At 32.9% G+C, this 118,077-nt stretch overlaps 17 protein-coding genes and 1 non-coding gene across 25 annotated transcripts; 9 read left to right on the top strand and 9 right to left on the bottom strand.

Moving 5' to 3' along the window:
• Positions 1 to 1,313: 1,313 nt before the first annotated feature.
• On the bottom strand, positions 1,314 to 2,609 carry LOC118028199 (UPF0481 protein At3g47200-like). The gene has a single exon (XM_035031738.1). The coding sequence runs from the start codon at positions 2,607 to 2,609 to the stop codon at positions 1,314 to 1,316; it is 1,296 nt and encodes a 431-aa protein (XP_034887629.1).
• Positions 2,610 to 6,964: 4,355 nt separating this feature from the next.
• LOC118028206 (UPF0481 protein At3g47200-like) lies at positions 6,965 to 8,503 on the top strand. The gene is made up of 2 exons (XM_035031743.2): positions 6,965 to 7,075; positions 7,161 to 8,503. The coding sequence occupies exon 2, from the start codon at positions 7,189 to 7,191 to the stop codon at positions 8,476 to 8,478; it is 1,290 nt and encodes a 429-aa protein (XP_034887634.1). The 5' UTR covers positions 6,965 to 7,075; positions 7,161 to 7,188; the 3' UTR covers positions 8,479 to 8,503.
• Positions 8,504 to 15,119: 6,616 nt separating this feature from the next.
• LOC118028200 (UPF0481 protein At3g47200-like) lies at positions 15,120 to 16,911 on the bottom strand. The gene is made up of 3 exons (XM_035031739.2): positions 16,704 to 16,911; positions 15,287 to 16,546; positions 15,120 to 15,155 (listed from the first exon to the last, which is right to left on the bottom strand). The coding sequence occupies exons 2-3, from the start codon at positions 16,535 to 16,537 to the stop codon at positions 15,120 to 15,122; spliced, it is 1,287 nt and encodes a 428-aa protein (XP_034887630.1). The 5' UTR covers positions 16,538 to 16,546; positions 16,704 to 16,911.
• A 4,558-nt stretch (positions 16,912 to 21,469) lies between these two features.
• LOC118028208 (probable galacturonosyltransferase 10) lies at positions 21,470 to 25,094 on the top strand. Its single transcript, XM_035031746.2, has 2 exons — positions 21,470 to 21,916; positions 23,461 to 25,094. Exons 1-2 carry the CDS (start codon positions 21,764 to 21,766, stop codon positions 24,910 to 24,912), a joined length of 1,605 nt encoding a protein of 534 aa, XP_034887637.1. The 5' UTR covers positions 21,470 to 21,763; the 3' UTR covers positions 24,913 to 25,094.
• Positions 25,095 to 26,278: 1,184 nt separating this feature from the next.
• LOC118028201 (QWRF motif-containing protein 3) lies at positions 26,279 to 29,305 on the top strand. Its single transcript, XM_035031740.2, has 6 exons — positions 26,279 to 27,964; positions 28,151 to 28,270; positions 28,390 to 28,506; positions 28,601 to 28,690; positions 28,785 to 28,892; positions 29,029 to 29,305. The coding sequence occupies exons 1-6, from the start codon at positions 26,723 to 26,725 to the stop codon at positions 29,131 to 29,133; spliced, it is 1,782 nt and encodes a 593-aa protein (XP_034887631.1). The 5' UTR covers positions 26,279 to 26,722; the 3' UTR covers positions 29,134 to 29,305.
• Positions 29,306 to 30,632: 1,327 nt separating this feature from the next.
• Positions 30,633 to 33,534, top strand: LOC118028212 (uncharacterized). Its single transcript, XM_035031752.2, has 4 exons — positions 30,633 to 30,849; positions 31,183 to 31,253; positions 31,746 to 31,832; positions 33,303 to 33,534. The coding sequence occupies exons 1-4, from the start codon at positions 30,726 to 30,728 to the stop codon at positions 33,324 to 33,326; spliced, it is 306 nt and encodes a 101-aa protein (XP_034887643.1). The 5' UTR covers positions 30,633 to 30,725; the 3' UTR covers positions 33,327 to 33,534.
• Positions 33,535 to 34,108: 574 nt separating this feature from the next.
• On the bottom strand, positions 34,109 to 37,645 carry LOC118028207 (uncharacterized). The gene is made up of 2 exons (XM_035031744.2): positions 37,288 to 37,645; positions 34,109 to 35,867 (listed from the first exon to the last, which is right to left on the bottom strand). The coding sequence occupies exons 1-2, from the start codon at positions 37,480 to 37,482 to the stop codon at positions 34,248 to 34,250; spliced, it is 1,815 nt and encodes a 604-aa protein (XP_034887635.1). The 5' UTR covers positions 37,483 to 37,645; the 3' UTR covers positions 34,109 to 34,247.
• A 3,179-nt stretch (positions 37,646 to 40,824) lies between these two features.
• On the top strand, positions 40,825 to 43,651 carry LOC118028211 (formiminotransferase cyclodeaminase-like protein). The gene is made up of 3 exons (XM_035031751.2): positions 40,825 to 41,552; positions 42,147 to 42,549; positions 42,883 to 43,651. Exons 1-3 carry the CDS (start codon positions 41,124 to 41,126, stop codon positions 43,389 to 43,391), a joined length of 1,341 nt encoding a protein of 446 aa, XP_034887642.2. The 5' UTR covers positions 40,825 to 41,123; the 3' UTR covers positions 43,392 to 43,651.
• An 834-nt stretch (positions 43,652 to 44,485) lies between these two features.
• On the top strand, positions 44,486 to 48,044 carry LOC118028209 (formiminotransferase cyclodeaminase-like protein). 2 transcript variants are annotated; one of them, XM_035031748.2, is made up of 3 exons: positions 44,486 to 45,815; positions 46,903 to 47,311; positions 47,450 to 48,044. In XM_035031748.2, the coding sequence occupies exons 1-3, from the start codon at positions 45,792 to 45,794 to the stop codon at positions 47,941 to 47,943; spliced, it is 927 nt and encodes a 308-aa protein (XP_034887639.1). In that variant the 5' UTR covers positions 44,486 to 45,791; the 3' UTR covers positions 47,944 to 48,044. The 2 variants fall into 2 exon arrangements, with proteins under 2 accessions (XP_034887639.1, XP_034887638.1); XM_035031747.2 differs by having other exon boundaries at positions 44,909 to 45,815; positions 47,426 to 48,044.
• A 2,421-nt stretch (positions 48,045 to 50,465) lies between these two features.
• LOC118028152 (beta-glucuronosyltransferase GlcAT14A) lies at positions 50,466 to 55,458 on the bottom strand. Of its 3 annotated transcripts, none has more exons than XM_073404089.1 (5): positions 55,257 to 55,458; positions 53,987 to 54,865; positions 52,373 to 52,448; positions 52,143 to 52,258; positions 50,466 to 51,112 (listed from the first exon to the last, which is right to left on the bottom strand). In XM_073404089.1, exons 2-5 carry the CDS (start codon positions 54,612 to 54,614, stop codon positions 50,604 to 50,606), a joined length of 1,329 nt encoding a protein of 442 aa, XP_073260190.1. In that variant the 5' UTR covers positions 54,615 to 54,865; positions 55,257 to 55,458; the 3' UTR covers positions 50,466 to 50,603. The 3 variants fall into 3 exon arrangements, with proteins under 3 accessions (XP_073260190.1, XP_034887584.1, XP_034887585.1); XM_035031693.2 differs by having other exon boundaries at positions 53,987 to 54,696; XM_035031694.2 differs by having other exon boundaries at positions 53,987 to 54,667.
• Positions 55,459 to 71,170: 15,712 nt separating this feature from the next.
• On the top strand, positions 71,171 to 75,940 carry LOC118028149 (protein ULTRAPETALA 1). 2 transcript variants are annotated; one of them, XM_035031688.2, is made up of 3 exons: positions 71,171 to 71,762; positions 73,314 to 73,633; positions 75,542 to 75,940. In XM_035031688.2, exons 1-3 carry the CDS (start codon positions 71,679 to 71,681, stop codon positions 75,714 to 75,716), a joined length of 579 nt encoding a protein of 192 aa, XP_034887579.1. In that variant the 5' UTR covers positions 71,171 to 71,678; the 3' UTR covers positions 75,717 to 75,940. The 2 variants fall into 2 exon arrangements, with proteins under 2 accessions (XP_034887579.1, XP_034887578.1); XM_035031687.2 differs by having other exon boundaries at positions 71,173 to 71,762; positions 73,309 to 73,633.
• A 2,650-nt stretch (positions 75,941 to 78,590) lies between these two features.
• On the bottom strand, positions 78,591 to 82,072 carry LOC118028154 (uncharacterized). The gene is made up of 3 exons (XM_035031696.2): positions 80,867 to 82,072; positions 80,079 to 80,156; positions 78,591 to 79,901 (listed from the first exon to the last, which is right to left on the bottom strand). The coding sequence occupies exons 1-3, from the start codon at positions 81,782 to 81,784 to the stop codon at positions 78,792 to 78,794; spliced, it is 2,106 nt and encodes a 701-aa protein (XP_034887587.1). The 5' UTR covers positions 81,785 to 82,072; the 3' UTR covers positions 78,591 to 78,791.
• A 1,869-nt stretch (positions 82,073 to 83,941) lies between these two features.
• Positions 83,942 to 84,939, bottom strand: LOC118028166 (uncharacterized). The gene has a single exon (XM_035031705.2). The coding sequence runs from the start codon at positions 84,860 to 84,862 to the stop codon at positions 84,656 to 84,658; it is 207 nt and encodes a 68-aa protein (XP_034887596.1). The 5' UTR covers positions 84,863 to 84,939; the 3' UTR covers positions 83,942 to 84,655.
• A 5,294-nt stretch (positions 84,940 to 90,233) lies between these two features.
• Positions 90,234 to 92,726, top strand: LOC118028143 (pentatricopeptide repeat-containing protein At1g03540-like). The gene is given in 2 exon segments (XM_035031678.2): positions 90,234 to 91,619; positions 91,622 to 92,726. Coding segments are annotated over 2 exon segments (1,875 nt in total). The 5' UTR covers positions 90,234 to 90,286; the 3' UTR covers positions 92,164 to 92,726.
• A 614-nt stretch (positions 92,727 to 93,340) lies between these two features.
• Positions 93,341 to 96,724, bottom strand: LOC118028141 (pentatricopeptide repeat-containing protein At1g73710). The gene has a single exon (XM_035031677.2). The coding sequence runs from the start codon at positions 96,625 to 96,627 to the stop codon at positions 93,568 to 93,570; it is 3,060 nt and encodes a 1,019-aa protein (XP_034887568.1). The 5' UTR covers positions 96,628 to 96,724; the 3' UTR covers positions 93,341 to 93,567.
• A 1,492-nt stretch (positions 96,725 to 98,216) lies between these two features.
• LOC118028162 (secretory carrier-associated membrane protein 1) lies at positions 98,217 to 103,708 on the bottom strand. 2 transcript variants are annotated; one of them, XM_035031701.2, is made up of 14 exons: positions 103,472 to 103,708; positions 103,044 to 103,109; positions 102,236 to 102,337; positions 102,085 to 102,147; positions 101,957 to 101,990; positions 101,739 to 101,861; positions 101,322 to 101,384; positions 101,152 to 101,245; positions 100,017 to 100,062; positions 99,869 to 99,936; positions 99,564 to 99,612; positions 99,242 to 99,307; positions 99,018 to 99,141; positions 98,217 to 98,769 (listed from the first exon to the last, which is right to left on the bottom strand). In XM_035031701.2, the coding sequence occupies exons 1-13, from the start codon at positions 103,523 to 103,525 to the stop codon at positions 99,055 to 99,057; spliced, it is 915 nt and encodes a 304-aa protein (XP_034887592.1). In that variant the 5' UTR covers positions 103,526 to 103,708; the 3' UTR covers positions 98,217 to 98,769; positions 99,018 to 99,054. The 2 variants fall into 2 exon arrangements, with proteins under 2 accessions (XP_034887592.1, XP_034887591.1); XM_035031700.2 differs by lacking the exon at positions 98,217 to 98,769 and having other exon boundaries at positions 98,773 to 99,141.
• A 3,624-nt stretch (positions 103,709 to 107,332) lies between these two features.
• Positions 107,333 to 107,414, top strand: TRNAS-AGA (transfer RNA serine (anticodon AGA)). The gene has a single exon. It is a non-coding gene; the product is annotated as a tRNA-Ser (tRNA).
• Positions 107,415 to 108,199: 785 nt separating this feature from the next.
• On the bottom strand, positions 108,200 to 115,243 carry LOC118028138 (protein STRUBBELIG-RECEPTOR FAMILY 3). 3 transcript variants are annotated; one of them, XM_035031670.2, is made up of 17 exons: positions 115,056 to 115,243; positions 114,523 to 114,710; positions 114,060 to 114,189; positions 113,900 to 113,971; positions 113,213 to 113,278; positions 113,030 to 113,101; positions 112,864 to 112,935; positions 112,706 to 112,777; positions 112,564 to 112,629; positions 112,353 to 112,418; positions 111,111 to 111,487; positions 110,610 to 111,022; positions 109,919 to 110,190; positions 109,502 to 109,640; positions 109,104 to 109,240; positions 108,830 to 108,986; positions 108,200 to 108,682 (listed from the first exon to the last, which is right to left on the bottom strand). In XM_035031670.2, exons 2-17 carry the CDS (start codon positions 114,644 to 114,646, stop codon positions 108,584 to 108,586), a joined length of 2,334 nt encoding a protein of 777 aa, XP_034887561.1. In that variant the 5' UTR covers positions 114,647 to 114,710; positions 115,056 to 115,243; the 3' UTR covers positions 108,200 to 108,583. The 3 variants fall into 3 exon arrangements, with proteins under 3 accessions (XP_034887561.1, XP_034887563.1, XP_073260201.1); XM_035031672.2 differs by lacking the exon at positions 115,056 to 115,243 and having other exon boundaries at positions 114,060 to 114,173; positions 114,523 to 114,660; XM_073404100.1 differs by lacking the exons at positions 114,060 to 114,189; positions 115,056 to 115,243 and having other exon boundaries at positions 114,523 to 114,641.
• Positions 115,244 to 118,077: the final 2,834 nt, after the last annotated feature.

Genomic DNA, 118,077 nt, shown 5'->3' with positions numbered 1-118,077 from the left:
AAAGAAAAGGAAAAAAAAAGACAGAAATAAGAGAGGAGACCAAAAAAAAAAAAAAGGAAGATGCTAAAAGAGGGGGGAGAGAGAGAGAGAGAATAGATATAAAAATTAGAGACGAGAGAAAGAAAAAAAAATACATAGATACAAAGATAAAAGAAAAGAGAGGAGATTTAAAAAAAGAAAAAGAAAAAAAAAGAAGAAGATGCTAAGAGAGTGAGAGAGAGAGAATAAATATAAAAATTAGAGACGAGAGAATAAAAAAAAAAATAAGATACAAAGCTAAAAGAAGAGAGAGGAGACAGAAAAACAAAAAAGAAAAAAAAAAAAAAGAAGATACTAAGAGAGGAAAGAGAAAAAATAGGCTTAAAAATTAAAGAAGAGAAAAGGAAAAAAAAAAAAAGAGTAGATACAAAGATAAGAGATGAGAGAGAGAAAAAATAGATAAAAAAAAAAAGAAACTAAAAATACATGGAGGCAGAATGATTTTTTTATTACTGTCAAATTTTTTTTAATGAATCTACAAACAACATGAAAATCCAACTGTAGAGGCTGTGATAAGATAATAGCTCAGTATGTTTCTGAATTGTTGAGATATTTTTGTATACTGAGCTCCGAGTAAAAGAATCCGGAGGGAATACGGAGGAGACAGTAATTCAAAGTGCACTTATTACATTATTGGGTATTCGGGCCCCAGCATCCGGAGGCATATTTGAATCTACAAACTACAGCTGAAAAAAACTAGAACAAATCACCCGAGAGCTTTTCAATGCACTTTTGAATGTCGAGTTTTCCTTTTCTTACACTGGTCAGGACTTGTCAACATAACATGGCTAAGTAAAAAAAAAAAAAAAAACTTTTGTCTCTCGGAAGGATGAATTCAAGAAAAAAAGAAGATAAATTTAGTGTTAACTCAACTTTTAAAAAACATAACTTTCTTAGATTATATATATATATATATATATATTATATATATATATATAAAGCTAAAAAATTAACTATCCAAGGCATTAACATTACAACATTTAATTGTTACTAGCTACCGAGTTTGCTGCCAGAAACCAAAAAGTTATGGCCGCACAGATTACAGTGGACGCAGGGGTTTTGCTCGATGAAAAACAAGATCTGGTGATATTGAAGTAAGGTCATCAGTAAATGTATTCTCCTGTTCTGTAGCTTGATTTTTCAGTCACAAGAAATTGAACTTTCAAGCTTTCACTCGAATCTAAACGAAAAGGTTTCCATGAACACGCAATATTTATTATGCATAAAAGCTTAATTCTTGAACAAATTGTGGAAACAAAACACTCAGACAACTATCAATGTTTAGGATAATACGAAAGTACTGTGTATACCGTTTGAATTACACCAAGAGAAAGAAGAAAGCAGGCAGCCATGACCGATACAATTGTCCATGGACTTCTGAAACAGGTCTTTCTCAAGGTCACCTTGTATAAAGCCCGCCGAGCCCTGAAGCTTAAGTTCAAATCCTGACATAGTTCTGCATAACAGAAATCTTGCACAGCAACCTGCTTGCACATATCATTGAAGAGCACTGAAACATCTTTCCAACCACTCGTATCGTTTTCAATTATACCTTTGCTCTCAAGTAGTTCAGCATCTCTCCAATCATAAACAAGACGGGACATAAGTGCGAAATAAGATGTGATGTATTGTGCACTGCGACGTGAAAGTTGCTCGTAAGCAATGAGATTATGGAAGAGTGGGACTGTGGAATCATGGATGAGCAATGGTGGGATTTCGAGTGCACCGTTTGTGAACGTCAAGTCAAATAGATTTCTTGTTGTACCTTTCCTAAACACAATTCCAGCCTCATCGAGTGATGTTGCCCGCTGCGTTGAAACCCATTCTCCAATATTGCTTCTTCCAGATAATGCTGGGGGTAAGTAGCAATTGTGAATTAAATCAAGCAAATGGGGATAGGGTCTCCTCCTAATGATCCTAAAATTCTCATCATTAATGCGCAGAACTGATTTGAAGAAACCAAGAGCGAGCTCAGGGAGGCCAGGCAATGACTGACCAATAGTACTAGACTCCACTACTTGCGAGTACAGCCTTTCGAGAACAAAGAATGGAATCTGATTCTCAAGCAACGCAAGGTCTCGCTGGAGAGTTAAGATAGTCCACGAGGAGTGAAACAAGGGATCATCTTGCACTCTAAGATCAACTTTCAAGTATCTTATAAAAAGTTCAAGCATAAAGCAACCATCGACTAACAAAATCTCAGCAAGCGCACTTGATCTCATCTCGATTGGCTCTTCATAGCAAGCACGAAGCATTTCCTCGAATCCTGTGATGGTCTCAGCAGAAGATTTGAGAGTCTCATGTAAATATTGTGTTCGTTGTAGGAGGGATCGCATATAATGCAATTTGTGAACCTCCATGGATTGCAATTTCTGCTCTCCTTTGTGAAGAGGTCCGATTGAGATGATGTGAGGATTGTAGGCATCATCATTCACAGTCCGAAGGCTATTTGGAACCTTGCAAATGCTCCATTTTGATACCGGAGACAAATTGTCAATCTTTATCATGATTTCATCCAGCCATGGATATTCGCGGCTTGGACCATCCTCAGCTGCAACTGGATTAGCCATAGACGCGAACTAATACACAGAAAACCGGATCACCATGGGAAATAATGAAAGTAACTTCAGTAATCTAACATCAATGAGTGTACAAGTAGACTAGAAAGTGGGTACCAAATGAATAGATGATTGATAACCAAACTAAAATGTTTGATTTTGTCCAAGCTTTGTTTACCTGGAATGATATGCTGCGGCTGCCACGAGTTGATGTTTCTTGATGGGCTTCAGTTTAGTCACTAGCCACCTTCTATCTTTTGTGTTCTAGCTGGTAAGGAAAGCTTGGCTGATTGTTTCCACCTTCATAAGCTCCTATATATTTGCAGAGGCAATATAATTATAATTATTTTTAAAATATTTGAAAATATATTAAAATAATATTTTTTAATTTTTTAAAAATTATTTTTAATATTAGCATTTTTAACAATACTTTTAAAATACAAAAATATACAGACTCGTATTAGCAGCCACTGTATAGCTCTAGAAAAGTCCAGATAGCTACGTAGAATGTTCTTTCCTTTCACACTAGCCTCCCAAGCATAGCATTAATATACCGTATTGGGAAATCATTAGTGATATCTGTCAGGATCCAAGTCCTATTATTTTTATATTTTAAGGTAGATAGTACTATCAATTTTTATCTATAAAAAATAAATATCTTTTATATAAAACTTTAAATATATCATCCAAGTTTTAAATTATATACCCATAAAATATTTCTTTCTTATAAATAGTGTTTTAGAATTCAAAACTTGTATGATAATAAGAAAAACAAGTAATTGTTTTTTTTATATAAATAATGGTTTTTGTTATAAACAATAGAAAGGTAAGAAGTTTATTTCACTTTCTTTAGTGAAGAACCGGTACTTCGGCCCCGTACTAGTCACAGATAGGAGCAAAACTGTTTTAAAGCCCCCCAAAAAAATATCCATGGATTAGTGATATGTTTTTTAAAAAATAAATTTTAATTGAATTGAATGATTTTTTTAATTTAATATTAAGATGGAAAAACACTTGATTTATCTATATTATCATGCGTTGATTTGCAAAAATTAAGAGGGTAATCTTGAAAATAAAAAAACAAAAAGTTCAATCACAAATTAACTCAATGTTAAGAACAACATTTAATTTAAAAAAAAATATAAGAGGACTCGAGTCAACTAAACAAACTCATGACATAAGTCATACACTTTATCGAATTCAATAATATTGTTATCTTATATATTATTTTCATTTAAATATATGATAATAAAACCGCTTAATGATTTTTTTTATGAAACATTTTCTTTAGAAGTAAAAAAAAAAAAAATACATGATAGGCACGTGATGTCAAGATAGTAAAAGTACATTATTGATAATAAACGGTGAATTTATATTCTTTTAGGTTCGAGTTAAATAAGAAAATAAATTACCTATAATAAAGAATGTAATTGTATTTTTTTTAATTAAGAGGTAGAAAAAGCATTAAAAAAAAATAATAACTTAGTGTTACAAATTAACCAATTAAATATATGACCCAACACATGGACTCAATTAAATTTAAATGATTTTTTTTATCAATTCTTTTAGCTCGTATAAAATAGCAAAAAGAAAAACCCAAAAAGAGCCCGTGCATGTGGACTTTTCAACCTAACCCGCGTGCCAGAGTCTATGTTTATTTTTAAAAATTTCTTAAATAGACATGACTTTTTTAAATAAAAAAAAAAAGATAGCAAATGACACGTTGTTGGCTTTTTACAGAATCCGTGACTAGAGGCTGTTAAAAAAATAAGACTTTGATTTTTTTATTTAAAAACATATTTTGATAAAAAAAAAAAAAAAAACACATCAAAAACATCTTAATAAACTCATCTATAGCCTAATACAACCCAAAAAAAAACAATACTATTTGTTTCGGCTCATCTCACCTTGCCCTAAAAAAAGCCGTGACATCTAGGCCTTTAGCTTAGGCCCACTTCTTTGGGTTTTTTTTTTTAAGAGGTGAATAACATGTTATATATTTAAAAAAAATAAATAAATAAACAATGTGTCATCACTAAAACCAAAACACTTTCCCTCTCTATCGTCCATAACAATCATTAATGGTGTGCAGTCTGTACGTCCCAAAAGAAAAGCAAACTTCTCTCTGCTTCACTTTTTTTTTCAATACACAAAACCCCAAAAAATAAATCCAAAAACTCAAAAATAAATCATATTTCAGATCGCAATCTCAAGTTATCAACTTTTCATGACCTGGGTCACAGAAATTTGAACTTGAAATCCATAATTAGGATCCCTTTTTCAAAATTTTCAAGGAAAGTTACTTTCTTTGGAACCAAACAGAGCTTAAATTTGAGATGAGACGGAAACCAGTGGACTTTAGGAGGCCAGTAAGGAGGAGGGTATCAAATGTGGTGGTGCGGTCATTGTGTGGTATAGTTGTGTTGCTGTTTATAGTTATTTTTAACAAAGAGAGTCGCATTGAATCAAGACCCACAAGTTCTATTAAGGTAAAGATATGTGCTTTACAGGATTTTTCAGTTGTTTGTTCAATTGCATTGTTTTTTTAATGTGTTTAATTGCTGTGAAATGTGGGAATTTTGAAGGGAATCAGTGTTTTGAGTTCTGAGATCTTTTTCTGTGATTTGGGATTTGAAGGTAAAAAAAATGAATATTTTCAAAACAAACATGAACAAAAAAACAAAGGGTGCTAAAAAAGGAAGAAAAATCTACCATGGATTCTTTTTTTAAAAGAAATCTAGTAAAATCAATTACAATTTAGGAAACTCATTTGCGTTCCTAGCACCTAGATTGAGTTATAAAATTCTTGTGATTTGGGTACGAATAAAAAAAGAATTATAATAAATTACTTTCCATTCAAAGATTTACTTACATGACACCATATCACCAATGAATAAATTATTTGGTAGAACAGTACCATCGAAGAAATCTTCACTTTTATGGTATGAAATTAATCCCTGAATACGCTCGTATTAGCTATACTTTGCCTTTTCAAATTAAAATTAAAGAATAATCTCTCCATAATTATGCCAAATAACATTATTTTAAGAATTTAGTTCAATAGCTCATTTTCTTGCAAATACAATCATAAATCATGAGTTTTTATAACAAAAAATAATAATAACTAGGAGTGATCATTTTCGGTTTGGTTTATCATAAAAAATAACCAAAGTAATTTTTTTTTAAAATTAAAACCGGTCATCGACCGGTTTTGGTTCGGTTATTTTAGAACAAAAACCGGTTCAAACCTACCGGTTCCAGTTTGGTTTGACTCAGTTTTTTCCCGGTTTGGCTCGGATTTTTGATTTGGCTCAGTTTTTTCAAGTTTGGCTCTGTCTTTTTGGGTTTAGGTTTGGTTTTTTTGGTTTCAAGCTTATAAAACCAAAACGTACCGAACTGGATGGTTTTTTTTAATTTTAAATGGTTTAATCGGTTTTTTTCGCGGTTCGGTTTTTTCAGTTATTTTTTTCTGGTTTTCTCAGTGTAATCAATTTTTTGATTTTTTTGCTCACCTCTAATAATAACAATAAATCACCTATTTTCAAGGAAAATTAACTAGTTGTATTTTAATTATTATTGTTGTTAAAAATGGAAAGAAGAAGAAGAGCTTTCGAGTTTGGGCCTAGAGTCTCGAAATTGAAAATAGTTAGCTTCAAGTAGGTTTGGACTTTTAATCAACAAATAATTTGGGATTATGGGCTTTGTGTTGAAATGGGTTTCGATTTTCAAGTTCTAAAGGCCATCCCAATCTGGGCCGTACGCCTTCCTTTTTTTTTTTTCTTTTTTTTTTCAAGTTTTACCTTTCTTTATGTTTAACCTTTTTTAAACATAGTTAAATATTAAATCTTCCTTTTGAACAATCTTAAGGAACATCCTCCTTATCGTGCAGCCAATTTTTTTTAATAAACTCTAAGATTTAAACACAAAAAAAAATCAAGAAATATAATATACATTTTTAAGCATCAACTTAATCCTTAGATATTTAAGCTTAGCGTAGCATCAAAATCTCATTAATTATTTTAATTATTATTTTAACATAATCATTCAAGTACAAAAATTTTGAATTTAATACCTCTACATCTCACATTATTTTAAATTAAATTATAATTTTAACTAAAAAATTAAAAATAATAAAATCTGAACTCATAACAATTTAATTATCATAATTTTAATATCATTTTAAATAAGCAACTCAATTAAAAAATTTAAACTACGGCATTGATGGAATAAATTCTTTAACACATACTATAGTATTTTCCTAGGGATTAAAGGGGCAGATTTGTCCAAAAACATTGCATACATGTGGAGGCAGACCTCATTATTTTACCAGGAAAGTCCTTCAAATTCAATTAAAAAGTGCATTTCAGTCTTGCAAACTTAGCTTGGAAGAACAGAGGCAGAGTTGAAGATACAGTGAACTCAGAGCAGGATCAAAAGACGTCAACAGCTTCACACTTGTGGCTCGCATATTTTTCCAGGTAAAAGAAACTTCAGTCATGGTGGTTTTTTTTCTTCTTGGATAATCGTTTTTTGATAGAAATTTTCAATTTTTTTCTTTGCCAGGGTGCTTTTATTTCAATCATTTGGCCTCATGGATCAACTTCCCATCACAAATCAAGTTCCGGCCGGGAGAACATGGCTAGAATCCATCAAAATAGAGCTTGATCATTTGAATCCACTATCAAATTGGAGTATTTGGAGGGTTCCAAACAACCTTCTGGCTGTGAATAAAGATGCATACAGTCCTCACATCATCTCTATCGGACCTCTTCACCATGGAGAGCAGAACGTGCTAGCTATGGAGGTTCACAAACGGCACTACATGCTGTCTCTCCTTCAACGGACACCGGATCGTGATAAGAGTCTAGATGAATGTGGCAAAGCCATCCTACGTTTTGACAAGCACATCCGAGCTTGCTATGCCGAACCAATTGACAAATACAAAGAAAATGATCTTGCCAAGATGTTGTTGGTTGATGGTTGCTTTATACTGGAACTTTTCTTGAGGTTCTCTATGGCTGATCTGCGATTGCAAGATGATCCTGTTTTCAATACTTCTTGGATGGTTTTAACTCTTCGCCGCGACTTGGCACTGCTAGAGAATCAGATTCCATTCTTTGCTCTTGAATGGCTGTTCAAGCTTACAGTAAAACCTAGTGCCATTGGTCAATCTCTTCCTACCCTGCCTGAGCTAGCTTTTGATTTCTTTAAATCATCTCTGTATATCAATAGAGAAACTTTAACTGTCAGCCGGAGAATAGTCCCCCATTCGCTTGGCCTCATACACAACTGCTACCTGCCCTCTTCTTCAAGACCAAATCCAAGAGGCAGGGGAGGATGGCAATTCATACACTGTTCATCTGTACTCCTTCAGGCTGGAATCAAGTTTGAAAGGGACACAACGAGCAGTCTGTTTGACTTGAAGTTTGAAAACGGTGTTTTCAAGATCCCACCATTACGCATCCATGATTCAACTGTTTCACTCTTCCAGAACCTCATTGCTTATGAGCAAAGATTCCATGGAAGTCAACAGTACATTACGTCTTACTTCTTGCTCATGGATCGTCTCATTGACACACCAAGTGATGTTGAATTGCTTGTGCAAAGACAGATTATTGAGAATGATTTTGGTGGCTGGGACGATGTTTCAGCTTTTTTTAACAGTATCTGCAAGCAGATTGTTTTGCAGGACTTTTACTATGCTGGGTTATGTGAGCGTGTGAATGCATACTATAACACACAGTGGTATAGATACAAAGCAGACTTCAGAAGAGACCATTGCAAGAATCCATGGGCAATTATATCACTAGTTGCTGGCTTTGTGCTTCTAAGTCTTGCTGCATTACAAACTGTATATTCAGTACTAGCTTATTACCAATGATCTAATTGCCTTACGTTTTGTTTCAGTATTTAGCTATTCCTCCTCCTCCTCCTTTTTTTTTTTTTAAAAAAAAATATAAATATTCGGGTCAATTTACACGCAACTTAATTAATTCTACGAATTCTAAAGTTAATAATCATGAAAATCTTTAATGGTTCTGAAATTTATGAGATCAAACTAGAGATTTTTAGAAAATAAACTCAAAAATTAACCAGTTGAATTATTCCACTCAGAACTTGTAAAGATAGTTTAGCCTGGGCTTGTTAGCCTTTTGTATCTATTGGAGGGTTTATTCATCCAAAGATCTGGGTCACTTGGTTTAATTCTTGTTAACCAAAGTTTTTTTTAAAAAAACAAATTAAAATAAAAGTTTTTTTTTTTTGCAAAAATATTTTATTAAACTAGCATAATTAAAAAAATAATTCTTAAATTAGCAGAGTGATATAATATGTGCACATACTATCATGGTGACCAGGTGGATTGTGCATGTAGTAATTATTGTGCAAAGTACCAAATTTTATTTTCTTCTTCAAATCCTTTGCATTTCCATTCAAACTAATTCCTTTACTAAGATACAATGTCCATAAAAAAAAAAATTCAATGGCTAGAAAAAAAAGATGAGATGGCACATAAAGATAAGAAAGAAGAGAGCAAAGAGAAAAGATAACAAAAATAAAATAAAAATAAGATGTTAAAGATACTCTGAAGCTTTAAGGATGATTTTTTTAATATCGTTAGAAAGTTCTCAATAGAATAAATCTATAGACAACATGGAAATCCAACTTTGGAGCCAGTGATGGGATATCAACAAGTTAATATGTCTATGAATTCATTGAGATATTTTTTTATATTGGAAGTGTCATTATTTGAATTTTAATGTGTATTCACTATCTTATTTTTTCTTTCCTTTTTCTCTTCTTTTTTTCTCTCTCCTCTCATGTTTTTTTTATACTATATCATCCTTTTCTTCTAGCCATTTGATTTTAATGTGTATATTGTATAACTATATTAATTTGAAAATTATTTTTTTAATTATGATTGCCAGTTGAAGAAAAAGAATTTGGTTTTTTCATCAAGAACTCCCGACTCAAATCTTAAATCAATAGGTCAATAACTTAACCCACCATGCTATATCAGGTTTATAATTGTAGTGCAAATCTATGTTATTCTTATTTTAGATTTTAAATGAAGATTTATTGGCACTGGGCCAACTAAAAAAGCTTGCTACAATATTTATGCATGTATAATTTGATTAAGTGGGGTTGCTATAATATAGATATTTTGGAATTCGCTACTAGAAACATTATATTTGCTATTTTATTACAATAAGTGTTTTTTTTTATACAATTTTGCTATAACTAGATTACATTGACAGCTTTGCTGGATTATTTATGGATCAATTGGAAATGGACAAGTCCAAGAATAGGCCTAGGTTGCACATGGTGATTGCCCTGACAAAAATGCCTCTAATTTTTTATTTTTCAATAACAAAATGAGAACTCAACAATTACTTGAATCCATGGTTGTAAAACGTGGCTTGACCTAGGAGACATGGAGCCCTGAAAGAGTCTTACAAAGAAAAAGATTGTTGTAATTACATTTATCAAACCTAAACAACCTGTCGGGTCAACCGAAACTCTAATAAGATCCATTTTGTTAACCCGTATTTCCCTTTCTCCCCTTCTCAATTCATTCTTCATTTCTTCTTTTATCTCGCCTCCATGGCTGCCTCTACTATCACCAACTGCTCTGTTACTGCCTCCATTCTCCTCAGTCAATCCACTAGACATAACCCTACCACCGACGACAATCGCCATAACTCCTAAGATGATAAGGAAACCGGTGAATTAAACGGAATGAGCCGTTCCAAGAAGAAGTTGAAGCTTGCTCTCAAATTGCCCAAACTAATACTAATTCAATGATGTTCCAACTCGTTTAAAGAGAAATCAATGACGAAGAAGAGAAGAATACAACAACGTCAAATAGGAAGTGGAAAATCAATGGATCTAAAAGTGAAAAGGTGGGTGACAAAAATTCAAACTTTTTGGCAAATAAAAAAAAGCAACATTGAAAATGAAACAAGGAAAATTCATATGATTTGGGTACTAGAAATACGATGAAATTTGAATTTTGTTGTTGTAATGTTTTGATCATGGTAATTATAATTTTTAATTTGATTGTTGAACGAGCTGAAAATTTATTAAGAATTTTTCAATGTATTATTTCATATTTAATTAAAATTTTAGATTAATTGAAATTAAATAAAGAATTATAATATAAATCAGAAGTTATTGTATGGGTTTTGTTATCTAATTTTTTTTTTTTACTTGTGAACTTATTTGATTTTATTTTCAAGATACACAAGGATATAATCATATAACAACAATGGGGAAGCAAACACAAGACTTCCTTGAACTGTGTTTTTAATGATTGATGACAGCAAACACAAGTTTTCCTCTTTAGCTTTGGAGTGCCTACAAGACAACACAGTGGACACAAAATTGGCAGCGTCCTTAATTTCAGGACACTTTCGGCGACATGTTTTATTTAGCTTTGGGTTTTGATATTTTTAGACTTTTGTATTTTAATTGGTCTATGTGCAGACCATTAGCTTTTAGATTTAGATTATTTTTTTACAGACTATAAATACTCTTTTCAAAGGTATGTAAAAAAAAAAAAACTTTTGATAGTTATTTAAAAAGATTTAGCTTAATTTAAGTTAATTCTTTTATCCTGGGTCCCTAGTTGAGTTTATAAAAAAACATTAAAAATATTAATTTATTTTTTTAAAGTCAAATGTCAAAAACAAACAAAGGGTGATTGAATGTGTAGAAAAAAATCACGAGATAAGAATATAAGATTGTCAAAAAGTCTGAAAAGGTTTGGCAAAAGAGGGGACAAACCATCGAAAAGAAGCCAAGCCAATACCTAAACCAAATACTAAACTATTAGCAAATAACCCACCAGTAATATTAGGGAGATTAAGGGTGTATTTTGGAACATGGTGATAACTGAATTAAATATATATATATATATATATATATATTATTTTTTGTTTGAAATAATTTTTATATATATATTTTCGAATCATTTTAATATGTTAATGTCAAAAATAAAATTTTAAAAATAAAATTTTTTATTTAAATATATTTCTAAATAAAAAACATTGTAAACCGATATTATTACCATAATCTTAATCATGCCACACCATAAGACACAATTGTCATTAAATTTGTTTAAGGTCACTATCTTTATTTTGAGTATTTAAGGTTGTGGTTGCATCTTTTGAATTTATTATTTTGTTTTAAATTAATTTTTTATTTTTAAATTATTTTAATGTTTTGATATTAAAAATAAATTTTTAAAATAAAAAATAAAAATATTATTTTTAAATATTTACAAGAAAAAAAAACTTGAATAAACAACTTCAATCACCGAAAAAACCAGTAGTCAAGTCTCTTTTAATTAAATAGCAGCATGCATGTTTTTCAAGTGCAGAAACCGATTTTAGTCAACAAGAATCCAGATCAATTACAGCCTGTTTTGTCGGAAAAGCTAGCTAAGTCATTTTATCGTCGTGGACTTCTAGCATTAAATTATTTCTTAATCAAGTTGAGCTTTTTTATTTGTACCATATCACTAATAAAGAATATATTTGGTATTGTGTTAATTATTATAGTTATGATTTTAAAAAATTATTTTATAAAAAGTAATTTTAGTTGATATTAATTTAAAAAAATAGATATTTGGTTAAAACTGTGGTTGAAATTAAGGTTGAACAAAAAGTAATTTATTGTATTTGGTTAAGAATGCTTTTGACATTGAGGTTATAAAATAATTTTAAAAAATATATATATTAATATTGATAATTTTTAATTTAAATATTGTGAATTTAACTATTGCTATTACATCATGAAATAAATCATACTTAATATAAAATACTTTTTATTATTCTATAAAAATCATCTACAATTCCATTACGTACAAAATACATCTGACAAGACAAGAACTATAATTTCTATAATTTTTTAACGAATAATAAAATTAGATAAAATATTATCAGATATAAAATTTAATCTAAACTAATTTAAAAAAAATATTAAAAAACTTAACTCACTATAAAAACCACAATCCATAACCTCGCGCTTCAAATGAGATGGCGATCAGATTTTTTTCTTTCATCAGAATTGTCCTCACGCGCCACTATAATAAAAGCATGGGGACTCTGAAGTGCTGATGTATACACGGCATACGTCATCATATTTTATTAATATACACAACAAATTATTGAAAAAGGATCAAGGACATATCATTATTATATAAAAAAAAAAGCGAGGAGACAAAGATAAAAATGCCTTTCAAGTCATTCTTAAATTTTGAAAAGCAAAAGGATAAGTAAATAATTTTAGTGCGCGAAAAAAAATAATTGTACTGGACTCTGATAATAATGCATGGGTACTAATGCACACTGTGAGAGACCCCCACAAATTTGTTTTTGGAGACAGATCTTTTCTTTTATCAATTCCACCGTACCCATGCATTATTTATTTCTCCTCAACCCTTCTCTATCAACAACAAAAGAAAACAGTAGCTATTAAAGAGACCACACGGCGAAGAAATATTAAATAATTGAAGTGATGGAAACTTTGGCAATCATTGAACATGCAAGAAAAACAATTTTCAGCTGTTTCTTTTAATCTGTGTTTCAAACACAAAAATTAATGGGACTCATGAACAGTACATGATGGGACCTTTAGTGTCTTCAATAAATAATGCATGGGTACGGTGGAATTGATAAAAGAAAAGATCTGTCTCCAAAAAGCCAAAAAGATAATAATGCATATTAATGGACCCATGAATAGTAATCAGTGGTTTTTTCTTTACCAAACACTATTTCTTATGTTTTATTTTTAAACGTGATTTTTAACATGTAAACAAAACAGTCTCTTAATATTATGATAATTTTTTCTCTCATTGAAAAAATAGTGGAAGAGTGGTATAGTTGTGTTTTTAAAGTATTTTTTATTTTAAAATAATATTTTTTATTTTTAAAAAATTATTTTTGATATTATTATATTAAAATAATATTAAAATATCAAAAATATATTAATTTAAAAAAAAATAATTTTTTTTAAAAAATACCAAACACACTATCAAAAGTAACGGCCGTGTTTTGTCTAAACACAATTTATCAAACATGTTTGGTTGGAGTTTCAAAAATATATAAACATTATAGGCTCCTCCACTTGCCTGAGATTAGACATCGATTTTAGAAAAACAAATTTTCTCCTTTTTTTTTTTTTTTTGGCACAACCCACAAAAAATAACAATTGCACCATCTCTTTCTTCCATAGTTTTAAGACCCGGTCTGGTGATCGGCCCGGTCCAAGATTCGGGTTCCAGGTTTTGACCGGGTCATCGAGTTGGCCGGGTCAATTTTATTTTTTTAAAAAAATCAAAACGACGTCGTTTTAGTAAAAGAAAAAAAAAAGTCAACGGATTTGAGGCCGGATCTTGCCGGGTTGCCGGATCAACCCGCAGGGTCAGCCGGGTCACACAGAGTTTTTTCTTCCTTCATTTTTTTTTCAACCTGGCCCGGTTCCAGCCCCGAGTCGACCAAGTCCCGGGTCGACCGGCGGGGTCGGGCCGGGTTTCAAAACCATGCTTTCTTCTCATTTATTTGTCAATAATTTCTTCATAACTACAGGAAAAAATAACCCTCGTTACTATAACAACAACCACAAAACAACAAGTTATATATATTTAGGTTTTTTACAATATTGTATTGGTTGTAAAATTAAATTTATGTAATTAAAAATTAAAATTACAATTCATATTCTTTTAGATAATTTTATTACTAATATCAAATTAAAACTATAATTTTTAATCAAATACTTTTAACATGTTTTATCATGAACATAAATTAAAAGAACACTTTTAACCACATTAATTATAATAAAAAAATAATTTTTTTAAACTATAACTATAAAAATTACTATAATAATAAACACACTCTAAAAGACGCACGTCTTCTCATGGATTGGGCTATTGATTAATATATGAATTTGGAAGGGTGTGAATGCTCATGTGCATTCGGGAAAAAAAAAATATTGCAGCCTGCAATTTTAACATAAAAAATTCCATGCTCAAATATTTATTAATTTCAATTTGCTTATTCTTGATTTTAGAACATAAAATTCGAAAATTAGGTTCGTATTAAAATATCCTTAAATTGTTCAAAAAGTGATTATCCAATTTACAAAATCATGATTTTTTTGAACAAAAAAGATGAAGATAGTCAATATATAATTTTTTTATAAAAAACATATTTGTTTTTATGTCTTTAATTATCTCTCTAATTATATATATATTGTCTTTGTTTTTTTTATTCTGAGATATAGTTTTTATTTTAATTTGGATTGATAATTGTGATTATAATTATAAAAATATTTAATAACATGTACTGTCAAACACTTCGTTTTCTTAAGTCTGTAATTTTAACTATCAGATAACTTTAAAAGTTAAGGCCGTGCAGAATAAAGTGCACGCAGGGGTTTTGCTCGATGAAAAACAAGATCCGGTGATATTGAAGTAAGGCCATGAGTAAATGTATTCTACTGTTCTGTAGCTTGATTTTCCAGTCACAAGAAATTGAAATTTCGAGCTTTCACTCGAATCTACAACGGAAAGGTATCCATAAACAGGCAATATTTATTATGCATAAATGCTTAATTCTTGAACAAATTGTGGAAACAAAACACTGGGACAACTACCAATGTTTATGATAATACAAAAGTACTATGTATACCGTTTGAATTACATGAAGAGAAAGAAGCACGTAGGAAGCCATGACCGATACAGTTGTCCATGGACTGCTGAAATAGGTCTTTCTCAAGATCGGCTTGTATGAACCCCACAAGTATGAGTTCAATTCCTGACATAGTTGTGCATGATGGAAATCTTGCACAACAACCTGCTTGCACATATCATTGAAGAGCACTGAAACATCTTTCCAACCACTCGTATCGTTTTGAATTATACCTTCTCTCTCAAGTATTTCAGCATCTCCCCGATTATAAACAAGACAGGACATAAGTGCTAAATAAGATGTGATGTATTTTGCAGTACCGCGTGAAAGTTGCTCGTAAGCAATGAGATTTTGGAAGAGTGAGACTGTAGAATCATGGATGAGCAATGGTGGGATTTCGAGTACACCATTTCTGAACCTCAAGTCAAATTGAGTTCTTGTTGTACGTTGCCTAAACCTAATTCCAGCCTCCTTGAGTGATGTTGCCGGCAGCATTGAAACCCGTTCTCCAATATTGCTTCTTACATCTATTGCTGGGGGTAAGTAGCAAATCTCGTGAATTAAATCAAGCAGATGGTGATAGTGTCTCCTAATGATCCTAAGATTCTCATCATTAATGCGCAGAACTGATTTGAAGAAACCAAGAGCGAGCCGAGGGAGGCCAGGCAATGACTGACCAATAGTACTAGACTCCACTACTTGCGAGTACAGTCTTTCCAGAACAAAGAATGGAATCTGATTCTCAAGCAATGCAAGGTCTCGCTGGAGAGTTAAGATAATCCACGAGGAGTAAGACAAGGGATCATCTTGCTCTATAAGATCAACGTTCGAGTATCTTATAAAAAGTTCAAGCATAAAGCAACCATCGACTAACAAAATCTCAGCAAGCTCACTTGAACTCATCTTGATTGGCTCTGCATAGCAAGCACGAGCCGTTTCATCGAACTCTTTGATGGCCTCAGCAGAAGATTTGAGAGTCTCATGTAAATCTGGTGTTCGTTGTAGGAGGGATCGCATATAATACAATTTGTGAACCTCCATGGATTGCAATTTGCGCTTTCCTTTGTGAAGAGGTCCGATTGAGATGATGTGAGGATTGTAGGCATCATCATTCACTGTCGGAAGGCTATCTGGAACCTTCCAAATGCTCCAATTTGATACCGGAGACAAATCTTCAATCTTTTGCTGGATGCTAAAAAGCCATGGATATCTGCGGCTTGGACCATCCTCAGCTGCAACTGGATTAGCCATAGACGCGAACTAATACACAGAAAACCGGATCACCATGGGAAATAATGAAAGTAACTTCAGTAATCCAACATCATTGTGTGTGCAAGTAGACTAGAAAGTGGATACCAAATGAATAGATGATTGATAACCAAACTAAAATGTTTGATTTTGTCCAAGCTTTGTTTACCTGGAATAATATGCTGAGGCTGCCACGAGCTGATGTTTCTTGATGGGCTTCAGTTTAGTCACTAGCCACCTTCTATCTTTTGTGTGCTAGTTGGTAAGGAAAGCTTGGCTGATTGTTTCCACCTTCATAAGCTCCTGGATATCAGCACAGGCTTTCTTGGCAACGAGAGGGATAACTCTACAAAGTCCAGATAGCTACCTAGCACGCTCTTTCCTTTCACTTTAGCCTCCCAAGCATAGCATTAATATAACCGTGTTGGGAAATTATTAGTGATATCTGTCAGGATCCAAGTCCTATTATTTATTTATTTTTATTAACACAAGTATTCCAACAGCTTATATAGATTTTAATTAATTATATAAACTCTAAAATTAATAATTATATAAATTTTTAATGATTAACTTAAACATGTAATTATTAAAAAATAAACTTAAAATTTAACCAATTAAGTTATTCTTCAGGATTAAATCCTATTATTTTATATTTAAAAGTAGTTTCATCTAAAAAAATATATTTCTTATATAAAACTTGAAATATATGAATTATATACCCATAAAATATTTCTTTCTTTTGAATAGTGTTTAGAATTCAAAACTTGTATGATAATAAGAAAAACAAGTAATTTTTTTTATATATAAATAATGATTTCTGTTATAAACAATAGAAAGGTAAGAAGTTTATTTCACTTTCTTTAGTGAAGAACCGGTACTTTGGCCCCGTACTAGTCACAGATAGAAGCAAAATTGTTTTAAAGCCCCAAAACAAAATATCCATGAATTACTGATATGTCTTTTTAAAAATTAAATTTTAATTGAATTGAACGATTTTTTATTTAATATTAAGATGGAAAAACACTTGATTTATCTATATTAACATGAGTTGATTTGCAAAATTAAGGTGGTAATCTAGAAAAAAAAAAATTGAAAAGTTCAATCCCAAACTAATATAATATTGAAAAATAAAATTGATAAAAAAAACAATATTTACTTAAACAAAAATTTAAGGAGACTCGAGTCAACTAAATAAACTTGTGATATAAGTTATGCACTTCATCGAATTCAATAATATTTTTATCTTATATATTATTTTTTATTTAAATATATGATAATAAAGCGCCTAATGATTTTTTTATATGAAACATTTTCTTTAGAAGAAAAAAAAAGTGATAGGCACGTGATGTCAAGATAGTAAAAATATATTATTGATAACAAATGGTGAATTTGTATTATTTTAGGTTTGAGTTAAATAAGAAAATAAATTATCTATAACAAAGGATGTAATTGTATTTTTTTAAAATTAAGGGGCAGAAAAAGCATTAAAAAATATATAAATAATAGCTTAAATGTTACAAATTAACCAATTAAACATGTGACTCGATACATTGATTCGATTAGATTTAAATGATTTTTTTTTTTTATCAATTCTTTTAACTAGCATAAAATAGCAAAAAGAAAAACCCAAAAGGAGCCCAGGAGTGTGGACCTTTCAACCCAGCCCGCCTGACCATGTGTTTATTTTTTTTTTATCTTAAATAGACATATTACCTTTTTAACCAAAAAAAAAAAAAAGATATTAAATGACACATTTGGCTTTCTACATAATTTGACAGCTAGAGGTTGCTAAAAAACAAGACTTTGTTTTTTTTTTTTTTTGAAAACCTATTTTGATAAAAAAATATATATTAAAAAACACCTTAATAAACTCATCTATAGCCTAATACAACCCAAAAAAATGGTACTATTTTTTTCCGGCTCATCTCACCTTGCCCTAAAAAAAGCCCTGACATGTAGGCCTCTAGCTTGGGCCCTGTGCTTGGGCTCTTTTTTCTTTTTAAAGGGGTGAATAACATGTTGTATGTTTTTTTTAAAAAAAAAGATAGATGGTATATCATTTACTTTTACACAATTTTTATTTTCGGTTGTTTTTTCAGGTTAGAAACCCATTTTTTCATAAAAATATTTAAATAACATCGCTATAATATTAAAAAATATTATCAAGCTAAAAAATCCAAAAAATGGTGTAAGAACACAAAATCAAATGGGTAAACAAATCATTTCTCGGTTCTCATCTATTTTTTAGACAATATTAAGATTCAAAACAACCCAATCAAGCTATTTTTGTTAAATGAACATGTTGACTTCAAAATTGACCTTTTTGGTGCCCAAAATTAATGAAAACCAACCACTCTTTCTCTTACATAATCTAGTAATTTTCTCTCTTAAAAATAAAGCCTGAAAATAAGAAAAATATATTTTTGGGTCAAAGTTAAATTTTTGGAAACTATAGGGATTTTAAAGGTTGAAAAGATAAAGTAAAGGGATAAAAAATTTTTTGAATCAAAATTTAGATTTTTAATTAAATTTCTTTGTGTTTTACAGTCTGCTTCCTATGTTTTAATTTGTCCCAAACTTCAAAAAAATTAATAAAGTATATCTTATTTTGAGCATCGATGGACATAATAAAAAAAAGCTTTGAGAATGAAAAAAAATATGCTACAGTAAAAGTCCTAGGTGTTTTAGCATATGTTACAATACAATTATATATTCATGGAGATGTAAATATATCACGGTAGCTAAAAATCTAGACACTATTAATAAAATCACTTGGCTAACAAATAGCATAACATAAAATGATTTAAATTTAGATTTTTTATCATAAAAATTACCAATCTTAGAGGCCCATAAGATATCACTTCCCTCACTAAAACCTTTAGAGGAATGATCATATATTATAAATTAGAATTGTTACTTGAAAGCTTAAGACTTTTGTTTTTTTAGTGATGTTTAAGATTTATTTGTTTTTTGTATTTTAAAAAATTTTAAAAAAATTAAGATTTTTTTTCTTTTCTTTAAATTATTTTTTTAGTATTTTCAGATTATTTTGATGTATTGATGTCAAAATAATTTTTTTAAAAATTAAAAAATATATTATAATTTAAACAATCACATAATTAATCTCTATATTTCATATTTGTTTGTAAGTTACAAGTTCTTTTGTTAATTACTCCATCAATTACTTATGTGTTGAGCTGATATTAATAGAAAAATCAATTTGTTTTATGGATTTTTCATTTAAAAATCTCCTCTCCATGCATTCAAAGTAATCTATCCACACTATAATTAAAACATTGCTTCTCATGGTATCTTCTAAAATAACAAAGTTCATGCAAGCAAAAAACTAATGCCAGGAGATTAGTTATAAATTTTGACCCTAAAGGGACTGAACATCCAATGTTTTTAAGAGAATAAAAATTAAAATATAATTTAATAAATTAATTATTAATTAAAAAACTAAAACACGTGGGGATTCACTATGCAAAATGCATTATGAATCCCCTCACATGACACTGTGGACAAATTATCTATAGTGTTTTTTTTTTCATCCTTTTTCTTTTTTAATTTGGCCCTTGATAGATCAATTATAAGTGACTTTGTTAGAGGATGGTGATATTGAAATATAGAGATCAAAGTAAGAAACACATTGGAAATAAGTGGCTTTAAAAGGTTTGAGCAAAAATATTTATTGTAGTCCTTATACTTTATAAATTATTGGAAATTAGATCCTTTCAATTTCTAAAATTAAAGGAAAAAAAATCAATTTTGGATCCCAAACTTTATTCTTTTTTTTTAAGCCCCAGATGTGAAAGGTGAGAGAAAGTCATTGGATTCCCACACAAGAGAGAAGGAATTTTCATTGGCATTGATTTTCAAAACAGATAAAATTGATGTCTAATTATTTTGTTTTTTTAGAGGAGCTCACATTAGGGGTTTGTTTATGTTGAAACTGACAAAAAAAGGCATAACGAATCTTGGTAAGATTTTTGATTTTGAGATGGGGTTTTTAGGCCATGAATAAATTTATCATGTTGCCTATGATGTTTTGGGTAAAACAATAGGTTGAAAATATAGTATTTTGGTAAAAAAAAAAAACCCATCAGCACCATTTTATAGGCCACCATAATGGTCGGGAATTGGGTAATATAGACAGCGCATCATTTGAATTTTTTTTATATATAAAAAAAAATCAGGGTAAACAATATGTCGTTCGCTCCAACTACAAAAACATAAAAAAGAGCCTAACAGCGCATAACTCTTTATTTTATTTTTTAAAATATTTTTTTAAACTAATGCTTTTTTTACGTTTTTGGCAGAATTATTTTTTTAATCTATATTTATATTAATACATCTTCTCTCTTTTATTTTATTTAGAAAACCTCTTTTAAACTACATTTATTTTTTGGTTATTTTGTATGCAATTAATCTTTAATTTTTTTTTTCTGATTAATCTATTTTTATCTTTTATGTAGATGAACTTTATTTTAAAAATTAAAAATATTTATTTTTATATAGTATTTATAAGATGTGTAGCCTTGGATAATATTTTTTCCTCTTTTATTTTATTCAATCAATTGAATGTATGTGTTTATTTCTATTATTATTTGATAAAATAAAAAATTTATTTTAATAAATAAACTTAGTAAATACAATTGGATAAAAGTCTCATATTACAATATTAAATATATTATCTATATTTGTTTTTTGATTTTCCAGTTTTATTTTTAATTATTATTTAATATCTTATTTATTTATTCATTCATATAGTTATTAATTTATTTAATTACAAGAAAATATATTTTTTTTTATTTAGAATTCTTTGAAGTATAAAAACATATTGAAAAATCTATATGTATCATTGTTTTGTTTTTTAAATATTTTACCAGAGAATATATAGTGAATATCTACACAATATCACAAAAAACCAAAACACTTTCCCTCTCTAAAATCTATCGTTCATAACAATCATTAATGGTGTGCGGTCTGCACGTCCCAAAAGAAAAGCAAACTTCTCTCTGCTTCACTTCTTTTTTCAATACACAAAACCCCAAAAAATAAATCCAAAAACTCAAAAACAAATCATATTTCAGATCCCAATCTCAAGTTATCAACTTTTCATGACCTGGGTCATAGAGATTTGAACTTGAAATCCATAATTGGGATCCCTTTTTCAAAATTTTCAAGGAAAGTTACTTTCTTTGGAACCAAACAGAGCTTAAATTTGAGATGAGACGGAGACCAGTGGACTTTAGGAGGCCAGTAAGGAGGAGGGTATCAAATGTGGTGGTGTGGTCATTGTGTGGTATAGTTGTGTTGCTCTTTATAGTTATTTTTAACAAAGAGAGTCGTATTGAATCAAGACCCACAAGCTCTGTTAAGGTAAAGATATGTGCTTTACAGGATTTTGCAGTTGTTTGTTGCATGGTTTTTAATGTGTTTAATTACTGTGAAATGTTGGAATTTTGAAGGGAATCAGTGTTTTGAGTTCTGAGACCTTTTTTTGTGATTTGGGATTTGAAGGGACAATGAGGCTTAATTAGGTTTTCTTTGGTACTGTTATTGGGCTTAATGAAGGTTGAGATTTACATTTGGGGACAGTCGCAATATTATGACATGATTGTTAGCATAAATTGCTATTTTTTGTTTTGTTTCCGTTTTTGTGCTGTCGGGTTTGTCTTTTTTGTGTAGATTGGAATTGTTGTCTGATCTGTGACTTTGCTTGAGCTAGATGGAGTTATACTGCACCTGATGAAAGGGTTGCTTTAACAAGTAGACGCGGATAAATTGTTTTGAAATCTTAAGCTCACAAATTGATTTGTTTCATTTAAAGTTTGAAGTTGTATTTTTAGGATATGCAATATTATTCCAATAGCTTAATAGTTATTGTTCCTTTAGTAGTTATCTTAGTGGAGGCATTAGCTTGATACAGCTTGTTAATTTGATTCAGGTTGTTGAATTGTTTTAAATGATCATATTAGGTTTTGATTTGAGGAAGTTATGTTTAAGGGATTGTTTGTGTGATACATTGCTTCTATAATGTGCATGTGAAGCGTAAACAAAGTTAACAGGAGATTGAAATTCTAAGAATTATGTATAAATACCTCAAATGTTCTATTCATTCCATGTATATGTAATGTATAAATACCTCAAGCGTAAAATGAGGACCGACAGTATGAAAAGTTCATCATGTTTTAAAATGCGCCTCATGTGCTAGCTTTGTGATGGTGTTATTTAGGAAACAGCTGGTATGCCATGTATTCATATGATATCATAGAATGGCTGACATTTTGGTGACTTTAACTTTTTTTTTTTTTTTGGTGTGATTGAAAGTTCTATAGCAATTGGTGAAATATTGCAAATGTATAACAACTGTATGGACAAGTGTCTCCCTGGTTCCTCTCACATTATCTTCGAGTGTAACTTATACTACAGAACTGAGCAATAACAAAATTTGCAAACCTGTGTCAGACATGAACTGCAGTGCTGAACTGTAATTAGGAAATGATTAATTTAAATACCAGATGAACTCACCAACCGAGAAATTTTGAAATTAATTGCAGCCACCCCACTCTATGTTTGTGTGTTTTTTGTGCCACCAAAGTTGTGATCTCCAGCATCACTCAGCAAAGTTTGTCAGGTGTTAATATCCTTTTTTGTTCCTTTACCTTCCTTTTAACCCTTAACTTTTAGAAGTGATGGCATCTTTTTCTGTATTCACTATAAAGGGGATTCCTTCTAAAGTATATGCTTTGGATTTACTGCTAGATTTATAAAGTGATCTTAAACTGTTTACATTATGTGTTGGAGCTGCTGTGCATTTATCCTTAATTTTTATGTTGATAATGATGCTATCTTCCTTGTATTCCCTGTTACCACTTTCCTCTCTTTGAAACTAAAACGCTTGATTCTTTTTCTTTCTGCAGGACTATACAAAGTATGTGAAAAACATTGAAGGTCTAAACATTACGGATGAAATGTTGAGCCCCAACTCAGTCACCAGGCAACTTAGTGACCAAATTTCTCTTGCAAAAGCTTTTGTTGTGATCGCCAAAGAAAGTAACAATATTCAGTTTGCTTGGGAATTAAGTGCCCAAATACGCAATTCCCAGGTCCTCCTTTCAAGTGTTGCAACAAGGCGAGCTCCTTTAACAACCAGAGAATCAGAAACTGCAATCCGTGACATGGCACTTTTGCTCCTCCACGCCCAGCAACTTCATTATGATAGCGCAACTATGATCATGAGACTGAAAACCAAGATCCAAACTCTTGATGAACAAATGGCTGCGGTGAGTGAGAAAAGCTCGAAGTATGGTCAAATAGCTGCTGAAGAAATCCCAAAAGGACTTTACTGCCTTGGTATTCGGTTAACTACTGAATGGTTTGGAAATTCAAATCTACACAGAAGAATGAATGAGAGAATGCACATTGAGAAAAAACTTAGAGATAACAGTCTCTATCATTTTTGTGTCTTCTCTGACAATATCCTTGCAACTTCTGTTGTTGTCAATTCAACTACTTTAAATTCCAAGAATCCAGATATGGTTGTGTTTCATCTTGTAACTGATGAAATAAACTATGCTGCTATGAAGGCTTGGTTTTCTATGAACACTTTCCGAGGAGTTACCATTGAGGTTCAGAAGTTTGAAGACTTTAAATGGCTAAATGCTTCGTATGTTCCAGTGCTTAAGCAGCTCCAGGACTCTGAAACTCAAAGCTATTACTTTTCAGGCCATAATAATGATGGCCAAACTCCTATCAAGTTCCGGAACCCAAAATATCTATCCATGCTTAATCACCTCAGATTTTATATTCCTGAAGTTTTTCCTGCACTGGAGAAGGTGGTATTTCTTGATGATGATGTGGTTGTTCAGAAGGATCTATCTGGTCTATTTTCAATTGATTTGAACAGCAATGTTAATGGAGCAGTTGAGACCTGCATGGAGACATTTCACAGATACCATAAGTACCTGAACTACTCTCACCCTCTTATTAGAGAACATTTTGATCCTGATGCATGTGGTTGGGCATTTGGAATGAACGTTTTCGATTTGGTTGAGTGGAGAAAGCGAAATGTAACTGAAATCTACCACTACTGGCAAGAAAAGAATGTCGATCGGACACTATGGAAACTTGGGACGCTACCGCCTGGACTTTTGACTTTCTATGGGTTGACAGAGCCTTTAGATCCCTCATGGCATGTGTTGGGATTGGGCTATACAAATGTTGATCCTCACTTGATAGAGAAAGGGGCTGTGTTGCACTTCAATGGAAACTCCAAGCCATGGTTGAAAATTGGGATGGAAAAATACAAGTCCCTCTGGGAAAAGTACGTAGACTATAGTCATCCTCTATTACAACAGTGCAATTTTCATTGATTTTGGGCATGGAAGCTTCATATTTTCCCGGGTGCGTAAGAACATCTAAATTTTGTAGATCAAGTATGCTTGCACAATTTTCACAGGACCAAGCATGGCTGTTGGTTGTAAAAGTGCCTGATGTAGTACAGAATGTTAATTTAACATCAATTGATCAATAAATACTGCCTATTGCCCAACAAGTCTCGTTAGTTTATTACGTAGGCTAAGTTGCAAGCTCAAACCAACAGTCATCTGCTGTGGTTTTCCTTGTTCTAACCCATTTTCGACACTTGCTGGAGTTTAGTGAAGCTGTAGAGGCCCTTTGAATCTTTCTCATTTGTTCTTTCTTTTTTGTACCATCAACTCTTTCTTTTGTGATTTCCCTATAACACACAATATGGTTGTTTCTTATTTCCCAACATTTTATTGCTCTCTGATGAAATTTCCCCCTCCTCCTCTCCTTCCTTTCCCCCCTAATTGGCACTAATAAGGTAATTGCCAAGAGAATATTAACCCTCTATCAGTTCAAATTAATACCATGAAAGCTTTAGCTAAGGGGTATCTCTTACTCTCTACGAGGGAAGTTCCTGGGCTGGGATGAGAACAGTGCTTAGAATAATTCAGCCTCCTGTTTAACCTTAAAAAACAAAAGCAAAAATAATATATATATATATATATATATATATATATATATTATATATATAAAATTCATCGTCTTGATGTGTAGTTTTAGCAGAGCAATGGTCTTTTACAACATCTGTAGCAGGAGCCAAATCCCATTAACACACCACTCAAGCATCCAAATTATCAACTGGGAAGTCTTCATAATGACAATAACAACTTTGATTGTTCTAACCAGTCTCCATGCAAATTTTGTATTGCCCTTTAAAAATGATCACGGGAGAAAGCAAATAAAATATGGGTTTGGCTATGTTTATCTTTCTGGTCTAGAATCTGTTTGTTTTTTGTATTTTAAAAAATTTTTAAAAAAAATAATTTTTTTATTTTTTATTAATTTTAAATTAATATATTTTTTTAGTGTTTTTAAATAATCTTGATGTACTAATATCAAAAATATTTTTTAAAAATAAAAAAAATATTATTGACATGCACGAAAAGTTATTTGAAAAAACAACCATAACTACACTGCTAAACAAGCTCTAAGTATGAAGCTTTGGTTTCAATGTAGTAACTGTTGCTAAATGCCGGGAAAAAAATCTTTGTATTGATTGTTTTTTAAATTATTTTTTATTTATAAATATATTAAAATATTTTTTATTTTTTAAAATTTATTTTTAATACTGTGACTTCATTCCATGAAAAAACACTGATTTTTTATTTTTTTAATTTAAAGGAAACTTTTATATATAAAAAAAAAAAACGTGTCCACGCCACGTAGATCATACACACCCTTTAGTTACTTTTGAGAATGTCAGACACGTGGCGGAAGCCCAGGTTAACCACTTGGAAACACAGAAGCGGGCAAGCAAGAAGCAAACATTGAACAACAGCACTGCTTCACCTTCGTCTCCTACCTCCTAAGGTCTCTCAGGAAGTCTAACAGAATCATTTTTTTCCCAACATTACCCTGCCTGAGTGAGAAGTCAAGACTGAGTCAAGCAGATCCTGGCAGTACTTTCAAGCTGATAAAAATCCAAAGAAAATCTCATTGATCAGCAGGCCCGTCATATCTACATTGCCGCCATTTTCAAAAAATGTTTGTTTTTCCTCTCATCCATTTTGAAGACAAAACAAACATCCCTCAAATCTCTCCATTGTTAGAATCCTCGCCTTCTCTCTTGTTCTCTGTCGCGCACACAAAGAAACAATGAAGAACGCCGAAAATGAACCGTTTCTGCTCTCATCAGATCAATCTCTCAAGCCAAGAAGACCCAAGTCTCGGGAAGTAAGCTCCAGGTTTCTCTCGCCAACCTCACCTTCACATAACAATGGAACCCCATCTTCAAACCAAGGTTCCTCCTCATCACCACTTCGCCCTAAACCCTCCTCTGATGATCGAAAGCACCGGAGCCTTGATGATCCTGGATTCATTCGAGGCCTTTGGCCTTCTTCGTCGCCTTCACAATCATCAAACAACCACAACAATCAAGGCACTCCAGCAGATTATCTTGGAAATGCAAGATTGAAAGATTTGTTAGACCACAAGAAAGATGAAAAACCCACGAAGAGGAGCAGTGTGTTTTCACTTGGTAGGCAAAGGAGTACTGGTACTCTGTTTGGTAGGGTTGAAAATGATAAAGAGAAAGAGAGCACAAAAGAAAATCATAGACCAATTCTTGGAGGATCTGCGAGATACACAGGGAGATTTCACTTTCCGGGAAAATCTTCTGCTTCATCGTCATCCTCCTCCTCGAATTCATCGTCTAATAACAATCATGTTTATGTTCCTGGAAGATTATCTGTTGATGAAAATGCCCTTTACAAAAATTCGAAAGAAGTTGGTGCCTCTCGGAGAAATTCGGATATATTTGAGGATAATCTCGAGTCAGAAATATCCGAGTGCAGTGATAAACGTTCAGGAAATGATCTTTTTTCTCCAACTTTAGGAAGAAGTTCTAGGAAATCTGGTGTAGAGGTCGCTTCTAAATATATGAATGATATACCAACAAGGCCACGGAGATGGACAACGGATGCCAATGCTCAAACTGCAGTATCATTAGAGTCTTCTCCAAAAATTACAATGAAGAATGTGATTAAGAGAGCTAATTCACTTACGGGATATGGGAGTGCCACATCCCAGTGGGCCTTGTCACCAGGGCGATCAGGGTCACCGCCGATGTCAGTGGAAAGCAAGGAAAAGCTGATGTCCTTTTCAAATTTGAAACCGCCATCAAGTCCGTCGAGGACTAAAGGTGTTGAGAAATTGCTGAATATGGGTCTGTACTTGTTTAAGGGTAAGAAATCTCTGTCATCTAGTTCATTGCTCTCAGGGTCTGGGAATGTTGAGAACATTCATCAGCTAAGAATGCTTCATAATCAGCTGATGCAATGGCGGTATGCAAATGTTAGAGCTGCTACTGTGAACTTGAACATAAATAAGCAAGTGGAGGTATGCATGGTTTAACTTTGCTGATCAAGTTATGCTAGTTGAAGTGTTTTACCAATTTATTTAACTTTTCTATCACATTGGTATAAAAATGATCTATACCAATGGCAGGGTTCTAACCTATCAACAATCACAAAGTTCTTCAATTGTAATTGAACCTGAGAAAAATTCTTTCTGATGGTTTTCCAGAACAATCTGTTATGGGTGTTGGATAGTCTTTCAAAGCTTCGACATTCTGTCGCACAAAGGAGACTAAAGCTTCAGAAGGAAAAGCTCAAGATGAAGCTAGACTTTGTTCTTCACTCTCAAGTCAGTAACAAATATTTTTGCATCATGAATTAATAATGCCTGTATAGCAATCTCGATTATAATGTAATGTCCTGATAGAGCAGACATGTTCATACACTCGTTTCGGATAACTTGTGTAGATCAAATTGTTGGAAGCTTGGGGAGACATGGAAAGGCAGCACCTTTCTTCAGTTTCAAAGACTAAAGAGTGTTTACATTCTGTTGTTTGCAGAGTTCCCCTCATTGAAGGTGCAGAGGTAATCCCAGAGAAGAAGGGGCAAAAGGAAATAATTTTAAAACTATTTTGTGGCTAAGCATCAAGTAATTTTACTAACGAATGCTAAATTATAGGTTGATCCACAATCAGCTTCCATCGCGCTACGACATGCATCAGATCTCTCAGCGTCCATCAAGTCATCATTGTCTTCGTTTTCACCATCAGTAAGCAGAAACTACTAAACCTATCACACTACGTCGGTGCTTGATGCCTCCTGTTTATGTCATCCGAACTAACCTTGAAATTCTTCCTTATCAGGCTGAGCAGACTGTTGCACTTCTCTCAGAATTAGCAGAGGTGGTTGCACAAGAGAAACTACTCGTGGAAGAATGCCTAGAACTTCTCCAGACAGTATCTGCACTCCAGGTAGAAAGCTGAACGCTATCATTATGATCCCAGTAAATGTGATATCCAAGTTTTGAAAAACTTTATGGTTAACTTGTCATTCATCGAGTCTTGATTGGAAGTTCTTGACACTAACTTCTTTGGATCGTGTTCGCAGATTCAAGAGAAAAGTTTGAAGTGCTATATAATCCAGTTCAGTTCGGAGCAACAACAACTGTGGCAGCAACAACAACAATCACAGCTACAAGAAACCCCTTCTTAGGCAGAAATACAGGGAATTGAAGGAGAAATTTCTGTAGGTGGCTAAAAGGGGAGGCTGTGATTGAATAGTGCATGATAAAATGTAATGTAGATGTGATTGTAAGCCACTTCAACTAGCTTCAAGCAAAAGTTAAACTGTCAACTTACTGTTTCTTTTTACCTTGACATCAAAGGTTGAGCTATTTTTCACCTGCTACTAATTTTTTGTGCTAGTAAGAATCAAAATTGGTACACTTGTTTCAATTATTATGCCTTACTGTTTCCAAACATTGATAAAATGTAGGCAAACTTCAAATTTATAGTTTCAAAAGAGTGAATATTATCCAATATCATCAAGTTTCACACACTAGAGTGGATCACTAAAATTGATTTATGCAATGAATCTACCTGAAAACTTGAGGTATCCGGGTATATTTCAAACCAGAGGTGAATTATCCCACACAGAAGCTAGTTTGAAGATCTCCTAACAGTAAAGAAAAAATACCGGGATTTTAGTGTTTTCCCCGACCTGTATGCATAGTTGTGAACCCCGAGGGTGGTGGCATGGGATAACTAAGGGTGGGGAGGGTCAACCCTTGAAAAAAAGAGTTAAGGATTAAATCAATGTTGTTTTTATCAAAAATGTTTTTTTTAAAAAAAAAATTAATGAGTTAAGGGTAGGTGATCTAGTCGAGCTTATAAAAAACTAAAAATATTGAGCATTCGGATGAGAATTAAATATAATTAAATGGGTATTTGATTCAAGTAAATTATATGAATGATATGTCATTTGTTTTTATGAAATAGTAAAATATATTTAGATTTAAGAGGAAATCTAGTTACATTAGACTAGATTAATATCTTAAAACTAAAATAATAAAAAATTCAACTATTTAATCGGGCTGAAACTTTTCTAAATAATTCTATACGCAATTTTTTTATAAAAAATTATTTGATCGTTTATCGAATTGTTGAATATCCCAGAATTAGACGTAAAAGTTGTTATTTTAGTTAATTTTGTTATTTTTTTTTAGATATTTCTAGATTTATTGTTTGTTTTTAGATTATGATTTATTTTTCTTAATACCTTCTTGCTTCATAATATAAAAAGGTTTTTTAAAAACTATTTAAATATCATAAACTTTTAGGAATCAACCACCACATATTTATTTTTTAAAGAATAAAATTATGAATTTCTACAACCATTTTCATCCATTAAAAATTTATGTGTTGTGTTTTGTTTTCTCTGATTTTGCTATTTTATTAGCTTTTTATGAGCATCAATCAAATTTTTTACTAGATTAATTGATTTTTTTTTTTTTCAACTTGATGCCTGAAAACAAGTAGTCTTTTCCCTAAAACCAACATCCAAGTCGTTCCCGTACAACATATTCTTTCCCCTAAATAGAACGGCATGTAGTTTTAATATCCAATCAACAAGCCTTTTCCCCAAAACCAACCGACAAGTCGTTAGATCCCACCAAAACAACATCTCACGGCATCGTTTCTTCCACTCTCCCGTCTCTTATAAGCAGTATCCTCCACTCTCCTTTCCATCTCCACTCTCTCTCGCTCTCTCTCGATCGCTACAACGAAAGAAAAGAGAAGAAAACCATGGCTACATTAGCGGCGGCTGCAGCAGCTCGACAAGCCGCTACTCTCTCTCGAATCTCCTCTCCCAAGTCACCAGCTCAAGTCGCCGCTCTCATCCACCGCCGCGGCCTTGCCGGTGCTGCAGGTAAATCCATCCCACAAAACACATATAGATACACACTTACCTAACATAAATTTTATTTACTTATAAATGCACGTATATACATTTAACACATACGTATTTATTCGTCTCTACCGAAGATCAGAAGCTGATGATTAGATTAAAAAGTTGCAATCTTTAGCTCAGTTTTTGAGAAATTTGAGCTTAATTAAATCTTGAAATTAGTTTTTAGTTGAAATAGACATCACTCTTTAATTGAAAATTTCAGGTTATTACTCTTATGAATATTTAAAATAAATGATGAATATTTGCTTGGCGATTCTTTTTTTTTTTTTTTTGTGTTTGTGATAATTGCAGACCACCATGGGCCATCGAGGATTAACTGCTGGCAGGATCCAATGAGCCCATCTAAATGGAAGGAAGAGCATGTCAGTCTTTTACATTTTTATATTATATTCTATATGCTTAATGTTGCAAAGATTTATTTATTTTAAAAAAAAAAATGTTCATTTTATTGTTTTTTGTGAGAGTTGTGTTGTTTTTTGGCCAAAGGGTGTTGTGCATTTCTGGGTTTTTTTGCATTTTGTCTGCAAACTAGAGTATTGTCTTTTTGGAGCAGTATTGCAGCCAGCGTTGATTAGGATTTGGGACTGTTTGATAGTCATTTTATCTAGACAAGGAGAATTCTTTTTTTCCGGGTTCATGCATTTTGAGTTTGAGTTTAACGAGTTTTATTTCTATTATCAAACAGTTGTTTGGTGTTTTATGGGAGCTTTTATGTCTGATTCTTTATATATGAGTTTCTGATCTATGTCCTTGTCCCATTAATGTTGTTAATATTGGTGGTAGATGGATATAATGGAAGGTATGTTTTTTAATGCAAATTGTCTTGACTGTTTGTTGGATGTTTGGTTTTACAGTTTGTTATTGTCTCTTTAAGTGGTTGGGGTTTAGCCATCTATGGGGGATACAAGTTCTTCACAGGAGGCAAGGGGAAGGAGGAAGAGGTACTTTTGGATATAGTTTTACTGCTAAAACCTTGTACTTTACTGTTATTTCCAGCCTAGTCATTGGAAAATTCATATTTTCACATTTTTGTCATTGGATGAAGTGCCTTTGCTCCATTTATCCCACTTTTTACCATATGCTACCTCTGCCCTACTTTGTTCATTCACATTTTTAGTCAATGATTGCCCTTTTTTCTAAATGAAGTACATGTCAACATATAATTTTTAAAAATTTATCTTCAATTATTATGATAATTACAACCATATTTCAAGGTACATAAGCTTGCACATTTTCCAAGATGGAAATTAAATTTTTAATATGATAGATAATCATAAATAGTTGGAAATCCAATAGTAGTCAAATAAAATGCAACCAATATTGCCAAAGGCGCAAATTGCCTTAAGGTTGTAAGACCAGCTAATTGGATAAGACAACTTTCTGCAACAAAGAGAATTGAAATTATATGAAGAAAAGGGGGCAGGAAAAAAAATAGTGAACAGGGGAGGAGAGAGAGAGAGATGACAGAATTGCACAACAGATCATTAAACTATCCAAGTACCTGTTTTTATACTGTTGATGCAGCAATAGGTGGTATATGTGCTCTTTGATCCATGGAAGAATGTGTTTGTCTTTTCAATAACTTTAGAAAATACCTTTGAAGACAGCTAGTATCTAAAGGGTGATATTATGAAAGCATTGCAAAACAATATAAATCAGAAAAAACCCTAGAAGATTCTAGGCAACGCCTCAAGTGCATAGTGCGTAGCAAATTTGACACCCAGACAAGCACCTTGGCATCTTTGACAACTTTGAATTTCATGGAGGAAGCGTAAGGCTCCTCCACGATCAATTTCTACCTCTCATCTTGTTCTTTCACCATTTCTTCACTTTTCCTTGAGTCTTTTTGTTTGTTTTGGTAGTTCTACATACAGCAAAAGCTTCTTCAATATTGTGCTAAACAAATTTGATTATGTGATGTGCAATTATTGAAGGAATTGACTTGTGAAGATTTTTTATATGCTTGGACCTTATACATAGCGATGAAATAAAAATAGGCAATAATCATATTGAGTATGGCTGCACCTAACACAATCGCTACACCAATTATCTTAAGAGGAAATCTGGCTATCAGGAGAAGATCGTGTCTAAGTATAGCATATAACATGGAGTAGTTGCAAGATTAACTCTTGAGGTTAACTTTTTTGTGTTTGATGGGGATAGTAAGGCTTATAGATGGAATGCAATTTAGGAGAACATGGTTTCTACAATTATTGGTGAACCTCTCAATTGCTCAAGCCATTTGCGAGCTTGATAAGAGAGTATTAACTGAAAGGTTTATTTTTAGGAAAACCAACAATGTGATCTCGTAAAAGAAACTCACAATGAAATGTAACTTGCCAACTTCAGCTAGTAATTCTGAGATTACAGTTTTGTTTTCTCTTTTTCTGACATTTGATTAATGTTTACAGAAAGTGGTAGAAGCAGCACACTGAGGCTTGAAGCGTGTAATCATCCCATGACTTTTCTGGTAATAATGTGTTTGGCTGTACTTCACGTCTTGGGATCAATTTTCCTTGTTCGCAGATGATTCTGCTGAAAAGTATTGTCATTTGTTTTACTAGAGAATGATGGATTATTAAACTTGGAAGTTAAATTGCTAATTTTGGGAAGTAAATAAGCCCTTTTACTTTGGCATGGCCATTTTGCTGTCACTCTAATGGTTTGATGTTTATCCTTCAATATTCTGATAATCCGATTCACTATATCCCCTAGTCCAAATTCATGTAATGGATTTACTACAAATTGCAGGTTTATGTTGAGCCCTTTCTTTCCTTTTTCTTTTTACAGCAAACTGAACTGATGTTAACACTTTGACCTAGCTTTGCCAATAGTAATTGATGTTGGGACAAATGTGTGAAAAATTTATCATGGTCTGGAGAAATTAATGCTTGGGTTATTTAAGAATACAAGTTGACAACAATGGAGTAATGTTGCGATGGAAATTGTACAAAACCAGGGTGCGAATCACAACCGTTTGATTGAAACTGTGGTGCGTTTTTTGAACTCAATCTGGAAGAAATGGTTATGAAAAAGGTTAAAATCCCGTTAAATTACCAGTGAAGGGGGCAGAAACATTTTCCCATTAAAAATTTGATCCAAAATACCATAGGAAGCAGGACATTTTCCAGCAGATATCATTCCCTACCATCTGGGTTCTTAACTTTTTATTTCAAGATTACTCTCATAGGCATTTCTGTGCTGCCAACCACCAGTCTCCTGCAAAGTTATATGCCATGTATTTATGTATGTAGTTTAAAACTCCAAGCAAACTTGATCGTAGTCGTAGCAGTCATGCGGATAGAAATCTAAGACATTTACAGCAAGTAAGAATACCAAATGCCGTTGTTAATCAACTAGAACTCGAACTCGTCCGTTTCCTCTCTGTACTCTTCTTTATCTTCTTCAAAATCAGAAAATGAGTCCTTGTAAAAATATCCAGCTCCTCCATCTGTCTCCTGTTCTGTATCTGAATCCTCTGTTTGTTCTTGTTTTTCATGCTTTCTGATTGGTTTCACTTGTTCATTACTGTTTTCTTTGTCGTTCATAATGCTGCTGTTTCTGCTTTCTTGCGTGCCACTGGCTTGTTGTCGATCTTCATGTTGTTGGCCTTTATCCAGGCTCTGTTTCCTGTCATTGCTTCTGATGTTACCAGGCTGGCCATCAAGGCTTCCATTTGTCAGCTCTTTGCTGTCATGAGCTATCCGGAGCCTTTTCAATGTCTCATGGTCTTCACTCATCTGGTGATTTTTACCATCTTTCCCCTGTTTGTTTTGCAGATCTTTAGAGTCTTCATGGGTTTGATGCTCCATTGTTTTACCATCAGAAGAATCCACTGCCTTCCTTATTTCTTCTGTTTTTCCATCATTGGACGCTCTTCCCTCTTCTCTGTCCATCGGTCTTCCTTGATCATCAGTAGGAGACTTCCTACTTCTCATCTTCTCAGCCCCATTGTTTTCATGATTTCTAATCTCCAGCAGCCTATTCCTGGTACCCATTTCCCCTCTCTTTCCTCTTACTCTGCTAGCATGGCGGTATTTCTCCTTGCTCGTATTTCTGGAGTTGTCCATCATTTTCAACTTCACACCACCCCTAAAAGTTTCTTGATGACCTTCTGCCTCCTGAACATTTTCGAGTTCCAGCTTCCCATCTCGGGTAACTTTATGCTCTTCACCATCCTTTGATTTCTCTTCATTATCTGCATCTGCAATTTTTGATACTCTTCCAATCCTGCTCACGTTCGTCTCAGTTGCATTTGAAGCATTATTTTCCTCGCCCGAACCATAAGTGCCCTTCTCTTGAGAACTTTCACTTTTGTACACTTGATCATTATTAATTCCAATGGCTCTTCCATTTCTGGAGCCTCCAAGCATCTGCAACTGCTCTTCCCTGTGCTCTTCTATCATGTCAGGAATTGCTACCTTGCTTTCACTTGCATTTTGAACTGTGGCAGTGTCACCCACCTGTTCTTGATTGATGGATGTAGTGTTGCCTCCATTACCTCTTGTTGAATTCAAACCATTACTATCATTTGCAGATTCTTGCAACAGAACCTCTTCTTCACTCTTTCCAGCCCCTGTCTTATTCTCGCTTGTCATATTCAAGGTCACAGTCCTGTTTACAGGTGGGCTCGATGGGTCATCTGTGCTGACCGACCATATCTTAGCTGGGTATTCAAGACGGTGCTTCAAATCCTCAATTTCAGCTTCCTTTTGTTTCAGACTTTCTCTAAGTACTTCCATTTGAAGAGTTTCTTTCTGTGCACCTTTGTTCGTCTCTCTTAGCATTTTGATCTCACTTTGCTTCTCCTCGAGTGCAGACTCCATAATCTTTTGTTCATCCTTCATAGAACCAATCGTAGACTGCATCTCCAGAAGCCGCCTGTCGAGCTCCATCTTTTGGATTCTTAGAGAGTAAATCTTTGCTTTCATCTCTTCACTCTTCCTCTTCATTTCTTTGCTGCGTTGTCCTTCCTTCTGAATAAGGAACAAAAGAAAAGATGTAACCAGTGTTAGTATTAGAAATTTAGTTAGGATTAAACATCTTAATCTAGATTATACACCGCAAAGCGAAGTTCAGTATCTCACTTTCTGAGTGTTTTTAACAATAATCATGGTGATCTAGCTACTGAATAGGTTAAACATGTGCTATGGGCAGTTGTAAATTAATATATTGTATCTTGAGTGCTGGTTATTGAATCAGGTCTGGTTCATCAACAAAAAAATAAACTGGTCTAAATATTTAGAGAGAAATTACTAAAAAATGTATCCGCTTCCTCATGTTCCTACTATGAAATATCTTTTCGGTTTTTCTAATCAAAGTGACACTACATTAATTAATCTAGAATAAAAAAGCGAATTCTCACCAAACCAGCAAATTTCCTTTAAATCTACTGTGAGAATGGAAGGGATACTGTTGAGGGAAAAGTCAACAGATGCCAGAGGTTAGAACTTAGAGAGGAGCTATTGAGCTCTGTATTCATGAGTCATTCTGTCAGGATAGGGAGTCGGAAAAACATGAAAATTGATCATGCATGCACACAGAATCCAGATGATGCCCTAGTTTTCCACATTTCAGTTGTTTGTGGGTAGAATTGCTACCTAATTAGACTATAATAAGGGGATTTAATATCGTATTAGATGGGATTTGTCATTTGTGCATAATCAGACAATAGATTAGTTTGGTCGGGTCCAACCCTGGCCAGAAGATTTTAACACATCAGCATTATTCATCAAACATATCTCCATCCAGGGGGGTCCAGTGAAATGTCATCACATTACAAGACTTTCATCTAACCAAATGACTTGGCTCCATCACGATGAGAATCTGGCCCATGACATAAGCCAATTTCATTAAATTTTTTGGCAATTTAGCAAACCAATGATCACAATGTTTCTTTGGACTTTGGGTTATTATGAGATGATCATGCACGCATTAGTCCTAACCACACTGGCAATTTGCCTCCAGAAAGGTCATTTTTTATTAGCAGAAAAATCGTACTGTAGAGGTGAAGTTCTCAACTTTTTGTAACGGGTTGTTTTTTGGTTGATGGGTGGGTCAATAGATTTTGGGATCATGCACTACCTACTAGCTTCTAGGTATGGCGAAATGAAAGCTGCGTTCTACCTAATCCACATGGGGTCAAGTACGTTGAAGAAAGTAAAAACTAGCTGGAGAGCAAAACTGGTCCCAAACAATGGTGGGTTTTCCATGGCTGAATTAGTGAAATTGCTAAAAGAAGTCTACCTTTTCTACTGAATTGAAGTCACAGCCCTTCTTTGCACCAAAAACTGGTGAAAAAATTTAAAGCCATGAAAGAATCATAGGTTTCAAGCAGACAGGAAGAAACGTCAAAAGTAGAATGCATGCATGAAAGAGAGGGAAAGAGAGAGGGACCTGCAAGAGAAGCTGAAGGGAAACGAGCTCTTGGCCCTTCTCTTCGACAAGGAGGTTGAAGATGCGTCTCTCTCTGAGCTTGTGTAGCACCATAACGCCGAGCAAAGCAGCCGCAAATGCTAAAAGCAACATCAACCCATATGGCTTCCCTCTATTTCCATTGCCGTTTCCTTTGTGGGACCCCCCCATAGCCATGATCTCTCTAGCAAGGTGAAGTTATTAAGACTAGAAGAAGAAACGGGCCTCTCTCTCCTTTTAATTCTCTAGCAAGGTTTGAAGTATTTTATACCTACAAGCCTTGCTTGCCATTGGAAAAAGAGTCATGCATGATGCATCTACTCCTCTCTCTCTCACTCCCTCTCTCGCTCTCTCTCACTCGCTCTCTCTCACTCACTCTCTCTCTCTCTCATACAAAAGAGCGGAGTTAACAAGGTTGGAGAAGCATGGAAGCTGTTTCCAGGCGCTGATTCTGGAGCCCTTTGGTGGCTCTGTATGTATAAATATTTCAAGTTTCCATGGGATACAACTATGTATATGAACTTGAATTGGCAACAAATTTTATGACATGGGATTATGATCGCAAAAATAATGTATTCCTCTTCAACGTACTTATAAAAACATGGCCTGACTTGACGTGCTACCTAATATTTGAAACATGACTACGATATGGTTTTATAAATCAATATTTAATTAAAATAATATTATTTTGTTAATTTTATTGTAAATTATGTTCTTCAAATATTATTTTGTTAATTTTATATATAAAAGGGTACATTCAGAACTAATTGAGAAAAAGTTTGGAGAACTAAATACAATTATGAGATAACTTGTAAATTCAAAAGAAATATGTGCATGCTAAAGGAATTAATTTTTCAAGTGATAAGAAAGTTGTAGAGAAGAAAATAATGTGTGTCACAATCAACCACACATGATACTGAACTTATTTCGAAATTTAATTAAACAAGTTTTAATTTCCAATTACTTGCATCTTCTAATTAATGAAAATATTTTCGTGGAAGGTTGATAATTAATTATATTATGTGAGTAATCAAATATATTTAACGATCTCTATATATCATACGAGTAAATATTTATAGGGAACACTGTTAGAGAATCTATATTATACATCAATATAATCTTGATTGAGGTCAATATAATATTATACAAAAGAAAAAAAAATATTTAGCTGAAATTTCAGCCTAAATATCTAGAATTTTAACTTCAAAATCCATCATCGACTCAGTGTTAAACATGGTTTATCTATTTTTATTTGATGTATTTTTTATGTGTTTTTTAGATTTTCATAAACTACCCACACAAATTTTCATACACATAATTTCTCAACTCACACATGGTTTTTTATAAATGAAGAAAGTATTATTTTCCACACTAATATCATCACCAAAAATTTTCACCAATAACATCCATAACACATCAACCAAAAATCATCATCATCTGATAATAATATTTTCCTAAATAAAAAGCATGGATATTACTAAGGAATCAAATAAGCTCAACAACCCATATAAATATTAATTTTTCCATCAATGATACAATCTATACCCTTGAAAAGATTTTAAAACTTAAGTGTATAAAATACACCTAGTCATTAAACAAGCAAGCTAGAGGATAACTAGGCCTATAAATCACAATGCAATTTCTAGCAAGACAAGTCTTAACCATGTAATTATAGATCATATATGCTAGCAAAGCCTATAAAAGTCAACCAAAACTAGCAATGACATGAAAGTTAGGTCAAACCATTAAAAACCAAATCAAATATGTTAGGCTATACAATTTATATATCAAATACATACTTTTTAACCTTCACTTTTATTTTTTTTTCTTTTCATGCATATTGTTTTCTTCTACATACACATAGTGAATTAAGCATCTTATTTTTTAAAAGTGAATCACACAATCACTAGTCAAGCTCATCAACCTAACCATGAAGAAACTAATTTATGTATAAAGTGTTTTTATGACTTCATCATTAATAATGTCCTAAAAAGACAACTTTTTCTTGTTTATTAGGCAATCCACACTTAGGTTTATTTTTATATATAAAAAAGGTTTATGATATTTAAAGAGTAAGCATGAGTAGTTTGTTTTTCGGCTTACTTTGATAAGAGAGATAAATGATGGGAAAAAATTCAAATTTGAGACCCATCAAAAATGATAAAAAAATATTTTCACTTAGACTATTTTTTCTTTTTCTTTTTTATCTTCTCTTTATGTATATCTCTCTCTTCAGAGTAAATATCAATAATTACTTTCAAAACCATAAAATCTCTCCATTTCTACTACTAGAGAAAAAAGTCTTCAATTCTCGAGCAAGTAAAATCCCTTATCCATTACAACGAACACTAAAAAAAGTGGGGAAACCTATGCTCCTTACACCCATAAACATTGTGAATTATAATAGTAATTTATAAAGTCTTACAAATTATTATTATTATTATTATTATTTTATTTTTTGTATTTTAGTCATGTTTCTTTTTTTTTGTTATCAAATTTTTATTACAAAAAACACTAAAAATTGTGGGGAAAACATTGTTTCCCCTCACCTATAGATATTGTGGATTATAATACTAATCCATAATGTTTTGTAATTGTTTTTTGTATTTTGGTTCTTTTTTTGCTTCGGTTATTGAATTTTTATTATTTTTAATTTAGTCCTTACATTATGTTTTTATTAGGATTTGAAGTTAATAATTTATTTAATTTATGTTTTAAGTGTTTATTACGATTTCAGAAAAATATCCCGACATCGGATTGGTACTCAATTTTACAAGATATTGGTCGCAGGTTTCACAATGTACTTTTTTTTTTAAAATTAAACTTGATTTTATGAGCATTTATTTTTTATCAAATAGTTAAAAAAATAATTTAAAAAAAATCATGTTATTAAACTTTATAAAGCTCATGGATTTGACGAATTGACTCTATTCATGAGTGTTTATATTACATAATTGCAATAAATAAAAATATGTGTATAATATTCGTTAACTTTCATAACTTTCATAAAGTTCACAAACTCATGTTCAATATTCGTTAACTTTCATTTTATGTTGTATAATTGAAATTAATAAAAATGTTCAATGAAATATATAAATAAAAATGGTAATAAATTTTTCCCGTAAAACATTTTCTTAAGAGTGAGCTCATAACAAGTGAGTTTACTATACATTTTATCATTTTGGGTTCGAATTTAACAATGTTGTTGAAAGAATAAGTTTTTTGTATAGTTTATAATTTAATTTGATGTACAAAAATTATTAGGAATATATTATTGAATAAAACCCAAAAAAAAAAAAAAAAGTTAGAAACCAATATAATAAAACTTGGTCTGCTCAATGATCAATTTAATGATCCACTTATCTAGAACCTAATCTAAGTTAGGTTAGTGAAAAACATACAATTATTTTTTTCTTAAAGAAAAACAATATCATTTCAGAATTTTAAAAAATAATAATTCAAAGTATGGTTTAACATACTAATCCAAGGATCATGGGTTAACTCACTCAACGACGATCTGGATTTTGGGTTGGGTACATCTCAAATTTGTTCTTATAACTATAGAGATCTAACTTAAAGCTCAATACGCATTAACTCTTTGAGCCCAAACGTTAAAAAACACAAAGACTCATCTTCACTACATCCACAGAATCACAAACCAAGGAATTCTCGAGCTCTCTCTGTCTCACGCTGCTCCACAGGTAAACTATTATCTGCTTCTCTGTTAAGGAAACAAAACCTATAAAAAAAACCCGATTTTATTTACTGGGTCAATCCAAAAATCCAAAAAAAACCCGTGAAAAAGCGAACTTTATCGAATGAATTCTCAATCTCAATTAAGCTCCATTGAAGACATCTTTGATTCCTCACTAAATTTAGAGGAAACCCATTTCAAAGAAGGCTACAATGAAGGCTACAGCCAAGGGTTAATGTCTGGAAAAGAAGAAGCGGAACAAACGGGCCTGAAAATGGGCTTTGGAATCGGTGAAGAACTCGGGTTTTATCGTGGCTGTGTTGATGTATGGAATTCTGCTATTCTTGTTGACCCGAACCGGTTCTCTACCCGGTTGAAGGAGTCTATTAAGAAGATGGAGGAGTTGATTGAGAAATACCCGGTTTTAGACCCGGAAGATGAGAGAGTGACTGAGATTATGGATAGTTTGAGGTTGAAGTTTCGGGTTATAAGGGCGGGTTTGGGTGTGAAATTGGAGTATGATGGGTACCCAAAACCAAAGGAAATCGAGTTTTGATGAGGGATTTTTTGGGTCTTTGTGTAATGGGTTTGGTGGTTTTTTTTGTTGCAGCTTTGTAGTTCAAGTGATCTTTGGTTAATAGAACAAGAATGTTTCTTTTTTATGTGATAATTTGTGGTCTATGGAAAAGTTTGGATCTTTAGATTTTATTTGATCTAATATGGCTAGGTATAAAATTCTAGTGTAGTTGATTGTGTTTGATTTTGAAGCCTAATAGCTTTTTATTTTCTAAAAGTTTATTGAATTTGGATAGCTTAGTTGGTTTTGAACCTGTAGAATGTTATGTTTGATCCGATATGTCAGGACGTATACAATTCTAGTGTTGCTGATTGTGTTATATAATGAAGCTTTATTGATCAGCTACCCCATTGTGAAGAATTTAAGCCTTGTTCACCTAATATTTGGATTTTCATGACTATTTTCATTTAAAAATTGGTGCTTGAAAAGTGTACTTTTATAGTGTGGGGTAACTGAGAGAGGTTGGGGCTTTTGTGGTCCCTTGGAATTATAACCACAAAGCTTGTTGATAATGTCAATTTCTATCATCTAAGTTCTATCTGCTTGTGCAGCTTGTGAAAAAGGTAGTAAGGAGGAGAAATTATGTTGAAGTTGATGCTTGCTTGCTGTAAGGTATACATATCTGAAAGCAGAAACAAAGTGGCATTGGAATCAATTGAAAGAGCTGCAAAGCTATTCCCTGAAGCACCTATTGTTAATAAGTTTGAAGATGTGACTTATAATAGAGTTGGCTACACTCTTGTCTCGAGTTTGGCTCCAAAACCATCTTTAGACTCATGTGCTTTGAAGGATGCTGTGCTTGCTATGGTTAAAGCTGCTCTGGAAACTATTGATTTCGGATTGCATTGTGGAAGTCATCCCCGTCTCGGTGTTGTTGATCACATTTGCTTTCATCCCTTGGCTCAATCATCTTTAGACCAGGCAGCTGGGATTGCGAAGTCTCTGGCAGTAGACGTTGGCTCTAGTCTTCAAGGTTCGAGCCCATTGAACTTATCTGTGATTTGTGGAATTTGTTTTTCATGATAGTATATAAGTGGAAGAAACCTATAAAAACGATGAGTTTGATTAATTAGCTTGATGACAAGTCTAGATTCTCTCCTTCGAAGATGGTACTTTCTCAAAATTATGTTCTTTATGATTGGAGCCTTATTTTTGTTCAGAATAAAGGAGGTATCAATGGATGAATATTTATTTCTCAAGGCATGCTGAAATTTTTTGTGTTATGATGAATTTTTGTTCAGTCTCCTTATTGGATCATAGCTCATTTTGTTTCTGCATTGCTAATGATCTCATATGTAGCCTGCAGTCCCCACATTTCTATATGGAGCTGCCAATGTTGAAGGGAGAACACTCGATTCAATCAGAAGAGAGCTGGGTTATTTCAAGCCAAATTCTGGAAACCAATGGGCAGGTGGGCCCAATTCAGAGTCCTTGCCACTGAAGCCAGATGAAGGTCCAGCTGAAGTGAATCAAGCAAAAGGTGTTCTTGTAATTGGAGCAACCAGGTGGGTTGACAACTACAATATCCCTGTCATCTCCACTGATATTGCTGCTGTTCGTCGAATTGCAAAACGTGTTAGTGGGAGAGGAGGCGGACTTCTATCTGTTCAAGCAATGGCACTTGCACATGGTAATGATGTCATTGAGGTTGCTTGTAACTTGTTGGAACCAAGTAATGTGGGAGGAGAGATGGTTCAGCAAGAAGTTGAGAGACTCGCAGAGGAGGAGGGTATGGCTGTGGGGAAGGGATATTTTACAGATTTCTCACAGGATAAAATAATTGAAAATTACTTGAAGTTGTGTCCCCTAATCTAACCACAAGATGCAATTTTGTAACAGATAAGGTATTGCCCTTCTGTGAAAATTACTTTAAAAAAAAATGCTACGCTGAAAGGTGTCTTTCTAAGGGATTTTTGTTCCGATGCATGTGATGTGAATGGTTGTCCACACATGAAATGTGTACGTCTTTACCAGCATATTCATCATCTTAGAAGCGGTGAAGTTTTTGCATCATATTCTTGAGAGATTGCTTAGATGCATAAATTCCTATAAATACTATGTATATTTTGGTTCAACTTGTATCTCTATATCTGCTCTTCGTTCTTCGTCCCTCCATAAGAGTTATCTCGCAGATCATCTGGTTGTCTTGATGTCTGGTGAGAACAATTTCCTATAATATTTGAAACAAGAATGTGTTCTGCAATGCTTAAATGTGATTCTGTCAGAGAATTCATAAGTGATTAGATTTCACAAGTTTCATCTTCTCTTTTCATATGTATTTTCCTCTCTGACTTCTCGAGTGCACTTCTCTAATGGCGTTCTTTCTATCTCTTACTATCATAAAGAAGTAACACTTTTGCACTTCAGTTTTCACGTATATGGATGGAATTGTGGTATTAGTTCTCTACAAGAAAAATTAATTTCCAAGGATCTTGTTTAAATTAGAGCAAAGCTTAGTGAATAGGCAAGCAATATAGTGTTGTATACAATCTGGAATTGTTTGATAGCAGAGTTGCTTTCAGTAAAGTGCTGTGACATTGAAACAATGAAACCTGAATCACTGAACAATTACCTGATATTCTAATTGAAATCTGTACGAAGTCTTTTTTTTATCAAATCAGACAAGAAATAGTGATGGCCTGGATACTGTTCGGCATAGAGCACAAAACAGAAATAAAGATGACCAAACTCTCTGTTCGGAATTTCATGATTTATCTGCTTAGGAACTCGTCGGGACCTTAGCAACCTCAATTTTGCAGATTTGCTTCTGAAACAATAAAGAGAAATCTTTCAGCTAGTGCAGAAAGCTGTTATCTGCACAAGAGACAACTCAGATCCTGATAACATCAGAATTAGAAACCACTTCGTTTAATACAAGGTATGCAACCTAATCCTTTCAGAATAGACCCTTGTTGCCAAGATGAGATGGGAAGGATGTTTTGGTTGAATGAGAATTTCTAGATTCATCCACTCAATCATAGTGGATTTTTCAATCATGTATAAAAGTGCCATATTCTAGTTTTTTTTATGAGGATGCTTAGCACACAGGTAATGATTCATCCTTACATCTAGTGCATGACCTAATTGATGTATCTATGTTAAAAGACAAATAGAAGAAAAATAAATGTAAGATCATCTTCTGCTTGATATGATTGGTCATAAAGATTCTAAAAATGTTAGAAAGATAAGGTTGCTACGAGACGGTTTCTTTGTCCCTTTCAGTTTCTGCTTTTCACTATTGTATCATCAGTATCAATGCTAACACAATAGAGCTCGGCTGTTTTTGGTATTTGATAGATCGAAAGCTTTAAAGTATGAAGGGAGGGGGGGTCTAGGGTTCACAAATAGTTATGAAAACCATGTGTTGTATCTATTACAATGTGCCCCATTTATGCTTCACCTAAACCACCAGTGTAGTTTCAGAGTTATTCTTTTTTTCATACCATTAAAAACATATCTAATAGCCCGAAAAATGAGGTGGGTTTTACTTCCTGACACCAATCTCGATCTGAGATACAAGGCCCTTGATGGATTTCATCTTTTGGTTGCTAGGGCTCATATTCAAGTTCATTTCCCTAGGGCTGAGTCAATGAAACCTCAATGAAAATCTTTAACAAATAATCACATGTTATATCACAAAGGAACATATTTCTGTGCCCATTTCAATAAATGAAATCAATGGTTTTCAAGATGAAACAAATATCTAAATTTGTGGATAGGAGACTGTCCTTGTAATAACTCCACTGGCACTAAGAGGTATTGGGTTCACAAGAACAATTACCTGCCCTTAGCACTATGAATTTTCCAACTTACTAGTATGGCAATATGATTCTGTGGGCTTTTGTTTGTCATTTTATAGATAATAGAGAACCTTCTTTCATAAGAAAATGATCTGCATATATGTGATATGTCTACTCATGACACACAATGCTTTCTTATGAGTAAAATATGATGCTATTCAGCACCATGTGAATCTGCTTTTGGTAAATAAGCCACTGATTTCTCCTTATCCATAGCTACTGATTTTGATGTCGAATTGTGGGGACAGTTTTTTAATGAATTTGTGTAATGCTGACTCACACTAGCTTAAATTATTAGTAGTGATTTAATGGCTTATACATGCACATAGGACACATCCTCTCACCATCAATTCCTTCCCTTGAATAGTGAAGCATAGGCAAAAGCATCAAGATCATCTTGAGCAGAAGGCAAGAAATGGATTTTGACTCGAGTTGCAAGGTAAACATCATCAACTCCACATTATTGTCTTCCATAGAATTTCATCTCTTGTTTCTCTCTTCTGAGTTATCTTTTCCTTTGCTCTGTGTTTTGAGCCCATGCTGCATGGATACTTACCTTTATATCTTTTATGTGTCAGTTTTTACATGTACAGCAAGATTATTTATTTTGATCTTTGTTGAATTTTGATCACTTCTGAATTAGAAAATTAGCTCGGAAGTTTGTGTTCATTTGAAAAGTTCTTGTTTCGTACAAATTTACTAATGAATGTTAAAACAACTAAAACCATCCCATTTGAGTTTTTTGTGGGATCAATATAATTTTTTAGCAATTTGAGTAGCTTCTTTTTACTTCCCTTCTTTGTTGTTGTCTCCATAGAGGCCATATACTCTTTATCTCTAGTATCCTTTTAGTTTTTAGGATTTTTGAGCATGATCTTCTTTTGGCATTCTACTTCTTTTAAATATTTTCTTTTCAATACAACTAGCCAGCTGATAATCCAGGCATTTGAAGCTAAACCAATTTGACCATGTAACAAGTTAACCCCTGGAAAAATCTCTAAACATGACCTCCATTTACCTGCCAATCTACCACACACTTGTTCCTTGGTTGTGTTTGGTTAGTGTCTTCTGATAGAAGGGACAGGTATAGAAGAGACAGAAACTTGTATGGTTGAGAAATGGAAACATGAAATAAATGTGTAGGGGACAATTTTGGAGTGAACATGGGGGCATATTTCCTCTGTCCCACTGTCTCTATCTTTTCTGTCCATAAACAGCAACCAAACGCTTCCTTATAAATAGCATAAAGCTATACACAGAACATGTGACCAGTCTCTTTTCTTTGGTTGTTTAGACAGTACGCAAATTTGAGTTTTTCTCATGTTTTGCAAAAGACATCATCGCTAGATTAAATGGTCACTGGTCTTGAAAATGACAATTTTGATCATACACTTTGAATTATTATGATCAAATGATAGGATGGGATTAATTGGCTGGGTACCAATAGGCCTTTGACTCATTGGTGTGAACTCTTTTACCAACATCAGTAGATATCTAATTTCCTCTTGTTCGTCTTGGTTGCATAGAACAAAAAAACTGCAAATGAATCCATGCTGATATGCTGCATGCTCTTCATCTCTGAAGCACGTAACCGTGCAGCTCTGGACTTAATTGAACAAGCTGCTAGAATCGACTCAGAAAGTGTCATTGTAAACAAATTTGAGGACCGAGTTTATAATAGGATCAGGTTCACTATTGTATCATATGTTGTTGTTGATAGCACTGGTAGTCCCATTTATAGTCCATTGCACCAAACTGTGCTAGCCATTGTTGAGGCTGCTTATGGAGCCATTAACCTAGAGTTGCACTCTGGCGCACACCCTCGACTTGGCGTTGTAGATGACATTGCTTTCCACCCTTTGGCTGAAGCATCACTGGATGAAGCAGCCTGGCTTGCTAAGGCTGTGGCAGCAGATATTGGCAGCAGATTTCAAGGTTGGTCCAAAACTTTAACTAAAACCATATTTATCACCCTGCAGATGTTAATATTTCACTCGAAACAGCATTTTATCCACCACTTTCTTATTTTTCTTTCTTGATATATTGCAGTGCCTGTATTTCTTTATGCTGCAGCACACCCAACAGGCAGGGCCCCGGACACAATCAGGCGTGAGCTGGGCTACTACAGGCCAAATTTCATGGGCAGCCAATGGGCAGGGTGGAACATACCTGAAATTCTCCCAGAAAATCCTGACCATGGTCCAAACCATGTGTCTCGGACCAGAGGAGTCACACTGATAGGGGCACGGTCATGGGTCACATTATACAACATTCCCATCATGTGCACCGATGTTTCAACTGCTCGACGGATAGCACGCATGGTAAGTGCTCGCGGTGGTGGACTCCCAACAGTACAATCTTTGGCCCTATTTCATGGCGATGATTCAGCTGAGATTGCTTGCATGCTCTTGGAGCCTAATCGGATTGGCCCAGACAGGGTGCAAGCACAGGTTGAGATGTTGGCAGCTCAAGAAGGGTTGGATGTAGAGAAGGGCTATTTCACTGATCTTTCACCAGAAATGATTGTGCAAAAGTACATGAATTTAATCTCTGCTGGGAGAGACTGATCTCAAACACTCGTTTGGACATTAAACTGATTATCAAATTTCTGCTGACCATAATGGTCAAAGAACATGACCAAATAACATAAACTGATCAACTGTTTAAATCTGTGTGTTTGGTATTGCGGTAGCTTTTGTGGTTGTGGTTTTAAAAAAATTATTTTATAAAAAGTATTTTTAGTTGAGGTTGGTTTGAAAAAATAGGTGTTTGGTTAAAACTGTGGTTGAAATTGAGATTGAAGAAAAGGTAGTTTAATGTGTTTGGTTAATAAAAATGCTTTTCAAATTGAGATTATAAAATAATTAAAAATATATATATTTATATTAATGATTTTTAATTTAAATATTGTAAATTTAATTATTGTTATTACATCATGAAATAAATAATATTGATATCAAATATTTTTTATTATTCCATTACACTATGTGCAATGTCATCACATGTGAAATCTATCCAATAAGGACTATATTTTTCATGGTTTCTTAAGCGCGCAACAACCAAAACTGAATCTTTTGTTACGTCATCCAGCGATCTCCTTTTAATTTTTTAAATAGAACACAATTAAAATTAAAAATAAAAACTGAATTTCTTTTTATGTAGTGTTATTAAATAATATTAAATACTAGTTTTTCAAGTAAAACACATTTTTTAAAAAACATTTACAATTTTATTATGTACAAAATTCATTCGACAAGAACTACAAAAAAAATAATTTTTTGAGCGTGCAATAAAATTAAGTAAAATATTATCAGGAATAAAATTGAGATTACAATACGAGTAAATTTAATTCACCTTAAACTAATTTTAAAAAAAATAATATTGTTCATGTTCACGTGAACAATACGAGTAAAATCAATTAATTGCATTAATTTTTCAAGAAAAAAAAAACTAAACTTATTGCAATGTTTTTCAAATTAAAATAAAAAAAATAAAAAAAAAAAAAAAAAAAAAAACACTAAAACTGTAACAGTGCGAGTGAATTAATTCACTCGCACTGTTGCAAAGTGGAGCATGACTCCACTGTTCTGCTTTTCTACTCTACGTTTTGCTGCTTCTCTAAAACATGTGGTGCGGCTCAGAATTTGATGGGTCCCACCATCAAAAAGCAATTTATTATAGTTAACCAAATAGTATTTAGTGTGGCTGCGGGTGAGGTTCACCCGCAGCCACACTCCCAAACAGCCACTAAGCTTACTCAATTGGTAGCTACTTTATGATAGCTTTTGATTACCGTCACCACCAGATAGATGAGACGAAGATAATAGAGACATATCTTTCTATTCTTTCTATTTTGAGAAGATAGAAATCGATTCCAAACTAGTTTCAAGACAGATTTATTTTATTGTATGTCTATGTTTATGTCTTTTCATCAAAATGTGTTTTTGTCCCTGTATATAAAACATAATCCAAGCTTAATGTCTCTAGTAAGCAAAAATGTACAAGAAATGATCAAAACTATGTGCAATTGTCTGTTCTTAGATCACTTGCTGATTCTTTCTTTGTTCTACTTCCTCTTGCTTACTGTCTGATCCTGACTCTGAAAGTTTTCTGTGTTCAAAATTTAAGAGGATATCTTGAGTAAGCAATGAATTCCACACCAGAAAAATACTTCTAAATCAGTCATTTTATGCAAATATATATTGCTATTTTTCTTTCCTTGACCCTACGATTTAGCAAAAAAAACGTGTATTTCTGCTCTTTTCAATATCTGAAACTCAATAAATTTCAAGATCAATATGAAAATGTATAGCAGCATGATTTCCTGGGATTTGTTTGTCAGGCATGTTATCCTAGAAAAACAAGGTTAAACAAACCGTTTTTTAAACGGTCTAGAAACAGAATAATATTTTAATTTTTATAAAGTAGTTAAAAATAAAAGTTAAAATTTATGTTCAAATGCTATATTTTTTTCAGAAAAAAAAACTAATTATTTAGTTCTACATATCTGTATTGAGTTTGGAAAACATTTTTTAGGTTCTCAATAATTTTTCTTTACAAATAAAATAAATAAATGATGTATAATACAACATTTTTCTTTTATATTCAAGCACTCTTTACGTAGAATATTAAATTTATTTTTTATATATATTTTTATATTTAATCGTTGTCCTAAATTTACTTTTTATTGTAAATCTAATATAAAAAATATCTTTTTTGAATTAACAAGTATAAATATTTTATAATAAATTTAATTTGAATGAAATAAAATTAATATTCTATAATTAGATTATTAAAAATATAAATATTCATACATTTTCTAAATTTTTTTATTGAAAAAGTAAACTGAATAGGAGAAAAAATTGATGATAAAAAAGAAAAATAATTTTCTATTATTAGACATACTTTTTTGTTCCCTTTTTCTAAGTTACTTCCCTCGGTTTTTTCCTTTTTCTCCTTTTGGGTCTCCAGGTGCTGAATGCCATCACATATAGACCTCACAAGGGCAACTGATTGCGACCCTTTTGAACATGGTGTTAGCTGTGTTCATACATCAGCATAAATATTATCATAACCTCTGCTCATGTGATGAATCAAATATTTCTTCTATCAACCTTGATCTTTCATTGATTTATAAAAAGGGAAAAAAATTTCACCGCTCTACACCAGCTGTGTAATCTATATGATATATCAATGTACATTTGAAAGTTGTCAAAATTTTCTTTCATCATGAACACTGTTTTTTTCGAAAATCTTCGGACAATAATGTCTGGAGCAGTTCTTGTAACCTCTGAGCACCAGGACCTGGTATAAATACTGAATAATTACCGCGTATGGAGCATGGATCAGATCCATTGTCTGAGCCGCCAATACACCATGCTCCAGGAGCGAACCTGCCCGTGCGGTTTAGAATCTCTTTATCAATCTTGTCTAAAACTGGATCATCCCTTGCAAATTTCCGGGCAAATGGGGCATTGCTTTTAACCATTTTATCAAAGTCTTTCATTGTCAAAGAGATCGGGTGTTGCTTGGGAGGACTGTCCCAGGCTATGTAGTGGAGATCATGACCTATGGCTGTGTTTTGGAATTCTTCAGTATTGCAAATAACAGTGTGGAAATATCCTTCAGGGGAGGAGATGAAATTTGTGTAGTACATTAGGATAGTTCGTGGAAGGTTCTCCCATCCCATTATACAGTATTCCAGAAACGATCGTGTCAGCATCACCCATGCTGAACCTGTATACCAGAGAAAAGACAAACAGCATTTTCTTTTCTTCTCTTTCCTTTTCATATTAAAAACAAAAGAATAAAGGAAAGTATCATATACAGAAAGTAATCAGATTTTCTAGAGGCCATGAGTTAAACAATTGCAGGAAGACATCCAGATGCAGGGTTAAAAGAATCAAATGACCACACAGTATTTTGCCTCATGGTACTCGACCATGCAAGGATTTGGGATCGTCCCATTCACCTTGGGAACCACCACTAAAGATAATCTAGTAGGCTATCAACTGACTCAATTGAGGTTCGTCCCATAATGTGTGGGAGTTGCTTCTTGCAGCTTCAAGAGAAAGCCACTTCAAGCAACACTAATGAAGGGTACGAATTTGTCTCCAAATTCTCCCTCACAATGCCTCACTTAAATGGGCTGACGTAAAACAGTTCAAATTTTGAAAACAGTGCAAAAAAAGTAAGGGTAAAAAACAAAATACAGAAAGAAACCCTCATTATATCAACCCAGGGTAGCCAATTTGAAAGGAGAGGCCAAAAAGACATTTTTATGGTAAAAGATCAAGATAGTGATTTGTTTTCACCTACTGCATTCTCTGCAACTGACTGCACAACAACATCATGCAACATGAAAGATCTCTGACAAGAAGTTAAGATGATAATGATGTATGGCTATATGCATTCCACAATATACCAAATTTTGGTTGGTGCAGAGCATAGTTTATGGTATCTGGGGGAGCCTCATACAATGGTGTTGGTCATACACTACCACCATGTTTCCTGTCCTCGTATGCACGCCAGTGAATTTGTTTGATGCAAACACATACACAGAGCAAGACAGAGATGGGGATGGGGATGTATGGGATATGCAGTGAAAATATGTTTCTGCAATAGACAGTTTCAAGCTAACATGAATCAGAAATGCAATGCAATCCTTCAAAGATGCAACTATCATCTCATAGCTAAATATTTCTCGAAAAAAAACAAGTTTGCTGTATGCTCAATGAATCCATGAAGCTTAGATAGACACGCATACCAGTAAACAACTTGAAAGATGTGGGAAGTGATCTGCGTTGAGTGGTAAAATAAAGGTCAGATTTCTTTGAAGAGTAAAGGCCTGGATCAACAATAATCGGTTTTCCCCTGGAGTTCCTGCAAAAAGTTGGCAGATCAAAATACCCTCAGTGAATTCTTTTTTTAAGAAAGTAGAAGCAGATGAAGTTTTGCTAAGGTAGTGGTGCAAAGTTCTGTGTTTTCTTCACTTACAATTTCCATCCAGTTAGCTGTGTATGTTCAATGAAATTAAGGTTTCTAGACAAATTTGAGAACACATGGAGCAAATCTGCACAGTCAAAATACAATTAGATTTTACAACTGCAAAGCATATCTATATATACAGGAAATAGAAATTCCAAAACTTGAGTAAAAAATATTTCAATCCCCTGTACCCATCAGAATTATCACGTGAAATTTCGCAAATTAATGGGGAACTTAGTCATACTGCTGAACAGTATGAAAAGATTTGTAGGCACAATGCTGTTTCTGTCAGTTCATCCATCCAATGCAACTTATGAATAGCAAGTCAATCAGAGAGTTGAGAGGCAACCACTGAACATGATTGTATACCAAAAACCATAGAGTAAGATAATGTGACATTGATCAAATAAGATAAATGCTGAGACCTTGTTATGATTTATACAGTTTATGAGTTTCCAAATTAAACATTGCAAGAAGCTACTTTGGAAGGGCCAACACCTAGTACTGGCCTTTTCAGAAAAATTAACTTTTTCAAAGAGAATTGCTGCCCAATGCAGGAACAAGAAAGGAGCACAAGAGATTATCTTTTTCCTTAAAAATAGCTAGAGTCGAGAGAGAAAATGCAGAAGCATAATCTAGGTGTTACAGGGCTATGGCAATGTTTAAAATAAGTACACAGCAAAATTTTCCACTCCTGGATGACAAACAGAAAAACTCCATGAGACAGCAAAATTTTGAGGTTCCTTGAACCCAAAAGAAAGGGTTAGCACTTAGCAGCTGCACATAGTGAGCCAGCCCTTCAGCAGGTGATAGCAATACAGTGGCTATATTCCCTTGACAAAACTGTTAAACAGTCTTAGACTCCAAGTGTAAACCTCAGTGCAATTAATTATGTTCTTCATTTTCTAGTATAAATAGAATCCCATAGGAAAATTTTGATAGCATAATCATGAGCTCCTAAACATCTTGCAAATGCAGTCGAGATATATATCTCTATTGCTAAAGTGCAACAGGAGGGTGCGGTGCTAAAGAAAAGGTGATCCATTGAGTATGCTAACCTCACGCACTCCCCAAGGCAAAACAAAGATATCCTTTTCCTTAGAAGCAAAATGCAAGAACCTACTTGAGAGAGATAGCTCAAAACTTAGCCCTAAAGGAAACAAATTGAAGCTTCATAAAGAAGTGGAATACCATGAGCTTGGTAAATGACATGTGAACGCCATGAAGGAAACCTGGTTGGACCCAAACACCACATTCACACAAGTTAATGGGTTCAAATCGTTCATGTGAACTGAAGCAAGGATCGGATTCAATGACCCAGTATTATTTTTGATAAACAACTTACTGCATCAAATTTTGCTCCAAGCTAATTACATAACCTAAGAAATCGACTTATTATACTACAATTTGTCAGATATCACCTATGCTGGATACAAGAACCAATACACAGTTTACAGAAAATGTGGAGAGAAGTTCAAATTAATTCAATAAGTAAATTACCATTCTTAAACATTATCAATCCTCTTATGGAAATCGAACACAATAAGTTACCCAACAGAATAACAAAAAAGCAGCAATAATAATTATGAAACAAGTAAAAATGCAGCAGCAACAGGTACAAACCATCTTGTGTCACAAGAGGATAATCTGAAGCACTGAGATTGATAAACCAGTCCCACTCTAAACTCTCCCTCAACATGATTGCAATTGCTTGAAGGGTACAGGCGAACATTGTAGGCCCTTTATAAGTCACCAAGTTGGACTGTGCCATTACACGCACATTCCCAACTTCTTGAAACGTTGGATCATTCTTCACATACCCTCCCAACATCAACCTTTCTCGTGGGGGTGCCTCAAGATCCAAATGTAGAATATACTGATTTCTAGGATGATACACAGCCTGCAAAGTCCTCATCATTCTTTGACTATCACCCTTCGTACCTGAAATGAGATAAGCTAATCTAGGCGGTTCCAATTCTGAATACCTGCTTCTATCAAACCATTTCTTTAAATCTGATTCTACGAAATACCCACTTGAGTCCTCCGGTCTTGAATACGAAACAATGTCAGATGGCACCTGCTCTCCTCCATAAGAAGATGTAAACACCCCAAAAGTAGCCGATGAAAACAGAGTTAAGAACACTAGCAAGGTTGCAAAGAATGGGATAAGCCATTTTCTATCACTGAACAACCTTCCTGAGTGGGAACTTCCATTCTTCCTCATACTCACCAATGCCTTTTTGATAGACATCGTTCTCCTCTAACTCAAAAACTCTCCAAATTATCAGAGGACACCAAGAAATGCTAGCAATTAAAGCAAAACCCCCATCAATCTAGTAAACAGAAAAGAGCCAAATAGAAGCAAAACCCCCATCAATCTAGTAAACAGAAAAGAGCCAAATAGAAGCAAACACTCCGTTTCAGATAAATGAATAGCTTCTAATCTATCAAGGCTTTGAAGCGAAGTTGCATTAACATATTAACAAAACCCCACCAAGATTCCTAGATTAAGAACTCAAATTTCCAAATTAGTAAAATCGAAAAGAAATCTTTATGGCAACAACAGTTACAAGGAAAAAGCTGAAAACTCGTAATAATTCCAATAAAAGAAAAGCATTTACAAGTGAGGAAAAAAAAAAAAAACAACAACAAAAATGTTAACTTTCAACTTAAAAACTCAAACTTCAATAACCAAGAAGCAGTTAGATTCAAGAAATGCAATAAATAAATAGTGGGGTTTTGCTCTAAGCAGTTTCAGATCTAATAATCACCACAAAGAGTTGATAGGAAGAGATAAACATAGAAACAAAAGGGAAATGCTTAGAGTAAGTTTTTAGAAACTTTAAACACAAGAGAACTACAGAAAGGAGGAAATAAAAGAAGAAAAACTTACTAGGTTTGAAGAGTTAGAATGTATTTAAGAAGGAGATAAAGAGAGGGAAAGTTGCAATCTTTTTACAATGCAAGGGATTCAAAGATTGAAGCTTTGAGCAGAATCCGCTGAATTTATTCCCTGAGAAAGAGGGGGTGGCGAGTCAGGTCATGGGGACACTAAAATTGAACAAGATTTTGGATTTGCATTTAATTATTTGGTGAAAACTTTTGATTAAATTAGCTTGATTCCTTTTCGTAATTATTTGAAGAATAGACAATAACGCTCAAGCAATTACAAGAGCTCCCACGCCAATTCATGGCGCGTGGTTTTCCTCCATAATAGACCAATTGCCCTCGATTGCTTTTTTTATTTGATAATTAAAATATTTTCTAGTGAATTTACCTGTGATCGAGATTAATTCTTTTACTTTAAGCAATTTTAAAGAGACACTTTCAACTTGAATCTAATATGTTTAGAAAAAATTAATAAATCTTCCTTATCAAAGCGTTAGCTATTGGGTCTTTCTAGATGAAATTTTTTTAGTTGGTTTTTTTTTATACCTATTGGATCTTGAGTTTTTGAATTAACTAATGTGATATTTTTAATTCTTTCTCTAGATTACTATTTTCCTGTATTTTTTTATGAATGAAAACATGTTTTTTTAGCTTTTAATTTTGTATATATATATATGACTTGTTAGCTTTTAGGCCTGTTTCATTTTAATATATTATATTATTATATTTGATCCAAAAAAAAAAGTTTGAACAGTTAAAAAAACCAACCTCTAAATTTCAATACTTAATTATTGTTTTCTTTAAATCTTTACTTACAAATAAATAAAATAAGCTCATGTAAATATATATATATATATATATATATATTTAAATTGGTATGCAAGTGAAATCTAAATTTAAATTATATTAGTTTATGGGATATTAAATCTCACATAACACATATTAACTATATGAAAAATCAATATCTATGAACTTTTAACCAGGGAATGAACAATTTCTCATGTTTCAAACATGATTACTCATCGTAACTAAATTGAGTGATAATTCATCTCTTTCACTGTTAATATAAATAGTGAAGAGATGATATTTTTTTAATTTTTTTTATTAATATTTTTTTTATTTTAACTTTGTTTTGATAAATTATTTTGATTTATTTTATATAAAAACTATCACAATTTCAAATAAACATCTTGATATTTAGTTTATATCTAATTTTACAAGTATTTATTTTTGTTATTATATAATTAATTAAAAAATAATTTTAAAAAACAAAATTCTTAAACATGATGGAGTCTATTACTCAAGTTATAAATTTGATAAATTAAATTACGAAACTCGAGTTTATTTAATATATCAATATCATGATATTAAAAACAAAAGTCTATTTAAATCAAATTATGTTTTTTATTGGTTATGCAAGTTGTATTTGAACCAATTAAATTAAATAAATCACATTGAGAAAACTTTTAAATAATTTAATTTTAAAAATTAATTATAAAATGAGTCTAATCAAAAAAAATTTTAAAATTAATTCATTGAAATAAATTTAATAATAATATTAAATATTTTATAATTATCCAAACATATTTTTACATTTAATTGTTTTTTCAATTCAAACCGCAGAAACTAGTATTATGCTAATCAATACGGCTACTTGCCCAAATTGAAAGGATCCAAAGCTAATCCACGCGCCCATGCAAGTAGGGGATAACATGGTAACAAAAGATAAGTAACGGCATGATTAATTAATGAGACATTCATCTCACAATCTTACAGCACGCCGTAAAGTCCGGGCATCTCAAGTCTCAACTTTGTCTTTCTACTGCTTGAAACTTGGAACTCTCTTCTGTTTTCTTCAGTTAAATAAATTCTTTGTGTTTTTTATTAGAAAATATATTAAAAATTATTTTTTATTTTAAAACAATTATTTTTTATATAAAATATTAAAATAGCTTAAAAATATTTAAAAAATAATAATTTTAAAAAACATACATGTCTATGTGAAATAAACAAAGCTTCTAAAAAAAATTATTAACTCAACCCTAAGAGGTATAAATTAATTTGTCAGACCTGAACTTGCTTTCTAAATATCATTAGTTTGAGTAATATAAACTTTAGAGCCACTAAAAACTTGCTTGGTTATTAATTTTATGGTTTTAGAAGATTAATCGAAATACATGTAAACTGATTTAAATATTCAAAATTAAAAAAAAAAATCTAAGAACTTTGTTATGTTAGTTGCAACCTATGTGTATAGAACTTTCAACATCATGTAGAGGATGTTTGGAAATGTAATAACGGTTATTTTTCAAAGTGTTTTTTCATTCAAAAACACATTAAAAAATTATTTTTTTATTTTTAAAATAATATTTTTAACATTATCACATTAAAACAATCAGAAAATATCAAAAATATATTAATTTAAAATAAAAATAATAATAATTTTTTTAAAAAATTTTAAAAAAAATATTTTCTAACTATGTCAAACACTGCCGTAATGTACATCACAGGCGATGAAAAAAACAGCAAGGAAATTAGTTATAGAATAATAATAATAATAATAATAATAATAATAATAAAAGAAATCACTGACACCAAATTAATGTGATGAATAAATTTTAAAATGAAGGGATTACACAGTTTTTTGAAAAACAAAATGGAGAAACTAATAAAATTAACTCGATAATTCAAGAACTTTCTTCTGTCGGTAGTAACCAGTAACCATTGGCTCTTGCACCTTGCAGAGCGTGTAACGTCAACAGGGGCCATTATAAGACAGACAGGAGGAAGGACATTAGGCGAGCAGTGAAAAGTGTACCCCACAAAGAGGAACTGCTGCGGGGCCCATTAACCAGGACCTACATAAGTATGATACTGCACACATACGTGGAGGTGATCTTGTCCTGAAAAGATGATCATAAATGGGGTAGGGAGTTCTAGTTCTGTGGACCATTTGATTGATGTTCTTTTTACTGTCTATAGTCGGTGGGTTTATTCTGATTTTTTAAAAAATATATTTTTTAAAATATATATATATATAATTAACATTTTTTTTTTTGTATTTTAGATGATTTTAATATATTTATATCAAAAAATTTTAAAAAAATATTAATTTAATATATTTTCAATTTAAAAAATATTTAAACAAAACATTGTACAGTAAAAAAAGTAGCATATTTTTTTTGGGTGCAAAATATTGGTCCCATGGGAAATAATAACACAGCTAAGAATGCTAATTTGAAATAATTATATGAGAAACTCAAGTTTGAATATTGTAATTGTTAATATAATGATTATTTAAAATTTATATAGTCATTAACTTTATGACTTATTGGATTAGTCGAGATGCAGGCAAATTAATCCGGATAACCATATTAATAATAATAAAAAAAAAAATTGATGATGGCATCTCCATAAATTTTATCTAGTGAATATTCAAGTATCTTGTACTATGACAATAATATTGAGATTTATATTCATTTGGAGCCCTTTGAGATTCATTTATTATAAATATAAAAAAGAACCGACAAGAAAAATCACACTCAATCTTATTAAAAATAAAATAAAAAATGGTTAGAATTTCTCTTTTATTATTCATTCTGAGTCTTTAAAACTTAATATATTGGTTTCAAGGGTAATGACAACATTACTAGGAATGTTAATTTGAAAGAATGGTTTGATACACCATGTTCAATATAGTTCAGGTTATAGTAAACTATGTAATAAGTGAGTGTTTGGATTTGATCTGCAGCCTGATTTTTAAATTGCTTTTTAAATAGTTTTTTTTTTTAATTTTTAAAGTATTAAATTAATATTTTTTTATATTTTTTTTAAAAATCATATATTGATGTCAGAAATATATAAAAATATATTTTTTTTTAATTAAAAAAACTCTAAATAATAAAAAACAGCTCATCAAAATTAAAATGATCTGAATACATAAAAAATAAAAATAAAAATATTTTAAAAAGTATATTTAAATTATAAAAATAAACAGGTCTAATAGTAAAATCATTGGATAAAAAAAATCTTCTCTTAAAATGAGTAATTTTTTTCTTTTTTTTTTTAATTTCCAAAGAAGGGTTAATGATGCATTGGCAGCATACACGATACATTTCCTGGCACTAACAGAAAGAGCCACCGTATCAGAGGCTAGTTACATCAATCATTGTGCGATGACCCGCCTCTCCCACCCCACCTCATAAAGTGCCCTGTCCACGCTGCTTTTAACACATAATCACCACCGGATTGGAGGTGCCCACCTTAGAGCACCTCCAACACAAAAGTAAAAGAAAAGCCAAAGCCCAAAAATTATCCTTTAAGCTATTGTCTTCAACAGGACAGCTATTTCAATAGCCAAAAACCCTTTTCTCTTACAAAAATACTATTTCTTTACATCCCAAAAAAAAGTCAAAAGCATGGAGAAAGTACATTACTCGTTGGCCAACGATTCTTTCTTGTACAATTGGCCCTTTTCAAAAACAGAACAAGAAGATTACAAAAATGACAAAAGCTGTGGGCTTAATTGCTAGGACCACAGTGAGGTGCAAGCCTGTCAGAAGAAGATTACCAGGATAAAAGTTACCAATTACCATGTTCTTGTTTTTTCTGAGTTTTTTTTTTTTTTTTTTTTTTCAAGTTGATTGAGTTTCTTTTTAGTTTTTGATTTGATGATAAATCATTTTTCTTTATCATATAATAATACTTAAAAAATTAAATCAACCAAGTAGAATCCATTATTTAGTATGGGATTTTAGTTGAATTTTATTATTTCATATTGAATTAATAGTTAATTAATTTTAATATTTTATATTATATAATAAAAGATTTATCATGTCTTGAGTTTGATAGACTCACTATAAGTATTGGGTAGAAACTTTTTAAATTTAAATTATTATACTAAGTTTAAGTTTAATAATAATATTAAAAAGTTTTTAATGATCTAAATATATTTTTTTATATATATTTTAAAAGGATTGTGTCCGACCCACACGACAGAATAAACTTGTATCTAACTAATAATACAATAATGATGAAGGAGGGGGATTATTAAATCATGAACTCATAAATCTTTATCTCAATAACTAAACCCTATAACTTGGACAAGTGGCTTGTGTTTTGTCATGAATCACAATGATTTTTTAATAAATAAAAATAATATCTCAATATTACTAACATGCTTTATACACACACAAGTCAAAAACTATAATGGATCCAATAAGATATATATTTTTAATTATATAATAAAAAAATACAATCACAATAATTGAATTAAATTTTAAAAAGAAAATAATAACAATGATGGCATAAAAAAAACATCATTTGTTAAAAAAATAAAATCACGAAGCTAAAATCTATAAACAAAAACATATATTTCCACCAAGTGGCCCATAAGTGAAAAGCTTTTCATTTTTTTAGGAATTGAGACTCGCATTCTAAGACTAATAGCTTGAGGGACTAAACATGTCAACTCCTCATAATATAAAAGATAGTAAATAAACAAGCAACTCCCCTCAAAAAAACACAGAGCATTCAGCTCCTATCTTAAATAAATATGTTTCAATTATTTATTAAATGCAAGGACTGATTTATTTTTATTTTTTTTGTTTGACATTTTTTTATCAGTTTAATTATTATATTAAAATCTAATTCGGGGTTTAAATCCTAATAAACAAAGAAAAACTTCATTATCTATCGGATCAACAACTCATATTTCCGATTTAGCAAGAAAACTTATCTTCATATAGGGTTTTAGATTAATGAAAATTTTGTTTCATGAAAAAATTTTCCTTTATAGTTTTCCGATTGCCAACCCTTCCTCTTATAGGATCCATAGATTGTCATGGGTATCTTTTGCATGGCAGTTCAGGGAATGATCTATACCTCAAATGGGCTCCCAACATTTTGGGCTTTACCTCAGAGCAAGATCCAGTTTCTATCCTCTGTATTCGGAGCGATAAATTTTTAATTAACTAGTTTTTTTTTTTCCTTTTTGCTAACATAACATCAAATATTGGAATTTTATGTAAACGAGTCTCTTTGAAACACACAAAAAAAAAAAATCATCAAAATTCCCTCGAGAATCAATCATAGGTTAAAAAATATCATCTTTTGAAAATTCAAGTTGATTTATTATGAAAAAGGTCAAAAAAACACCAGCTTAACCAATCATGGGATCAAAAATCTTCAATTTCACTCATGTCTAGGCAAAGGATTTCAATCTTGGTGCCGTGAATATTTTAAGTGGGATAGATATGGATTTATCTAAAAGATTAAGTGAATGTTTTATATTTTAAAGAATCACTTTTTTAACCAAAAAAACATTTTTTTCATGAAATATAATATTCTTTTTAAGAATAAAACCAGAGTATTACTTTTAATTAGAATTACAACAATGAATTATCAATAATTATACTTATTAATATTACTTTTAATTCACAATGCTATATAGTACATTAACACTTCACAGGATTATAAATCCGTTTAAAAAAGTCATGGCTTTTAAATATGATGATGATTTTGAAAAAATTATAAATTATAACTTTTTTAAAAATAATAAGTGAAAAGAGATCTGATATTTTCTTTTAAAGAATTACCGAACATTTAAAACTACAATCAAAACTAAAAATTATAGCCATAAATCAAAATAAAAAATATTAATTTTTTTTTGTACCTTGATGACAATTGACAAGAGGAGTAAATTTTTAAATTTGGAACCTCGAGTAAAAAAAATAAAAAGGAAAAGGAGTAAAAGAGTTGAAAAGGACAGTGACAATTAGCGGCGATGATGATTGTAATAAAAAGGGTAAGAACAGACGCCGTCGCCTGTGCACTTTTTAAGAAAAACTACGGCCACGCTTATGCCGCGTATCTTATTATAATTTTTTATACTAGCTAGATACAAAATTAAAAGAAGGACATATAGAAAAGGCACTAAAAATAGACGGTGTGGTTAAAGTTATCATGAAAAGTATAATTCAGTTCTCCAATTTTAAAATAAGAAATGTCTGGTCCCGTATGTTTTTTCTAAATTTAATTTTGATACAAAATTTTATTTTTATTATTTTCAAGTCCCTTGTTTGTGAACTAGAAAGAAAGTTTCATTGGATTTTGGCTTAGAAAAAAAAATTATTATTTTCGCATATTTAAGCTACCAAATTGGTTTATCTTGATTTTCATTTGAAGAAAATTGCTTGATGGTGGTTGTTTCAAACTTAAATATTATCTAAAAAGGTAAATCAAAGTTGAGGAAGAAAAATCTGACCCGATTTTATTTTATGTTATAGGATATTTTTTGGAGTTTTTTAGATTAATAAATTGATTTAGATGTGTTTGAGGGTGTTTCTAAAATGTTGTTTAATTAAAATGGGTTTGTCATAATTTTTCGGCCACCGATATAGTGGAAGGAATCTGGTTAGACAAATAATACATTATTTAATTTTTTTTTATATATAAGAAGTGGGGCAAATGACAATTAAGTTGCATTTGCATTTCTAATGAAAATTCTAAAAAGTTATATGCGGGTATGATAGTAGTTATTTTTTTTAAGTGTGTTGTGCTCATAAATAAATCAAAATAACATTTATTTATTTTTTAAAAAATTATTATTGGCATTAGCACATAACAAAATCAAATATATATATATATATATATATATATATAATCTAAAATAAAAAATAAAAAATAAAAAAATTCAATTTTTTTTAAAAGATACTTCTAAATAAAAATTGATCCGGATACATTCATTACAAGTTTTTCGCGTATACCTCAATGAAGGATATCTAAATTGATGATCATGTCAGCAATGATAAGACATCTGCAAACTAAGTTTACAGAAGTTTTGAAACGATCTAGATACTCAAAGGGACTGAATATCAAAATCGAAAATGGCAAGATGGGCTTGATCCTGCAGTACCAATGTACAGATCACCATACAGAGTTCTGGAGTCAGGAATCCTGAAGGCTGAACAGCTCGCTGTCTTGAGCGAGGTCAGTCACAGGCCACTATTCTGCAGCAGACAATATTCTATCTCCTCCCCTTTTTTCTTCGAACTCTCCCATGCCTGCCTGCCTTGACCTGGAGGTGGTCATGATTTGCTCCATGCTGCGAGTCCTCTATGTGGTTTTGGGCTGGCTACTACAGTAAGTTAGTTAGTATATAACAACAAGAGCATGGTCCATACATAGTATTTGGACATGTGAAGAAACAACCGTTGAACAGTGATGTGTTTGGCGATCTTCATAGGTTGAAAACTACGTTGTTTGGACTATTAAGGCTGTCTTTATAGGGCGAGGAGGTGTGTGTTAGGCGAATGAGAAAAGGACATGGGGTAATTAAGCAGTCTGCGGTGATCATGGTGGGTTTGAAACCTTTTGAAATTGTATATTCCTCCTTGGATTCTAGTAAAGGGAGTCTCAAAGCTTAGGTTGGTGAGCGCCAAGAGAATCATATACAGGGAAGTAGCAGAGAAATGTCAAAAAGAGTAATGGCACTGGATGTCTGGAAGTGCTGTGCTCATCAGATGTTTGAATTCAGGTGGTTCTTCCCCTAACATCATGCAATGCCAAGTAGATTCTCCCCACTCACCGAGTCATGCAATATTCAATTACAGCAAGCTCTTTTCGTGGTGTTCGTACATATTAATCTGTTTGTCTTTGCCGTGTTGCCATGTTTTTTTTTTTTTAATTTTCTTTAATGTTTTAAAAATGTTTTGATATGAAAAATAAATTTTAATAAATAAAAAAATAATTTAAAAAGCAACCACTATTAATATTTAATATTATCTAGCTCTAATTGAAAAAGAGATTGTTGTGCAACTTAGTGATGCTTTTCATTAGCTCAACTAATTTTTTAATGTCATATTTTTTAAAGTAAAATTCTCATGAATCCCCTTGTTTTTTTGTTGTTTTGTTCTTTTAGGAATAGCTTGTGTTTTGACTCAATCGAAGAGATGAATTTAGTTTTGGTGCACAAAAACCTGGCTCAAGTATACTTTTTATTGTAAAAAAAAAAGAAGACATAGTTATTACAACGTTAATTATCATAAATAATCATCAAAGATGTAAAATTGAAAGGAAACATGCTTAATTAAAAGATGGATTCAGTTCTTGAGGTTTGAAAAAGGTCACAACAATTGCATGTACGTAGTAATATGAATCCAGTGATTTTCAAATCTATCAAGTACTTCAAAGATGTTCATAATTTCATGCTGCACTTCTTGAGTCAAAGGTTGAAACTTCAAGGAGCTGTTCTAGCTGTATTTAACTAGGAGTTCAGACGAATAAGAGTTGTTAAAATGATAAGCAGCTTGTTTTGATTAAGTGAGGTTTCATTTTCGAGTTCCTGTGTACGCAGCAATATCTATTAGTAGCTTCATTTGTCATTGCTAGATATACGACCCGGGACCACCACCAGATTAGTCAGGGCAACTCGGATATTGGAGACGGCAACCAAAAAAACAAAACTAGGAGTTCAGGGGTTTGCTCCTCCTTAAATTTGAATCTCATTAGTAACAAGTGCCTTTTGGGACACAAGCCACAGGGTTTAATCCGGTATAAAAACTGGTTTTGAGCTATAAAAATTTAATTTGGTACACATAAACTTACTCAGAATATAATATATATTAAAAAAAAAGAGTCAAAGGTTGGGTTGGTTGATACAAACTTTTTGAGCACCAGGCCTCCCAGTTGGAAATCACACCAGGCCATTTCATTAGTATTTCTAGCAGGCTTTCAACTTTCTCCCCATTGAGTTGTAAAAGTTGAAACAAAAGAATTACCATCCAATTAATCAAACCCCTTTTGCGGCCATGATTTGGCTAAGTAATAGAAAAAGGTTGGTTTGAACTCACTGTTTACAGGATTGTACCAATCATTTGATCCACATTAGCATCTGAGTTTGTTCATTTAAGACAGCTAGGAATCATGCGTCGGTAGAAGGCACTCTATAACGACCGAAAGGAGGAGGAAAATGTTAGTCTATGGGCCTGCGTTTGAACCTTGCGTGTACTAAAGTTGACCACTGTAGATAATAGTTTCGGCAGTAATTCACAAAAGATTGACTGGAATAATCAAGTGGGTGGTTGTGTTCCTCATAATTCGTTGAACAAAAGCAAGAAAAGTAGCAGCAGTGAGGAAATGCAGGCTGGCAATCATGGCGGAATCCCTGCCATTGAAAGCCAGCTTTCTCTTGACATGCCAGCTCGGCGAGCGACATGGTGTTCTTGTAAAGTTGTAGGAGGACGACCAGAGCATTCTGAGCTTAGTCAAAGCAATTATTCTATAGTGTCTAGAATAGAGCATTAGGTTTAACGCAAACACTGTCATAAATCAAACTGGTGTGTGAAATCAGTTGATCAGACAGTGTCATGTCATGAAATCTTAACATGCCCTTCTCGAGACAAAAGAATCAGGCACGTGATTCTCTTGCCTCTCCTGCCTTCGTTTTGTTCAAGAGCAGCTGCGTAACGCCAAGTACCAAGCAGGGCAAACAAGGTGCTTGTTTTTTGCGCCGGTGGCAATAAAAGCAGAACAAGGTGGTATCTGCCATCCATTTTCCGGCCTCCTCGTCTGTCCCGGTGTCTCCCGGTAAAACCAACGTGAAACAGGCTTATCATGAGGGAGATTGAGCACATTGTGCAGGCTTTTGTGGGTTAAAGTAAAACCGTGTGTCCCCGTAGACAACCCTAGCCAGCGGACACAGAAAAGCAAACTAATTTCTGGCAGCGATCATGATGTTGCGTTTCATAGAATTTATATGTATAGCCTCCTGTGTAGGTAATCAAGGACTTGGAGTTAGCGACTTTTATTGTCTGGGTAGCAGGAAATTAAATTCAAAGCAGCACAAAATTAATAAAGACGAGCTGTTCCATTCATGACACTTGACAGCCTTCGATGGAGAACGCTTAGAGTTCATCAAAAACAATGCAATCAAGCCCTTAATTTCCTAGCTACAATTGAATCGTTGTTTGAAGATTATTACGTACGTAAATTGTGATTCAGCGAGCCTAAAACTACCACATGATATCTTGTAACGAAGAACATGTTCATCTTCATGGCGAAAACTATGATTCAAAATAAAAACGAAAAAAAGGCCCTACCGCCCTAGTTTGTGATCGAAGGACAATAAATATCCTCCTACCTTTGACTACTAATCATTGGTGTGAGCTCCCCGTTTGGGACGGAAATGGGTCAATTTTTTTTTATTTAAAATTAATTTATATATATATTTATTTATTGTTTTAATATATTAATATTAAAAATAAATTTTAAAAAATATTATTTTTATCTCTTTGAATGTCGTGGACATGTACAAGATTGTAAGAATATATTATATGGCTGATTGGTCAAATGTTTTTTTAGAGATTTCCGTTGAATTTTATCTTTAATATTTTTATTTACTTGAGGTTGAGGATATAAAATTATTTTCAAATTAATTTATATTTTAATTAGAACTAAATACTTTCTTAAAATGAATATTTAATCTTTAATTTTCTTCTCTGATTTCTATTCTCGTTCTATGGATAAAACACGAGAGATTAAAGATTGCGTATAGAGGAAACATATATAAAAAGAACAAGAATATATTTAGTTAAATAAAAAAAACATAAGAATAAATCTATTCATGAAAAATTTAAAATAAATTTCAGTATTTTTAAAACAATAACATGTTTTCTCTGTTTCAATGGTCCCTATTTTTTTTTTTTTTTGGAGATGATAACCAAACACCGATTAATTATCAACTTGTCATTATAGTATTTTCTTCTTCTTTTTGCAGTAAATTATAGGTTCACCTTTTCTTTAAGGAAAAAAGAAAAATTAAAGAAAAGTGGGAAAAGCTAGGAACATGACCTCATGAACAGAAGAGAAGTGCATACAACTTGGCTAGCTAGCTCCAAGTTGATCATGACTCATGACAAGCTTGATTTTGTTGGCTTCAACGATGACACGACTTAGCATTCCATGAACAATGAGCCCAATAACTTCAAGAATAAAAGAGTTGAATATATATATATATATATATATATATATATATATATATATCTTATTATATGTTATAATCATTTGATTATTGTCCTTTGTCAGACATACAAAAATTATTGTTTTTTGTCCTAACAAGGACCATGGAAAGGCTAGCTTAGATATAAAGCAAGTGTTCTTCAGATTATTTATTATATTCCCTAGCTAATTAAACTAGTGTTGAGAATCTTTACAAATTTTAATAAGCTCAGCAGTTCTTGACTGGGATATCTTTTGTTTTTTTTTTTTTCAATGTATTTTAAAAGTATATTTTATTTTAAAAATATTAAATTATTTTTTATATAATTTTAACATGTTAATACATATTAAAATAAAAATTATTTTTAAAAAGTATTATGCACTCACGTAGTTGGTAATCATGTGTTGTGTGCAAGGTGATACCACTCCCTTACATCATCGTGCCTATTTTATTTTAATCATGCTATTATATATTATAATTAAAAAAATATAATTGTTAAGTTTGAAATCTTTCTTAATTAAAAAAAAAACTATTAAACACGCTACAATGAAGCAAAGCTAGGTCTTGTCTATAGTAATGTGCTACCGACTATGAGATTGCTATTATGCTAATATTATATTTGATCATTAGATTTGAATTTAATAGTTTTATTATTCATTTTTAAATTGTTTTTTTAATTTAACAAATTAATCAAAGTCCACATCTTAAACTCCCTACTTAACTATAAGTTTTTTTTAATGATAAAAGTATACTCAGATTATTTTCAGCATAGTAAGATAAGGTAAAGCGATGCGGTTACCATTAAAAATGCTTTTAGATTGTTCATAATTTTAGAAGTTATTTTTTTTTATTACTTGAATCTATATTTTTATCTCAAATTATGGTAAAAATTTAAATTTGAAAAAGTTACTATTTGAAATATATTTTAAACTACAATTATAAAAATTATCATAATACAAAACACATAATTATCATAGTTAATACATTAATATATAATTCATATCAGAATTACTAATCCTTTCCATCAATTATCTACATAAAATAAATGGAAAGGATGCCTGTCACGGTGATTTGAGGTCATTGTAGCGTTGGAGGTTTCCTTTTCATCTTACCCAATATTGTGGCCACTAAAAGAGGTTCTGGTTGGCCTTGCAATAGACAATTCAACTAAAATCTCCACCACACATGATATTACGATTTTTAAAAGTATTTTTTTATTTAAAAATATATTAAATTAATTTTTTTAATATTAATATAGTAAAATCATCACAAAACATTAAAAAAAACTTTAATTTAATATATATTTTAATAAAACATACCTAAAAACAGAAGAGGTCGCACTCACGAATCAAACCCCTTAAAACCAAATAGTAAACATTGAAATAAATAAAAAGATGACTAGTCAACCATCTAGAAGATGACCCATTATAAGAGCTTGAGATTAAGATGTTTACTTTTTCTATGGTCTCAAGTTCAAGTTCTATGGTTGCTTATATAATGACCACTAAAAATTTATATAGTTGTTAATTTAAAATCCATAAAATTAATTGAAAAATGCATAAACAGATCCGAATATCTATATTAATAATAATAATAAAAAATAACTAGACATCATGGGCAACATTTTCAAACATCGAGACTACTAACTACTATGTTATGTAGGTGGTTCCACTTGCACAAGTTCATTGCTAACATGGCTACAGTCTCAACATATTTGTCTCCATATAATAATAATTGCTCTCATTTCTTCTTCTCGAGATGAAAAGGAGATTGAAGAGTGTTGTTGGTGGATAGTTTGTACTACAAACTTTGTAGTAAACAGTTCTCAATCAATAATGTATTTAATGAAATTGTCTCATGATTATGATATTTTTCTTATTTAATAATGAGGGTAACCGGATTTTAACCCGATTAATCCTTTTAACCTGGTAATATGTTTGTTATTGTTGAATAAGAAAAGGATAGATCATGGATCGAAGTTTGCGAGCATAACTAAAACATAAAATTTAGTGTGTATAGTCGTGATGTTGTTGAGTTGATGATTGTTTGACATTGCGTTTTCAAGTATGTCCGGATGTATTTTAAAAATATATATGCATTGAAAAAATCAAATTAATGTCTTTTGTTGTATTTTTAAATAATTTTAATGTACTAATTTATATATATATATATATTATTTTAATATATTTATAAATAAAATTACTTTTAAAAAACACTTAACAACTCAATATCAAACACTCATATGAAATCAAGCAATTTATTTGGACTCTTTGAATACCTCAAACCTAACAAAGGCTTGAATGGGTGTAAAAGTTTGCTCAACCACATGGCTCAATTGTTTGGTAAGTATTAGGATGTTTAAAAGTATAGTCTCCAAGACATGACGTGATAGTAAAAAGTTTGAAATCTACATAATCAGTTTTGAATTTGAGTTAAAACATGCATTTCTTATAAAAGTTTGGAATAGCTAGGGTTTTACTCGTTCACTTGAATCCACAAAGTGCGTTTTTTTAGAAGGTGGGGTTTTCCTCGAATAAAAAAAAAATGTTTAAAAGTGTAGTAATAATTATTTTTTAAAGTGTTTTTTTAGAAATATATTAAAATAATATTTTTTAATTTTTAAAAATTATTTTTAATATTAATATATTAAAATGATATAAAAACATAAAAAATATTAATTTAAAATAATTTTTTATAAAAAAAGTATATTTATAAAATACAAAAACAAATAGATAAATAAATCCATGAAAATCATCGATCACACCTTGAACTCTTTCCATTTACCCTTGTAGGGCAGGTCAACACCTTCGTCACCTTCTCCAACCCATTTACTCTCAGTCACAGATTTCTTGACACGAATCACAAAACCTCCCAAGTAAAACAGCAAAAAAAAAACCCTACCTGGAAACAGTGCAAAGCCAACGACACCAAAAAGGCAGAGCTTGGAAAACCAAAAACACGACTCTAACATAAGAACAGAAGGTACACCATAGTAAAAGTTAACAGGCAGGGCTTGTGGTCTGAAGATCGTAGCCATTTTTCTTGATTCTACGAGTTTACATTTTGTAAATTTAAAAGAATCCACTTCTTTAATCCATCTATTCAAATAATGTAAAAATCATCTTAAAATCAAAGGTATCAGATTTAACATGAACCAAAAAGATACTGTATTTATCATATTAATGATCATCTGTTTAGCTTAAGATTCAATTAGAGCAAAGTTTTCATGTTAATTAATCAGAGAATCGGTGTTTAAAAGACCTCATGCCATCCAAATTAAAAAGAATAAAAATCATAGTAAAGAGTGAATCCTCATGAACACAAGGCGAATCTTCCTCAAATGGCTGGTAAATAAGCCTCGTTTTCTCCCACAGTCCTTCCCATGCCCCCCTTAAACCCCACCATCCTTCCTGGCTGACCCCATCTCCCCGCCCCATCTCTCTATCCTGCCAAATTTCTCTCTCTAACACCCCCCTTTTTTAATATATATATATATATATATATATATATATATATATATATATATAGAGAGAGAGAGAGAGAGAGAGAGGGGCACACACAAAAGTATTTATTTTCTTCTCTCGTGTCAAGTCATGCAGCAAGAAAGAACAGCAAATAGCAAAATAGCAAATAGCACTCTTTCTAGCACATGAAAAGGGCTTTTCAACCTTGCCTTTCTCTCTCACAGACGCCACCACGACACTTGCTTCTCTCTCAGGGACAGTTTATAATTATTTTGATGTTTTTTTAGAAAAAATATCTTAAAAAATAACGTTGTTATATTTTCAAATGCCATTTTAGTGTTTATTCTAAAATATTATTGAATTAGTATTTTTTTTTTAATAATTTTGATATAATAATTGATTTTTAAAATTTAAAAATATTATCTTGATATATAATTGTTTTAAAATAACATTTTTTCAAAACTTCACTACCAAACACGCACAAATTAGCCAGCTCATCCTCTTTCTCTCTCGCTCTTTCTCTATTTATCTCTCCAAAACCACCAAAAACACCAACTCCGCTCCTCTCTATTTATCTGATGACACTCTCAACGTTTTCTCCATCAGATCTCTTGGAGATGCGTGATTCTTGAGAAAGTTTGAGACTTTCTGTCTTTTTTGGCTTTTTAACCCTTGTGGTTATCTGGGGGTTTGATATCTTTCAATACCCATGACTCAAAATCCTATCTTTTCTTGATTTGTTCGGTGGTTTTAACCTTAAGATCCCATTTTGGCATCTGGGTTTTGGCCCTTTTTCTGAGAGGAAGCGGAGAGGAAGAGCTTTTGAGAGGGTGAGCAAAAATGGCTAATGGAGCTGAGAGAGAGATGGTGTTGTTGTTTAGTGAAGAAGAGTTGAGAGAGATGAGTGGGGTCAAGAGAGGTGGAGATTACATAGAAGTGATGTGTGGGTGTACAAGCCATAGATATGGTGATGCTGTTGGTAGGCTTAGGGTTTTTATCAATGGTGAACTTGAAATCACATGTGAATGCACTCCTGGTTGTGATGAAGGTCTCTTTTCTTAAAAAGTCTTTTTCTTGGTTTTTAAAATTTTTATGAAGGGTTTTAATGAACCGGGGTCTGATTTTTATGCATGTTGAATAGGTCTTGTGTGTGTGTGTGTGTGTGTGTGTTTTGACGTTGATGGATGTCACTGTCTTTTGTTTAATCAAGAGTGATAAAGATCCTTTGCCAGTTGTATGGTTTGAATTTTGTTTTGTGTTATTATTACAGTCTCTAAGTGTATGTTGTTTTGTCTGAAAGAGTGAGTTGTGCGTGCCATTGCTCAAATAGCTAATGCAGTTTTGTCTGTAGACTTTTCCATGTTGATTTTTTCTGGTTCAGATTGAACTACAGCTTGTGTTTTGATTCAAGAACTGGTCTTTTGAGTGATCTTCTTTACAATGAGAGCTGCATGGCTTTTGTTGTTTTGATTGCAATGGTTGACTTTGATGTTCTAAGGTTTGGTTTTTTGATACCAGAATTCTGCTCTTCCTGTTGGACAGAGGAAGCCTTTGTGTATGGCACTCTTCTATGTACTTTATAGTACCCTCTCTGGCCACTCTATCCTTACAGCTCTCTACCTTTACTGTTATTGCTTTAGATTATGTGCAAATTCAAGGTTGACTATGTGAAGAGAACTATGGTTTTGTACAAGGATGGCTGCTGGTTGGGGTCAAACTAGGAAGCTGACTTCTAAAGGGCTATCATGCACACTAGTGCTTAAGTTGGATGTGGTCTTCTGTGTGCATGTACTTCTGGTTACGTAGTGCTAAGTTAGGATACATCTTCTGACAACTCAGGATCTATCTTCTTTCACATTGCCGATTTTTTTGTTTCCTGTCACGGTGCAACTGGAAGGGTTGTCTAACCCGTGCCTGTGACTCCTCAGAGTCGATTAAAGAATTGATAACTTGGTATGGTACAGGTGGAGGTCTCAACATCTGTTCAATACTGGAGTCTTGCAAGGGCTTGATACTGAAAGTTGTTACAGGAAGGGCAGTTTCTAGCCTTTAAAAGAGAGTTAGGTTCGTAGAAAGGGGAATGCATTTTGTTCGCAAGAATAACTCTTGTGGTCTTAACTGAACGGAGAAAGCATTCACACTGTTTATCTCCATTTCTCATTAGTCAAACACCTTCTGCTGGACTTACCTGATAACTTTTAGGGCCACGTTTATGCAACTGTTCGTCTGTGCTCCATTGGCTATCCTGTGGCTCTTGCAGAAGAATGTGGTATATTGTCTGGTACAATAATCCAGTTAAACATCTTTCTAATGTCTTAGTCACTTTATAACTTCACAGCAATTCTAAAAAATGGCAGTCGGCGTCCCTAAATGTTAAAATGGATTGATGGTTCCCCGTGCATTGTCTTCTTCTCTGTGACTTGACCTTATGAAGCTTTCGTTTGTTCCGTGCATGTGATCATAGCATATTTGTATTAAAGTATAATCTTTTTTTTTGTCTTTAATTTAATCTTTGTTCAGATCTTTTGATTGCTTTGTTTCCTGGAAATATCAAGTGCTTCCTTTAATTGTTTGAATGGTTATCTTGATGCAAGACAAGATGACTCCTGCTGCATTCGAGAAGCACTCTGGAAGAGAGACAGCTAGAAAATGGAAGAACAATGTATGGGTCATAGTTAATGGGGAGAAGGTTCCATTGGTAAAGACAGTGCTGCTCAAATACTACAACCAGGCCTCAAAAAATGGCAATGGATCCCACAGGTCACACAATGGACGAGTTTGTCATCGTGATGAGTTTGTTCGCTGTAATAAATGTAACAAGGAACGCAGGTTTCGGTTACGGTCCAAAGAGGAGTGTCGGATTCACCATGATGCTTTGGCTGATGCGAACTGGAAATGTGCTGATATGCCATATGACAAGTAAGTTTCCCCTTGAATCGCTGATTGTTCATGATTTGCTTTATTTTGACCTTCATGAAGTTTTAGGTCTTTAGTCATTTTGAACGATGATTCTAAAATCTGTTTCCTTTTTACATTGGAAGCTGGATTCTGTTCATGCACTTCATGCCTGTATGGTGGAGATTTTGACATGTTTGCAGTTTTTAAGTAAATCACGCATTGATTCATTCTTGTTCTCTTTGTTGCTAAAGTTTCTTGTCTTTAGAGAGCAAAACGAGGTCATGAATCCAATCAATATCTTTGTTTTAATTCATTTTTAACTTCATTTGTTGTGCTGTCTTTTTTTTTCTTTTCTTCTATTGAAGAATGGGTGATTTTGTGCATCATTTACTAACAGGATGAATAATTTGTTCGGATGGGTATTGATGATAGAAGATGGAATATTGTTTGATTTAGGTGATAGAAGAATGCTGATGCTTTGAAAACAAAAGTTTATATTATATGATCAGGCTTATATGATTACAGCGTGATCACAAGTAGAAGCCTCTATGCAAGCTAGGTATAGGTCATGATTGATAAAAATACCTTCGATCAGACATTCAACAGCACTCGATTAGACCAAGGTATCCGGTCAAACAAATTATCCTTATTGATAGACTACTCTCATTAAGAGGTATCACAGAGAGCTAAAGTACATCTAGAGGATTAAAGAAATAAGATATCCTTGCTTGAGAAATCATAAATAAAGGAGCAACCTATGTGTTGTTGTTGAAGGATTTCATGTTTTATTAAAATGGATAGGGGATTCATGTGTTTTATCTTTTGCCGGACATTTTTTTTGACCCAGATTTGTCTTCATGAAGCATTTCTTATTTGCTCTGTCATGAAGTGCGTGTTTATTTGCCAGATCATATCCCATCTGATTATTTTAGTTGCAAAGTTTCAGTAAATCTGACTTATCAACTTTTTGCAACAAAACCTTTAGTTATCTTGAGGCTTTCCACGAATTAAGCTCCATTTTTTAGCATTTTGAAAAAATGAAAAGATCAGATATATAATTGTGCTTGATATGATGATAATTTATTTAGTTTAAAAGTTGAGTAGTATTCCCAAGTGATTGATGCTTATTTTAATTTCTGAAGTTTAACAAAAGTTCCTTATCCTCTACTATGACAATGGAACCAATCTTGATACATAGCCATAGGTGTCATCCTACCTTTCGCTGCCACCTTTGCACCTCTGCACGGAAGCATTTCTGAAGTGATAGTCATAAAGGGATACAAATTAAACTCTGTATATAGTGGAGTTTTTAACAAATTCTATTTCCCTAATTGCTAGCCTGCATCTATAGATGTAATTTTGTGCCATGCAATTGAAAGAAACCCAGTGACATGCTTTCTACTTCATACGTTTCTGGAACATTTTCACATTAAGGGTCAAGGACAGTTCTTATTTGAGATCCCATCCCAGCGACATGCTTTCTACTCTATATGCTTTTCTGGAACATTTTCACGTTAAGGACTGTTCTTATTTAAGATCCCATTTACAGAATCTGGAACATTTATAATTTTTGTTTTTTGCATTTTTTTTCCACTCAATCTTTTGTTTTTATTATCTATATTTGAAACTTCTTCATTTAAGTCTTTTGAAGAAGCAAAAGCACCTGTGTTTCTTCATGGGCTACAATTTTTCCATCGGTGCTCGAGTTTTATTTATATTTGGAAGATGTTTTAAATGGATTGGTGGGTTCTTGCAATTATCAGATTTGTATTTGATGCATGACTGAAGTTCGCCTTTTGCACAACTTTACTGTAGAAATTTGACTACACTTTTTCCAGTTGTTCAATGGTCTAGCATACATGCACGCGGTCTGCTAGTAGAAATTTAACTAGTGTTGTGGTTTCACTTGTCTTTTTTGATTTATTTCAGAATAACATGTGATGATGACGAAGAACGGGCAAGTCGGAGGGTGTACAGGGGTTGCACCCGTTCTCCAACATGCAAGGGCTGCACTTCCTGTGTGTGCTTTGGTTGTGAAATCTGTCGTTTCTCAGATTGCAGCTGCCAAACTTGCACTGACTTCACTAGGAATGCAAAAGTTTGAGTTCAAAACAGTGATGCTTTAGCAGTCCTGATATCCCTCCCTTTTATTTGTTGCCTTTTCATGGCATTATTGCTTTATTTAATCCCCTGCCCCCATAGTTAAGCCTATGAGTAACATTCTCTTATGTTAAACCTGAAATTCCGGTCTCTGAGTTAGGCATTCATTGTGCTCGTTGGCTGGTATAGAACTTCGAAATTTAGTAATTTATCTCATTTATTTTTTTCTTTTGCATGTTCATGTCAACTGATGGTTTCTTTCCCACCATCAGTTCTTGGCAGCTTAAAACCTGCATCTCCTACATCTGCTTAGCCACAGGCTCAAGCCCTGTTCACCTGGCCCCTGAAACATAAGGGTTTGTGACAATTGACTTGCATGTTTGGAAGCATGGCTGTCAGGTCTGTGTTCAGGGTCATCCAGTTTAGGATTGGCGCGTCAATCAATCCAAGTCAAATTGTCTTTTTTAAAATTCCTTGAAGTTGAATAGACTAGGTTTCATTTGAACATGACCAGGTCGTTCGAGTTTGGTTTGGTCAACTTGCTAGGTTATCTAAAAGGCTAACGTATAAAACGGGTTGAACTAAAACTTAGTATGGACACAAAATGGTTTGAAGAAAATTTGGTCGGGATCGAGCATGGTTGAGTCAATATATCAATGGTCCAATCCAAGGTTAATGTTTGGAAATAGGGATATTGTTGAGCTGGAGTGAAATGAAATCGTGAGATCGTGTTTTGGGGTCTTCTACATGGCGATGAATCCCAGTTCGAGATAATTCTTCTTTGGTCATTGGTTTTGGATGCAGTTATATACATTTTGTTTTATGATTTACGAGTTTAAGACTACTTTTTTATTTTTAATTTTTATATCATAACAATATTAATTTAAAGAATTTTTTTTTAAAAAATTATTTAGGAAAGTGCTGTTCAATCATGCTCTTGAACAATTCCTTGATCCTTTGATTTATAGTGACTTTGTCTTTTCAAAACATCAACATGTTTTTTTCAGTAAAATCTTTTCATGTTGATGTTATCCTAAGAATTTAAATTGCTAAATGGTTCATTCCACAAAATAAATAAAGAAGCTAAATGACACCATTTTGGTATGCAATGCATGCTTTTTTTTTTTTTTAAGCTACTTATGATTTTGAAAGTATTATAATAACAGTTATTTTTTAAAAATTTTTTCGTTCAGAAATATATTAAAATAATATATTTTTTAAAAAAATTATTTTTAATATCAACATATTAAAAAGATTAATTAAAACAAAGAAAAATAATTGCTAAAACATTATAGTTGGAAATTTATTTTTTAAAATAGAACAATTCATTGAGGCACACGTCTCAAATGTAAAGCTTAAAGGATGAAAAAATGCCTCTACAATTGTAATTTTAAGATCGCAAATATGAGACCTGTCGATAAACTATGTTATTCTTATAAATAAAATTTTAATTATTATGTTTTGATAAAACTTTTAGCCACCATTGTAATTTTGAATTGTTATATATATAATTAAATAAATATAGTTTTTTTTTAAAAAAAAATTAAACCTAATAGAATTTATAACTAAATCACAAGGTGATCTTGGTTAATTTAATGTGTCATTATTTTTTTTTAATTATTATCTTGAAATTCTTTTAAAAATTAAATTATATTTTTACTAATCATTCAAGGTTATATATGAATATGTAAAATCAACTAATTTATATATAAAAAAACTCTTGCATGATTTTATTTAGAACTTGAGTTAAATAAATAGTTGAATTAAAAAAAATCAAGATTGACTAACTTGATTGGATTAATAACATTGCTAAAAAATTTCCCATAATTTTAATATTCTTTTTTTTCAACGTTTAAAAAGTTTTTGGTCCTATCCAAGATGGAGAACGGAATGAACTAGTTTTATATACTATTTACACTAATTTCTCTTAAGATTTGAAATTATATTTCCCTCTTTTGGAGTATGAACTTTTTTTCATATATATTTTTAATGAAAATAACTAAAAACAAAAAAATAATTAAAATAAATATTATTTAAGAAAAATAAAAGAATTAGAATAATACTAGTTATTCTATTTTCTTACAATAAAAATCCTAATTATAAATAAAATAATTTATGCATGCATTTAATTAAATAAATTTATAACTATCTATATAAATAAATACAAAAAAAAAATGTTAATATGTTTATTCGACTTGCCTTACTAGAGGTCAAATAATGTTTTTAATACAAATAAATTAATATATAGAAGTTATTAATATGTTTTTTTTTATAACGAGTAAAAAATAAAAACTATAAATAAAAAAATACCTTGGACCTTGTACTTCTAGTACATGTATAGTTTTTATATTTGTAAGGATACGATTGTTATTATAGTATGTTGTTCTGATCCCACACTCACCGGACGTTAAACAAAACAGTAGTTTAGTTTGCATCACTGTGATGTCCTATCCACTTCTATTTTATATTTTATCCAACACACCATGGCCTATGAAATACCAGAAGCTTGCACAAGTATAGGAATGTGGGAGCTGAATGTTGAGAGAGAGAGAGAGAGAGAGAGAAGGCATCTGGCTTGCACAGAAGACAACAAGAAGCACCACTCCCAAGGAGCACCTGGGGAGCACACCAAATTTTGCACGGATTAAGATTTGAAGAAAGAATCTCCTAGACCACATGATACAATCCAGATCCATGCATATATTGAGCCCAAAACTTGATGCCAAGGTTCTCTTAGAATCTCACAACCACCGTGAACTAACCATGAGCAACCATTATCACCACTCCCCTGCACCAGCAGACCAGCTTCCCCCTCAACGAAAGCCAAACAACAATTCTTAAATACCATTATAATTATATTATAATAAAGAACTAAAAGTGAAGGGGAATACTGCAGCATCAACTGTAATTGAGGTAAGTCCAGCACCAGACGAGCAATGTAGCAAACATTTTCTCTGACATCCATTAACGTAAAATAATTTACACAGGAGGCGAGCCTGCAGTGCACTGCAGGTCCACTCATAGCCTATTTCAAGTTACAGCTCAACATGTTACAGTGCAAACGTAAACATGACAAAAATCAGTTTGGTGGCTGTCTGCCTCTCCCACCTGAAAAACGACCGCCCCCTCTACCCCCTCTACGATAAGGTTTTCTTCCATGGCTGGAAGAGGCTCCTGCATTGAATTGCTGAGGAGCTTGTATGTTGCCAGGAGGGATGGCTGGTGGTTGGAAACTACAGTTCTGTCCTAAAGGCGGTCCAGTGGATATCATTCCTTGGTCTACCACATTCATAGCTGGAGGATTAGGTTGAACCTGAAATCCTGTTCCAAATGCAGCTTGGTTAAAGTAGTGTCCTCCCGCTGCAGGCCATGGTGGAGGATATGCAGGTCCAGCAAAGAAATTAGGTTGTCCGCCTGCTAACAAAGCATTGGGAAGTAATCTCTGACCAGGATTGAACTGTTGCTGAAATGGCATTCCATTTGCCATAGGTATCTGATAGGGATGCTGAAGTTGGCTCTGTACAGGCCAATGCATATTATTAGCTGGAAACCCACCTGGAATTGCTAAAGCCTGAGGCTGCTGAGGTGGTACCATATTCGCCCATACACCATTTGAAGGTGCATAAACACCAGTTGTCTGAGGCACTGGGGCCAACGATGTTCCAACAGCAGAGTCATTACGCAAATTTTGATCGGGTGGTAGCTGATCTACACCAGTTGGCATTTGCTCCCCAAAAGGTTTATTATTCTTCCAACCGCCACCCCTATTTTTCACCTTCCTTCTATTGTTTTTGTTTTTTCCAGATTTCTCATCACTAACTCCCCTCTTTGACATTTTTAACATCCTCTTGTGCTCCGCCTCTTTCTCATCATCTGAAAATTCTGTCTCATTAGTTATCTCTTCATCGTATTCACCAGATGCATCATACCCTTTCTTGTGAAGATTCTTGACATTGAGCACATGATTGGCAAACTCAGGAACAAAAGATATCAAAGTACCATTAAGGACACCAGCAGGGACTTCACTTTCTGAATTGTATCTCACCACGTAGTATGGGTTTTTGACAGGTCCAAAAATCTCATCTACCATCCCCAACGGGGATCTCTTTTCAGTTATCCACAGGATAGAACCCTCATTCAAGGGATTGTGCTTTTCCACCCCTTGAACTATAACCTGGGGACCTATAGCCTGAAAAATCAAGAATAAAAGATTTACTGATACAGCTCTTACCAATCTAAAGTCAACCTAGAGCTTAAATTGACAGAGAAAGCAAACATATCTGTGTGATTTACATATATTGGTGTTAGATTTAAGACATCTATACTTCAATAAAAATGATCTGCACTTGGCTTCATATAGGCTTACCGACAAAACAACTCCAACAGGTAGCATCTGATGATGAAGTTCCAATGAAACATGAACAGGAGGAACAGGAGGGAGAAACTGCAGATTTGGCACAAGTTTATTTGATTAGCAATATGACATAAAAACAAAACATTGAAACGCCTGAATAGTGAGCTACTGGATCAAATTTTGATCTGCAACCTAACTCAGGAATACAAAGAAGTCATGCTCTGCATACTTGTCATCAATGGGTATAACAGAATAGCCTTATTCTGGGTCCATAGAAAGTCACACACAGAGGAGCCAAGTCAAAAAATTCCTATTCTTAAACTAACATAATAGTAAATTGCATTATCATTATCAAAGCAATTAACCTGCTAATGTAGAACCATAAAAATCAGTGACTATATCAAATAGAGAAGGAACGAAGACTTTTTAGTTTTTATTGTTATTATTTTTTTTCACAGTCCTCTAATTGTAATAATTGGGCTGAGCACCAGTAGCTACAACAATAAATTTGTTTTCAAACAGTATTCATGTTATGCTACTAAACCTTCATCTTCTGGAAAGTGAAGAAACAATACCACTAGACTATGCCATATAACACAATAAATTGCCCTAACATTTACTTGCCAGAAAAAATGTGTATAATGTGTATAAAAACACCTTGCATTTCTACATTTAACTCCATAGATCGTACTCGCATGATCAATGACAAAGCAAGAACTAGTAATTCCAATGCCTCGGACATTAAACAATGTACAATAAGAAAAAACTGATTCACACATAAAATAGCAGCAAAAATTTACCTGAACCTCGTTCTTCGACCTAATAGGCTCTCCCGTAGCAGCATCCTCCTCCTCATCAACATCACTCCACTCAACCATCTTGCATCCATCGTCCTCCTCCTCCTCCTCCTCCACCACCTCCTCCTCACCCTCATCCTCACTATCATTCCCAGCAACAATTTCCTCTCCATCAGCATCCCTTATCTCACCTTCTTCCATGTCACCCAAACCATCTAACCCTTTATTTACTTCCAGTCTAACTTCCCCCTTCTTCTCCTCCTCTTCCTGATCACTCTCCTCTTCTTGTTCATCATCATCATCATCACTGCTACTAGAAGATGAACTGCTTTCACTCTCCGATTCAGACTCGCTTTCACTTTCGCTCTCCCCTTCATCACTCACTATTTTACCAATCACACCACTACCGTCACCAATATCTGAACCCGACCCATTCATCAAACCACCATTACCTATCTCTGCCTCATCACCCACAACTTTTGCACCCCCATCAACCACAACTAAACTCAGCCCTGCAACCAAACTAACCCTTCCCATCTCCTCCTCAATAGAACACCCCAAACTCCCTCCTCTTTCAAGCTCCACTCTTTCTTCCTTCACCTTCACCAAACCCCCCAGATCAGACCCATCAACAATTCCCTTCTTTTCTTCGAAAACTGAATCAGAACCATTAACAACCAGGTCCTCAACAACAAGCCCTTTATCACCCATCTCCATTCTCTTCTCAAAATCTAAACTAAAGCTTTCTGGGTCTTCAAAAAACTCCTCTATAGAATCAAAATCAAGAAAAGAATCAGCAAAGTTTGTGAGCTTTTGATCAAAAGGGTCAATTGGGTCTTCCAAGTTTCTAGCTTTTGAAACTTGGTTGCTTTCGTCTTCTTCTTCTTTAATGGTGGAGGTTTCAGATACAAACCCCACCATTTTTAAGATTGGATTTTTGGAGAGAAGATTTTATGGTGCAGTGAAATTTCATAACTGAAACAGTGGCAAATCTATTGATACTATATATATACTGTTTTCCTTTTTTCGTGTGTGTGAGAACTGGGATTTCTGTTGTTTGGGAGAAAGGTTTGCCTCTTAAACCCTAGCTGGAAGGTGCTAGGGTTTTGGTTTTTGTTGGGGTTTTTTATATGGATTTGGTGAGCTAAGGCTTCTTGTTTACATGGGGATGGGCTACTCTTGGGCCATTAATTTGAATCTGTTATTTTCGAGTTCATCCCTACCCCCACTGCCCCCCACACCCCCCTTTTTTTTTTTTTTTATAGATTTTTCTTGTTTTATATGGACAGGTTAATAAATGGAGGGGGAAAACTAGTACAATGTGTTCGTTAAATTTTGAAATAAAGAAGTGGACGATGATCTTTTCATAAGGATAAAAATTGTATAATAAATTGATGCCTTGATGTGTTTTTCAAATTAAAATTATCACATATTTTCAACCATTAATGAAACTTTGAATTATTGGTCTTGATCATATCTTGCTTTCTACCAAGATACTATGGGTTTATTTTCTAATATATGCTTGGATTTTTTTTTATTTAACATTTTTCTTTCTAAGGCCACATGTCTCTGGGATATCTTATAACCTAGGCATCCAAGGTTATATAATTTCTGCAAATATGCAAGCAATAGATGTTATTTTTAATGAATTAAAATTTGTTTAGATAATTAATTTCTATATTTTTTTATGTCATATTGGTCAAAACTAATCATGCTAATTTCTCCTGTATTGCTCCAATTTTATGAAGGAAAAAGCTAGGATTCAAACATTATATGAATGCTTTCATTAACTTTTATCTACCATTGATTTGTTTTTGAAAAATAAAATCAAATATTTAAATAAAAAACAATGACTTTTTAAAAGACATTAAATAAATGTTATTTTATATATTAATATTTTTAAGCATTCCCACAAATTCTAAATAAAAAATAAATATTGTGATTAATTAATAACATCAAATAATTTTTAACAAATACCCTTTTATGAAATATCTCTAAAATTGGATATTAGGACTCCGTTTGTTTTTTATTTTTAAAAATGTTTTTTGAAAAAAAATAATAAAAAAAAATTTCCTTACTTTACAATTATTTATTATTATTATTTTTATATACTAATATATAAAAAATAATATATTTTTTTAAAATATTATTTTAATATATTTTTAAATAAAAAATACTTTTAAAAACAACTATTAAAATATTTCTAAATACCTTAGTATCTGTGGTACTGTCATGGTTTAAACCGTGAAAAAAAAATAAAAAACAGTATTTTTAATGTTTTCATTATTATTGAACCACAATTTAAAACGCTACATTGGAAAATTGAAAGCTTGTTACAAGCTGGACTATGAAAAGGACTTACGAAATAAAATAAATACAGAAAGCTGTAACCTAATGGCATTAATTCTCATAATTTATTGCGCCCAGATGTCCTTTCTCATAATTTACTACACCTAGCTATCCTTTCCCTCATTAAGATGAAACAGACAAATTTCAAAAATATAATTTAACTAATTAAATTTTCATTTTATTTTTTTAAAATTATGAGTTTGAATGTCATAAATTTTAAAATAGCTAAAAATTATTTAATCATTAATTTTAGGATCTTAAAAAATTAGTTGAAGTACACATAATTTAATATAAACATATATAATTAGAAAAAAAAAAAAAGCACTGAGAGTGATATCTCTGGAGGATGAAAGGAAACTAAACATCCCTTAATTTAATTTAACACCCCTTAATTTAATTTCTTGCTGGCATCTCATATGCATCTCATTCAACAACTTCCCAGGCACGGCTGTCTGTATCCATCTTAGATTCCCTCAGCAACCAAAAAAAGAAGGAAAATCCCATGAGTTTTCATCTTCCTGCCATTTCATGATCATACTCTGTATTCCTAGAAGTTAACACTTCTACATTATCTTGATTCAAAGATTCAAAGAAAGTAAGTTTAATATTTAGAAGAAAAAAAAAACCATTGCTAGAAGATTGGAGCATGCAGCTAGACAGAAAATTAACTGATGTAAAATCATAGTTTTGATACTCCAGATTGGTCTGATGGTCGACACAAGATACAAAACAACATTATTTTGATTTTCTAAATTATTTTGGATCAACCCATGTAAATCCTCTCAATCTTTCCTCAAGTTGACACCAGATTGCTACCCTCAGGTCATTAAAGGGTTCACCTAGACTAGTACTCTTATTATTTCACTTATTTCTGAAAAAGACTCCATGCATGCATACATATAATTACAACTTTAATAGTAAAAGTGAGACCGTACGTATTCACGTATTGGCATCACCTACAGAACTCCACCTTCCATGTCCTCTCCACTTGATGATCAGCCATTACTGTTCATCCTCCTAATTAAAGCCGCCCGTCTGTAAATTTATCACACTCCCTGCACAAACTGCAGGAGGATTGATCCAAACCCAAAACCATTGATGTTTTCCCACTTTTTCTATGGTGCAAACAAGAAAGAACATTGAGCATCTATCTCCCTTTGAGGACTCTAGCTCTCTACAGTTTCCTTCTTCTTTTTTCTCGATGAACAGCAGTGCTGCTCTCTACAATTTCCCACCCCAGATTTCTCATAAAAAAGGTAAGAAATAGAACAAGCAACGTGTAAAACTAGAGGTTCAAGCATGTTCTTACAAGTAGCTTCAAGGCATCCAAAACTTGTTTAATTAACACCATATATATAAACTTAGAGCTAGCAAAGGGGGAAAAAACCCATGCTGAAGTCCTCCGAGGCTACCTAGCTAATTAAAAGAATAAAAAACAGTAATTCAGTGGTAAGATTTGAGAATAGCTCCACAGAAAGTACACATGATAGCTCTCCAAGATCTCGAGTAAAATGGCACGTAGCAAAATCTTGTGCAGGTTTTCATGTCAGCTACACTTGCCCCGCCACCACACCTTGAACAAGTTCCGGCTGCCGGCTTGCTCCTTCTCACTTTCCGAGTCTGATCAACAAGAAAACAAAAGCAAACCATGGTGTTCTTGTCTTGATATATTTTGGGCTTGCCGTAGTTTTTTTGAGTTGAGAGACTTGATGAGAGCAATACTGCTGGTAAGCAGCAGTCAGAATATAAATAGTAGCTGGGCAAGTGCATTTATAAACGCATGAGAGGCGTTAAAGATCTAGCAACTTCATTGGTCTTTTGACCGTTAGATTCGCCTCATTTTTAAAACTAAAACTCTTTTTAATCCAATTAATTTTAACACCATCATGTAATTAAGGCATGTTTCGCGTTGTAGTTAAACCGCTATTTTTTTTTAATTAATTTTTTGATATATTAGTATTAAAAGTAAAAAATATAATTTGATGTATTTTTAAATAAAAAGTGAAATATAATATCAACAATATAACATACACTAAATTTAATCTAGTTGGTGTCAACACAATAATTTAATTGATTGAGTCTTTAATTTAAACTAATTGTTTTTTTAAATCAAATCAAAATTAACTTGAATGAGCTAATTCATTTTTAAGAAATTATTTCAACTCAATAGTTTAAATTGTTAGGTGAGATTTCAAGATATGATTTATATTATTTTCTAACACATTCCCTCAAGTGAGGACCCTTTTAAGCTTAAAATTTGTACAAACTCACATTATCTTGTGCTTAATTTGTTTTAAATAAATGGTGATTGTAAGATTTGAACTCTTAACTATTTAGTCATCAAAGCTCTAATACCATATCAAAAAACCAATTTAACCAAATAACTTAGATTATTAGGAGAGATCCTAAGATATAATTTATATTATTTTTTAATACTTACAATCATATAACTAAATCAAAACTTAATTTGATGTAAAAAATTCTTCAAGGCGATATTATTTTAGATTTATTAAAATTAACTTGTTTTGGATGGTAATTTATATTTTAGAACAAGTTATGGATACCATGAATTTAATAACTTATTTTGAACTAGTATAAAGTTCTTTTCATCATTGTCTCTTTCAAATCTTAAATAATAATAATAACCAACTCACCTCTCAACCAACCAAAAATAAATAAAGATCGTTGTGAACAAATTTATGAGATCATGGGGGGAGTAGTTTGTTGTTTGGTCATGAATTAATGGTGGCGGTCTACACCCTTTTGAGTGCAGAGTTTTCTATTTCCACGTGTCAGACAAAGTTAGGCTTACAGCAACGTGGAAGGTAGTCTGAGGGGATCTGGACCGTACACGCTGGTAAGACCCAGAAGCCGACAACAGCAATGTCATTACTAAAACGCCAGCCAGGTAGATTTTCGGTTTTTTCAGGAGAGTTATTTTTAAAAATAATATATTTTTTTATTTTTAAAATTTTATTTTTAACATTAATACATCAAAAAAAATCTAAAAATATAATTAACTTAATGCTAAATAAATTATTTTAAAAAAATGGTTGAATTACACTAACAAACAAATTTTTTGTTTTTTAAAAAAAACATTGGTGGTAGTTGTTTGGTTTATGTCTATTTTTTGGTTGGATTTTAATCTTGGGCTCTTCTGTATTGAATATCATAGAAAAATCATTCTAGAGTTAATATGATTGATGTATGATTGGTTTAAGCCCCTATTTTTATTTTTAAAAAATTAATATTATTTTGATTAAAAAAGACTAAAACAACATTATTTAATAATTTTATTAATTAATCAAGGTAAACTCCTTAATCAATTCATGTTTTTAGACTGTGTTATATTTTAATAATTTTATTTTAAACTAATATATTTTTTAAAAATCTCTTTGATCTCGTCTCTTTCGAATCTTAAATAATAATAACAACAACCTCTCAACTAATTAAATAAAGAAAGATGATTGTGAACAAATTTATGAGGGTACGTGGAGAGTTGTTTGTTGTTTGGTCGGGAATTAATGGTGGCGGTCTACCTCCTTTTTTATTGAAAAGAGTTCTATTGTGGGTTATGTCCACGTGTCAGGCACATTTTGGCTTACAGCTACAAGATAGATGGTCTGAGATGATCTGGGCCGTACACGTGGGCAGACACAGGAGCGGGCAATAGCGAGGTCATTACAGAGACTAGCCAGGTAGCTTTTGTTGAATAGGGAGGATGTGGGTGGCATTTTTTGAAGGGTAATTGTCATTTCCTGCTCGTTTTTTTTTTTTTTTTTTTATAATTATATTAGAGTATATTTTAAAAATATATTTAGCTTGAAAAAAATTAAATTATTGTATTTTTACTATTTTTTTTTAAATTTTAACCTATATAGTTTATTTTCCAAAAACACTTTTTTAATTACCGAGTCAATTTTTAAAATATAATAATTATTGTTTAGTTAAGGATATATTTGTTTAAAAAGTACATCACAAGGTGAATTAAAAAAACATGTAAAATATCTAGTAAATAGTAAAAAGTAGTAGTAACAATTTGGGATCAAAAAGTTTATTATTTATATGGTCTTAGATTTGAACCTTATAATTGCTAATATAATGGTACCAGAGGTTTACATAATCGTTAACTTCAGAGTTCATGGGATTAGTTGAGATCCGTGTAAGCTGATTTAGACACCCATATTAATTATATATATACAAAAAAACAAACATGTATTATCAAGTCATTTTATGCATTTATAGATCATATAAATAAGTTAGTTTAATCTAAGAAAAGTTTCGGACAGCTCAAAAGAGCTTATTTTATTTAAAGAAAAAACATCCGCAATATTTAATACAATCATTGAATATGTAGTATTGAAATTTAGTAAATGCATCTTACGAGTTACGACCACATTTTATAATAATGGGTTAGCTCGCTGTAATCATATATACTCAAATTAAATTTAAAAGATGTTTTTGAGAATTTTCTTTATTTTCTAGTTATTTTTAGATTCTTTTATCTTTTAAATTTAAAACTTATTTAAACTATTTATAAGTCATTTCCAGAACAATTTTAAAAAATAATTGAATTTCAGAAATTAAAACCTCAAGACTGGAGAAACTGGAGGTTAATATATGCTTTGTAGCTTTAAGATGATTATATATAGTTCTTTGTTTTTCAATTATTTTCTTTCTTTCTTTCTTTCTTTTTCCCGATTCGATCTCCAGTTCGGACGAAGCTAGACAGGTTAGGCCCTCATGAACTGAGATTTTTTTTCTGGTTTAAATTTTTTTAATCAACAACGACGAAGTGAACATTAATGGCCTGATTTTCTTATTGATTCTTTATCATTCTACTCGTCAATTTCTGATTCTGTAAATTATGTTTTTAGATAAATTAAAGAGAATGGCAGCAGCTGCTAGTTCACGAACTTGCTCTACGAATACAATGCACGAAGATAGATTCACAGAGGAAATTCCTCATCATTATATAATTTTCCTTTCTTCCAGCTCCAGACTTCTTGGCAGTACGTATACCTTCCATCGAAAAAATGCAGAGAACTGTGCCTAACCACGCCATTCTTGACTTTTGAGTCGGCATCTTATTTCGATTTCAATAAAATAGCAGCACCTGACACTGTAGCGGCTGATAGTTTGTGCCGGTTCTTGGCTCGCCGTCGGTGAAAGAGTCGCCGGGCTTTCACGTTTCAGTATTATGCAATACGCAATGGTGTTCAAGTGCTCAATCTTGAGATTTTCTGTTCTTACAGAAACCTCGCCATCTCCTTGCCACCTTACCCCTATAGACGTGGATCATTGAGGTCCATAATCTTTGAAGTTCAGCCATCAAGATCAGCTGACTTGTTGGGGTTTTCCCTTCCACATGTACAATATTCCGTTCCCTGGTCTGCAATTCTTGTCATTAAAGTTTGTGGGAGTTAACGACGGGTGCTCTTTTGAGCCAGGCAACTTGGTCCACATTTTGATATATACCATCTGGGACAATAACGAGGATCCAATGAATTATTTGTTCAATAATTTCTTTTTATTACAAGTAAGATCTTATCAAAAGGATGAATAGAATTTTCATAAATGTTTTTGTTCAAAGAATTGAAAAGTGACTCGAAACAATAATCAAAAGTAAAATTTAATTATTTCATGAGGTTTGATATGATTTTATCTTATTTCTTAATCAATTTTAGAGCTTCATCAATCGAAGTAAAAGGCCAATAAGGTAATGAATAGCCCTGCATCTTCAATTTTAGAGCTTCACGTTGCTGTGTGTTATCCAATACGCGTTGGAGTTGAAGTGCTTGCTTGATCTTGGATTTATCGTTGGTAATGAATAGCCCTGCATCTTCTTGCCACTTTCCCTCTATATTGGGATTTCCCTTCCACAATTCAATTCCCTAATTTGCAATTCTTGTCATGGGCCTTTGTCATTAATGCATGGGAAATAAATGAAGCAGATGATTATTTGTCTTCAACATCCTCTGTCAACAAGCTACTGTTGTTTTCGATGCCTTGAAGCAGAGTTTCTAAAGAACAAAACGTCTAGCACTCTTTCTTTTGATATATCGAACTTAACTACTTAGTATTTTGATTTTCTTGTTATATTAGGACTGGTTTTTAGAGTTCATTCTTGACTTCTTTGCTTTGATGCCCATCAAAATTCCCTAGATGGACGCATATTAGAGGACAGACTACTATTGTTGATCGATAGCAGAATATTCATTTATAATCTGGTCTCAGTTGCTGGGAGGATTTTGTCAAAATGGATATCAATAAATTGAAGAAATGTGTAAGTAAGGTCTATTATCATGTTTATCGTCTTGGCGCTTCTGTTCATGCCCGTGCAGGCTATACGACACCAGGAAGAAAGGGTCACTGCAGGTATGTGACACAGTGTTCATACAGGTTCTGGTTAGAAATCTGATACAATGGAACTCAATGGTTTGTGGGATTTCCAGAGGATGGGAGAGGAGAGAAATTCTTTCAATATTTATGTTTGATGGGGGCACTAAACCTGGATTTTGTAACACACCTTCACTTCCATTTTTGTGGTGAAATTCACCTGTTTCCGGCGAGCAGAGGAAGGGACACTTTTCAGATCACAAATCTTGATAGAAATTGAAGGAAATGTGAAAAGTAGAGCGTCGGAGATTGGAGAGACAGCTGAAACAACTAGAACTCAAAAAATCTATCTGCATGCATTCTGTAAACAGCTACGAACCCTACACAACAAGTGTGTGTAATCACTCCTTGGCTACCTGGGTTCAGACCGCAGGGCACATCATGAGAAGTTAAACCATGAGAGTTGTTGACGTCCTAGTATTAAAAATAAAATATAATATAATTTTAATATGTTTTTTCAAACTAAAAATATTTTAAGAAACAACGTATATTATAATCTCAAACATAAACTAAATCATTTAGAATAAATCATTTAGAACTGATTTATTCATATGAGTAATCTCCCTTGCAGCATTTTCTTATATTGAAATCCGAAAACATATTTGAAAAAACAAAAATCTATTTATCAAACGAGCCATACAGTAGCATCAATCCTTCCACCTCAGAGCCCATGTCATGTGGTACTTAACCAACACATCTCCGAACCGCCAGAAATGTTTTCAAAAATCAGTTATGAAGCTTCTTCTCTCTAGCCAACGCCATTACAGCACGCTTGCTTCTCTAAATCTCAAAACTTTCGAAAACCCACAATCCAAAGCATACAAAATCATCCAGTACTGCAAATCCGGTTCGCTTTTTGAAGCAATTCACGTCCTAAACTCCATAGACTGGACAAGACTCTCCAACAAACCTTTCTTTTATGCTTCTCTCTTGCAAACTTGTACTAAAGCTGTCTCCTTTACTCACGGTATCCAATTCCATGCTCATGTTATAAAATCTGGTCTTGATACTGATAGGTTTGTGGGAAATAGCTTGCTTGCACTTTATTTCAAGCTGGGTCCTAATCTTTTTGAGGCAAGAAGGGTTTTTGATGGCTTGTTTTATAAAGATTTGATTTCTTGGACTTCAATGATAACTGGTTATGTTAAGGTAGAAAAACCAAAGAAGTCTCTTGAATTGTTTTTGGAAATGTTGGGTCTTGGTATTGAGCCAAATGGGTTCACTTTATCTGCTGTGATAAAGGCGTGTTCGGGACTTGGGGACTTAAGGCTTGGTAAATGCTTTCATGGGGTTGTTATGGTTCGTGGTTTTGATTTGAATGATGTTATTTCTACTGCTTTGATTGATATGTATGGAAGGAATTCTGCGGTGGATGATGCGAGCCTGGTGTTTGTTGAATTGCCTCAGCCAGATGCTGTTTGTTGGACCTCGATCATTTCAGCTTTTACGAGGAACGATGCGTATGACAAAGCTTTGGGATTCTTTTATTCGATGTGTAGGAAACATGGGTTGTCGCCTGATGGGTTTACGTTTGGGACGGTTTTGACTGCTTGTGGTAATTTAGGGAGGTTGAAGCAAGGTAAAGAAGTGCATGCTAAGGTGATTGCATCAGGATTGAGTGGAAATGTTTTTGTTGAGAGCAGCCTTGTTGATATGTATGGGAAATGTAGGTTGGTTAACCAATCTCAATGTGTTTTTGATAGAATGAGTGTAAAGAATTTGGTTTCCTGGACTGCATTGTTAGGGGGATATTGTCAAAATGGTGACTTTGAATCTGTTATTAGGATTTTCAGAGAAGGGAAAAAGGTTGATACCTATAGTTTTGGAACTATTCTTCGTGCTTGTGCAGGTTTGGCAGCTGTAAGACAAGGGAAAGAGGTTCACTGCCAGTATGTGAAAAGGTGTTGTTGGCGAGATGTGGTCACAGAATCAGCTTTAGTTGATCTTTATGCAAAATGTGGTTGTATTGATTTTGCATACAGAATTTTTGTGCGGATGTCAGTTAGAAATTGATAACTTGGAACTCGATGATTTACGGCTTTGCCCAGAATGGAAGAGGTGGAGAAGTTTTTCAATTATTTGATGAGATGATTGAAGAGGGGATTAGGCCTGATTATATTAGTTTTGTTGGGGTTCTTTTTGCTTGTAGTCATGTTGGTTTGGTTGACCAAGGGAAGAAATATTTTGCCGCAATGTCTGAGGTATATGAAATTAAACCAGGAATTGAGCATTACAATTGCATGATTGATCTTCTAGGGCGTGCTGGTTTGCTAGAAGAAGCAGAAAATTTGATAGAGAACGCAAATTGCAGAGATGAGCCATCTCTTTGGACAGTTCTTCTTGGTGCTTGTGCAGCCAGTCCACACTCTGCTACTGCAGAGCGCATTGCAAAGAAAGCAGTGGAATTGAAACCTGACCACCACCTGAGCTATGTATATTTAGCTAATGTCTACAGAGCAGTTGGCCGATGGGATGATGCTGTTAAAATTCGGAATTTAATGACGAAGAGAGGTGTTGGCAAAATGCCAGGCACAAGTTGGATCGAGACTTAAACAGTAGTATTTGTTAATATCTAGATAACAGTCTCAGGTGCAAAGAATCTTCTATGTATATCGTCTTAGCAATTTTGAAGGCTGAAGAAAAGCTTGAAGTTCTCAAGATATCCAGAATCACAGAAGACATGCAGGTCCAAAAGTCAAGAGCGATGAAACCAGATGCAGACTACGGACACCGATTTTTCTGCAATAGCTGTCCTTGACCACCGAATTGGAACGCTTCCAGTCATTTGGCATGCTAGAAGATTTCCCGTCAATTGCTTGGTTAAAATGAGTACTCGGAAAGTTGTCAGCACAGGATCTCCTGCAATGAGATGAGAAGACACCAAAATTTTGTTCATGGGAACTTCTCAACCTAAACGAAAACTTCCTCTGCTGTCATGCCCTTCTTTGTAATACATTCAACATCAGGAATTAAACAAATGACACCAAGTTATTTTCCATGTTTAATTCCTGGGAGCCATTATGACAACTAAGTCCTGTAAATTTCTTCATTTTTTTTTAATCTCCCAGAAATACAATTGAATAAAAAAGGTGTGCGGTCTTTGCACTTAATTGAATAGATCTTTCAACCTTAAATTAATTTTATAATCTGATTTAAAACTACAAAATGCTTTGAAATGTATAGAGAAGATGTTAAATTGCAAAAGGACTGAAACTTTTTTCCTTTCATCCGTAGTTAGTTGTTCATGAACTCTATTGATGAAACTTTGCTTGCTGAATGTTGTTTCAGAAGCTTTGCCGAATGTTCATAAGCTGGCATCCAGTGACCAGGTGATGATTATTCAAAAACCATTGTAGTATTCAAATAACTTGTCATTGAAAACTCAATTCTTATATTTTCTGAGGAAATAAAAGGAGCACAGAAACCTGTGCATGGGGAATGTAAGTGTATGTACCTTAACCCTACTTCATTTCAGCTTTGAGGCTCTAGAGATTAGTTAATTGGATTCTTCATGAGCCCAATTAACTGTAAGAAATGCACTGGCTCACGAGATCAAAGTAACTAGAAACACCACAAAGAGCCTGGGCAAATGTAGGACATCATTTCTGTTTATCAACGAAAATAACCATTTTAGGTTCAGAGAGTTATAACATGTCATACAGCTACAAATGCAATACGACGTATCAACTCTGAGGAATCAATGTGCATGAAAGAACCACACACCGCAACTGTGTAAAAAGAAGAGAACATGCAAAATTTGGTATTGACATCAAATATTAAGACGGGAGCAGCCCTGGTTTACAGTCTACATAATCTTACAGCAAAACCAGTCTCTACATCAAGACAGGACTATCCTTTGACTATTGTACTATCCATACATACAATTCTTCGATGATCAAATGAACTTTGCCTCTGTACAGTGTGCATAACTGGTAAAAATACAAAATTACTGGATTCTAAAAGCCCAGAGAACTTTCATCAGACTCGGCTTCAATTTCAGAATCAGAATATTGTTGAGAATCAAAACCAAATCTTATGTCTTGGTTAACCAATTCGGCAAGATCATGCCTGTTAGCATTTTTATAAGCATCCACGACAGCCTTGACTAGAGAATCATTGGGCTTCATCTCTCCATACTTTAATTGGCTATAAATCCTCTTCACACCTTCAACCATACCAGCTTTCCCATAACAATGAACCAGATTAATAGAAGTAACAAGGTCTGGTTCAAGGCCTTCATCCTGCATTTTCATGAATGTTTTCAAAGCTTTATCAATCTCCCCTGATGACCCATAAGCATATATTGCAACATTGTAGGCAAAGGAATCAAGAGCTACTTCTGCTTTTGTGAAAGACTCACACGACTCGAGCGCTAAAGCATGCAGACCCACTACAGAGAAAATGGAGGTGATGACAGCTTGTCTAGCATAAGGTTTTCCTTCCAGATAAGCTGATTCTAGCTGTGTTATACCTTCAGATGGAAAGCCTCCTTTCTTCAAAACAGTGAATAAAATTTTAAAGGTTCCACCATCAGGCAACAGTTTCTGGCCAATCATCTCATGCAACAATTCAGCACACTCACGCAGCTGACCATTGGTGGCATAGCATGCCATTACCTTATTATATGACACACAGTCCCTCAGTAAACCTGACTGCTTCATCTCATCTGCAATATCAATGGCTTCATCAAGCATGCCCATGCTCTTATACAGATACATCATGGTCGCAAAGGAAACCCCATCAGCCTGACCGTTTTCTCTCAAATTTTTGAAAACCAATTCAGCTTCAGATACCATTCCAAGGTCTGCATAAAGACTGATCATACTATTTGATGCAATAATATCAGGACCGCCCTCCAAATCCTTCATCTTCTTATACAAATGTTTTGCTCCATCAAAGCATCCCAGCTTACTATAAACCTTGATCAGGGAAGTCAGCACTATCTGATTTGCAGGAATCCCATTTTCTTCCATCATGCGAAAATACTTCAGAGCTTCTTCAACATTCCCAACTTCCGCAAATCCATTGATTAAAGACCCATAAACAACTTCATTAGGTTTTACTCCTGCCTTTACCATTTCTTGGTAAACATCAACTGCATCAGAAAGCTGGCCCAGACGGGCATAGCATGCAATGACAGCAGAGAAGGTTAGACATTGCGGTTTAAACCCTGCTCCTTGCATTTCATCTAAGAGGTCCCTAGCTTGATCCATTAAATCACCACCAGAGAACATTTGGATGAGAGAGTTATATGTGACATCATCAGGCCAAGTCCCATGATTTCTCATGCCCTTAAAGAGAGAAAAGGCTTTATCATAAAGCTTTGCCTTACCATAAGCTTTGACCATGACATTATATTCCAAAACAGCCTTCTCCGGTCCCAACAAATCCCTTTTTCCATAAAAGACAGCCTCTGCTTCGGCCCAAAGCCCCCTTTCAGCATAAGCATCAATAATTGCTGCACGAATCTTTGATGAGAATCCAACATCAAACTGGCACTTGTCTAAAAGGTTATTTGCTCTATCATGCAAACCTTCATTAATATACATTTTAACGATACCAGGCACAGAATGCACATCAATTTTCTGAGAAGACTTCTTCATTTCTTCAATAACAGCCTCCACTTCTCTTACCATATTCCTTTCACATAATACATGAAGTATAGTTCGATGAGATACAATATCAGGAACAAGACCCACATTTCTAATATTCCAATAACACTCGAGGGCTGCATTAATATTTCCTGCATCAGCATATAGAGATAAAAATATATTATAAGTTCTCGTATCAGGAGATATCCGTCTTTCTTCCATCTTATCAAGCAAAGACTCTGCTTCTGACAAAAGTCCATGACTTCCACAAGTAAAGATCATGGTATTGAAAGTGATAGTATCCATTGCCACCCCAGATTTCAACATTTCTGAAAAGACTTCAGCAGCATCCTTGAGACGTCCTGCCTTCCCATACAAATCAATCAACGTATTATATGTGGATGTTAGACTTGGCTTCCTAACCAATGTTTCTTCATCTGATGAACCCCCAATCTTTACTCTCCCTCCTGTTTTGAAAAGCTCAGTCAACAAAAAATGCTTAAAACTAACTGGTTCAGATCGAGACCCATTTTCAGAATCAAGCATAGAATCCAATTCAAGACCATCCAACTCAACCCTTCCAGCACACCAATCCTTATAGAACCTCTCTGCCTTGTCAAACTCCCCCACATCCTTCAAAACCTTGACAACAGTATTCATTGTAACCTCATCTGGAAATAACCCTCTAAGTCTCATGTGTTTAATCCACAAAAGAGCTTCAACAAGACCCGCTTTCGCATACACATCAACAAGCATTCCATAAGTATTATTCGTCGGCAAAACCCCATTTTTCGCCATATCCATCCAACAAAGCCGCAATTCATCCCATCTCTTAGCTCTACCCAAAACTCGAAGAACGATATTATAATGAATCACATTCGGAACATAATCCTTCTGCGACTTAAAAAACTCGAAAACCCTAACAACTCTCTCCCAATTCCTCTGTTCTTTAAGAACCACAGTTTGTTCTTTAGGACTCAAATTCTCACAAAAGGAATGAAGGGTTTTCTCAACATCAGTATTAGACTCTAAAGACCTTAAAATTGATGGCAAAACACCACCATACTTCTTCTTTTTACCATTTACTGTAAAACCCTTTGTCGGTAAAGTTAGAGTCTTCGAGTGACACTGAAGCTTAAACCCTAAAAAAACCTTACTTTCTTTACTACTGTGTTTCTGGGTTTGTGAATATAAAACTCTTTTATCACCAAGTAAAGCATTGTTGGGTAAAGGGCAGTGCTTTCTTCTTGAAAAATTATGATTTTTAAGATGGTTGTTATTAAACCCTATAAAAACCCTAGGAGAATGAAGAGAAAGGAGCTTACTTGGAGAGTAAATGTTCAGTTGGAGGAGATTTTGATGCCCTAATTCTCTTGAAGTATGATTGTGACTCTGGCTGTAACTGTAACTGCCACTGTGAAGCATATTTTTTTCTTGAGTTGGGGTTTTTGGGGTTCAAGAAAATTGATGAGGAAATGAAATGGTTGTACACAGTACAGTGTTCTTTATATTTGGCCGTAGAAAGTGGGCCCAGGCTGGAAGCAAACGACAGAAGGGGAATAGCGATGAATCTGAAGGCTAGTCAGTATTTTCAATTGTGTTTCTAAAACACTATTTCAAGTTAATTTTTAATGAAAACAAATTACAATATTATAAATATATTTTTTGATATTATAATTTTTTTAGTTAAAAATAACGTTTTATTTAATTAAATAGATTGAATGATGTAAAAAATAATAAATCAAATAAAAGTTGTTAAGGCTGGGTAAAGATCTAAGTGGAAAGTTGATTTTCTTTATATATATATAAAATATAGATACACTTAAAAATATTTTATTTAGACTATTATTTTTATTTTACACATTTCTTTTATTTTTCTTCAAGGTCAAATCTACATGTTAAGGACATATGATTTTCATTCTTATAAATAAATCATTCATATACAACTTATTTGTCTAAAATTTAAGATAAAAAAAAGTTTAAAGATAAATTAAAATAACTTATTTAAAGTATTATGAAATTAAAAAAATATAAATTATAAATTATATTTTAAAAAAATATACAAGATAATTTTTTTAAAAAAAGAAAGGATATTAATTAAAAATTAATTTTTTTAAAAAAATAATATTAGAAGTTGTTGGTCCGGCAAGTGCTCCCTTAATTTTTTATTTTTTTTAAAAAAATATATAATGCATATCCACTCTATTGTTTATATTTTAACTTTAATGGATGATAAATTGTGTAACTTGACAGATAACTTGTTATTCATTTCCGTTTTTGGAGATGATCAAAAAATCATTGTCCGATTATTGAAACCCTTAAAATTTATTTTCAACTTATTTTTATTTAAATCATCGTAAAAACCTGAATAAACACATTTTAAAGCCTAAACATTGTATAATTAGAATCTCAAAATTGGACGGAATCAAAAAAAAATTAACGGGCCTAATTTATATTTTTAATATGTTTAAAAGCGACATCACCTTCATTGAATTCTCTTATCCAAAACAAACCTATTAACACCAAGTTTGATTATTTTATGATCAGTCAGTCACTTTCTTTTTTTTTTGTTATTTTCCAATATATTTTTCTCTTTCATTAACATTCAACAAATGAAATGCGACAAAAATTAAGTTTTGAATGGAAACAAAAATAAATAAAAAATAAAAAGGAGAGACCAAACATGCATAATTCAAAACTTCAGGAATGAAATTTAATTTTTCCATGTGTTGAAAAAAACGGATCTATTTTTTATTCGTGTAAATTTTCATCCTTGTCTTTTTATTTTTTTTATAATAAGTTTGAAGTGTATTTTGTTAAATAGATCTTTAGTTTAATGTTCAAATACTCTATGGCAAACCAGGCATGCGAAAGAAATGAAAGGAAAATATTAGCTATGAACAGTGTACTGAAGTGTTTACAACTAGCTAAATTTTTTAGTTTATAGTGTTAATGTTAATAAGGGCCGAGTCTGGCTTCTTTCTCCTTCGAACAGGTAAAATTCTTTTGAATGGTTGTTTTTTTTTTTTTTTTTTTTTTTTTGTTGACTGGTTGTAAGAATCAATAGGAAAAGGTTTTTAAGAGAACTTTTGGGGGGGTTTTAACTTCCAGGAAACCCTAGAATCAGAGACTACTATATTATTAAAACATTATCATGATAAATGCCATTCTGCAACCAAATTTTTACTTGACCGCAACTTGAAGATGTGTTTTCTTTTTTCTTCACAGTCCATGCCGTCCCATGTGCTAGTGATGTAACGACTGAAGTCATCTGACGGGAAATGGAGCATTGTGGAGCTGCGAAAATTATCAGAAGCATTCACAGAAGAAATCCATCAACACCAGCAAATTGTAAGACTTGACTCATTGTGGAGCTGCGACGTTATGTCCAAGGTAGGACAAGAACAAAACAGGCCAAAATTAACATGAATCAACAAGCTGAGGTTTACCAGACCAGCGCTACAACACATATCATCATCTCATGGATCAGGCACTTCTTGTTTGAGGGAACCATTCAAGCCTAAAGCCATCTGCTGTAGTCTCGGCAACCGCCTCTCTTTACAAGCACTATAAGTGTAAAAATGAATTAACATACAATGACACAATCATTCTATAGAAATACAAAGTGAGAAGCAAAGTATCAATCTCAGTCTCAGGAAGCTGATGCCTCAGCTGAACACAAAGCTCTAAAAATGAATCCTATTTTTCTAATCTGACAAGTTCTTTGGTTTGAGAATTGTGTATAAAGATGAACACATCGACAAGGTTAACAATGAAGCAAGATGCGTTTAGTAAGGAAGTAGGTCTTTCGGTACCATCCAAGAAGAGCATCTTTGTCCAGTGGGAGCAATGTCATAGGGCAGCCATCATGGTCCTTGTTGCCGCCTCCCGCTTCATCTCTGCTGCTTTCCCACTGCCTCGGAAATACATGTAGACTTGCTGCAATTCAGGACAACAAACAAACAAAGAACCTTTAGCAAAACCCTAATGAAACAGTAAGCAGGGATGCGTGCACAAGGTGTCCAAGGATTTATTCAACCTGAATGACCCAGATACTGAGGAGGGATTCAACGCAGAAGAATCCAAATCCAATGAAGTAGAATATCTGCAAACAAAATTGTACTAGAGTCAGACTTGCTTGGACATCTGCATCAAAACTGTACACAATCAAATATACAGATGCATTTCTCCCATTATTGTCAAGTCAACTCAGATAATTTTACAAAGCCATACTTCATCGAAACTCACTCTAAAATGAACTGTAACGTATCATATGAGCATGAAAGTACTTCCATAATAGCAGTGGAGATCCACTAATATAATCAAGGATCGAACTGTTAACTAAAAAGTAGAAAGCTTACCCCAACTAAGGCGTGGTTACCCATAAGATCAATAGCAGGCAAAATACCTCTGTCCACAAAAGATCACGCAAACATTAGCAGAGTAGAGAAATTAAAGGTAAATACAATCAATATATTTTCAACCCTATCAATCTCAAACATTTTAGAAAAAGACTCCAACAAAACATAATAATATGAATTTCAGATGAGTGGGACAATCCTTGTTTTCCCAGAATAGTTGTTTCACTTTCCAAACAAAGCCACGTCATATTTAATTTTCTAGCAAAATAACTATCTTCAATGGAACATCTAAAAGAAAAACTTACGCAAGAGATTTCCCCTTGAAAACAACTGGGGGAGCAACAGCAGCAAAGATGCAAAAGCCAATGTGAAACTGCATGGAAAACAAAAACAACAAATAAGGGATTTTCTAGAGGATCTTCAAGAAGGAAAGGAATACATAAATGAGATTACCAGGTAAGCAAAGAAAAACCATCCAAACTTCAGAGCACTATCTGTCCTGCAAAAGGAGTTGGCACAGAGTTGAATAAAAGTTATGATAACATAATGCATGTGATGGAAAAAAATGAACAAGAGAGAGTATAACTAAACCATTACATTCTTCTTATTACTTGAAAGCATAATACCATTACATTCTTCTTATTACTTGAAAGCATAATTGAAGTACTTCAAAACCCATCCCCATATTTTTCATTAGGCTATTATTGCTAAGTTATAATTCTCAAGAATAACCAGTATTTTAATGGAACATAATCCAGAAAAAAAGGATCGCTCTCTTCTGAACCCATTCATCCATCATATACCACGGACAAAGTTCAAAACATATAGCAATCTTTTTTATCAGTTAGCAGAACTATTTATGCCAATCAAATGATATACAGAATGGAAGCAAAGACTCAAAAAAACCAAGGATAGGAAAATATCTGAGTTTTTATGCAAACACTAATTGATCTCATTTCTCTAATGAATTTTCTGAGTTACAGTTTCTTTAGTGATTTCATTAAGCTTTCCAGAATATTAAGGATAATTCTCTCCATGCTAGCAGGCAACCTAATAAAAAATAACTAAACATGACCTCTCCAATGCAGAACATTGCAAAAAAAAAATTTAGTATTTTTGTTACTGCATTTTCAGCTCCATCAACCTCCTTCCCACCCTCTTTTTGTTTGGACCTCCTTGCAAGTTCAGGTCCTCACCAGAGTAAGTCAGATTCTTTCCACAATTGCAGGAAGTATATATTCTTTTATAAGATGATACTTCAGATCAACAAATATCCGATTCAAATCACATGTTGGCATATAAAAATTCACCAACCATGTCTAGATTGACCACATTATTATTAAATATGAAAAATCAAGTCTTCAAACCATCCATAAGGTCATCTGTGAATGATGCAAACAGATGAATCAAGCTCATATAATCATATTTAGATATTTATGGGATCCTGAAAAGCTTTAGAAACAAAGGGCGTGAATAGGAAACACTGCTATGCAAGTACAGAATAGTCAAAGGAGAAATTTCACAGGCACCACCTTTCATGTCATGAAAAAGAAATTGAGATTCAGCCATGAATGACAAAGAATAATACCTCATTGCACGATAAAGGGGGCGATACCACATAACATAGCCTCCAGGGACCCCTGCTATGAAGTAGATGATGGCAAGAAACCATATTGTTGGACCTAGAAAAGAAAACGATTTTAGACAAACTGGTGAGATTGCCATATAATCAAATATGTTCAGTGGATTTGCACCAACCTTCTCCTTTGATCCAGGCTGTGGTAACAGCTATAATATTCCAAGAAAGACAGACAAATAAACCTGCAATTTCATAAAACCAGGTTACTCTACAGCTGTTACTTGTTTGTCTGGAAACATTTCTCAAACTGGTCCACCATTTACCCAACTAAACAAAACTATTTTATGACCATTTAAGCTACATGATCGATCACAGGAATGACCTAAATCCATTAAAAAATGATATGCTGTCAGTTTAAGATACATTGTCCAGTTTGACAATCTTGTCTCCGGATTCTCCTTGCTGACAGGACTGAACCTTGAGGACCAGCCTAGCAAAATTGACTATCATGGACAATGGGAAAATCGGAACCAAACAATAGGAAATGATAAGCGGCCATCGAAAAGAATTTCCAAGAAGTAGAATACAAAACATACCCAACAATGTTGTAAATGCAACATACTGCATCTTCTGCAGGTGGATTGGTATTTCATTTCCAATGTCATGATGGATAATTGGAAAAAATGGTGGCCAGTTCTTATCCTCTATTACAATTCCAGCTGTCAAAACAAAACAGAGAACATTATCTTATATTAAATATAATTATGCACAGCCTCGTTGACTACAAAAAAAGAAAATCAATATGATAACATACCCCGTGCTATCGCATCTTCCTTCCGTTTTAGCTCCTGGAAAACAAAAGGAAAATCAATTTCAAATTACTTTTATAAACAGACACACACATAAATATATGAGCATAAGCTACTATATCAGAACACTCACCTGTTCCCTCCTCTTCAATTCAGCCTCTTTAGCTTGGAGTTCCTTCTCCTTGGCTTTTATATCCTAGAGATAGAAGAACGAAAACAAAAATTTGAAAGCAACATTCAGATAATGTAACCGTGTGACCAAAAATCTTGAATCATTATAGTACTTTTCCAGAATCAAGAGGAATATCTATGGTTGCACCACGATCATAGGGTTCATGAGGAAGGGGTGAAAGCCTTGAAGTTGCAGGAGGGACAGTTCCAGGATTCTATAAATTTCACAAGAATACAACAAAAGAAAAACACAAGAGAATAAGTTAGCAACAGCACCAATACAGAAAAATTGACACCAAAACAGAATCACACCACCAGCTCACTAAATCCATATACATGCAAGAACAACTAAAACCCACCATAGGACTGGCACTCAGCAATAAGTAGAAGATCCATAAAGCACAGTGGCTACACAAGAAATTGGCAAACAAAAATTGCTTTAAGAGAAACATTAAGCACATTAGCTTGTGATCCTGTTCACCTTGTGCTTGCATGTCACTTATAGGTTTTAACTTCACTCTCAGATTCCATTCCTATTGAGCAAATCATTGTGATTAAATTCCAGGTCCCTAACTTAGATTCATGTTTGAGGGGCAATAACGAACTTAAACTCAAATCCAATTTACAAACAAAATACTCAAAAAATTCACAAATTTCAAAAAAGGGAAAACTTTTTTTACTTCAACAACGCTATAAACTATCCTTTGACCAATTGAAAATTATAATTTACGGTCAAATTACACCTACATTGGACTTGACTTCTCTATCAAACCTTCAAGGTAGCACCAAACTCATATAAAGGACAAGGTTTATGTGAACCAATTACAAACTCCTAAATCAAAGAAATAAGTTTCTTCTTCTTACACAAAACAAAGACCACATTCTGTAAAGCTGAAAAATTAGGAGAAAACAAAAACTTACAGGCATATAAAACGCGCCTCCGCCATAATTTGATTGCCCTGATCCTTTCCCCTTTCCTCCTTGATCCTTCCATCACCAAACAAATAAACAAACAAAGAGAAAATATAAGCTTCATTTCTTCATCTAAACTCAAAATTAATAGTAATCTATATAATTAATATTGCTATGCTAAGTGCTAATAATCAAACTCTACTTGATTAAGCAAGTATTTATTAAGAAAAAAAACCATAAACAAAAACTTTCTAGTCTAAATAAGATCCAAACATGTAAAATTTCTCTCTCAAAGATCCTCCGCGTTTTCTCAGCAACCAAACAACACAATCAACGTCACAAAAGAATCTAAAAATCAGAAACGAAATACGCAAACAATGTACATACGCAAATCATACACAGATCTAATAAATACGAAACGTATAACTTCCACATACCGCGAAAGGATTGACCTCTTCTTCATCGAAAGGATTCGAATCGTACCGACTCATTTTCTAGTGAAAAATCACCAGATCTTAACAAAATCTAGATCCAGAAAAATGAGAGAAATGCAAGAGGATTAATTGACTAGGGATTGGATTTTATGGAGAGAAACGGAGGAATTAAGAGTTTTAAAGCGGTGACAACGAGACAAAAAAATGGATATTAACGTGGAGAGAGAGGGAGGGAGGGAGAGGGTGCTGAGCTTATATATGTGCGCTTGACTCGGTGTCAACTCGGTTTGACTCTGGATTTGGTTTTTTTTTTTTCCCTTCAATTTTTATTATTATTTTCGAATTGTTTTTTTATAATTAAGACTAGGACAGGTATTAGTCAAATTTTGAACAAATATATAGATAACTTTTAAAATATATATATATATATATATATATATGAATATAAAGGATTAGTCTTAATTAACATGTAAATTAACTTGAAAATATTATTATCATTAAATAAAAAAAAAGTGTTAGACAGATTATTCAAGGATTAATTGATAATTAAATTAAGCAAATATTTTTAGTTTATATTGTGAAAAAATGGCCTTGGTACTACAGAAAAGGTTATTTCATGCCTTGAAAAAAAAAGCAATTATTAAGACAAGTTATTATATTTTTTAAGAAAAAAATAACGAATTTAAGATGAATTATGTATTTGCAATGTAATTTTTTTTTAGAACCTAAATAATGTGATAAAGAAAAGTTAATAAGATTATATTTCTGTAAGATAAAAATATTGAATATTACTTGGTGCATGTATTTTTCTCTTATAATTAAAAAAAAAATATATCCTAAGAGATTAACAGATCTTGAGTTCTCTTGCAGAAAAAACCCTCTCCTATCCTTAAATTCCTACGTCACCTTTTTTAAGGATTCTAACTTTTGCTAGATTATTTTTTTTACTTTCTTCAAAATTTCATATTTTGTACTTGTTATTCAAATTATTTTTAATTAATCAAATTAATTATATCATATTAAAATAATTAATTTATAGTTTAATTTTAAATTTGGATTGCATAGAGATTCGAGTCAGAGAGTTTTTTTTTAATTTTAATCTTTTTTTTTCTAATTTTAATCCTTTTTTTTTCTAATTTTATTCTCAAAAAAATTTTATAAATTATTTGGGTTATGTTTGGACTGACTAAATTAATTGGATTATATTAGAGCAATTCTCATATAATTTAATTAAATTCTAATTAAATAACAAGTTTGGTTAGGAGATTTTAAGGTTAACTTAGTAATATGTGTTTAATAGCAATGCCAAATAATTTTTTATAGCTAGAATATTTTTGTTATGTTTTAAAAAAATAAATCTAGCCCATGACACAACTTTTGCCAGAAAATTACGAGATTTCTTAATTGAAAAAAAAATCTTAAAAATCTTTAATGGTTGAAGGGTTTTTTCATGAAAGATCAATATTCATATATAATATACAAGAAATATATATATATATATATATATATATATATATAGTTGGCCCAAACACCTACGTTAACACACACACATATGTGTATGTGTTTGTGTTAACGTAGGTGTTCGGGCCAACTTGCGTGTACTTAGACTAATTCCACGAATCTTAAAGTTATCAACCATGTAAGTTTTCAGTATCCCTAAAGTTTGTGAAATTTAAACTGGTGATCTCTAAAAAATAAATTTTAAGTTTCACTAATTAAGCTACGCTCCTCGTGATTGAAATATATATTTTATAACATATGAGTTAATACATCAGTGTAGGTGAAATTTTAATTAGAATAATTTGTTTTTACTCGAAAAACATTTTTCTTACACGAATATTTTTGCTTCCAAGTAAACAATTTCCATGAGAGGATAATTTCAACCTTCTTGTTTGAATGATACGTATCATTTTCCTTAATTAATTAGGAAAACCTGACCTTTCTCTTCCTGTTTTGGATTCTCAAGTCTTAATTAATAAGAGATTATTTCACCTAATTATTATAATTATTTATTATCAACCAAAACCTTCTCAGTGTGACTTGTAGACAAATACAAGAAAGGAGTCCTCTTCTCCGTGAAAATGGCCTTCGAAAGGAATTCTTTTTTAAAAAAAATTGAAAGGTATGCATGATCTGCATCAAAATGTCACAGTCAATTTAGTTTTGCAGCCAGTTGAAGCTTATTTATTAAACAATTAGCCATGCGGGTCACCCTATAGTTTCTTTAGTTTTTTCCTACGTTATATTAGCAAAAATAGAAGTTCCCTTGAATAAAAATGCGTGGATGTAACTCATCATAAATTATAGATATTAAACCCGGTTTTATTGTATATTATCTCGATTAATTTAAAAAATGTAAAATTAAAAACGTAATTAGGATTAATTTTTAATAAAATTAAATAAAATATTAATTCAATATTTCTTAGAAATATGATTCCCATAATCTAAATATGGTTAGGTCAAGAATAATAAAAAAAAAAACATCAAGGTTAATCAAAGATTAACGTAATTTAATATTACGATCTTATTTGAACTGTGGTTGAATTAATTTTTCATCAAGTTTTGAAAAAAAAAAAATTGCTTTAAATTATATATTTTTTAATTATTTTGATATATTAATATAAAAAATAAATTTTTTTCTCTATATCCCAATGGTTGTCATCATAATCAAAGGATTCGTTTCCATAAACACCCCTTTACAGAGAGGTGAGGTTACCCTCTTTCTTCTTTTAAAATTCAAATGCTGGCGTGCATTGCAGGGGAAGGTGTAATTAGTAGAAGATCTCAAAGTTGATCATTTTTTTATTTTCCAAACCATTATTCCATCACTACAACCTTTCCTTGGTTCTCTGGTGTATAAATGTCTGAACCAGCAGTGATTTTTTTAATTTAATTTTTTTTTATTAACGTGGATATTCGAGTTAATTTACGTGTATCTCAATTAATCCCATGAGCACTGAAAATAACGATCATATGAGCCTCCAGTGATCCTGAATTTTATAAAATTCGAATCAGTGATCTTTGAAGAGCAAATCTACAACCTAACCAGTTAAATTATACTCTTTAAGATTAATATCATAAAGGCCTTGCAAACAATAATTATTCTTGTCACACCCAGCAATGAATACACAAAAATGTTTTAAAATTCTAAGATGTTTTGGAATAAAATTCTTATTAATATAACTAGGAAGCTTCATAACAACAAAATAATATATTATAAATACATTAAAAAGCATTAACTCCCAAGAATAAAACTATTTGTTTTGATATATAATGAATGTAGAAATATGGTGTTACGTGTTTATTTTAATAATAGAGAAATTATCCATCTTTTACTTAGATGGCTTTTATACCTTTTAAAGCTTGTTATTTTTTATTGAATTAGAGGATTATAAAGTCGTTAGTAATGTTAATAATAGAACAAATATATTTTTATTAATAAAAAATAAATATCTCTTATATAAATATTAATAAGAAATAAATATCTCAAATACAGATATTAATAAAAACAAAAATTTCCTATAAATTATTTTAAATGAGTATATGCTATGATTAATATATACCTGAGGATATACGTCAAGTATAAACATAAACATGCTGAGTAAGTCCCTAACATTATATGTGTAGATGTGTATAAAAAAATCTCTCTACTTAGATCTTGTTTTGCCAAACTGTTCTTATTTTCTTGGCACACCAATTGGATGGGAGATTATAAATTCCAAGACATCGTTGGTTTTCTACTACACCCTTTTTCACATATACACTCTAGGCACATGTTTTTGGGCTCTTGTACGTCTGTTTCAAAAGGTCATGCCTTTGCCTTTAAAACTACATTATATATAAATCTGAACGCCTGAAACAGAGGTGGACATGCCGGAGTGGTTATCGGGCATGACTAGAAATCATGTGGGCTCTGCCCGCGCAGGTTCGAATCCTGCTGTTCACGCTTTTCCTTTTTTTTTTTCTTTTTTTTTTAGCATAATGAGATGTTAACTTCCTATCGTTGATTTAGTTGATGACAGGACAGGGTGAGTGCATTGGATTCTCACCAATTTTGTGTTATTCAAGCCCACATTCTCACTTTCACTTTATCATCAATCTTTGCTAGTGCCGGTGTTTCCCTCTGAGCTAGAACGCTCCCCTGCCAAAGCATTTTTTTACATTTTGTAGCTTTGACAGATCACTCAGTCGTGTTCATCCTCGGAATTATACACTCTTTCAAGGGTGGCTAAGCTAATTCGCGCGCTAAAGCTTAGTCTGGCTTGGCTTGGTTAGGTTCATGAGCGACTTAAATTGAGCTTACCAGCGAGGTTATAGAGCTTCTAAGCATTTGGAAGGGGGGAAGACATTAATATAAGATTTTATAAGATGAGTTCTAACATGTCGTTAATAATTTTCTTTTCATAAAACAGAATAATTGAAGGAGCTGGGAAAGACGTGAAGGGGCATCATTATTTTCAACAGTTTAAAAAGACCAAACTCATGGCACAATGGCAGTAGCTGTGAATTAGAAAGCGTTTTAATGAAATAAAATCTCGATGACTACAGACAGGAAGAGCTGTGCAATACTCATAGAAAGCCTTGCAGACCGTAGTTCTACTTGTCACGCCCCTATGTCAATAAAATTAGGCAAGTAGCACGTATAGAATCGATTGCTGCATTATCTTGAGCTACCACAACGATGCATACAGGGTAAAATTAAAGAGTATTTGAAAGGTAGAATCATATAGATTTGGCTGAAGCTAAATGTAAATTTCATTTTGGTACAGATACATTACCACAAAATTTCACTGTCAAGAATTACAAACGAATAATAATATAAAGCAATTGGTTAGCAAATTCCAGCAGTAATAGACTTTGTTTTGCATAATTTAATGAACAACGGAATCACAAATTGTTGACCAGATGAAAAATGAAGTGTACACGTTTCTTTCCAGAGGTAGCTTGAAGACTTCTCGTGGGTATGGACTTGGGATGTGAACAGTCATTGTGTTAGTTCGCGGCATTTGTTTACAGTTTGATGATGCATCTTCCAGTGTTGACATTCTGGGAGATTAAAACTTTGCAGCTTCACATTCCAAAGTTTAATCATAAGTTCTATGTACCATTTTTTATTCAGTCGCCGATTGATTCATTGCTGGGGCGGTCTCTCTTTATCATGTCTGTTAGATCCTGGACAACCTCAGACATTTGTGGCCTGAATTCTGGTTCAGACTGCATGGTAACCTTGAGGTTAGGCAAGGGTAATCATCCTATAATTGGCAGAAAACAAAATCTTGGACTGCAACTAGATGGCATTCACATGTTAATACTGTACCAAGTTCGAGGAAATCATAAAGAAACCAACAATATAATTCTCACCTGAACACATCGAGAAATGATATCAGCGAAGTTTGATAAAGATTTAGCGGAGTATTCTCCATTAAGGGCAGGATCAACCATCTTTGACAATGTGTCAATGTCATGGAGCTGGGGGATTGCCCATCTCACTAGAAAATGCTCCCCCCGAGTCCGTGTCCTGAGCAAAATTTGAAAAGAGGACATCATTAAATAAGTAAAAAAATTGCCTGAGGATAACAAGCACCATATGCTTTTGCACTAGGGAAAACAAACACAGCATGCATTACAATTTTACCTGTCATGAGACTTCCGGCCAGTTAAGAGTTCCAGCATGACCACACCAAAGCTGTAAACATCACTCTGGATGGTATAGATTCCTGATTCAAATTCTGGAGCCCCATAACCATAAGCTGTTAGCAGCTGGCCTGACAACTGAAAATGAGGGGAATAATTTTAGAGAAGTAAGCAGACATGGAAACAAGAAGGCTATATACATCCCTACACCAACTTAAGTACTTTTTCCTAATACTGAAAGAAGTTTAACAAATCAGTCAACTAGCTCAACAAAATTCCCTTCTTTAAGAATCAATAAATTGCAGTCAAGTAACTCAATCTAACACATCTGAAAGTCAACCCCCAAGATGGTTCATATTTCAACCTGGATCACTGCCTGATTGTATGATCATTACTTACCTGACTTACAGACCCTGATGATATTAATGAAGCCAAACCACAATCCGAGACACGAACATCAAGATCATCATCAAGAAGAACATTGGCAGACTTAAAATTTCTGTGTATAACAGGTGGCTGACAGACCTCGTGCAAATACCTTCACACATAGAACAACAAAATCAGTGTGCAGAGGCGTGCCTCCCACCTTCACCCCAATGAAATATGTTGGTGAATTATTGACCATTTTATAGACCTGAATCTACAAACCATTTCTAGCATATTGGATACCTAGTTATATCTTTTTAACCCATATACCTTCGGATTGTATTTGTCAGCTATTCAAATCTCTCTCTTCATACATGCACACAAACTTCCTAGTTACGATTTTTTTTCAAGTTGGAAAAGTGGTTTCATCTCAGTGGCTAGTTCACTTACTCTAAGGCTCTAGCAGCTCCAAGTGCCATCTTAATGCGGGCATTCCAGGAAAGTTTCTTTTTAAATTCATCGTCTGAGTGTAGTGCATCTTGCAAAGAGCCATTACTGCAATACTCATAGATCAGAAGCCTCTGACCATGCTCTGCACAGTATCCCATGAGCTCAACAACATTAGCATGTCGGATCCGATCAATATTGTTAACCAATTCAATAAACTCCACGTCCTTCTGCTGCTCTGCAGTCCTCTTATCGAGTTTCTTGACAGCAAGAAGCTAAAACAGCAACCAGTTGCATCAAATATCAGAAGCCAGACATTCTGCTATATGTTTTTCTTAAAATAAAATTGACTTGCTTGATCAGATAGATGGCACCATATAAAAGAGAGGTTTGATATAAATGCACTGAACCACCATAAGTTTTCACCTTTCAAAGCTCATTGATATATTCTGTTTTAAGGATTTGCAGTAACGGTCAACAGTTAAAAACCAGAGTTTTGGACAATTGTGGAAAGGAGCACACAAGGAAAGGAAACTGGTTAAAAAAGTACTTGAGAGAAGAAACAAAGCTATGAAGAAAACTAACAAAATTAATATAATAATACAGCAAATCTCCAGATAGAATATTGTGGCTCGTCGTCAATCACCATAAATAAATTGCCAAAACTAACAGCAATCATGGTAAAAGATCGCACCTTTCCATTAGGAAGCTGTGCCCTATAAACACTTCCCAGCATGCCTCCTCCTATAAGATTTTCTTGAGAAAAGCTGCTTGTGTATTGCTGAAGTGATGCAATATTGAAGGACCTAGCAGAAGTGAGAGGGATCTGAGTTTTACGAGAAGGCTTCCCTGGGATTACTTCAGCAGGAACAATTGGCTTAACAATGACATTCTCAACAGGGGGTGGAGGAGGAGGAGGTGGTGGGGGTGGGGGTGGGGGTGGAGGAGGTGGTGGGGGTGGAGCCATGAAATCTATATCTGCTCTGCCAATGCCCATTAAGTGATTGTCCCTATTTGGTGCTGGGTTCATTTTGGTTTCATTTCTCATATGCATATTTTGTGGCTTTGGATGGTCCTCTTTGGGCTTCTGTGCGGTCTCCTTTGGAACTGTTTGAAAAAATTTAGAACATGTCAGCAATCAAAAGAATTGAAATCTTGCATGGAAGCAGATGATTCAAGTTAAATAGTTGCTTGCCTTTTTCATTTTGATTAGTTGCTTGGACCAAGGATCCATTGTCCCTTGGGTTCTCTCCAACTTGATGCCGCTTGAAAATTCTGCTATCCTCCCACCTTCTTCTGCTACATCTTGGAATCAAAAGCACAAGTGCTAATGCCAGTATTACAAACAACAATACACCTGCAATGGATATCCAAACTACTCTTTTATTTTTTCCTCCAGAACTCGATTTCTCTGATGAAGACGGCCCATCAGCCTGCTTCCCAGGTGTTCTCCGAGAAGACGGTGATGGTGGAGCCCCAGAAAGTGGTGGTGTAGGTGTTGGTGGGGATGGGGACGAGGATGTGGGTGCAGGTAATGGAGCAGAGGAAGTATTGAACGGATTGCCATCATTTCTGCAACAAGTATCAATATTAGCAAACAAATGAGGGAAGAGATAACTAAATCTTCCAAACTGCAAAGAACAGTGCTTCCTATTCATTTCAAACAGCATATTGCAAAGTTTTATGGACTTGCATGCCAAAAAGAGCATAGGCGAGTAAAAGAAAATGCCTCCATCCTATTTAAGAATATTTGATTTTTTTCTCTGGTAGGAGTCATAGTAAGCATATGGTGTTATTAACTTGGTGCATCAGAATGAGGAGATCAGAAAGTCCCCATAGAATAATTTCCATATTATTGAAGCAAATTCCTAGCTTGCATTCAAGAAATTATTCAGCTCTGATTTCTGTAAGGTATAAATATGTCTAGCAATTATGCGCTTCACCACATTGAACACGAATTGGATGTATTCTTCCCAAAAAGTTCCAACAGAGGATTACAGGTTTCTTCACATGTATATTATATCCAGAAAAAATCCCTGCTTAAAAAAAATCCATGCATTCTTAATAGAACCCTTCAAGAACATGATTGGTCTGAATCGTTTGGACACATCAACATGGTATGATTTCCAAGACCTGCTTGTTTTCAAGGACACTGCAAATGGTTGCTTATGCTCGAACAGAATAACACAAAGGAAATGCATAAATAATTATCATCATCCTTAGCTAGTCTACTCAAAAGATTTAAGCTTAATGGAGTTTTCATACAACTGTCAATAAGTATTAAATACCAGAAATTCCTAAATTGAGTGAACATGATGTATAATTGACATAATATTCATCAATTTAAGTCATCGTGACAGCATAATTCATACAGATAAATGAATGCTTTTGAAAAACATCAAGTTCTATTTCAAATGAAATACATTTTCATTCCTACCTGAAATTTGGGATGGCCAGCAGCTTGTCAGGTATGGGTCCTGAGAACAGGTTATTCTCTACATTCCTGTTTTGTGAGGAGCAAAAAGGACAACAAAACAAGGGAAAAAATCATTCAACAAACTTCAGGACACAAAACTTGATAGAAATTCCTGAATAGGTAAAAAGGTACTATCATTTAAAATTGAAAGAGACATGGTTGGGAATAGTACAAATCTCTCAGGGGAAGATCTTGTAGAACATCAAGGGTCCCAGATAGCTGATTGTCCTGCAAACGTCTGCCAACCAAGTGGTTAGTATTATACATGGAGATGAAGTGAATGCAATATAAATGGACTTGCTGTGACAACTTACAGGGTTGTAAGACTAGCCAAATCTATGAAAGAAGAAGGCAACTGCCCACTCAAATTGTTATTGGACAAGTCTCTGCAAAAAGCATAAGTTGTTACACTAACCATAATGCAACATTAATGAAACTGGAAAAGTATGCCAGCTTTGAAAAAATAACCTACAAGTTGACCAACCCAGGAAGAGCTTGAAAGGCATCTGGTATCTCTCCACTTAAAAAATTATCGTTAAGTGACCTACACAGCATACAAAGCTAAGATATAAGCATAAAAATTATAAAAATGAGACTAAGCAGGCATCAACACCGGCAAAACAGGAGCCAAAACTTACATGGCTTTCAGTAAGGTTAAAGATGACAGAGAATCAGGGATGCTTCCAGTGAAGTTATTGTCTGCAAGGAAACTGTCAGAGGTAAAGACTATCATAAGCTGTTGCATAAAAAGTTATCAGGAATAGACTATATGGAGGGGAAAAAAAAAACCCGTAGATTATCTCATGTAACAGGATGCATACAGGTTTTGCATAGTAACAGGCAGATTGGACGGAATACTCCCCCCTATGTGGTTGTTGCTCAGATCTCTAAAAAAAACAAGAGAAGAATAAGTGCACAAAGATTAATGTCAAAATCCACAAAAATCACAAGAAAGATTATTGCCTAATATCCATACAAATGCAGTTTATGTACTTTGGTTATACTTCCTCCTATTTCATCTAATGTGTGAAGCACACAACTAGAAATCGAAACTTGGGGTATCAGGAAATTTTGACCATTCATTTAAGGGTAGATAAATGACATTTTCAAAATCATGTCCCGGATCAATGCAACTCATTGGCATTTTACTCAAAAAATGCAGTGTCTTCCAAGTTGGCTGGAGCAACCCCGTCTCACTTTCTAAAAGCCCCTGTAAATATAAAACAATCCCATGTAATTTTTTCAATGCCTCTTGTAGTCATTAACTGTCAAAAGGCACACATAGAATGCACGTTCTGTTCCTCTCACATAAAATGAAAACCAAAACAGCGTTTCTAATGGCAGCAAAGGAATAGGTGAAAAAGCTCTTTCGGATGGAAGAAAAGATGTTTCCGTTGGTCAACCATGTAAACACCATTCACGCGCTCACCCCCGTGGGCATATGCACGTATAGAGACAGGGAGGGGAGGGGAGGGGAGAGAGGGAAAGATTGAGAGACTGCCACTTACATCGATATGATAGAAGCAAACATTCCCAGATTATCACCAAGTTCTCCTCTCAAATTCGCACCATTAAGAACTCTGCAAAACAGCGCATTTTAAAAGGCTTTACATTATCAATGACGATAAATGGCAATAAATATGATGAGACCACTGCAGAGCTCCATACATGGATTGAATTTCTGAAACATTACATACAATGCCTTGCCACCCTTCGGCGCATGGATCTCCCCCGGTGCCGACCCACCCGGGCAGTACAGGAGAGCCCAGTGAAATGTATAAGCTATTAATTGCAGTAACTAAGTCAATCAAAACAATGCAGGTGATAAGATTCAGAGTTCCATGTACTATAAAACAAAATTAATAAGCAACACTACTATTCCAGCTTAAAATTATACAATAACAACTAGTAAAAATCCGAATTTGGTTGCTGAAAAAGAAGAGTTGAAACAAGAAAGGAAATTTACAAAACCAACCAAGCATTTCTTCCATCTAGGTTTGATAGCTTATATCATTTTAATTTTAACTAATAACTTTACTTTTATATCCCACATTTTCTCACAAACCAAACAGCAGAGAGAAACCCAAAACAAGAAAGAGCAAAAGAAAAAAAAAAGGTCAAGCTTAATTACCATCACTTGGATTAGTAACACCAACAGAAATTCTTGCTGTGCAAATCAAAACAAACCCAATAAAGAACTTTCCATAGATCTCCAAATTCAAGCACACTCTTTTACCAGATCTCTTGACTCCCATTGAACCTCTCGAACTCAATTATCTCTTCTTTCTATACACCACCAATCATAAACCCACTTCCAATCTGAAAAAACCAACCAGACCCCACAAAAGAATACCCACGGAAACACAAAGTTAGTGATCTTATCAGAGCTCGAGAACTCGACAGCATAAAAAACCAACAACAAAAAACTTAAAAAAAAACAAGTAATGAGCACCAAAAAGACACAAATTTGACAAATGTCAAGCTTGCTGTCACTAACAAACGAAAGAAAGTTTCTGTCTTACTTTTTTGTAGCTCTTTCTAAAAGTAACGCAAATAAACTTAGGTGAGAAGAATCAATGAATTGGGAGATAGAGAGCAAGAAATGGACGTAAGCAGATATTACATCACAATTTTTACGGAACCAAAAGGAGAAAAAGAACTTACTCCTGTAAAGAACAGTAGAGAAAGTTGCAGAAAGAGAGTATTAACCACGAAATGTGGAGAGAAAAAAATAATATATATAGAGAGAGACAGGGAGACAGAGAGGGAGGCTCTTTCCTTGTTTTTCTTTCTGTAAAAATACAAACTAAGCAGCTAGAAGAGGAGTACTGTACATAAGTTGAAGTTGAACAGTCTTTGTGCGTGTGAGAGAGTGTAATATGGAACTTCTTCGACTTTTATCTCAGTTTAGTTTACCTACCTTTTGTGCTCTAATATCATCCCTATATTTCCGATTTTTATGATTCAGATCCTTTCATATTCGATGATACATGTTCAATCTAGACCATCAAGCATAGCCGACTTAGGATTAATGGGAGCCTTGGACAAAACTATAAATAAATTTTTTAGGCAATCTTCATTTTGTACTTTGAGGTTTTTTTTTTTTTTTTTTGGTCAAGCGAGGATAATTTTAAAAATATATCTTTCTTTTTTTTGAGCCTTTTTTGTTAAATTAAGGTCTTGGATCATTGCTCAAGTGACTTTTATTTTAAGCTAGTTCTTCCATTAAATCCTAAGTGCAAGGGATTGGATTAATAAGGTTTGTCCCTCTCACCACCATTTGTTTTTTTCGTTTGAAAATATATTTGGATATATTTTGAAAATATATTTGGTTTAAAAAAACATCAAATTTATATTTTTCGATGATTTTAATATGTTAATATAAAAAACTAAAAAATATATATTTTAGTATATTTTCAAACGAAAAATATTTTGCACCATAATATCAAACATACTTAACTAGTAAGTTCCAAACTTGATATCAGAATCCAAGGAAACTTATCCTTTTGCATAGATGATGCGAGGATGAATTATAAAATCATTTAATAGAGGATTTAGTCTAAAATAAGTATCAAAATAGTTCATAAATATACATTTTAACAAACTTAGAAAACCCTATTCAAATACACATGAGAAAACATGATCTTAGAAATGATAAGAAGTTAAAGTACATACTTTTCTTTCTTTTTATGGATTTTATTGGTGAGGTTAATAACTGATTATATTATTTTTTTAATGTGAAAGAAAAATATATAATTTAATAATCATTTGATCTTATCATTAATTATCCTTAAAAAATAATGTAAAATACCTTGTTAAGTGCCACGAAGTCCTATGAAATTAATTGTACATGGCACCAACTAGAGTGGCAGGATTTAATGCAATTTCTTGTCATGAATAACAAAAGGATCAAATAATTGCATAAATAAACAAAAGAGGGGTGATATTGAAACAAAGAATAGTAGAGCTACCAAATAAGATTTAATTGAGAGTAGAAGAACCCAAATGCACCATCAACCATGTCTTGCGTGGTGACTAAAACCGTTGACGAGGCATCATTAATATTGTCTCACGCGCTTTACTTGCGCGTGCACGAGGCGTTTCTATCTGTGTAGCTTGGAAGTGAGGATAGGCTTTATGATTGTGAAAAATTAGGTACAGGTAAGGCTATTTCTAGTAGCGATGTGAATATGCTCGATGATACATGCGTTTGAGGTATTTATAGTATATTATTTGTTGTTTTTTAACGTGTTTTGTTTTGATATATTAAAATAATATTTTTTAAAAATATATATTATTAGTGATATTAATATATTAAAATAATTTGAAAATATAAATAAATAAATTTAATATTTTTAAAATATGAAAACAAACAAGTTGTTAAATTAAAAAATAAAATATTTTAAATCCAACAATGTTTAATTTTTAATCGATAAATATTCCATGATTGTTTAAACTTCCAATTCTCACACACAATTTGTGTTTTTGCTCAGGCATATTGATTCAAGCAAGAATTATTTATCTCAAATAATTAAATTTGTGGAGTTAGATATTAAATTTTGTTGCCCATCATCTATGATGATGCATGCCATCACTCTCTTCTTTCAACTTTCAATCCAAAATTTCAATCATCTTAATCATAAAAATAACTTAATTGATTAAATATTAAATTTATTTTTTAATAATTATAAATTTAAATTTTTTTATGACCATTAAAAATTTATATATTTATATAGTCATTAACTTTTAAAACTTTTTAAAATTAGTTAAGATACGTATTAATCTAAATATTTATATTAATAAAAAATAAATCCAATCATGTTCTAAACGAAAATGGTTGGCGTGCACCGCACTAATTCAACATGCATGAAGTTGATAGCCCATGGAAATAAGGTCTTCTTTTTTATTAATTTATTTTATCTTTGCGTATTTCTTCATTCGCCAATCCTAATGAAGAATGTTACGTTTGATTTGGACACTAGTCTTACGTGGCAAATATATCCATTCTCGCCACAACTTGACTATGATTTTATTTTTTTTCCTTGTCGTCGAGACTAGGATATTATTTAGTATTATAATAATTTTAAATTTTTATTTAATAATAAATAAAAAAATATTTTATTAATCAAATAATTTTTGTTTTTCTGCACCCTTATATCCATTCTCATCAAAACTGACTAGAAATTGGATTTTTTTTTTTGTTGAGACTATAATATTATTTGATATTATGGTAAATTCTGTTTTTTATAACTATAGAAAAAAAGAAGTTATTTGATTAGTCAATTAATTTTTCCTTTTCTGTACCAAGCTTTATCGAATAATTGTGTTTTAAACATTGGTTTGGTATGATAGCTTATGTTTTTTGATGCATTTAAAATAATTTTTCACTTAAAAAAACATTAAATTAATATTTTTTAGTATTTTTTTAATAATTTTAATGTGTTAATATCATTATTAAAATAAAGAATATTACTTTATACATTTTCAAGTAAAAAATAATATTCTCTCCACAATATCAAACACACACATAAATGCTAAAATAGCATGCTTTCATTTAAAGAGATACGCTTTCAATTCATAGTGATATGTTGTTTTTTTTTTTTTGCATGCAAATATCAATCTCGTGATAATTTTAAGAAAATAAATATTTTTTAAATCTATTTTTTAAAAATTACAAATTAATAAT

The sequence above is a fragment of the Populus alba genome, chromosome 13, assembly GCF_005239225.2.
Source record: "Populus alba chromosome 13, ASM523922v2, whole genome shotgun sequence".
NCBI classification, from domain to species: domain Eukaryota; kingdom Viridiplantae; phylum Streptophyta; class Magnoliopsida; order Malpighiales; family Salicaceae; genus Populus; species Populus alba.
This window is presented reverse-complemented; position numbering and strand designations above follow the sequence as displayed.

What these genes read in the sequence shown, in the direction of transcription:
- LOC118028162 (XM_035031701.2), bottom strand. Translation starts at nt 103,525, where the DNA reads ATGAGTCGGTACGATTCGAATCCTTTCGATGAAGAAGAGGTCAATCCT. An exon ending in GAGGCGCGTTTTATATGCCT is followed by an intron (nt 102,338 to 103,043) that starts GTAAGTTTTTGT and finishes TGAAATTTATAG; the next exon opens with AATCCTGGAACTGTCCCTCC. An exon ending in AGCCTGGATCAAAGGAGAAG is followed by an intron (nt 101,246 to 101,321) that starts GTTGGTGCAAAT and finishes TTTCTTTTCTAG; the next exon opens with GTCCAACAATATGGTTTCTT.
- LOC118028208 (XM_035031746.2), top strand. Translation starts at nt 21,764, where the DNA reads ATGAGACGGAGACCAGTGGACTTTAGGAGGCCAGTAAGGAGGAGGGTA. An exon ending in GACCCACAAGCTCTGTTAAG is followed by an intron (nt 21,917 to 23,460) that starts GTAAAGATATGT and finishes TTCTTTCTGCAG; the next exon opens with GACTATACAAAGTATGTGAA.
- LOC118028138 (XM_035031670.2), bottom strand. Translation starts at nt 114,646, where the DNA reads ATGGGAGTCAAGAGATCTGGTAAAAGAGTGTGCTTGAATTTGGAGATC. An exon ending in CACAGCTTCCTAATGGAAAG is followed by an intron (nt 110,191 to 110,609) that starts GTGCGATCTTTT and finishes TTGCTGTTTTAG; the next exon opens with CTTCTTGCTGTCAAGAAACT. An exon ending in TCATTTCTCGATGTGTTCAG is followed by an intron (nt 108,683 to 108,829) that starts GTGAGAATTATA and finishes GTTACCATGCAG; the next exon opens with TCTGAACCAGAATTCAGGCC.
- LOC118028211 (XM_035031751.2), top strand. Translation starts at nt 41,124, where the DNA reads ATGAATTCTCAATCTCAATTAAGCTCCATTGAAGACATCTTTGATTCC. An exon ending in AACCAAAGGAAATCGAGTTT is followed by an intron (nt 41,553 to 42,146) that starts TGATGAGGGATT and finishes AAAAGGTAGTAA; the next exon opens with GGAGGAGAAATTATGTTGAA. An exon ending in CGTTGGCTCTAGTCTTCAAG is followed by an intron (nt 42,550 to 42,882) that starts GTTCGAGCCCAT and finishes TGTAGCCTGCAG; the next exon opens with TCCCCACATTTCTATATGGA.
- LOC118028154 (XM_035031696.2), bottom strand. Translation starts at nt 81,784, where the DNA reads ATGGTGGGGTTTGTATCTGAAACCTCCACCATTAAAGAAGAAGAAGAC. An exon ending in GGTCGAAGAACGAGGTTCAG is followed by an intron (nt 80,157 to 80,866) that starts GTAAATTTTTGC and finishes CCAAATCTGCAG; the next exon opens with TTTCTCCCTCCTGTTCCTCC. An exon ending in CTGTTGGAGTTGTTTTGTCG is followed by an intron (nt 79,902 to 80,078) that starts GTAAGCCTATAT and finishes TTGATTTTTCAG; the next exon opens with GCTATAGGTCCCCAGGTTAT.
- LOC118028201 (XM_035031740.2), top strand. Translation starts at nt 26,723, where the DNA reads ATGAAGAACGCCGAAAATGAACCGTTTCTGCTCTCATCAGATCAATCT. An exon ending in ACATAAATAAGCAAGTGGAG is followed by an intron (nt 27,965 to 28,150) that starts GTATGCATGGTT and finishes ATGGTTTTCCAG; the next exon opens with AACAATCTGTTATGGGTGTT. An exon ending in TGTCTTCGTTTTCACCATCA is followed by an intron (nt 28,691 to 28,784) that starts GTAAGCAGAAAC and finishes CTTCCTTATCAG; the next exon opens with GCTGAGCAGACTGTTGCACT.
- LOC118028149 (XM_035031687.2), top strand. Translation starts at nt 71,555, where the DNA reads ATGGCTAATGGAGCTGAGAGAGAGATGGTGTTGTTGTTTAGTGAAGAA. An exon ending in CACTCCTGGTTGTGATGAAG is followed by an intron (nt 71,763 to 73,308) that starts GTCTCTTTTCTT and finishes TCTTGATGCAAG; the next exon opens with ACAAGATGACTCCTGCTGCA. An exon ending in GCTGATATGCCATATGACAA is followed by an intron (nt 73,634 to 75,541) that starts GTAAGTTTCCCC and finishes GATTTATTTCAG; the next exon opens with AATAACATGTGATGATGACG.
- LOC118028152 (XM_073404089.1), bottom strand. Translation starts at nt 54,614, where the DNA reads ATGTCTATCAAAAAGGCATTGGTGAGTATGAGGAAGAATGGAAGTTCC. An exon ending in TCCTCTTGTGACACAAGATG is followed by an intron (nt 52,449 to 53,986) that starts GTTTGTACCTGT and finishes TTGACTGTGCAG; the next exon opens with ATTTGCTCCATGTGTTCTCA. An exon ending in ATCTTTCAAGTTGTTTACTG is followed by an intron (nt 51,113 to 52,142) that starts GTATGCGTGTCT and finishes TCTGGTATACAG; the next exon opens with GTTCAGCATGGGTGATGCTG.
- LOC118028200 (XM_035031739.2), bottom strand. Translation starts at nt 16,537, where the DNA reads ATGGCTAATCCAGTTGCAGCTGAGGATGGTCCAAGCCGCAGATATCCA. An exon ending in CTCTTCATGTAATTCAAACG is followed by an intron (nt 15,156 to 15,286) that starts GTATACATAGTA and finishes TTTCCGTTGTAG; the next exon opens with ATTCGAGTGAAAGCTCGAAA.
- LOC118028212 (XM_035031752.2), top strand. Translation starts at nt 30,726, where the DNA reads ATGGCTACATTAGCGGCGGCTGCAGCAGCTCGACAAGCCGCTACTCTC. An exon ending in CGGCCTTGCCGGTGCTGCAG is followed by an intron (nt 30,850 to 31,182) that starts GTAAATCCATCC and finishes TGATAATTGCAG; the next exon opens with ACCACCATGGGCCATCGAGG. An exon ending in GCAAGGGGAAGGAGGAAGAG is followed by an intron (nt 31,833 to 33,302) that starts GTACTTTTGGAT and finishes TAATGTTTACAG; the next exon opens with AAAGTGGTAGAAGCAGCACA.
- LOC118028209 (XM_035031747.2), top strand. Translation starts at nt 45,792, where the DNA reads ATGGATTTTGACTCGAGTTGCAAG. An exon ending in ATTTTGACTCGAGTTGCAAG is followed by an intron (nt 45,816 to 46,902) that starts GTAAACATCATC and finishes TTGGTTGCATAG; the next exon opens with AACAAAAAAACTGCAAATGA. An exon ending in TATTGGCAGCAGATTTCAAG is followed by an intron (nt 47,312 to 47,425) that starts GTTGGTCCAAAA and finishes GATATATTGCAG; the next exon opens with TGCCTGTATTTCTTTATGCT.
- LOC118028141 (XM_035031677.2), bottom strand. Translation starts at nt 96,627, where the DNA reads ATGCTTCACAGTGGCAGTTACAGTTACAGCCAGAGTCACAATCATACT.
- LOC118028199 (XM_035031738.1), bottom strand. Translation starts at nt 2,609, where the DNA reads ATGGCTAATCCAGTTGCAGCTGAGGATGGTCCAAGCCGCGAATATCCA.
- LOC118028166 (XM_035031705.2), bottom strand. Translation starts at nt 84,862, where the DNA reads ATGGTTTGCTTTTGTTTTCTTGTTGATCAGACTCGGAAAGTGAGAAGG.
- LOC118028207 (XM_035031744.2), bottom strand. Translation starts at nt 37,482, where the DNA reads ATGGCTATGGGGGGGTCCCACAAAGGAAACGGCAATGGAAATAGAGGG. An exon ending in CCCTTCAGCTTCTCTTGCAG is followed by an intron (nt 35,868 to 37,287) that starts GTCCCTCTCTCT and finishes TTCCTTATTCAG; the next exon opens with AAGGAAGGACAACGCAGCAA.
- LOC118028206 (XM_035031743.2), top strand. Translation starts at nt 7,189, where the DNA reads ATGGATCAACTTCCCATCACAAATCAAGTTCCGGCCGGGAGAACATGG.